At 42.7% G+C, this 108,564-nt stretch overlaps 2 protein-coding genes and 1 pseudogene across 2 annotated transcripts; all 3 read left to right on the top strand.

Moving 5' to 3' along the window:
• The first annotated feature begins 7,064 nt into the window (after nt 1–7,064).
• On the top strand, nt 7,065–67,931 carry LOC118666507 (biliverdin reductase A-like). The gene is made up of 8 exons (XM_036328948.1): nt 7,065–7,235; nt 9,013–9,044; nt 18,871–18,992; nt 21,671–21,790; nt 27,784–27,881; nt 40,323–40,430; nt 63,016–63,187; nt 67,695–67,931. Exons 1-8 carry the CDS (start codon nt 7,067–7,069, stop codon nt 67,771–67,773), a joined length of 900 nt encoding a protein of 299 aa, XP_036184841.1. The 5' UTR covers nt 7,065–7,066; the 3' UTR covers nt 67,774–67,931.
• LOC118666544 lies at nt 9,794–13,328 on the top strand (annotated as a pseudogene).
• Nucleotides 67,932–83,565: 15,634 nt separating the features above from the next.
• LOC118665765 lies at nt 83,566–88,708 on the top strand (the record flags this gene model as incomplete). The annotated part of the gene is given in 1 exon segment (XM_036327055.1): nt 83,566–88,708. A coding segment is annotated over 1 exon segment (5,097 nt), but the record flags the coding sequence as incomplete, so codon positions are not given.
• Nucleotides 88,709–108,564: the final 19,856 nt, after the last annotated feature.

Genomic DNA, 108,564 nt, shown 5'->3' with positions numbered 1-108,564 from the left:
ATGTGATCTCTCCAACTTTGTTCTTCTTTCTCAGGATTGCTGCAGCTATTTGCAGTTGTTTTTGTTTGTTTGTTTGTTGTTTGTTTCTTTTTTTTGGTTCCATATAAATGTTTGGGAAGTCTGTTCTACACCTGTGTAGTATGCCATTGGTATTTTAATAGGGATTGCATTGAATCTATCTATTGCTTTGGGTAGTATGGACATTTTCATGATGTTAATAATTCCAATCCATGAACATAGTATATTCTCCACTTGTTTATGGTCTTCTTCTATCTCTTTTTTTCAATGTCCGTAGTTTTCTGAGTACAGGTCTTTTACCTCCTTAGTTAAATGTATTCCTAAGTTTCTTAAGTTTTTTTGTTGCAATGATAATGGGATTTTTTTTAGTTTATTTTGCTGAGAGTTTATTATTGCATATAAAAATGCCATTGATTTCTGGGTATTGATTTGTATCCTGCTATATTGCCAATTCATTTATTAAATCTAGTAGTTTATTGGTGGTCTGTTATGTCATCTGTGAATAATGACAGTTTTATGCTCTCCTTTTCAATTTGTATGCCTTTTATTTTTTCTTCTTGTCTGATCACCATGGCTAGGTTTTCCAGTACTATCTTGAATAAGAATGGTGAAAGCAGACATCCTTGTCTTGTTCTTGTTCTTAGGGAAAATGGTTTTAGTTTTTTCTCATTGAGTATCATGATGGCTGTAGGTTTGTCATATAAAGCTTTTATTATGTTGATGTATGATCTCTCTGTTCCCACTTAGAGTTTTTTCAAAAAAGACTGTTGGATTTTGTCAAATGCTTTTTCTGCATCAATTGATATGATCATGTGATGTTAGTCTTCCGATTTGTTAGTGTGATATATCACATTCATTGATTTTTGAAGATTGTACTAGCCTTGCATCCCTAGAATAAATCCCACTTGGTCATGGTGTATGATCTTTTTAATGTATTGCTGGGTCCGATTTGCTAATATTTTGTTGATGATTTTAGCATCTGTGTTCATCAGGGATATTGCCATGTAATTCTCTTTCTTTGTAATGTCTTTATCTGGTTTTGGAATTAGGCTAATGTTAGCCTTGACAAAAGAGCTTGGAAGTGTTCCTTCCTCTTGGATTTTTTGGAATAGTTTGAGGAGGATAGGTGTTAGTTCTTTGAATGTTTGGTGAAACTCCCTTGTGAAGCCGTCTGGATCAGGGCTTTTATCCTCAGAGTGTTTTTTTTTTTTTTTTTTTTTAAATGTATTTTATTGATCCTTTACAGAGAGGAAGGGAGAGAGACAGAGAGTTAGAAACATCGATGAGAGAGAAACATCGATCAGCCGCCTCCTGCACATCTCCCACTGGGGATGTGCCCGCAACCCAGGCACATGCCCCCGACCGGAATCGAACCCGGGACCCTTCAGTCCGCAGGCCGACGCTCTATCCACTGAGCCAAACCGGTTTCGGCCTCAGAGTGTTTTTTTAACGCTTCAATTTCATTTGTAGTTATTGGCCTATTCAGGTTTTCTGATTCTTCCTGACTGAGTTTTGGAAGGTTGTATTTTTTTAGGAATTTGTTCATTTTGCCCAGGTTGTCCAGCTTGTTGGAATATAGTTGTTCATAGTTTTTTGTTGTTGTTTTTTACAATCCTTTGTATTTCTGTGGGGTCAGCTATTCCTTCCCCTCTTTCTTTTCTGATTTTGTGTATTTGGGTCCTCTTTCTTTGTGTCTTGATGAGTCTGGCTATATGTTCATCCATCTTGTTTATCTTTTCAAAGAATTAGTTCTTGGTTTTATTGACCTTTTGTATGTTTTTGTTTTTTGTTTTTTTTAGTCTCTATGTCATTTATTTCCACTCTGATCTTTATTTCCGTCCTTTTCCTTACTCTGGGCTTTTCTTGTTTTATTTCTAATTCTTTAAGTTGCAGGGTTAGATAATTTATTAGAAGTTTTTTTTATTTTTTGAGGTAGGCCTGTAATGCTATGAACTACTCTCTCAGGACTGCTTTCATTGTGTCCCATAGATTTAGGGTTATTGTGCGTTGATTTTCATTTGTTTCCAAAAATTTTTTTCATTTCTTTCTTGATCTCTTTGGTAACCCACTCATTATTTAATAACATGCTATTTAGCCTCCATGTGTTTGAATGTTTTGGGTGTTTTTTATTGTAGTTGATTTCTAGTTTTGTGCCACTGTGATCTGAGAAGATGCTTAATATGATTTCAATATTCTTGAACTTGTAGAGACTTAGTTTGTGTCTAACATGTGGTCTTTTTAAAAAATATATATTTTTATTGATTTCAGAGGGGAAGGGAGAGGGAGAGAGACAGAAATATCAATGATGAGAGAGAATCATTGATCGGCTGCCTCCTGCACACCCCACACTGGGGATCAAGCCCGCAACTTGGGCATATGCCCTGACCGGGTATAGAACGATGACCTTCTGGTTCATAGGTCATGCTTAATCACTGAGCCATACTGGCTGGGCTGTCTTTGAAAATGTCCCATGTACACTTGAGAAGAATGTGTACACCCTATTGCCTTAGGGTGATATGTTCTGTAAATGTCAATTAATTCCATCTGATCTAGTATGTCATTTAGGATTACTGTTTCTCTGTTGATTTAGATCTTTATCCAATGATGTCAGTGGGGTGTTGAAGTCTCCTACTATGACTTTATTGCTGTCCATCTCTCCTTTAAAATCCTCCAGGAGATTTAAAATATATTTTGATATATGTTTACCAGAGTTACTATATCCTCTTGTTGTATTGGTCCCTTTAGTATTTTGAAGTGGCCTTCGTTGTCTCTTGTGGCCTTTACTTTGAAACCTATTTTGTCAGATATGAGTATTGATACCCCAGTGGTTTGTTGTTTGTTTTTTTCATTAATATTTGCCTGGAAAAATTTTTTCCATCCCTTCATTTTCATTCTGTATGAGTCTTTGGTTCTGAGGTGAGTTTCTTGTGGACTACATATTTATGGGTCATGTTTCCTTATCCATTCATCTATTCTATGCCTTTCCTTTTGATTGGAACATTTAAGCCATTTACATTTGAGGTTGTTATTGATAGATACTTATTTGTTGCCTTTCTTACTCTTTATATCTTTATACCTGTGTTCTTCTCTTCCTCTCTATTTCTTCTTCTTACATCAGTCCCTGTAGCATTTCTTGCAGGGCTGGTTTGGTGGTGGTAAATTCTTTTAGCCTTTTATTGCCTGCGAAGATCTTTGTTTCACCTTAGATTTTTTTTAATGATAGCCTTGGTGGATAGAGTAGTTTTGGGTTCAATCCCCTGGTTTTCATTACTTTGTATACTCCATGCCACTCCCTTCTGGCCTGAAGTGTTGCTGTTGAGAAATCAGCTGACATTCTACTGGGAGTTCCCGTGTAGGTAACATTGTGTCTCTGTCTTGTAGCCTGGAAAGGTGGGCATCTCCTCTGTATTCGGGTAGTCTTGGTCTCAGGGGACCAACCCTGCATGGGTAAGTGGTGGGTGATAATGTTCCAAATCCATGAAATCCCAGTGCTATCCCCTGCAGCCAGATGCTGTTAGCAGTGCAGCTGGATGGGTGGGGGTTGGGTGAACTGATGGCTGTACAGTGCCTTTGTTGTTTTGTTTTCCCAGTAATGGTGACTGGCATTCATCAGTGGCCTCCCCCCCTGTATTTCCATCCAATATTGGGATTAGCCTATCACTCAGGGAAAAATGTTTCTCTTGTACCAGTTCTCAGGTTTGTAGATAATGTGCTTTGCAACCTGACTCACTGATATGGCTTCTTCTAGGGTCTGCTTCTGTCTCTGGGGAGATGAGTGGAGGTGGGCTCTGGGAGTGTGAGGGGAGGGGGTCAGGTTCTGTTGCTTTGTTTTCTGTCTGGAATTGACAGATAACCGTGGCTGCATCTCTGTGCTTTGTCCCTGCCTAGGTTACTGGGTTCAGCTGCATAAAGTCCTGGCCACTCCCACAAAAATACTCACTGTATCAACTCCCAGCTGAAGGGAGAGCCAGTGGCAACCTGATTCCTCTCCTCTCTGAGTGTGTCCTGCAGTGAGCTCTGTGCTGGGAGCCCCAGGCTGCCTCCCTAGTATTATCTCAGCTCTTCTCCCTTCCCATCTCCCTAGTTTGCTTCCACTTGCCCACCTGCAGATGTTTATTTTTTAAATTTTTTATTGAATTTATTGGGGTGACATTAGTTAATAAAATGATATGAGTTTCAAGTGTACAGTTCTATAATATGTCAACTGTACTTTGTGTTCACCACCCAAAAGCAGGTCTCCTTCTGTCCCCATGTATCATCACCTCTTTACCATCTTATTACCCCTTTCCTTCTGGTAATCACTAAACTGTTGTCTGTGTTTGTGATTTTTTTTTTTTTTTTACTTAATCCCTTCAGATGTTTCAATGTGACATGTTGTGTATTGAGCAGGGAATTCTTTGTTGAATTATAGCTGTTCAATTTGTTGAAACCTCAAGGAGCGAGCCCATGGGGACCTCATATGCCACTATCCTTCTGGCATCCAGTGGTGACTTTTTTTTTTAACTTTCGGGTAAACCACTGCAGATTGACCTGTCATTTGTCATGATGTAGTAATTCAGGAAATTACTCAAGATGATTCTCCTCCTCCTCCTCCTTCTCCTTCTTCCTTTTTTAAGAACAGGCTGCTCCTAGAGAGGCATACCATATATTTCTAGATAGGAATAATTATTAATGAATCCTAATTTAATTTATAAATATTATGCTATCATAGGCACAGTCCCAGTGGATTAATTTTGGGATAACATGACAAAGATGTTCCAAAATTAATCTGGAAGTATGAGCAAGCAAAAATAGATAAGAATACTGAACAAGTTAATGACAGAACTTTTTGACCATTTAAACATTAAACCATTGAAATAAACAAACAGACCTAAATTTTCTTATTGTAAGTTTGGGTCTCAGATCTTTCAGAATATTTTAAAATGTAGAATAAGACTCTCCCAGGGTTCTTTTCAAATGTTAACTGGACTTGACAGAACAGTGGGAAGATAGGGAGAAAGAGAGGTGGGATGGGCAGGTAGCATATAGAACGGTAGAGCAAGACCTCATCTGGCTTGGGCTTGCTGCCTCCCTTGACAGTGCCATCTTATTATAAGGGGAGTTGAAATATAATAGAAGGAGAAAGAGCATGGAAAAGATTTGGGCAGGATACTGCGTTGAATGTGCTTCCAGGTAGTAGACCACTGATAGCTAATACATTAGAATTTCTAGGTAGATTCTTTCTCATACATGTTTATCTCTCCAAATTGTTTTTTGTTTTCTTTTGTTTGGCTTTTCCCAGATTCTGTTGGAAAGCAGTAAAGTTCATAAGTAATGTTTTGTAGACTATATTTCATTGGAAAGCTTTCCTGAAAGTTCTCATTAGAAAAAGAAGGCAAGCAGTAGTAATCTTTCTGCAAAGACAAAGGACACAAAGAAATTTAATGATTTTCTTCTTAATGTGTTTTTGTTTTGTTTTGTTTTGTTTTGTTTTGTTTTGTTTTGTTTTGTTGGTTTTTTGGTGCTAGAGACAGAAATAGGCAGGCAGCAGTGGAATTGTTAGGTCAGAGGTTGTGTGTATTAGGACTTTTAACAGATGTTGCTAAACTGCCCTCAGTAGAGATGGTACCCACCTCTGGGCCCCCAATAATGTCAGAGAGTGTATCTCTCCCCCCACTTTGACCAGCGCACTGTGGCACACATTTTGGTATCTTTCAGTCTGATAGAGCATCTTGGTGAAATAATAATTTGCATTCAGTTATCATGACTAAGGTTTGAGCATTGTTCAACCTATTTAAGAGTCACCTGAATTTCCTATTCTGGGAATTCAAGAACACATAATAGATGAAATAGACCTTTAACCCTTTTCGGTCCAACGTCGAGGCTGACTCAACAGACCAGGCGCTAGGAGCAGGTCCAACGTCGAGGCTGAGGTCGACACCGCAAACCGGTTCAACATTCAATCACATCAATTAATTTGGACCAGACTGTTTGAGTTCCAAAAATAAAATTGGACCTCAAAGGGTTAAGGTGTAGTCCAACTGCTCAGCCTACAAATGAGGAACCTGTTTGGCCATGGTCACTTGGCTAGTCTTTGACTGAAGCAGAACCAAACACACCAGGGCTCCTAGTTATTATAAAAGCTCTTTGGGTGACAGTAAGGATTTGTAAAGGTCTCTGTGGCCGTCTGGGGTTTGTTTCTAGAATTAGAAAGTCTGGAAATTACAGTGCAATGTCACAATGACTTGACTGTAAGGACAAGTGTTTTTAGCCACCCTGAACTTCGGGTACCTCATCTGTAAAATGGAATTAAGGAATTAATGCTAGTTTTTTTGTCAAGGTCTCAAGGATTAGGGTTAATGTATATAAAGTAGCTGACACGAGTAGGCTCACCACTGTTACCACCTTCCTCATATTTGTGCATTCTTTTTGTTTGTTTGTTTAAATTAAGGCAGAACAGTTTTTATGTTTTTATTTTTATTGATTTTACAGAGAGGAAGGGAACAGGATAGAGAGTTAGAAACATTGATGAGAGAGAAACATCGATCCTACTGGGGATCGAGCCCGCAACAAAGGTACATGTCCTTAACCATAATCAAACCCTGAACCCTCAAGTCTGTGGGCCAGCACTCTATCCACTGAGCCAAACTGGTTAGGGCTATTTATGCATTTTGCTATCTGACTTGCCCACTCTCATTTAAGCTCCAAGGGAGACTATAAATCATCACACCCGTACTGACTCCCAGAGATTTGAGACGAAAGATAATTCACTTTATCACTCTGTTTTTTAGGGTTTGTCTTTCAGCAAGGTCCCTTTTTCAGATTTCCAGGAGACAGCAAAAGCTTCCATATTTCAAACGGAAAGAGCTGTGTGTGGGCCAGGTTTTAACCCACTTTTAAGTAGGAAGGAGAAATGGGAAAAGAAAAGGGAGGGAAATTCCTGAAAACATGTTATTTTAAAAATATATATATTTATTGATTTCAGAGAGAAAGGGAGAGGGAGAGATATAAACATCAATGACAAGAGAGAAGCATTCATCAGCTGCCTCCTGCACACCCCACATTGGGGATGGAGCCTGCGACCCAGACATGTGTCCTGACTGGGAATGGAACTGTGACCGCCTGGTTCATAGGTCGACACTCAACCACTGAGCCACTCCGGCTGGGCAAAACATGTTATTTTAAACACACAGCCCAGATGATCATCTCAGCTGATATTAGGATTGCCAATAGTCAAGGTATTTTAAATGGGTGTTATTTCACCGTTATTATATATACTAATAAAAGGCTAATATGCTAATTAGACTGGACATCCTTCCGGACAAAGCCATGGTGGCGGGGCCAAGGCAGAGGCGGTTAGGGGTGATCAGGCCAGCAGAGGAGAGCAGTTAGGGGGATCAGGCTGGCAGGGGAGAGCAGTGAAGGCGATCAGGCTGGTAGGCAGGTGAGCGGTTAGGAGCCAGTGGTCCCGGATTGTGAGAGGGCTGTCCAAATGCTGGATTGCGAAAGGGATCCCGGATTGGAGAGGGTGCTGGCCGGGCTGAGGCCCACCCCCTCCTCCCCCCGCCCAGTGCATGAATTTCATGCACTGGGCCACTAGTTCATAATAATAATCACCATGCTTAAGCCTTTTTATATTTTAAAAGAAAATAAGATCAAATGCAGAGCTGGGTCCACAGGGGTTGCCACAGCCTTCCCTTCCCCGATGCCATGGAAGGCCTCTGCCCTCTCCCATGAGCTCTGAGCAGTCGTTTTCATTATCATCTTGGACTTCTCCTTCAGATGAAAGAGCTGAAGAGGCATCTTTAGTCCACTTTTGTCACCTCTGGTTACCTCACTCATCCTGCCATTGCCTGCCCAAGTCTTAGTTAAAATAAGGTGGCATTTCTAACAGTTCTGAAAAATGAAGGGGAAAGTTAATTCTTAGGGACCTCTGCTTTACTCTCTAGTATTTTTCCAAGTGTGGCTCTCTGACCATCTGTACCTGATCTCTTGGATGCCTGTTGGAAATTCAGATTCTTAGCCTCCCCTCTCCTATAGACTTACTTTATCTTTTTAAAAATTTATCTTTACTGTTGAAAGTATTACAGATGTCCCACTTTTTCCCCATTGACCCCCTCCATTCCACACCCATCTCTACCCTCTGCCCCCACCCAAGCCTTCACCACACTATTGTCTGTGTCCATGAATTATGCATATAAGTTCTTTGGTTAATCTCTCCCCACCCACCTTCTGAGATTCATCGGTCTCTTCTATGCTTCTAAGTCTCTGGATCTATTTTGTTCATCAGTTTATTTTGTTCATGGTGAATCAGGATCTCTTGGGGGTAAATCCTAGAAATACCCATTTTCAACAAGCAGTTTCAGGAGTACATTAAAGTTTGGAACCACTGTTATTCCTTACTAGTTTCTTATTTCTTTTCCTTCTTTCTCCTGTTTCCTCTTATCTTCCCCTTTTCTTTTCTCATTCCCTGCACACCTGTTTGCTCCCTGTTTCCGCCTTCTTAATGCTAAGGGTTCAGAGTCGCCTGTTGAACTGTTCTTCTAATATAATAACTATAAGTCCTCTGGAAACTCAGTTAGGAGGGGGGGGGGAAATGTATGTATTTCTTACTGTCTTGCTTGTCCCCATAAAAGATGGTTATATACAAAGCTATCCTCTCTGAGTCCCAGCTTTTGGAAGTGCATCATTCTTTCAAGTACACAGAAGTATGATATTCACAGCTATATCCCAGTGTAGGGAATGGTCTTTGGGGATTGGAAATGGTCTTCTTTATAGAAACATCACTGGCATGATGTCCCAGGAAAGTCAGCCACCACCAGCCTCAGAATCATACACTGGTCTAGGTATCCTTGCTGGAGGGCACAAGGTAGTAAAGGCATTTGGGGAGCATGTGGTCAACAGGACAGGAAATAGTAGAGAAGGAAGTGGGACTGGCCAAGTGGAGCATCTGCGTGGAGTTTGGGGCAGGTGCCTCCAGGGTCCTGAACCTCTATTTTTTTTTTGTCTTCACAGCCACTGAAGAAGAGACCAAGATGAATGCAGAGGTGAGTTCTTTAAAAGTTCCAGTTTAAAGAATGCTTTTCTTGCAGTGTTCCTCATTTTTCCTTCACAGAGTGTCTTCTTTTCCTACAGAGCTTTCAGAAACATCAAACATCACCACAAACTCAAAAACATTCCCCCTCCAACATAGCTCTGGGTGATATGGGAAGAGTTAGGCCCATCTGCATTCTATTTTTTAAAAATTGATTTTTAGAGAGAGGAAAGGAGAGAGAGCAAGAGAGAGAAACATTGATGTGAGAGAGGAACATCGACCTGTTGCCTCCTACATGTATCCCGACCAAGGATTGAACTCACAACCTGGATATGTGCCTGGATATTGAACCTGTCACCTTTTGGTGTAGGGAATGGCACTTCAATCAACTGGGCACTTTGAGTCTTTTAAGGAATATGACTAATTCATCCAAATTGTTGAATTTCTAGCTATAAAGGTATTCATAATAGTCTCGTATTATCCTTTCAATATTTGTTAATTCTGTGTTAGTGTCCTTTTCCTCACTTTTGATATTTTTTCTGAGCTGCCTGGAGAGATAATCTCAAAAAACAATAAATACAGAACAACCATCATGCAGACACCTACTACACAGGACCATTCTACCAGTTCCAGAAGACATAGTAGCTCTACTTAATACATAGAAACAAACACAGGGAAGCAGCCAAAATGAGGAGGCAAAGAAACATGTCACAAATGAAAGAAATGGAAGCAAGCTAACTACTGGGTACAGAGTTCAAAACCATGGTTATACAGTTACTTAAGGATCTTCATGAGAACCTCAAGGTACTTAGTGAGACTTTCAAGGATCTCAGTGATAATGTCAAAGACATGAAAAACGACCACAGAAATTAAGCATACACTAACTAAAATAAAAATAATTTACAGGGATTCAATAGTAGAGGATTCTAAATCAACGATTTAGAATATGAGGATGCAAAAACACTCAATCAGAAGTGTGCCGCACCAATACAGCCAGGTTCGGTGAGCCTGAGAGGGGGCAGTGAAAGATTAAGAAAAGACAGACAAGAGAATAAGGGTGGGTCTGGGTGAGATGTTGCCCTCTCTGATGGACAGTGCCACAGCCTGCAAGCCGAGTCTTTATTTTATAGCCAGATTCTATAAGGCAAAGTAAGGGCGTGATCAAGATCTTTACAACATTCTTGTGGCTTTCGAATCTACTCAATTACAGGCAGGTGATCAAGTTTTGTTTACTTGCTGCACCTCAGGCAGCCCATATCACTTAGCCAACTGGGAGCTGCTGTCCACAAGAAGAGAAAAAGGAAAAAAGAATCTAAAAATATGAAGATAGTGTAAGGAGCCTCTAGGACAGTGGTTCTCAACCTTCCTAATGCCGTGACCCTTTAATACAGTTCCTCATGTTGTGGTGACCCCCAACCATAAAATTATTTTCATTTGCTACTTCATAACTGTAATTTTGCTACTGTTATGAATCGTAATGTAAATATCTGACATGCAAGATGCATTTTCATTGTTACAGATTGAACATAATTAAAGGATAGTGATTAATCACAAAAACAATATGTAATTATATATGTGTTTTCTGATGGTCTTAGGCGACCCCTGTGAAAGGATCATTCGATCCCCAAATGGGTCGCGACCCACAGGTTGAGAACCGCTGCTCTAGGACAACTTCAAGCATACCAACATTCACATTATGGGGGGGCCAGAAGGAGAAGAGAGAGAGAGCAAGACATTGAAAACCTATTTGAAGAAATAATGACAGAAAACTTCCTCTACCTGGTGAAAGAAATAGATTTACAAGTTCAGGAAGCACAGAGAGTCCCAAACAAGAGGAACCCAAAAGGCCTGCACCAAGACACATCATAATTAAAAGGGTTAAAGACAAAGAGAGAATCTTACAAGCAGCAAGAGAAAAGCTGTTAGTTACCTACCAAGGGAGCTCCAGTATGACTGTTAGCTGATTTCGCAACAGACACTTTGCAGGCCAGAAGGGAGTGGCACAAAATATTCAAAGTGATGACTAGCAAGGACCTACAACCAAAATTACTCTAGCCAGTAAAGCTCTCATTTAGATTGAAGGTCAGATAAAGAGCTTCACAGACAAGGAAAAGCTAAAGGAATTCACCACCACCAAACCAGTAATGACATGAAATGTTGAAGGGTATTCTTGAAGAAAATGGAGGAGGAAGCTGAGGAGGAGAGGAAGAGGAATAAAATAGAAAAAGTAGGGACAATAAAATGGCAATAAATGCATATATATCCACAATTGAATCTAAAAATAAAAATAAATGAACAAGGAATCTAATAAACAAAATAAACTGGTGGATAAAATAGAATCAGAGGCATGGAAACATGGAACTGACTGTCAATCTCAGAGGGAAGGGGAAAGGGTGGCCTGAAAGAGATTACCCATGGTCACAAACAATAGGGTGATGAAAACCTGGGGTGGGGGTGGGGATGGGGGACCACATGGAAGGGGGCAATGGGGTACAAAATGGGTGATATCTGTAATATTCTCAACAATAAAGGCTTAAAAAAATTAAGGAAATGAGCAACCTGTCCTGGCTAGTGTTGCTCAGTGTTTAGAGCATTGGCCCACTCACCAAAGGGTTGAGTGTTCAATTCCTGGTCAAGGAACATACCCAGGGCACATACCTGGGTTTCAGGTTCAATCCCTGGCCCCTATTGGGGGGCATACAGGAGGCAGCCAGTCAATGTGTCTCACATCAATGTCTCTCTCTCTCTCTCCCTCTCTCTATCTCGATCTCTATCTCTATCTCTATCTCTATCTCTATCTCTGTCTCTCATTTTCTTTCTCCCCCCTCTTCCCTCCATTACACTCTTTAAAAATCAATGGAGAAAATATCCTTGGGTGAGGATTAACAACAACAAAAAAGAAATGAGCAAGCTGTGTACATATAGTATATTCCAACTATGCCTAGTAAATAAGTTGAGCCTATAGTTAAAAACCTTTCTTCAGAGAGAAATTGTGCTAGATTGAAAATGCAGGTTGCTATGATGTGAAATGCCTGTGCACAGAGACCTTTGTCAGGGAACTGCAGGTGGCTTCCAGGAGCTGAGGGCCTCTCCTACAATCATGAGGTCATCTGAATTCTGCTGGCAACCACACAAGCTTAGCAGAGATCCTTGAGCTGTGGATGAGAACATAACTTGGTCAGCCTTGTGAAATCTGAGCAGAGGACCCAGTTAAGCCATGTTCAGATTCCTTACCCAACAGAGAATGTGAGATAATAAATTTGGCAACGGATCATAGATTGGTGTACTGGGCAGACTCCTTCCCCATAATTTATAGCTGAAAGACATTGTCAGAAAACAGGATGAGCATCAAATGGTTTATCATTTTTGTACTCAGTGAATTCCCATTTCCCTCATACACAGCACCAATAGAGAAAGTCATTCAACATTGGCATCCAGCAGCAATTCTAGCTCAAATTATTCAAAATCAACCACTCCATCATCTAATCAAGAAATATTGTCTAGAACTGTCAGTTCTCCCTCAGAAGGACTGAGGCAACATTGCGTTCTACATAAAAACCATGCCCTGTAGGCTAATCAGTTCCCACATTCAATGCAAAGAAATATAGACAACTAGTTTCTTGGGCAAGCTCTTCTAGCTAGATTCCTAGTGTAGCCAGCTTTCAACCAATGCAGATGCTGTGGTGGCTAATTCTTATTATGCTCTATTATGTGCAATTTCAAGCCACAGGCAACAACAAATGCCAGCCCAGCCCACCCTATTGCTTCACAGTTTCTGAAGCTGGCACATGTCCCTGGAGAATAATACCCACCAGCCCCAAACCTAGTAGCTCAAGAAAATTAACACACGAATGTCAGTGTTCAAATGAATGCACAGGGAGGTCCAGTGCTAAATGAAGAAGTCAGTTGAGACTTGCTAGACTGGATGTACACTCCCAGGAGCTGCAGTTCTCTTTAGCATTGACCATGTTTTTTCTTCTCTAGTCAGCTCATTATGGTAACGGAAGATGTAGTACTGGTTTACGTACAGCAAATTGGATGATTTCCTATTAGGAAAGAAGGAGGTCAGCAGCAGTCTCCTTATAATAACGCCAAAGTTAACAATAATGGGAAACTGTCTAAAACTTGAAGAAATGGGTCATTTTATGAGTGATGGGCTTGACAGTGAGGGTGGGGAAGTATAGGTGAAGATGCCGGTGCAAATCAAAGCCCTGGATTGTAGGCTTCAACGTGGTCTTTTAGCACTGCCTTCTTTTTCAATCACAGTCAGTTTATATTCAACATTATTTTGTATTAGCTTCAAGTATATAGCATAGTGTTTAGACAATTGTATACTCATGTGTCCCCCCAATATTTCTAGTACCCACCTGGCACCATACATAATTATTACAATACTAGAGGCCTGGTGCATGAATTCATGCACCACTGGGGTCCCTCTGCCTGGCCTATGGGATCAGGCCAAAACTAGCTCTCCGACATCCCCCGAGGGGTCCTGAATTGCAAGAGGGTGCAGGCCAGCCTGAGGGACCCCACTGGTGCTTGATCAAGGCCGGGGAGGGATGTGGGAGGTTGATCAGCTGGGGAGGGGCCACATGAGGGCTCCAGGGTGTGTCTGGCCCATCTCTCTCAGTCATAATTGGCCAGACCCCAGCAGCAAGCTAACCTACCAGTCGGAGCATCCTCCCCCTGGTGGTCAGTGCACATCATAGCGACTGGTCAACTGGTAGACTGTCTGCCCCCTGGTGGTCAGTGAACATCATAGCAAGCAGTTGAGCTGTCTTAGCATATCATTAGCATATTACACTTTGATTGGTTGAATGGATCACTGGATGACCAGACACTTAGCATATTAGGCTTTTATTATATAGGATTTGAATTGCACATGTAAGTACAATCATATAAAATTTGTCTTTCTCTGACTTGTTTCACTTAGCAAAATACCCTCTAGGTCTATTCATGCTGTTGCAAATAAGATTTCATTCTTTTTTTATAGCCTAGCAGGATTCCATCATGTATATGTACCACAACTTTTTTATTCACTCATCTATTGATGGGCACATGGGTTGTTTTCATATCATGGCTATTGCAAATAATGCTTTGATGAAAATGGGGGTGTGTATATTCTTTTGAATTAGTGTTTTGGGTTTCTTTGGTTATATACCCGGAAGTGGAATTACCATGTCATAAGGCAATTCCATTTTGAATTTTCTGAGGTATTGCTACATGGTTTTCCATAGTGGTTGCACCAATCTGCATTCACACCGACAGTGCAATAGGGTTTTCTTTTCTCCATATCACCATCAACACTTGTTGCTTGTTGATTTATTGATAATAGCCCTTCAGACAGGTATGAGATGGTATCTCATTTTGGTTTTGATTTAAATTTCTCTGATGACTAGTGGTGTTGAACATCTTTTCATATGCCTATTGGCTAGTGGGTATATTCTCTTTGGAGAAGTATCTATTTAGGTTTTCCTGCCCATTTTTCAATTGGATTGTTTGTTGTTGTTTTCTGGAGCTGAGTTGTATCAGTTCTTTATATTTTTTGGATACTAACCCCTTGATGGAGCTGTTGTTTGCAACTATCTTCTTCCATTCGGGTGGTTGCCTTTTTGTTTTGTTGGCAGCTCCATTTGCTGTGCAGAAGTTTGTTAGTTTAATATAGTCCCACTCATTTATTTTTGCTTTACTTTCTTTTGGGGTCAAATTCATAAAATCCTCTCTAAGACCAAGGTCCATACGATTAGTACCTATGTTTTCTTCTATGGAATTTATTTTTTCAGGTCTTAAATTTAAGTCTTTGATCCTTTTTGAGTTAATTTTGTAAATGGGGACAAACAGTAGTCTAGTTTCATTCTTTGCATTTGCTTTCCAATTTTTCCAGCACCACATAGCGAACAGCCTTTTTCTTTTTCAATGTATTTTTTTTTGGGGGGGGCTCCTTTGTCAAAAGTTATTTGTCCATATGTATGTTAGTTTCTTTCTAGGCTCTCAATTCTGTTCCATTGTTCTGTGTGTCTGTTCTTCTGCCAATACTATGCTGTTTTGATTATTGTCATTTTGTAGCATAATTTGAAGTCAAGGAGTTTGATACCTCCAGCTTTGCTCTCTTTTCTCAGGATTGCTTTGTCTATTTGGGGTCTTCTGTAGTTCTATACAAATCTGATAAATTTTTTATCTACTTCTTTTAAAAATGCCATTTGGTTTTGATGAAGATTGTATTAACTTTGTATATTGCATTGAGTAATGAAAGGTTAAAGTCAGTGGTATGCAGGCAAGGCTAAATAGCCATCTCAGACAGTAATTAAAGAAAATTTAAATTTATTTCAATAAAAGGGAATGGGGCATGGAGATATCCAAAGGGCAGGGTTACACAGTACTGAGCCAAAGGGTATTGGGTCCATGATGGCAGCAAAAATATTCTTAGGGCAGTGAAACAAGGAAGGGCATCGAAGAAGCAACAGGAGAGCCTGGGATGGGCTGCTTTGGCTCACTGAGAAGCCAGAGAAAAGGGGGCCTTGGAGACAGGTTCAGGGGCTTAGCCCGGGACAAGCTACAGCTGCCCATTGCTCCCTGGTTGCAAGCCTCATGGGGTCTCTTAGAGGTTAGGGGATACGTGCCTGTCGGGGGGAGGAGAAGGGGAAGGAAATGACCTTGGTGGGAGAGCAGGCTCTGGGTCCTTTGTCCTGAAAGCTTAGTTATCTCTTTCTTGCAGGTGGAAATCTTAGGGGAGATTTCAGGGGAGGGTCTTAATAGAATATTCATCAGCTTTCCAGGTGTCATCTTCTCCTCTGAGTGGTTGGTGCCAGGGCAGAGGGTCATTAGTCAGTGTCGCTGGTCCTGAGGCAGCCACAATATCACTTGTCTGGTTTTGCTGCTTTTCTGGGCCTGGAGCTGAAATGCAACTGAGACCTATCTTTAGGGAGGAGAATGTCAGGGGGTCTAAACCGCCTGGTCAGTGATATGAAAGATAAGGGGTCCAAACCACATGACCAGTGATATGCGAGGGGAGGATACGCTACCGTGGGGGCGAGGTTCTTGTTTTCCCAGTATTGACCCTGGTTAGCAACTGGGGCTTTCTGCCCTGGTGAGTTTCTGTAACGGGGCCATCATCCTTACTCTACTTAGGTCTGTCTAACAGGTAATATGCCATATTAACTTTGTTGATTCTTCCAATTAGGAACACAGAATATCTTTACATTTATTTGTGTCTTTTTCAATCTCTTTTAATAATACTTTGTAGTTTTCAGTGTATAAGTCCTTCACATCCTTTGTTAAGTTTATTTGTAGGTATTTTATTCTTTTTGTTGCAATCGCAAAAGGAATTGTTTTTTCCATTTCTTTTTCTGAAATGTCATTGTTAGTATATAGGAATGAAATGGAATTTTATACATTGGTTTTGTATTCTGCAACTCTACTGTTTATTGTTTCTAATAGTTTTGCGGTAGAGTTTTTAGTATTTTCTATATAAAAAATCAAGTCATTGCAAAAACTGACAATTTTATTTCTTCATTCCTAATTTGGATGCCTTTTATTTATCTCTTTTGTCTGATTGCACTGGCTAAGACTTCTAGTACTACATTGAATAACAGTGGTGAGAGTGGACAATGAGTTATCACCTCACACTTGCTAGAATGGCTACCATCAATCGATAAATAAACAAGTGTTGGTGAGGACGTGAAGAAAAGTTAACCTTAGTACACTTGTGGTGGGAATGCCGACTGTGCAGCCACTGTGGAAAACAGTATAGGGTTTTGTCAAAAAACTAAAAATGGAACTACCAGTGATCCCATTGTGGGACTATAATCTCAGAATCCAGAAACAGCAATCAAAAAGAATATATGCACCTGTATGTTTATAGCAGTATTATTTACAGTAGCTAAGATATGGAAACAGCCTAAATGCCCATCTGCAGATGGGTAGATAAAAAAAAAACACCCGTAGTACATTCGCACAATGGAATACTATGGGGCTGTAAAATAGGAGTTCTTAAACTTTGTGACAGCCTGGAGGGACTGGAGATTATTATACTAAGTGAAGTAAGCCAGTTAGAGAAAGACAAATACCACATGGTCTCATATGTGAAATTGAATGAACAAAATAAACTGATGAACATGGAAGCATGGAACAGAATGACAGATCTCAGAGATGGGGTGGGGGAAGGGAGTGGAGGGGATGGGAAAAAATTAGCCAAAGAACATATATGCATATATGCATAATCCATGGACACAGACAATAGTGGGGGAAGGCCTGGAGTGGGGCGGGGGTAGTGTGGAGGGAGAAAAAAGGGGCAAAATGAGGGACATCTGTAATACTGTCAACAATTTTTAAAAAGATACAGGATTCCAGAGGGTGGGTGAGCCAGATTCTTGAGGGTGGGGTAATGCTTTTCCCCATGCTGATGGCGCTGGGGGGTGATTGCTCCTTGTAGGAAAAATGGCTGCTGTGGAATGGGGAGATCGCCCAGCACAGGGATCCTTGCAGCCACTCTGCCAGGTCTCTTCCCAGTCTCTCCTCAGGTGATTTCAGTCCACATCACCCTCTCTCTGCTGGAGCCCAAGGTGAGTGGCTGGCAACAGTTTTGCACATTGGCCCTTTAAAAGGGTCGCTTTGTCTCCAGCAGGCCCACCTCTCCTTGGCGGACAGGAACCCCTCAGCCCTTCACAGGTAGATGCTACGTGGGAACTGTTCCCCACGAGGCTGGTGATGCAGACTGGGAGTGTGGTCTGGGATCTAGGCTTCGGGCCTCACAGGTTAACCTCCTGCAGTTGAGCTATCCCTTCCCTAACCTTGGCCTGTCTCCCGTGGGATGGGGCCAGTTTCTTACACGTCTAGCCCTTCCTAACAGTCTTGAGGTGGCTTCTTCTGCCAGTTGTTGGCATTCAGGTTGTCTTTAGTGGGTAATTCAGGGTGATTGTTCCCTAATTTAGTTGTGATTTCCAGTTCTCTTCTGGGAGCAAGCAAGGTCCACCTACTCCACTGCCATTTTGAACCCTGCCCATTTTTCAGTTGGATTATTTGTCTTCTTGGTGTTAAGTTGTATGAGTTCCTTATATATTTTGAAAATTAACCCCTTATCAAATGTGCTATCCCCTACAGTGGGTTCCCTTTTCATTTTATTGAGGGTTTCTTTTGCTGTGCAGAAGCTTTTGATTTTTTAAAATTTATTTGTTGTTGACACTATTACACATGTCCCCCATTTTTGCCCCCCCCTTTGCTCACTTCTACCCAACCCCCACCCCCAGCCCCCAGTACCATTTGTTTAATTTTTCTTTGTTTCCATTGCCCTAGGAGATATATTGGCAAAAATATTGCTATGAGAGATGTCTGAGACTTTACTACCTCTGATTTCTTCTAGGATTTTTATGGTTTCCTGACTTTTATCCATTTCAAGTTTAGTCTTGTATATGGTATAATTTAGTGGTATATTTTCATTTTCTTGCATGCACCTGTTCAAGTTTCCCAATATTATTTATTGAAGAGACTGTCTTACTTCATTTTATGCTCTTGGCTTCCGTATCCAATATTAATTGTCCAAAGCGGCATGGGCATATTTCTGGGCTCTCTGTTCTGTTCCACTGACCTACATACTTGTTCTTGTACCAATATCAGGCTGTTTTGATTACAATGTTCTGTAGTATAGTTTTCTTTCAGGTCTTTTGATATCTCCAACATTGTTCTTTCTCAAGATTGCTGCAGCTCTTTGGGGTCTTTTTTGGTTCCATATACATTTTTTGAATATTTGATCTAGACCTGTGAAATCTGCCATTGGTATTTTAATAGAAATTGTGTTGCACTCTCGACTGTTTTAAACCCCACCTTGGTGTCTTGTGTTTTAGCCTGAGAGGAAGTTTGGCGTGGTGGTGGTGGGCGTTGGCAGAGCCGGCTCTGTGCGGATGAGAGACTTGTGGAGCACGCATTCTTCCTCAGCGTTCCTGAACCTGATTGGCTTCGTGTCCAGGTGGCTCACACTTGCTTTTCACCTTGTAATTCATGGGGAGCCCAGTGGGATGGAGAAGGCCTGGGGATACGGAGATTCTCGTGGCCCAGGAGAGAGAATCAGCTCCAGAGTTTTCCAGAAAACTTTGCTCAGGGTTAGTCCCACAAGATCTCAAGTTCGGATAGGTCTGGGAACTGAAGCATGCTGGGATGAGCAGTGAACCAGCCTAGAAGGGACTACAGAGGCAAAGGAGGGAAGATGAGCACAGGGCCTGTAGTTACACATGGAACACAAGGGCACAGGGAACACAGGGAGGGCTGGCCTGAAAGAAGGCTTCAGGTGTGCAGCAGTTAATCACTACATCACTTATCCACGCAGTAGCCTTGAGCTTTCTGAGCCTTACCGACCATTTGACATAGATACTGTTACCATTATCAACTCCACCTTTAAGAAACTGAGCCACTTTTTGAAAGGTTGAGTCATTTGCCTGAGGTCGCACAGCTGGAAAGTCTAAGAACTGGATTTGAATGTAGGTCTATTTGATTCCAAGGCCCGTCTTTAAATACCATGTGTTCTTTTTCCTTTGGTAATTTTGAGCCCCACTTTTGGGGAGCTTCATTTCTGTCCTGTAACCAACCAAAATCAAACTTATCACCATTTGTATTATTTATTGCCCCATTTCAGCTCTTTTCTCCACCCCTCACTGCTTTCTCACACACATACTGCTCACCAAACTAATGCTATGTAACATCATTTATCAATATTAATTGTGAATTAGCTGCAGGCATTGTGTTGGCTGAGGAAATGTGGTGGTGAGTAAGGTAGGCATGTCTCTACTTTCTAGTGCTTTAGAGAAATCAAATAAATATATTTAGAAAGCATAATTAACTATTTGATAGTCCATGCAGATTCTTTTATTTATTTATTTATTTAATTTGTTTATTTAAATATATTTTTTATTGATTTTAGAGAGGAAGGGAGAGGGGGAAAGAGAGATAGAAACATCAATGGTGAGAGACAATCATTGATTGGTTGCCTCCTGCACACTCCCTACTGGGGATGGAGTCTGCAACCTGGGCATGTGCCCTTGACTGGAATCGAACCCGGGACCCTTTAGTCAGCAGGCCAATGCTGTATCCCCTGAGCCAAACCAGCTAGGGCCATGCAGATTCTTTTAATATTTTAATTTATGGGGCCTACTTTCTTCCAGTTCGCCTGTCTCAAAATTTGGCTATTCCTTTAAATATTTAAAGTGGACTTTGGGTCACTAGGGTGACTCAGAAGTTCTGGGAATCTGCAGATGGTCAATCCTCCCCTCCCAGTAAGATTCTAAGGGAGCTGCATACAAATAGGAGATCAAAAGTACCATTAGCCACACTATAACGCCCGCTGTGCCCCGGTTTGAAGCTCTCATTGAGCATGATGTAGTGAAGCTTTTCCTTTTTGCTTAAGCCTCAGCCCTCTGCCAATCGGCTGCCATGGCTGATGCAGTGGGAATCCCTAAAGTCCCCAGGTTGTGTGGGAAGATGGCCAGCTCATACCCACTGCTTTACTGCACCCTTGCCATTGTCACACTTTTCCCCTGCTCACTTACCCTGTTCCTCACGGTCTGCTAAGTCCTACCTTCTCCCCAGGAGGCCTTTTCTGAAACCCTAAACTTGATGTTTCCTGCCCTCCTTGAGTCTCCCACATGTACTCCAGCACCACAGTTCTCATGTTAGACCTGTGTTGTTGTTATTGATGTGTATGTGACTGCCTCTCTCTACAAGACTGTGAGCTCAATAGACGCTGAGGACTTTTAGTTTATTCTTTATGGTCCTCCCCATGGTGCCTAGCACACAGTCGGCAAACAATAAGTATTGGTCAAATGGAGCAGTGTAGATTGGGTAGCCCCCATAAGAAGAAACCTACCATAATCTCTTTTGGCAGCCAAACTGGCCCAAATGCCCTCTGCCTGCTGCAGCTTAAGTGGAGCTCTGCGATGGATGGGAGCCCTCTGCTGGCCGCCCCATCTCCTCTGTTGCATCCTTCATCAGAGGACTGCTCTGTTGCTCCAGCCTCTGCACAAGGGTAGCGTGCAGAATGCCAGGATCCTCAGATCTTCTAAATAAGGAGTTTCTTCTTACCCTGTAAGAGGCAAAAGGCTTAGGGTTCCTGTCCTGCTTCTGCTACTCTTTTTGGCAACTACTGCCCCTCTGGGCTTTGTCAGCTCACCTGTAAAGGAGGCAGTGATACCTGCCTTCCATTGACCATCACAAGGCCACTGATGGTTGTGAAGGAGCTTGAAGTCACACAGCAATTTGTACCTCTAAGGTGTTAATATATGGGATTCGACTTAGGTTTGGTAGCCATAGTGTTTGGCCAGGTACTTGGAGCTGGCAGTGACCATAGGGATTATTCTTCTTAAGGAAAAAGATCAATTATTTTTATTTTAGATATTAAGTGATTCAAAGACTTCCACCTCACACTGGTTGTTAGCAGTAGTATCAGCACTCATTGCCCGGTCCCATGACTTCAATCCTGAGGCTGTTTTCACTCCATCACGGAAAATGTCCTGAAGTGGGGGGAGGAAGTTAATTTTTTCTCTCCCTAAAGATGATCATCAAGACATTTCTGGGAGGAGGGAGAAAGATGATGCTCGTTTATTCTAAGTCGATGTCTGTCTACTTTTAAGTTCCATTTCTGTTATTTTCAAACAGGCGCGAGCTCAAATGCATTGATGAAGTCCAGCAGATTTCTTTGGAAGATGCTCTTTCTAGCCAAGAGGTTGACGTTGCTTATATCTGCAGTGAAAACACCAGCCATGAGGACTATATCAGGTGGGTTTCAGTGCAGGCAGTCCTGGCCTTGCACAGTAGTTCAGGACTGCAAAAATGACTGGGCAAGCTGAAGTCTCACAAATGGGTCTTAATAGTCAATGGGGAAAATTACAATGGATCCATCACCTTTAAAAATTGTCGTCTGGGGGGATGAGTTGTGTGGAGGAGAGCAAAGAGGGGAGAATGGAGGATATACTATATAATAAAAACCTAGGTGGTGTCATGCAAGGGCGACATCATCATAAGATGGCCAACACAAGATGGCTGGCAGGGGAGGGCAGTTGTGGGTGATCAGGCCAGCAGGGGAGGGCACTTGGGTATGACCAGGCCAGCAGGGGAGGGTATTTGGGGGCGACCAGCCTACATGGGAGGGCAGTTGGGTGCGACCAGGCTGGCAGGGGAGGGCAGTTGGGGGCAAACAGGCCAGAAGGGTAGGGCAGTTTGGGGGCGATTGGGCCAGAAGGGTAGGGCAGTTTGGGGGCAACCAGGCCTACAGGGGAGGGCAGTTGAGTGTGACCAGGCCGACAGGGGAGGGCAGTTAGGGGTGACCAGGCCAGCGGGGGAGGGTAGTTGGGGACGATTGGGCCATCAGGAGCGGGTAGTTGGGGGCAATCAGGCTGTCAGGGGAGCAGTTAGGTGTCAATCAGGTCAGCAGGGGAGCAGTTAGGGGGTGATCAGGCTGGCAGGTAGAAGCAGTTAGGGGCAATCAGGCAGGCAGCAGGTGAGCGGTTAAGAGTCAGCAGTCCCGGATTGTGAGAGCAATGTCTGACACAGGGATCGGGTCTAAACCAGCAGTAGGACATCCCCCAAGGGGTCTCAGATTGGGGAGTGTGCAGGCCGGGCTGAGGAACAACCCTCTCCCCCACATCCCCCCTTCCCCGTGCACGGATTTCATGCATTGGGCCTCTAGTGTGTAATAATGTCAACAATAAAAAGATGATCAAAACTTTAAAAACTTTCCTATTAGTTATAAATATGTAAGGAAGTGAAAAATATAGTAAAGTTAATACTTCTTTAGTACACTATGATTTAAAACATTAGAAATATTAAGAATGAAAGTGTTTTATTTCTTTGTAAAAAAATGTATTGAGAGTAGTTTGAACACTGTTTGCCTTTTTCTCATCATATAACTCAGGATATAAAGCCAGCATCTTCACCAAGCCAGCCACCGTGCCTTGGTGAATTGCCATCGTTTATTCTAAGTTTGGAAAAGCTTAAAAAATTTTATCCTTTGCACTTTCAACATCTGAAATATCTCTGAGAGCTCCTTTAATATGAAGTGGTTCTGCCATGAGATAAGAAAGGAAGTAGTGGTGGCATCAGAGAGGGGAGATGACTGTTTATAAAGCCAGAGAATCGAGGTGTCCCCCTGCCCCGCCTTTGAGTGAAAAGCCTAGAGCCCTGCCAGCATTCGGTGGGATTGAGCCTGGAAGGTGGAGGCCGGGGAGGACCTAGCCAGCTGTCTCCCTGAGCCTCAGCTTCCCTTCTAGGTCCCTACGTTAAACTGCTTCTGCTGTTTCCAGGAGCAAGGTGCTCCCTCTTTATCATGCCGATTGTTGTGTGGACAGAGTGTGTTTAGGAAAACCTTTCTTTGGTTTTCCTTAACCGTTTTGGTACCAGAGTGGTGTTTTCTTTTTAAAAAAAAAAAAAGTGATCATATAACTATATGCTTATACAGTTGACCTTTGAACAACACAGGTTTAAACCGCACAGGTCCACTGACATGTAGATATTTTTAAATAAATACAATTAAATTTTTTTTGGAGATTTGAGATAATTTGAAAAAATTTGTAGACAAACTGTGTAGCCTAGAAAATATCAAAAACTTTAATAAAAAGTTAGGTAGTCATGAATGCATAAAATACATATAGATGATAGTTTATTTTATCATTTACTACCATAAAATATTTACAAGTCCTATATAATAAAGAGTTAATATGCTAATTAGACCGAACAGCAGAACAACTGTCCAGACAATGTTCCAGATGAGGGCCGGCTGAGGCTGCAAGGGGCTGCGAGGGCTGGCCGAGGCAGCCGGGGATGTGAGAGGCAAGCCCCTTGCATGAATTTTGTGCCCCTTGTACGAAGTCTATTATAAAAAGCGAAAGTTTGTCCAAACTTAATCACACAAGCACAACTGTAAATGGTACCATTCATAGTTGAGAGAAATGTAAACAAATGTAAAAATGAAGTACTAAACCATAACAGTATAAAATTAACTGTAGTACATACTATAGCTATACTAATAGAAGGGTAATAAGCTAATTAGACTGGATAAACCAGATGTCTTCCGGACGTCCTTCCAGACAAAGCCACGGTGGCAGAGACTGAGGCAGAGGCAGTTAGGGTCGATCAGGCCAGCAGGGGAGAGCACTTAGGGGTGATCACTGTCCTTGTCCATAGGTGTACGATTTTTGTCCAGTCTCTTCCTGCACCCCCCCACACCCCTTTCCCCCCAAGAATTGTCACTCCCTTTCTATGCCCCTGATTCGTCAGATTTTTTATTCACTTGATTTTTACACTCACTTGTTGATAGATATGTATTTGTTGTCACTGTGTTGTTCATAATTTTTATCTTTACCTTTTTCTTCTTCTTCTTCTTCTTAAAGATTACTCTTCAGCATTTCATATAACACTGGTTTGGCGGTGATGAACTCCTTTAACTTTTTCTTATCTGTAAAGCTCTTTATCTGACCTTCAATTCTAAATGATAGATTTGCTGGATAAAGTAATCTTGGTTGTAGGTTCTTGCTATTCATCACTTTGAATATTTCTTGCCACTCCCTTCTGGCCTGCAAAGTTTCTGTTGAGAAATCAGCTGACAGTCGTATGGGTACTCCCTTGTAGGTAACTAGCTGTTTTTCTCTTGCTGCTTTTAAGATTCTCTCTTTGTCTTTTGCCTTTGGCATTTTAATTATGATGTGTCTTGGTGTGGTCCTCTTTGGATTCCTTTTGTTTGGGGTTCTCTGTGCTTCCTGGACTTGTAAGTCTATTTCTTTCACCAGGTAGGGGAAGTTTTCTGTCATTATTTCTTCAAATAGGTTTTCAATATCTTGCTCTCTCTCTTCTTCTGGCACCCCCATAATTCGGATGTTGGTACACTTGAAGTTGTCCCAGAGGCTCCTTGCACTATCTTCATATGTTTGTATTCTTTTTTCCTTTTGCTTTTCCAGTTGGGTGTTTTTTGCCTCTTCGTATTTCAAACCTTTGATTTGATTCTTGGGATCCTCTAGTCTGCTGTTGGATCTCTGTATATTATTCTTTATTTCAGTCTGTTTATGCTTAATTTCTAATTTGTCTTTTTTCATATATTTGAGGGTCTCACTATATTTCTCGGAGGTTTATAGAAGATTCTTGAGTAACCTTATAACCATGGTTTTGAATTCTATATCCAGTAGTTTGCTTTCCTCCATTTCTCTCATTTGTGACCTGTTTCTTTGTCTCTGCATTTTGGCTGCTTCCCTGTGTTGATAGAGTGGCTTTGTGTGTTAGGTGTCCTATAAGGCCCAGTGGCTCAGCCTCCCCAGTCACCTGAGGTGGATGCTCTTGGTGCACCCCTTTGTGGGCTGTGTGCACAGTCTTATTGTAGTTAAGCCTTGATTGCTGTTGGTATCACTGGGAGAAATTGACCTCCAGGCCAGTTGGCTGTGAGGACCAATTGTGTCTACAATGGGAGAACTTCTGTGCTGGAGACACCCTATGGGGCAGGACTTGCTTCAGTGGGGCTTTGGCGCTCACTGAATCAGCTCCCTGAGTGTGTCTCTTATGAATGTGAAGAGTTGTAATCTGGATGGTCTCACTCTGACCACTGGGTATATTGGCTCTTGGATCTCCAAGGAGGTGCAAAGTGAACCACTGCCTGAGGCCACCCTCAGAGATCTGCAGATTCATCCTCTTTGTTTGGGGTTTGGAGGTGCTCCAATGAAGCACAGCTGTGAAGCAATGTAGGCTGCTGAGGAGCCTTAGGCCTTATTTTGAATGCTCTGGGGTTCTCTGACACAGCTACAGTTTGACAGGTTTTTAGGCAGAGAAAGGCCAGGCCATTCGTATGCAAAAGCCTCTGTGCACAGCTTTGGTGGGGTTGTAAATTGGGTGCGGCGGGGGGTAGGGGGAAAGAGGGTGTCTCAGGGAATCACTAGGGTGAAGCAAATAGCTGGTTGCCCGTCAGCCCTGCCCCGGTAGGTCCTGGGGTCTGTGTTGTGCGTCCCCATGGAGGAACAATGAACGCTGCAAGCACCTTTGTGAGAAAGCCGCCCTCACGTTCCGGCCCAATGCCAGAGAGTACATTTCTCTCCGTATGAGTCTGGGTCCCCAAATTCTCACCTGGAACTGGATTTCAGAGCAGTCGGGAGCTTGTATCTCTCTCCCGATTGAAAAAGACAACATAGCCAGCTGCCAGCCCCTTTCGCGTGCGCCTCCTTACCTCCACACTTTCACACCTCTGCACCTCCTGCCAGACTTAATGAGCTTTTCTCTTTCCTTCTAGTTGTAGAATTTCCACTCAGCCAGCCTTCCCGTGGTTCTGGATGATATTGGTTTTGTCTTTTAGTTGTAGTTTTAGTGTGGTCGTGCGAGGCAGCACATTCAGGTGTTAACCTATGCCGCCATCTTGTTTGTCTCCATGCTCTGTGGGTTTTTTTCTCTGTCTGGAATGCTGACAGCCAGGCAACCATGGCTGCATCTCTGTGCTGTGTACCTGATCAGATATCTGGGTTCAGCCACAGCTCATACTGCCCACTTCTGCAGCAATGCCCACCGAATTTCTTTGCTTCCCCCCCGCCCCAACCCCAGCTGAAAGGAGTGTCAGCCACAACCCGATTTCTCCCCTTTCTGGGCTGAGCCCCAATGTGAGCTCCCAGCTACAAGGCTGTGTCTGTGGCTCGGCTCAGCATCTTTTCCTCCCTGGTTTGCTCTCACTTGCCTACCTTTAAATGTTCCAATATATGACCTCTCAGGTGCATTTGTGCATTGAACAGGGAATCTTTTGTTAAATTATAGCTGTTTGAATAGTTTAAACTTCAAAGGGTCATCTCTCATGTTGCCATTCTTCTGATGTCATTCAACATTTTTTTCTCTCTAGCTATTGCATTGTAAGAATACATATAACATATAGGGTGTCCCAAAATTCACGCACGATTTGCAATTCAATTCAATTGCAAATCTTGCGTGAATTTTGGGACACCCTATATAAAATATGTGGTAATAAACTATTTATATTGTTGATGCAGCTTCCAGTCAAATGTAGGCTAATAGTACTTAAGTTTTGGGGAAGTCAAAGTTACATGCAGATTTTCAACTGTGTGGGAGATTGGTGCTTTGTTCAAGGATAAACTGTAAACGTTTATACCCTAGAATATCTAGGGAACAATGTCCAAATTTCTGAGCACAGCATTCTAAATCCTTCACAGTCAGGCTCCCAGCTACTAGTATTACCTCATTTCCCTTTACTCCCTATAGCTCATGCTGAAGTTCTTATCATAATCCAAATGAACAACGCCCCAGAAAATGCCCAAGCCCCTGCATATTCTGCATAAAGTGAAATATGCTCATTCCATTGCACCTGAAAAATGTTACTCATAATTCAAGAGTCGGTTCAGTTGTCGTTAGTGAAATCTTTTTAGACTGCCTCAGACAGAGCTAGCCGCTGTGGGTTTTGTAGTTTTCATTTATGGCTATCATGGGGTAACTGGCAAGTTAGCTGTCAGCGTGTCTTTATTTCTTCTCCAAAATAACTGGTAAATAGAACCTGGTTGACTATGTGAGTGGTTGAATAAGCAAAATTTTAAATTATCAGAAAATCATTCTCTTACAGTATAGTAGGAAATAATGTGAAGTACATTTCATCACCGTTATCTTCTGGTTTTGATTCACCTGTATGGCACATTTGCACACCTAGACTTTGGTGCATTTATAACATTTTGTACTCTTTCATGCAATGCATTTCAGTGCAGCTTATTTGAAGTGTATTCTCTCTATATCTCTTGTTTCCAAAGGCAGTTCCTTAATGCTGGCAAGCATGTCCTTGTGGAATACCCTATGGCGCTGTCTTGGACAGCAGCTCAGGACCTGTGGGAGCTAGCTGAACAGAAAGGTGATGTATGTTCTATCTGTCTAGAGCACAGTCCCTGTTTCTGAGTTACCGTCACTAAGAATTCTGTGGTATCTTTATTCCTTTATAGTTTATCCCCATATCATATATATTACTGATACAAAAGGCTCCCAACACTCCCCACCTCACTACTGTAGGCACATTAAAGGGATATGTGGAGTGCCAACAGGGCAGAGGGATGGGTGGGAATTTACAAACTTTTTTTTGAGACTTGTCAGCTTTTTTTTTACTCTATTAGTTTCCACCTGTGGTAGTATCATGATATGATTTTAGTTTTATTCATGTGATATTTATATTGCTAATGGAAAAATGCCCAGATCAGAGTAATGAATTATTTTATATTCACATTTTGTAGTTGTTATTTTTTCTTAAGAGGAATACTATTTATAATATTATATGCTAGGCTTTTTGCTAATTACAAAAAATGAAATTGTCCCTTTGCAATGAAGAGCTCTGGTGTTACCATCCTAACCAAATGACGCTAATATGGATCATTCTGACACTGTGAGCCATCTGGTGTGATGTACATAGCATCCACATATAATTAATATTTAAATTAAATTTTCAGTTTGCAGGAAACATAGGGGTAAAAGTGACACCAAATAATAAAATCAAACAAACAAGAATGTGGAATACTCTGCAAGATAACAGGCTAAGTGTTTTCAAGAAGATAATGTCCTGCATGTAGTGAGTTTCTTCCAAAGAGCACAAGATGAAAAGGAGAAAAAAAGAGTAACTTTACATGGGAGAAAATAGACAGAAACTGCCTAAGCCAGGTGGTCATGATATAGTGATAAGTCATGTTAATAGCATGTACCTACGACCCGGGCCTCCCTCCCTCTGGCCAGCCACAGGCACCTGGGACAGCAGGTGGCTTCCTCCAGGCCAGGCCCTGGCTTTGTCAGGAAGAATGTCTGGAATGACTTCCGGAAGACATCCGGTCTAGCTGGTCTAATTAGCATATTATCCTTTTATTAGTATAGATTGCTATGAGAAATGTCTAAGATTATACTGCCTATGTTTTCTTCTAGCAGTTTGATGGTTTCAAGTCTAACATTTAAGTCTTTAATCCATTTTGAGTTTATTTTTGTGTATGGTGTAAGAAGTTTGTCTAGTTTAATTTTGTTGTACATATCTGTCCAATTTTCTCAAAGACATTTATACTTTGAATGCTAGTTTGGGGACTGTTACTAGTAAAAACAAGGAGAGCGCCAGCAAGAGTGCATTACTGCAGATAGCCATGGCGGAAGAAAGAGGGGGGTCAGGAGGGGGAAGGGCAGCAAGTGATTACAGGTTCTTGAGAACAGGAACAAACCTCTTTAATTTGGAAATTATACATATAATCCCAGAGATGGTACATTCCAGGAAAATTTTGGTAATCCCTCCTCCCCAGAATTTTTTTGCCTGGCTGAGTGGTGAAAGTCTCTTTTACAAAACTAGTCTGTAAAGACTGGGAAATGTGCCTGTTTTGTCCAATATTCAAAACTCAACAAATAATCACAAGGAAAACAAAGAAAGAGGAAAATAGCCTAATGAAACATTTTCTGAAACTGACCCTCAGAAATGCAGACCTATGAATTATCTGAAAAAAAATTAAAAATAACTCTGTAGGAGAACCAAGATGGCGGCATAGGTTAATGCCGGAGTTTGCTGCCTTGAACAACTACTTCAAAAGTGAAACTAAAAGACAGAACGGACATCACCCAGAACCACAGGAACGCTGGCTGAGTGGAAGTCCTACAACTAGAAGGAAAGAGAAACGCATACGGACACTCAGAGGAGGTGCAGTGCTGAAGTCAAATTCTGAGGTGCGGAGTGCGCGGAGCGGGCTGGCGGCGGAGGGCGCAGTTGGCGTTTTCAATCGGGAGGGAGTCGCAGACTCTGAGCTCCAGATACGGGCGAGTCTCAAATGGGAGAAGCGGGACTGTCTGGCTTCGGTCAGAGCGAGTGCAGCTTTCTCTCTGAGGTTTGCAGCGGGTGCTGGGACTCAGAGAGGCAGAGCCCCTGGGGACAGGACTGAGAGCTGCCATAACTGCTCTCTCCGGCCCACCCTGTTGATCCTGTGCGACCCGCCCTGCCCAAGCCCTGCACAGAGCCATTTGCCGGATAGCCTCAGGCAAAGGCTAGATTAGCATCTCCCTAGAGGACAGAAGTTCTCTCACTGCAGACACAGCTAATTCTCACAGCCACTTGGCCTGGAGGTCAAACCCTCCCTCGTATTAGCTACAACAATCAAGGCTTAACTACAAGACTGCGCACAAAGACCACTAGGGGGTGCACCAAGAAAGCATAAAAAAAATGCGGAGACAAAGAAACAGGACAAAATTGTCAATGGAAGATATAGAGTTCAGAACCACACTTTTAAGGTCTCTCAAGAACTGTTTAGAAGCCGCCGATAAACTTAATGAGATCTACAAGAAAACTAATGAGACCCTCGATGTTATGATGGGGAACCAACTAGAAATTAAGCATACACTGACTGAAATAAAGAATACTATACAGACTCCCAACAGCAGACCAGAGGAGCGCAAGAATCAAGTCAATGATTTGAACTGCGAGGAAGCAAAAAACACCCAACCGGAGGGGCGGAATGAAAAAAGAATCCAAAAATGCGAGGATAGTGTAAGGAGCCTCTGGGACAGCTTCAAGCGTACCAACATCAGAATTATAGGGGTGCCAGAAGATGAGAGAGAGCAAGATATTGAAAACCTATTTGAAGAAATAATGACAGAAAACTTCCCCCACCTGGTGAAAGAAATGGACTTACAGGTCCAAGAAGCGCGGAGAACCCCAAACAAAAGGAATCCAAAGAGGACCACACCAAGACACATCATAATTAAAATGCCAAGAGCAAAAGACAAAGAGAGAATCTTAAAAACAGCAAGAGAAAGAAACTCAGTTACCTACAAGGGAATACCCATACGACTGTCAGCTGATTTCTCAACAGAAACTTTGCAGGCCAGAAGGGAGTGGCAAGAAATATTCAAAGTGATGAATAGCAAGAACCTACAACCAAGATTACTTTATCCAGCAAAGCTATCATTCAGAACGGAAGGTCAGATAAAGAGCTTCACAGATAAGGAAAAACTAAAGGAGTTCATCACCACCAAACCAGGATTATATGAAATGCTGAAAGGTATCCTTTAAGAAGAGGAAGAGGAAGAAAAAGGTAAAGATTCAAATTATGAACAACAAATATGCATCTATCAACAAGTGAATCTAAGAATCAAGTGAATAAATAATCTGATGAACAGAATGAACTGGTGATTATAATAGAATCAGGGACATAGAAAGGGAATGGACTGACTATTCTTGGGGGGGAAAGGGGTGTGGGAGATGCGGGAAGAGACTGGACAAAAATCGTGCACCTATGGATGAGGACAGTGGGTGGGAAGTGAGGGCGGAGGGTGGGGCGGGAACTGGGAGGAGGGGAGTTATGGGGGGAAAATAGAGGAACAAATGTAATAATCTGAACAATAAAGATTTAATTTAAAAAAAATAACTCTGTAAAAGATACACAGTCAGCTAAGAGAAACCACAAATAAACAAGAATCAGGAAAACCGTACATGAGCAAAATTAAAATATATCAACAAAGAGATGTAAACTATAAGAAGTACCAAACAAATTCTGGAGCTGAAGAGCCAACAAGAAGGGTTTAACAACAACCTTGATCAACCAAATGAAGAAAAGACCAAACTTGGATGGATCATTTGAAATTTGATTCATAAGGACAAAGAGAAAAAACAATGAAGAACAGTGAAGAAATCTTAAGGAATTATGGGATACCATCAAGCAGATCAATATATGCCACAAAGGGAAAGGAGAGAAAAGGGCAGAGAGCTTATTTAAAGAAATAATGGTTGAAAACTTCCAAAAATGTGACAAATGAAATGATATACAATTTTCAGAAACTTAATGAACTCTAACTAGAATAAACCTCGAGACTCACACCAAGACACATAATCACAGCTTCAAAAGTCACAGATAAGGGCAGACTCTTGAAAAAAAAAGCAAGAGAAAAGTGACTCATTATATACAAGAAAGCTCCTTTAAGATTATCAGCAGAATTCTCAGCAAGAATGATGGTCAGATGTATTCAAAGTATTGAAAGAAAAAAAAAAATCTGCCAAACAAGAATACAATATTGAGCAGAACTGTCCTTCAGAAATGAAAGCAGAACTAAACTTTCCCAGACAAACAAAAGCTGAGTGAATTAATCACCACTAGACCTACTAGTACCCTAGAAGAATTGCTAAAGGAAGTTCCTTCAAATTAAAACAAAAGGATACTAGGCAGCAACAGGAAGGCATACAAACTTATAAAAAGAGCTCCCTGGTACAGGTAAATGTAAAGACAAATACAGAAACCTGTAAGGGAGAATGACTACAGCAGAATGGCAGCAGGAGAAGTTCCCCTGGTCTTTCTTTTTGAAGTTACAATAATTTGAACAGTGATAATTGAACAGAGAATTCCCTGATGAATACAAACACATCTGAGAGATTTGTGCATTGAAACATCTGAAAGTGGGTGAGTGGGAGCAAGTGGGGAACGAGGCGGGGGAAGGGGGAGGGTAGAAGAGCAGAGACGGGTACCACAGATGCAGCCCTTTGAGTCTTGAAAGGGGGGAGGAATCAGGTTGCCATCTGTATTTCCTGCAGCCCAGAGGAGCAAAGAGATACAGTGAACGTTCCTGCCAGAGTGGTTGGTACACAGTGCACTAAACCCAGTGACCAGTGCAGAAACGAAGCACAGAGATGCCGTTGTCTGGTGGCCCCTTAGTCAGGCAGAACAAGCCATGGAGCCTGGCCACCTCCCTTCACCCTTCCAGAGGTAGCAGGTAGGAGAAGCTACAGCTGTGAGCACTGGGCTATAAAACACATGACCTGCAAACCCTAGGACTGGAGTGACAGCAGGACTTTTTCCCCTGAATGGCAGGTACATGCGGCAGTTAATCCTAGTGATGGGTGGAGATACAGAGGTGAAGCAGCTGAGGTCTGGCAATTACTGTTACTGGGAGGACAAACCACACGTACAACAGCTGACCTCTGCCAGCTTACCACACCTCACCCTGGTGATTTCAGAGGCTCGTAACACGTTGTCCACCACATTCCCCCACAGCGGTGGTACCTTGAGACCGAGGTGACCCGGTTGCAGAAGAGACTAGGGGATACAGGACATTTTCAACCATTCTGCAGAGATCCCAGAAGCTGGAGCAGCACGAGAGAAACTAAAAAACTTGTCCTTCAGTGCCACCTTCTGGAAAACAAGACTTCTTATCAACCTACTCAAGAAGTGATACTTAAAAAAAAAAGCAGATCTCATTTCTGTAGATGCCTAGACAAGAAGGAATCTATGACATACCATGAACAACCAAGGCAATGAGGCAACTCAGAAAGGAAATGCAAATCTCTAGAAAATAAACTTAAAGACATAGAAATATGTGATTTAAATGACAGAGAAGTTAAGGTTGCAGTTCTGGAAAAACCCTCAATGAGATACAAGAAAACACAGGGAGTTTAATAAACTCAGAAATAAAATCAACAAACAAAAGCAATACTTTACTGAAGACATTGAAATTTAAACAAAACAAAACAAATAGAAATTTGATAAATAGTGATGAACTAGCAGGCTCAGGAAATGATGCTGACCAGTTGGAGAAAAGAATTAGTGAAATTGAAGATAGAAATCCTTAAAGATTGAAGATAGTAATGATGCAGATAGAAGAGAGAGACTTGAGAGTATATGAAAGAACTCTATGAGAACTATTTGACTCAATCAGAGAGACATATTAACACAATAGGTATACCAGAAAGAGTACAGAAGGAGAAGGAAGCAGAGGTCCTATTCATACAGAGAGTTGATGAGAATTTTCCAAACCTATGGACAAAGCTAGATGCTTGAATCCAAGAAGCAAACAGAACACCTAATTATCTCAATCCAAAAAGGCCTTCTCCAAGGCACATTGCATTAAAATTGTCAAAAATTAATAACAAAGAAAGAATTTTCAAGGCAGCCAGGGAAAAGAAGAGAGTAAGCTCTAAAGGAATCTCATTAGGTTATCACCGGGTTTCTCAGCAGCAGCCTACAAGCTAGGAGAGAATGGAATCAAATACTCTAACTATTGAAAGAGAAAAATTATCAGTCAAGAATAATATATTCAGCAAAGTTATTCTTGAAATATAAAGGAGAAATAAAAACTTTTCCAGACACACAGCAGCCCAGGGAATTTACCACCTTAAGACCTCCATTATAGGAAATACTGAAGCAAAAGGTAAAATTATACAAAACTGCAAGCAAGATTACAAACAGTCAGACAGAAACAGGATATTGCAGCCCTTTTTCAAAACAGGGTATTATACATTTAAATATAACGAAAGCTAAAGAAGGTAAAAATATTAAAGAAGACAGAGGAAAAAAGACAGTATTGCAATTTGGAAATTAGCTCACAACATAAATAAGGAAAATTTCTGACAAGAAAAATATAAAAGGGGAAGGGTAAAGGTCTGAATTTGCAAACATCTCTGGAGAAAAGATGCATTCAGAATAAAAAGGACTATTGTATATATGAAACTTTCTTTTGCATAATAGAATTATATTGTTGCACTGCTTCAGTTGGTAGGGAGTAGAATTATAAAGATGGAGATCTCATCTTTAAATACAAAAATATATTCTGAGAATTGTGCTGACATATTTATCCAGGATACCATAGAAAACAGTCCCAGCATGATTGTTATATAGTTGACTAGTGCTTGGTTAAGTGTACTTTTTGTGCTTTATATATCACAAATGGAATGGAAAACCTTATTTTATGGATGCATGTAAAATGAATCTATTGGTGGCCCAGGGCAGCTCATGGCCTGCTCTTCTGCTTCTCAGAATTCTTCTAGGATTAGTGTCTCTCAAGCCCCATCTCTCACTTCACCAGTCATAAGGGATAGCTTGTGAGGTTTGACACATCTACATGTATATAAGCGTAAGTGACCGGCTGACTGGCCAGTAGCTATGACACACACTGACCACCAGGGGGTAGATGCTCAATACAGGAGTGGAAACCACAGGCATAGAAACATGGAACAGACTGATGAATCTCAGAGAGAAGCGGGGAGGGAGGGAAGAGATTAACCAAAGATCTTATATACATACTGGAGGCCCAGTGCACAGATTCATGCACCGGTGGGGTCCCTCGCCTGGCCTGTGGGGATTGGGCCAAAACTGGCTCTCCAACATCCCCTGAGGGGTCCGGATTGTGAGAGGGCACAGACCAGGCTGAGGGATCCCACTGGTGCATGAACCTGTACACTGGGCCTCTAGTTTAAATAATAACCAGGATAAACATTCTCTAGCACTTGCATCAATAGTGAAACTAGTTACAGAGCTAGAACCCTTTGATGCAAGAATTGCTAAGAAATATGTCTGTTTCTTCTACAACAGCAGCTCTGAATAGAACAAAACAAAGGCCTTGAAGAAACTGAGTAATAATTCTGAGATTCATCTAAATAACTTAATGAATGACTTAAATCTAGGCATTTTGTAAATTGAGATGTCATTTTCATATGATAAAAAGCTGAGATTTTAGGTGCAGCGTTAAAAGAATTTTGACAAAGTATAAACCAATGTAATTATTACTCCAGTCAAGATATAGCACATTTTATTACCCCAGAAGGTTCCCTGGGGCTCCTTTCCTATTAGTCCTTTGTCTCCACAGTGACATCAATGACTAATTACCAGACTTCTCTTCAGATTACTTCCAAGCAAGTTTCCTTATTTCTTTTTTACAGAGAGAAAGGGAGAGGGATAGAGAGTCAGAAACATCGATGAGAGAGAAACATCGATCAGCTGCCTCCTGCACACTCCCCACTAGGGATGTGCCTGCAACCAAGGTACATGCCCTTGACTGGAATCGAGCCTGTGACCCTTGAGTCCGCAGGCTGACTCTCTATCCACTGAGCCAAACCAGTTAGGGCCCGTATTTCTTTTTTTGTATCCTCACCCAAGTCTATTTTTTTTTCATTGTTTTGTAGAGGGAGTGGAAGGGAGAAAGAGAGAGAAACATCAATGTAGAGAGACACATAGATTTGTTCCCTCTCCCATGAACCATGACTGGGACCAGGGATCAAATCTGAAACCCATGTATATGCCCTTGACCAGGAATCAAACCCATGACCCTTTAGTGTGCAGGACAATGCTCTAACCATTTAGCAACACTGGCCAGGACTGTTCCTATATTTCTTTTTTTTTTAATATATTTTATTGATTTTTTACAGAGAGGAAGGGAGAGAGATAGAGAGTTAGAAACATCGATGAGAGAGAAACATCAATCAGCTGCCTCCTGCACATCTCCCACCGGGGATATGCCCGCAACCCAGGTACATGCCCTTGCCTGGAATCGAACCCGGGACCCTTCAGTCCGCAGGCCGACGCTCTATCCACTGAGCCAAACCGGTTTCGGCTCCTATATTTCTTAAACATCATAGTCCCATATATGCAAGAAAAAAAAAACATATGAAAGAAAATGGTAACTGTGATTAAGTGGTAGAAATTGAGGGAAGGGGTATTTTGTTCCAACATTTGCTCAGTTTTCTACAGACATGAATTTATGTTTAGACTTTAATATTAAAATTAAATATAATTTTTGTTTTAACCAGAGAATTACAACCATGAAAATAGAACCCAGAGCAGAATGACAGGAAGGAAATGTACCAATATTTTAGTAGTGGTTCTTTCTGATAATTAGAGTCATGGGTATTTTTATTTCTTCTTTTTCTGTCAAATTTAAAAATACTCATTTATTACACCTATAATAGACAAAACACCCATACTACTTATGTCAAAAAACTGCTGTAATATGTTTGAGGAAACAAACAATCTGGGAATTCAAGTCCATTAATTGCCAAATGCCCTCTTATTTTACTCTAAGAAGTTGCCTTTTGTTTTTTGAAATAAACTTTTTGTTGTTCACTAGAGGCCCAGTGCATGGATTCGGATTCATGCACTAGTGGGGTCCCTCAGGCTGGCCTGTGCCCTTTTGCAATCCGGGACCCCTTGGGGGATGTCAGACTACTGGTTTCGGCCTGATCCCCATCTGGGGATCGAAACCAGCAATCCGACATCCCCCAAAGGATGTAGTAGTGCGTGAAGTGGCAGGCAGCAAGGGAGGAGCCTGAGCCCGGGTCGGGCGCCACACCGCTCCCACTCATCCTGGACCCACTGCACCTGCCGCTGCTGCTGCTTGGTAGCACTGCCATGGAGGTGAGAGAGGCTTGCACCGCTGCAGCTGCACTTGCCAGCTGTGAGCCCGGAGTCTGGTGCCTGTTGGTCAGCTGAGTGGTGCTCCAACTGTGGGAGTGCACTGACCACCACGGGGCAGCTCCTGTGTTGAGCATCTGCCCTCTGGTGGTTAGTGCATGTCATAGGGACCGGTCAACTGGTCATTTGGTCACTTAGGCTTTTATATATATAGATAGTATTACAGATATCTTCCCTTCCCCCTCTACTTCCATCTTCCCAGCCCCTACCCACCCCACTATGTCTTCACTGCCCTATTGCACATATCCATGGGCTATGCATAGCTATATATATAAAAGCCCAGCAACCAGAGTGGCAGAATGACCAGAATGAACAGAATGACTGGTGGCTATGACGCCCACTGCATCAGCCAACCAGCCTGATCCAGGCCCTAATTGCCCCCTCCCCCGGCCGGCCCCACCCTTGATCGGCCCCCAACACCCTGATTGGGGGCAGGGCTGGCTGGCCAACTGCCTGCAGCCCCCTCCTCCCCAGCCAGTCCAGCCCTATGGGCCCCCATCAGGGCGGGCCAGCCAGACTCCACCCATGCATGAATTTGTGCACCAGGCCTCTAGTAAGTATATAAGTTCTTTGGTTTATCTCTTCTTGTGCCCTGTCATGTCACTTTTAACCTCTGCTCTGGACAGTTCCTCAGTCTCTCCTTGGTATTTGGAAAGATTACTAGCCAGTTATTTTGTATAATGTTCCTAAATTTGGGTTTGCCTGATATTTTTTCATAATTATTTTTGGGATATGCATCTTTTATAGAAATATTATAGAGGTGATCTTATGTTCTTTGCATTGCATCCTATCAGGTGCCATTCAATTTTAATTTGTACATTATTGATGATACCATTTGATTAAGGTGGTGTCTGCAAGGCTACTCCAATGAAAGTTAATTTTTTCCCATTTATAATTAATGATTATTTTGTGGGGAGGTAGTTTGAAACCTGATAATATTCATTATCACACTTTCTGCTTATGTCTTTATATCAGTATGGCTTCCTTTTAAACTCCATTTTCATTGTTTATTTTGATATTCAGATGTTTTCATATTTGGTCAATGGGGACCTCTTCATGCTACCTCTTGTCGCATGCTGTTATATTTCTGTCATTGTTTGAAATGGTTTATGTTCATGGTAAACTTTTTCTACCTCAGTCCTGCAACTAGACATTTTTTCAAAGAGCCCTAGTTCATTTAGTGTTAAATGGTATTTTGTAATTAAAATCTTTAAAAATTGAGATATGATTGACACATAACATATTAGTTTCAGGTATACAACATAATTATTATTTATATCTATTGTGCAGTGATCACCACAAGTCTAGTTAAGATTTATTACTACACATCATCATTTTTTTGTACCAGAACTCCTAAGATTTATTTTCTTAGCAATTTTCAAATACACAGGTAAGTACTAATTATAGTCACCATGCTGCACATTACATTCCCAAACTTATTTATCTTGTAACTGGAAGTTTGTAATTTTTGACCATCTTTTTTACCTCTGTGCCTACTTCTCACCTCCTATCTCTGGCAACCACCAATCTCTTCTCTGTATCGATGAGTGTTTTTGTTTTTTATTTTAGATTCCACATATAAGTGAAATCATATGATATTTGTCTTTCTCTGTCTGACTAATTTTACTTAGTATATTGCCCTCAAGGTCAATATGTTGTCTCAGATGGCAAGATTTTCTTCTTATGGCTAAATAATATCCCATTGAGCACGTGTGTATCACATTTTCTTTTTCCATTCATCCGTCAGTGAACTCTTAGATCCTTCCCCTGTCTTGGCTGTTGTAAATGATGCTGCATTGAACATAGGGGTGCACGTATCTTTTGACGTTTGTGTTTTTGTTGCCTTCAGATAAAGAGCCAGAAGCTGGATCATATGGTAGCTCTATCTTTACTTGTCTGAGGAACCTCCGTACTGTTTTCCACAGGCTGCATTAATTTTCATTCCCAACAGTGAAGTAATTGATATTTTGATGCCAATATTTATATGCTAGGTGTGCTCATTGCTTTTTCTTTTCAGTTATCTTTGCTTCTAAGTCCTTTCAGTGAACTGACCTAAAGAAAATATGTATATGTATGTGTGTGTGCGCACGCGCATTCGTGTGTACATGTGTATACTGTGGTTGCCACATTTATCACAATAGAGCATTAATTGAATGATAGAAAAACATCCAAAGATGCAGTTGAAGATAAAATTTTCTTAATGACCATGGACATGGAAATGCAGAAATGGAAATATAGAAATAGTGCTGGAGAGAATACAGGATGCTCTGAAACATGGTTAAACTTCCCAGATGCCCAGCCTCCCCTCATGCGCATGCACATGATAGAATCACCCACAGGAGAGAAGGGCTGTTCACTGTAAGAAGCTCTGACATTATTTATGGGTTAGGAGTGGGTGAGAGGAATCTCACTCTCCCACACACCTCACTCTCTGAAGACTCTGAAGACTTCCCGCCCATTCAGTGAGGTGCAAAACAAGCCCAGTAAGTTCTGCAGTGTTTTCTGTGAGTCTGGGTTAAGCAAAGGTTGGTGAGTATCTTCCAGTGGCCCAGATTTCTCTCTTTGTTTCAATGAAAGTGTAGATCATAACCACACTTTGCACTTAATTACAAGATAGTTTGGGTTGTTATGAAATTCCTGGCTTAGATATGAAAAAGCCATTAGAGCAAAAATTTTTAAATGGTTTTCTTTTAGAATGAAAAAAATATAAATATTAAGGTTTTATTTTCCCTCTAACCCAGATAATTTAAAAAGTCATCTGTTTTTTCAATTCTTTGAAATAAAGTCTAGTTCTAGCTTCTTTCCTTTAATCTCGACAACCGCTTTTTTTCTTTTTGTATCTTAGAATTTTATGCTACACCATTCTGATATTTTCCTGATCTCATCTTGCCTTTGAGGCAGGTGGATATAATCTTGCTTTCTTAGATTGTTATTCCTGTTGTAATTTTAGAATTGGCACTACCTACAGCGGGGGTGTTTAAAGGTGTAGTGTTCCCAAATTGGTTTTGAGGTCTGTATGTCCTTCTGTGCTGGGGAAACACAGATTCATGCCCTGGGATGCACAGCTCTATGCAATTGATGACGATTGCCTTTCTGTTCCATTTTTGTCGTCACAGGGAAAGTCTTGCATGAGGAACATATTGAGCTCTTGATGGAGGAGTTTGCGTTCCTGAAAAAAGAAGTTGTGGGGAAAGACCTGCTGAAAGGATCTCTTCTCTTCACAGGTCAGTTTTAGGTGGGATCACAGGTCACGTGTAGCTGGTGGGGCCAGGATGCCAGATGGTTATTTCCTAGCTCTCTAGAGGGTGAGCGTGGATTTATTTCTACTAAAGACTCTCTGACTGAGGCCAGTTTAATTTATTATGCACCTACAAACAATAAAAATATCTAATTTTTCTTTCTGTTCTCAAATGAGACTGAATTGCTTGGTGTGCTTGGGTAAAAAGTGTATTAGAAATCGTAAGCATTGTTATGCCACTGTCCCCGTCTACTAAGCAGAGTTTTGCCTCATGAAATCCTAACAAACTGGAGATTATTTTTTCACAGGAAGTTGAACGTGAAACCTCTCTTTTAAAAAAGGATGGAGGGAAAGGTTCTTGGAGAGGAGAATGTCTCTTTGTGGAGCAAATAGAATATGCTGTCCCCCCTTTCCTCCCACAAGTTACAGGGACATTGACTGTGACCAAAATTTGGATCTACAGTACTATATATTTGTCTGGTTACTCTATCTTGGTAGTTCTTCAAGCACCTCCATTAGTAATAGGAAATGAGCCTCCTGGAGCCGCCTCCTCTTGTAGTCGCCTTTGGGTGGACACCTTGTCTTTCCACACCCTTATCTGGGTTCCTTGTCTGGTCACCTTCCCTGAGAGCTTTCATGAAAGAAATAAAACCCTGATTCAGCCTGGCATTGCTCTTTTCCCCCATTTCTCAATTGGCAAAAATGTATGGGTGGACCTGGTGATTATTATGCTGAATCAAACAAACCAGTCAGACAAATTCAAATCCAATATGATCTCACTTACTAATATATGTGGAGTCTAATGATTGATTGAGTAGGTAGTGATTTTTAAATTTATCTTTTTTTTCTTTGTTTCTATTAAAAATTTTTAATGTAGATATTATTGCAGGTATCCCCCTCCCCACCCTCTTTGCCCACCTCTACACTCCGCCTCCCTCTCCCTTGTGCTTCATCAAACTATTGTCTGGGTTCATGGGATATATATATATATATATATATATATATATATATATGTATATATATATATATATATATTCATTCTTTAGTTAATTCCTTTATCTTCTTTAGACAGTCACTCCCACCCACACCCCCTCAGATGTCAGCCAGTATGTTCTGTGTGTCCATGCTTCTGATTCCATTTTGTTCCTTGGTTAATTTTGTTGCTTAGATTCCACATATTAGAGAGATCTTATAGCATTTGTCTTCCTTTGACTGGCTTATTTGGCTTAGCATAATAATCTCCAGGTCCACCCATGCTGTCCCAAAGGATAACAGTTCCTTCTTTTATATAGCCACATTGTGTAAATGTACCATAGCTTTTTTATCCACTCATCTACTGATGGGCACTTAGGCTGTTTCTAGATCTTGACTATTGTAAACAATGCTGTTATAAACATGGGGATGCAAAAATTCTGATTGGTGTTTTAGGATTCTTAGCATATATTCCCAGAAGTGGGATCACTGGGTCAACAGACAATTCCATTTTTAATTTTTGAGGAAACTCCATACTGTTTACCACAGTGACTACTCCAGTCTTCATTCCCACCAGCAGTGCACAAGGGTTCCCTTTTCTCCACATCCTCGCCAGTACTTGTTTCTTAATTTATTGATAGTGGCCATTCTGACAGGTGTGAGGTGGTACCTCATTGTAGTTTTAATTTGCATCTCTCTGATGATTACTGACTTTGAGTATTTTTTTTTTTTCACATTTCTATTGGCTATGTGCATGTCCTCTTTGGAGAAGTGTCTATTCAGGTCCTTTGCCCATTTTTTAATTGGATTGTTTGTCTTCTTGATGTTGAATTGTATACGTTCTTTATATATTTTGGAAATTAACCCCTTATTGGATGTATCCTTCGTACATATAGTCTCACATACAGTGGGTTCCCTTTTCATTGTGTCAATGGTTTCTTTTGCTATGCAGCTTTTTAGCTTGTTGTGCTCCCATATGTTTATATTTTCCTGAGTTAAATTTATTCCTAGGTACATTATTTTTATTGTTGTTGTAGTAAATAGAGTTGTTTTCTTAGTTTCTCTTTTTGACAATTCATTATTGGTGTATAAAAATGACATTGCTTTCTGGATGTTACTTTTGTATCCTGCAACTTTGTCAAATTTATTTATTAGTTCTAGAAGTTTTGGGTGGAGTCTTTAGGATTTTATATATACAAAATCATGTTTTCTGCAAATAAAAACAGTTTTACTTGCTCCTTTCCCACTTGGATGTCTTTTATTTCTTCTTGTCTATTCGCTGTGGCTAGGACTTCCAGTACTATGTCGAATAAGTATGAAAAAGGTGGACATCCCTGTCTTGTTTCTGATCTTAAGGGAAATACTTTTAATTTTTGCCCATTGAGTATGATATTGGCTATAGGTTTTTCATATATGACCTTTATTATGATGAGGTATGATCCCTCTCTTCCTACTTCGCTGAGAGTGTTTATCATATACTAGAGACCCGGTGCACGGGTTCGTGCAGTGAGGTCCCTCGGCCTGGCCTGTGCCCTCTTGCAATCTGGGACCTCTTGGGGGATGTCGGACTTCAAGTTTTGGCCCGATCCCTGCAGGCCAGGCCAAGGGACCCCACTGGAGCATGAATCCATGCACCAGGCCTCTAGTTTGGTTAATCTCTTCCTGCTCTCCCCCCTCCCCCCTTCCCTCTGAGATTCATCAGTCTGTTCCATTCTTCCATCCCTGTGCATTGAGTGTCTGCCCCCTGGTGGTCAGTGTGCATGATAGCTACTGGTCAAATTGTTGAGTGGTTACTTTAGGCTTTTATATATATAGATGGGGGCTAGATTTTATTGAATGCTTTTCTATATCTAATGATATGATCGTGTCATTTTTATATTTCATTTTGTTTATGTGATGTATCACATTTATTGATTTGTGGATATAGTACCAACCTTGAATCTCCAGAATAAATCTCACTTGATAATGGTGTATTATTTTTTAATGTATTACTGGATCTGATTTGCTAATATTTTTTTGAGGATTTTTGTATCATTGTTCATCAGGGCTATTGGCCTATAATTTTCTTTTTCTGTAGTGTCTTTATCTGGTTTTGGTATTAGGATAATGTTGGCCTCATAAAACGATCTTGGAAGTCTCCCCTCCTCTTGAATTTTTGGAATAATTTGAGGAGGATTGCTATTAGTTCTTCTTTGAATGATTGGTGAAATTCTCCCTTGGAGCCATTTGGTCTAGGGCTTTGGTCTCCCAGAGGTTTATCGATTCGTCCTTAGATTCCATTAGTTGTTATTGGTCTATTCAGGTGTTCAGCTTCTTCATGATACAATTTTGGAAGGTTGTGTGTTTCTAGGAATTTGTCCATTTTACCCAGCTTGTCTATTTTCTTGACATAGTGTTATTCATAATATTTTTTACAATCATTTTGGTTTCTGTGATGTCTGTGGTTACCTCTTCGTTTTATTTCTGATTATATTCATTTGGCTCTGATCTCTTTGTTTCTTGATGAATCAGGCTAAAGGTTCATTAATCTTTTATATCCTTTCAAATAACCAGCTCTTGGTTTCATTGATCTTTTATATTGTTTTTTAGTTTCTATGTCATTTATTTCTTCTCTGACCTTTATTATTTCCTTCCTTCTATATACTTTCTTTGGACTGTTCTGAGGTTTTTTACCCCACAATTATTTTAGATGTAGGATTAGATTGTTTTCTAGATATTTTACTTACTTACTGAGGTAGGCCTGTAATTCTATGAACTTCCCTCTCAGGACTGCTTTCGCTGTGTCCCATAGGTATTTGGATGGTTGTGTGTTCATTTTTATTTGTGTCCAGGTAATTTTTTTATTTCTTCCTTGATCTTATTAGTACTCAATTTATTATTTAAGAACATGCTACTTAACCTACATGTATTTCAATATTTTTGATATATTTTTTTTAAATCATGGTTGAATTCTATTTCAATGCCATTGTGGTCAGAGAAGATGCTTGAGATAATTACAATCTTCTTAAATTTATTGAGACTTCTTTTGTGTCCTAACATGTGGTCTGTCTTTGAGAATGTTCTATGTGTACTTGAGAATATTTTGCTGATTTGGGATGAAATGTTTTAATTAAATCAATTAAATCCTGATCTAGTGTGTCATTTAAGGTCGCTGTTTCCTTGTTGACATTTTCTCTGGAAGATCTATCCATTGATGACAGTAGGGTTTAAAGTCTACTACTATGATTGTATTGCAGTTGATTTCTTCTTTAAAGTCCACCAAAAGCCTTAGCCAGTTAGCTTAATGGATAGAGTGTTGGCCTGCGAACTGAAGGATCCCAGGTTTGATTCTTGTCAAGGGCTCAGGTTGTGGGCTCGATCCCCAGTAGGGGTTGTGCAAGAGGCAGCCGATCAATGATTCTCATCATTGATGTTTAGACCTCTCTCTCCCTCTACCTTCCTCTCTGAAATTAATAAAAATATATTTAAAAAATTTTTAATCTACCAAAAATTTTTTTAAACTTAGGTGCTTCTATATTGGGTGCATATATATTGATAAGAGTTATATCCTCTTGTTAGATTGATCCTTTTATTATTTTGTTTGTTTGTTTGTTTCAACCACTTATCCTCTTTTACTCAGACTTCTACCAACCATTGTAGAGACTATTTATTTAACATGCACAATGTGCTAGACAGTGTATAAACCAATACACAATAGAACCCATGCAGTATGGTAGGAATCATGGAATTTCAGAGCTAGAAGTTGATATAATCAAACAAATCAAGGGAGGAACAATAGAAGTATTGATTGAGCACCTATGTGAGCATTATGTTTAGCACAGTATGAATGTTATTTATTAAATCCCCTAACAAGGGAAGTGGATATTATTAGCCCTGACTTGGAGCTCCCTCACTCCAGCCACCCTGAACCACTTCCATCTCTTACCAAGCGGTTTCAGGCCACCCTGCTCAGTGATTCTTTTATTATTATGTAGTGACCTTCTTTGTTTCTTTTATGGCTTTTGTACTCAATTTTGTCAGATATAAACAAGGAAACAGAAAAAAATCACTCAGAATAGGAAAAATACAAAGTAATTAAAAAACAGAAGGAGAGTTCAAAGGAACTCTGGGACAACATGAAATGTAACAACATCCACATCATAGTGTTACCAGAAGTAAAGACAGCGAGCAAGGGAGAGAACCTCTTTGAGGAATTAATGACAGAAAACTACCCTTTCCTGGTGAAGGAAAACGTCATATAAGTTCAGGAAGAACAGAGAGTCCCCAAGATAAACACAAAGAGACTCACACCAAGAGACATCATAATTAAAATGGCCAAGATTAAGCACAAAGTGAGAATCTTAAATGCAGCAAGAGAGAAACAGTCAGTTCCCATAAAGCTGTCAGCTGATCTCTCCACAGAAACATGTCAGGCCAGAAGGGCTTGGCATGAAGCACACAAAGTAATGAAAAGCAAGAACTTGCAACCAAGACCGCTCTATCCAGCAGGCCAAATGAAGAGTTCCCCAGCAAAAGAAGACTAAAGGAGTTAACATCAAACCAGAAATGCAAGAAGTGCTAAAGGGACAGTTTTAAGACATAGAGAAAGAGGAACATAGCCTTTTAAAAAATGGCAATAAATAAGTCCTTATCAATAATAACTGTAAATGTAAATGGATGAAATGCTCTAATCGCAAGACATAGTGTGACAGAAAGGATAAGAATATATATGCTGTGTACAAGAGACCCACACCAGAACAAAAGATACACACAGGTTGAAAGTGAAGGGATGGAAAAAAATAGTCCATGAGAACAGGAAACAAACAAACAAACAAAACACTGGTGTAGTAATACTTATTGCTCTATTTTCCTTCACCAGGCAAGGATAGTTTTCTGTCATTAATTCTTCAGATAGGTTCTCTCCTTTGCTCACGTTCTTTACTTCTGGTACCCTTATTACAAGTGTACATAAACACTGTTGGGGGTGATGCATTACAGAGAGAATAAATCTATTCAGTAATATAGTACCTGTCACAACACAGTTTGTAAGTAGCATTCTTAGAAATGTTCTAGTTATGAGTAGTTATATACTTCAACATGCATTAAAGAATCAGATTACTTACATTCACTTTGGTTGGGGCTCCCAACAATAGGAACACGCCTTGACAGGGAAGGTGTGGTCCCAGTGAATATGGTTTGCAAGTATCATTCTTAGAAAGGTCTTTATTCAATTGTTCTTTATATAATACTAGAGGCCCGGTGCACAAAAATTTGTGCACTCGGGGGGGAGAGGAGGTCCCTCAGCCCGGCCTGTGCCCTCTCGCAGTCTGGGACCCCTCGGGAGATAACGACCTGTGGGCTTAGGCCCGCTCCCGGGTTGCAGAGGGCAGGCCCAATTCCTAGGTGCAGCCCCTGGTTGGGTTCAGAGCAGGGCCGATTGGGGAGTTGGGGCGCTGCCCCTTGTCATGCACAGAGCAGGGCAGATCGGGAGGTTGTGATGCCACCCTCAGTCATGCTCAGGGTAGGGCTGACTGGGGGGTTGGGGCACCGCCCCCTGTCACACTCAAGGCAGGGTCGATGCTGAGGTTGCGGCACCACACCCTGTCATGGACAGAGCAGGGCCCATCAGGGGGGTTGGGGCTCCGTACCCTGTCACACACAGAGCAGGGCGGATCAGGGGGTTGGGGCACCGCCACTGTCACACCCAGGGCAGGGCTGATGGGGGCGGGTTGGGGCACCGCACACTGTCACACACAGAGCAGCAGGGTGATCAGATGTTGGGGAGCTCCCCACTGTCACACACAGAGCAGGGCGATCAGGGGGTTGGGGAGCTCCCTCCTGTCACACACAGTGCAGGGAGGATAGGGAGGTTGTGGCCCCGCCCCCTGTCACACACAGAGCCACAGGGCGATCAGGGGGTTTGGTCGCTACCCCCTGGGAGGCCTTGCTGCTCCACTGATCCAGGTGCTGGGAGGCATATTACCCTTTTACTATATAGGATAGAAGCCTGGTGCAGGGGTGGGGGCCGGCTGGTTTGCCCTGAAGGGTGTCCTGGATCAGGGTGGGGGTCCCGCTTGGGTGCCTGGCCAGCCTGGGTGAGGGGCTGAGGGCCGTTTTCAGGCTGGCGGGTGACTGAAGCTCCCAACGTGTCCTTTTTTCCTTTTTTTATTTTTATTCAGGGCCAGCTTTAGCTCTGAGGCTCGGCTCCAGCTATGAGACCTCTGCTGCTGAAAGCAGGTTTCTGGCCTTTGTTTACCCTTCTGTATTTGAAACAATGTTGCGGTCCTGCTGGCTGAAGCCTGGGGTTTTGTTTAGCTTCTATATTTGTTACAATGTTGTTTAGAGTGCAGCTGAGAGGCTGGCAAGCATGCGGGGAAGCTTGGCTCCCTCCATCACTGAAGCAAGCAAGCCTCCCTGTTCACGTCAGCTGCCTGGCTGCCGGCTGCCATATTGGCTGGAAGTTAATTGGCATATCGCCCTGATTAACCAATGGGAAGGGTAGCGGTCGTATGCTAATTACCATGTTTCTCTTTTATAAGATAGGATTTGCTGATATAACTAATCTAAATTTTAACATAAAATTTTAAATTTATATTTCTAGAATTCTTAGAAATATATGTTTTTTAAGATATCATAATTACTTCAATATATTCATTATGGAATGAGGGTCATTTTCATTCTTTTTTTTCTGTCTTTTTTATTATTATTGCTTAAAGTATTACAAAGGGTATTACATATGTCTCCTTTTTTTCCCCCGCCCTTGACAATCTCCTGGCCTCCCCTAACTGCCAGTGTCTTATGTCCATTGGTTATGCTCATATGCATGCATACAAGTCCTTCGGTTGCTCTCTTACCCCTCTCCCGCCTGTCCCCCAACCCTCCCCGGCCTTCCCGCTGCAGTTTGACAATCTGTTTGAGGCAGCTCTGCCTCTGTATCTATTATTGTTCAAAAGTTTATAATGGTCTCTATTATCCATGAATGAGTGAGATCATGTGGTATTTTTCCTTCATTGACTGGCTTATTTCACGTAGCATACTGCTCTCCAGTTCCATCCATGCTGTTGCTAATGGTAAGAATTCCTTCTTTTTTATAGGAGCATAGTATTCCATCGTGTAGATGTACCACAGTTTTCTAATCCATTCATCTACTGATGGGCACTTAGGCTGTTTCCAGATCTTAGCTATGGTGAATTGTGCTGCAATGAACATAGGGGTGCATATATCCTTTCTGACTGGAGTTTCTGTTTTCTTGGGATATATTCCTAGAAGTGGGATAACAGGGTCAAATGGGAGTTCCATTTTTAGTTTTTTGAGGAAACTCCATATGTCTTCCATAGTGGCTGCACCAGTCTGCATTCCCACCAGCAGTGCACGAGTGTTCCTTTTTCTCCACATCCTCTCCAGCACTTGTCATTTGTTGATTGGTTGATGATAGCCAGTCTTACAGGTGTGAGCTGGTACCTCATTGTTGTTTTGATTTGCATCTCTCGGATGATTAGTGACTTTGAGCATGTTTTCATATGTCTCTTGGCTTTCTGAATGTCCTCTTTTGAGAGGTGTCTATTTAGATCCTTTGCCCATTTTTTGATTGGATTGTTTATCTTCCTTTTGTTAAGTTGTATGAGTTCCCTATAAAATTTGCAGATTAGACCCTTATCAGATATGACGTTGGCAAATATGTTTTCCCACGCAGTGGGTTTTCTTGTTGTTTTGTTGATGGTTTCTTAATTCATGAATTTGGAAATGTAGCAGGATACAAAATTAACCCCAAGAAATCTGAGGCATTTCTATACACCAATATTAAACTTTCAGAAAGAAAGATTATGAAAACAATCCCATTTACCATCGCACCAAAAAAATTAAGCTACCTAGGAATAAACTTAACTAAAGAGGTAAAAGACCTCTACTCAGAAAACTACAGGACGTTGAAAAAAAGAGATAGAGGAAGACATAAACAGATGGAAGAACATACCGTGTTCATGGACTGGTAGAATCAACATTATTAAAATGTCCATACTACCCAAAGCAATCTATAAATTCAACGCACTTCCCATTAAAATACCAAGGGCATACTTCACAGATCTAGAATGAGCTCTCCAAAAATTCATCTGGAATAAAAAAAGACCCCAAATAGCTGCAGTGATCCTGAGAAAGAACAAAATAGGTGGGATCTCAATAACAGATATCAAGCTGTATTACAAAGCCACTGTTCTCAAAACTGCCTGGTACTGGCACAAGAACAGCCATATAGATCAATGGAATAGAATAGAGAGCCCAGAAATCGGCCTGAACCAATATGCTCAATTAATATTTGACAAAGGAGGCACGAACATACAATGGAGTCAAGATAGTCTCTTCAATAAATGGTGTTGGGAAAATTGGACAGATATATGCAAGAAAATGAAACTAGACCACCAACTTACACCATACACAAAAATAAACTCAAAATGGATAAAGGAATTAAATGTAACACGGGAAACCATAAAAATACTAGAAGAATCCAAAGGCAACAAAATCTCAGACATATGCTGAAGCAATTTCTTCACTGATACAGCTCCTAGGGCACTTGAAACTAAAGAGAAAATAAACAAATGGGACTACATCAAAATAAAAAGCTTCTGCACAGCAAAAGAAATCATTTTCATTCTTGACTTTAAGACTGTTATCAGTTTGCAGGTAGCATTCTTAGAAGAATCCTTATAACAAGTGTTGTTTTCTCTTGTTAATCCTCACCCGAGGATATTTTTCCATTGATGTTTAGAGAGAGTGGAAGGTGGGGATGGGGGGCAAATAGAAACATTGATGTTAGAGAAACACATTGATTGGTTGCTCCAGGCAGGGCTGGGGATTGAGCGTGCAACCTAGGTACGTTCCCTTGACCAGAATCAAACCTAGGACTCTTCAGTCTGCAGACCTATGCTTTATTCACTGAGCCAAACCTGTTAGGGCTATAACAAGTGTTCTTAAACACTTTATGAATTTCAGAACTTATATCGCTTTCATTTACTAAATTAATAGTACTCACAATTCACTTGCAAGCTGTGTTGTTAGAAACATCATTAGTTCAACTGTTCTTTTTAAAAAAATATATTTTATTGATTTTTTACAGAGAGGAAGGGAGAGGGATAGAGAGTTAGAAACATTGATGAGAGAGAAATATCGATCAGCTGCCTCCTGCACACTCTCTACTGGGGATGTGCCCGCAACCAAGGTACATGCCCTTGACCGGAATTGAACCTGGGACCCTTCAGTCCACAGGCTAATGCTCTATCCACTGAGCCAAACTGGTTAGGGCTGGACTGTTCTTTTTCGGGGGGAATTAGCAAATGATGGTCACCCCCCAACTGTCCTCCCCTGCAGGCCTGGATCCCCTTAATGCCCTCCCTTTCAGGCCTAGTACCCCCTAACTGCCCACCTCTACAGTCCTGGTCCCCCCTAACTGCCCTCCCTTGCAGGCCTTGTCCCCCCCAACTGCCCTCCCCTGCAGGCTGGTCCCCCCCAACTGCCCTCCCCTACAGGCCCAGTTACCCCCAACTGCCCTCCCCTGCAGGCCTGGGTCCCCCTCCAACTGTCCTACCCTGCTGGCCTGATCACCCACAACTGCTCTCCCCTGCTGGCCATCTTGTGTGTTGGAATGACAGTCAATTTGCATATTATCTCTTTATTATATATGACTAGAGGCCTGGTGCACAAAAATTTGTGCACTGGCTGAGGGGTGTCCCTCAGCCCCACTTGTGTCCTCTCACAGTCTGGAACCCCTCGGGAGATAACGACCTGCTGGCTAAGGCCCACTCCCGGGTTGCAGAGGGCAGGCCCAGTTCCTAGGTGCAGCCCCTGGTTGGGTTCAGAGCAGGGCTGATTGGGGAGTTGGGGCGCCGCCCCCTGTCATGCACACAGCAGGGCGGATCGAGAGGTTGCGATGCCACCTGCAGTCACGCTCAGGGTAGGGCCAGTTGGGGGGTTGGGGCACTGCCCCCTGTCACACTCAAGGCAGGGCGATGGGGAGGTTGCGGCACCATCCCCTGTCACGCACAGAGCAGGGCCAATCAGGGGGTTGGGGAGCTCCCCCCTGTCACTCACAGAGTAGGACCTATAGGGGAGTTGGGGCACCGCCCCCTGTCACACACAGAGCAGGGCGGATCACGGGGTTGGGAAGCTCCCCCCTCTCACTCACAGAGTAGGGCCAATAGGGGAGTTGGGGCACCGACCCCTGTCACACAGAGAGCCGTGCGGATCAGGGGGATGGGGCGCCACCCCCTGTCACCCACAGAGCAGGGCCGATCGGGGGGTTGGGGCGCCACTGCTGTAACACTGAGGGCAGGGCCGACGGGGAGGTTGCGGCTCTACCCCGTCACACACAGAGTAGGGCCCATGGGGGTGTTGAGGCACCGCACCCTGTCACACACAGAGCAAGGCCAATCAGGGGGTTGGGGAGCTCCCCCCTATCAGGCACAGAGCAGGGCTGATCAGGGGGTTGGGGCGCCTTCCCCTATCACACTCAGGGCAGTGCCGATGGGGAGGTTGGGACGCCGCACCCTGTCACACACAGAACAGGGCTGATCAGGGGGTTGTGGAGCTCCCCCCTATCAGGCACAGCGCAGGGCCAATTAGGGGGTTGGGGCCCTTCCCCTGTCAGAAACAGAGCAGGGCAGATAGGGAGGTTGTGTCCACGCCTCCTGTCACAAACAGAGCCGCAGGGCGATCAGGGGGTTTGGGCGCTGCCGCCTGTCACGCTGCTCCAGGGGCCAGGAGGCCTCGCAGCTCTGCTGATCCCAGGCCTGGAGGTCTCGTGGCTCTCCTGATCCTGGTGCCAGGAGGCCTCCCAGCTCCACTGATCCCAGCGCTGGGAAGCATATTACCCTTTTACTATATAGGATAGAGGCCTGGTGCACGGGTGGGGACCGACTGGCTTGCCCTGAAGGGTGTCCCGGATCAGGTTGGGGGTCCCGCTTGGGTGCCTGGCCAGCCTGGATGAGGGGATGATGGCTGTTTGCAGCTGGTAACACCCCCTTCAGGGTGGGGGTCCCCACTGGGGTGCTTGGCCAGTCTGGATGAGGGACTGAGGGCCGTTTTCAGGCTGGCGGGTGACTGAAGCTCCCAACCTCTCCTTTTTTTCTTTTTAATTCTGGGATTTATTCACCTTCTATGGCTGTCACTGGAACTGAGAGCTGGCTTTAGCTCTGAGGCCAGCTCCAGCTTGAGGCCTCGGCTGCTGAAAGCAGGAATCTAGGGTTTGTTTGCATTCTATAATTGCAACATTGTTTCCATCCTGCTTGCTCCAGCTCTGACGGCTGAAAGCAGGTTTCTGGGTTTTTTTGGCTTCTATATTTGCAACAATGTTTCTTAGAGAGCAGATCAGAGCCCAGCAGCGGCAGGCGGGGAATCTTGGCTTTCTCCATCACTGGAGCAAGCAAGCCTCCTGTTCGCTTCAGCTGCCTGGCTGCCAGCCACCATCTTGGTTGGCAGTTAATTTGCATGTCGCCCCGATTAGCCAATGGGAAGGGTAGTGAAGTTACAGCTAATTACCATGTTTCTCTTTTTTTAGATAGGATTACTGAAATTATTACCGGTTATGTGTCAGTGAACTTTTAAAAATAATTTTCTTGTCTGGGTAGCTCTTTATCTCACCTTCATATATAAATTATAGTCTTGTTTGGTAGAATAGCCTTCATTGTAGGTTTTTGTTGTTGTTTTTACTTTGGTTATTTTGTGCCAATCCTTTCTGCTCTGCAAATTTTTTGTTGAGAAATAAGCTGACATTGTATTGGAGCTTCCTTGTACATAACTGCTTTGCTCTGCTGCTTTGAAGATTCTCTTTTATCTTTAACTTTTGGCTTTTTAATTATGATTTGTGCTGGTCTGAGTTGTTTAGGATTTTATGTTTTGGGCACTCTGTGCTCCCTGAAATTGTATGTGTATTTCTTTCACCAGATTAGAAAAATTTTCAATTATTATTTTTTAAATATGTTTTGATGTCTTTCTTCTCTTTCTAGTACTTCTGTGATACAAATGTTGGTATGCTTGATGTTGTCCTAGAAGTTTCTTAATCAATCCTTATTTATTTGATTCTTTTTTTCTTTTTGCTGTTCAGATGGGATGTGTTTTTTTTTTTTTCTTTCTAAACTGATTTGAACCTCTGCTTCATTTGGCCTACTGTTGACTCATGTTCTTCATTTCAGTTATTGTGTTCTTCATTACTCATTGGCTTGTTTTTATATTTTATATTTTCATTTTTATGTTTATTCTCTGTTGAAGTTCTCAGTGGGTTCATCTCTCTTCCCCTAAGTTCATTGAGCATCCTTATAACCGGTGTTTTGAACTCTGCACCTGTTAGATTGCTTGTCTCCATTTTGTTAAGTTCATTTTCTGGAGTTTTTTTTCCATTTGGGGCATAGTTCTTTCTCTCCTTATTTATGCTGCCTCTCTGTATTAGGTTGACCTGCTACATTTCCTGCTCTTTGAAGATTGGCCTTATGTGGTACGTTTCAAGCGGGGCCGAGTGGTACAGCCTCCCTGTCACCTGGTTGGGTTCTCTAGGTCTTTCCTTTGTGTGGGTTGTGTGCCCTTGGTTGTAGTTGAGTCTTTATTGCTGTTGTGATGTCAGTGGGAGGGGTTGACCCTGAGTCTGACAGGCAGTGAGGAATGTCTGTGGCTATAGCAGATGAGCTGTTGTGCAGGGACTGGCCCGTGGAGTGGAATTTGTTTTAGCGGGGCTCTGCTCCTGCTGAACCTGCCTTTAGGGTTTGGCATTTGTGGGCTGATTGGGTGGTCCTTTGTTTTGTTCTGAACCTGGCCACCAGGTATATTGCTTCTGGGGCCTTTGTGGGGGCGGGGGGATGCTCTGGTTCGGGCCAAGGTCAGCCACTGCCTGTGTCCTGCCCAGGGCTACCTGGTAGGAGGTACAAAGTGATCTGCAGAAGGTTGCCACCTGTGCTTGGCTTGGAGGCACCTGGGAGAGGCTAAGTAGAGAACTGATCCAGCTTCCACTAGTTTCTTGCTTAAGGCAGCTTAGCAAGTGGTAATGGGCCTGCTGGGGCCAGATGCGACTTGTTTGGTATTTTTGAACTTTAGAGATATTTCAGGAACATGCACACTGCGACCTGAGGTGACCAGTCTGTTTGGGAATGAGGTTGGAGCAGGAACGTGATTTTGGTCAGTCAGGATTCAGGGAATCACCAGGGAAGGGTGATTGGTGTTAAGTAGTTTAGTGGATAGCTTAGATATGGTGCCCATTGAGCTTCAGGCTGGGTGTGGGGAGGACTCAACAAAGGAACAATGATGTCCACCAGCACTTCTGTCCTTGTATTGAGCCGCCCTAACCCCTGCCCCTCCAGCCCTCACCCTAAAATTAATAAATCCAGCCCCCTGCCTCCATATGTCCCTGGCACTTTTCATGCTGCTTCCCCAGTGCTGGAGATCAGAACAAATTGTGTTTAAGTAAGTGAGTCTGTGCATAGGTCTCCAACAGCCCTTCATCTCACTCACTGCCATCCCCACAGTTAGAAGTTGTGGGGTCTGGCTCTGAAGCCTTAGGCCGGGGAGCCTGGTGTGGGGCTGGGACTGCTTGCTCCTCAGGTGTTCTCCACAGCTGAGAGAGCACTCCCATTTCTTAACTCCACAACGTGGATGTGGGGCCTGTTCAGACCAGGTCTCTGCCTCTCCCACAAGTCTCCAGTGGCTTCTTCTTTATACCCTTAGTTCTAGGAGTTCTGTTCAGCTACTCTTCAGGTGGTTCTCAATGATAGGTCTTCTATAATTTTGTTGTAATTTTGATGCAGCAATGGGAGCAGATGAGTATAGCAATGACCTACTCCACCATAGTGAAGGGAAGTCTGTTTGCTTTCATTTATAATTTATCTTTGGTATCAAAATTATAAGAAAGATTTGGTTTATAGAGCAATGTAATGGATATGAAGTCTTTTAAATCTAGATTATTATTATTTTTTTTTACCTTTTCTTTTTTTTTTTTTATTAGTTAAGGTATTACAAATGTGTCCTCATCCCCCCCATTAACCCCCAACCTCCCCCACACACACACTCATGCTCCCATCCCTCCTGTTGTCCATGTCCATTGGTATGGCTTATATACATGTATACAAGTCCTTCGGTTGATCTCTTCCCCTTACCCCCGCCCTCCCCTACTTTCCTTCTGGGGATTGATAGCCTGATTGCTGTTTCTCAGTCTTTGAGTCTGTCCCTTTTCATCAGTCTATGTTGTTCTCTATAATCCACAAATGAGTGAGATCATGTGGTATTTATCTTTCTCTGACTGGCTTATTTCACTTAGCATAATGCTCTCCAGTTCCATCCATGCTGTTGCAAAAGGCAAGAGTTCCTTTTTTTTTACCGCAGCATAGTATTCCATTGTGTATATGTACCACAGTTTTCTAATCCACTCATCTGCTGATGGGCACTTAGGCTGTTTCCAAATCTTAGCTATGGTGAATTGTGCTGCTATGAACATAGGGGTGCATATATCCTTTCTGATTGGCGTTTCTGGTTGCTTGGGATATATTCCTAATAGTGGGATCACTGGGTCAAATGGGAGTTCCATTTTTAGTCGTCTGAGGTAGCTCCATACTGTTCTCCACAGTGGCTGCACCAGTCTGCATTCCCACCAGCAGTGCAGAAGGGTTCCTTTTTCTCCACATCCTCTCCAACACTTGTTGTTTGTTGATTTGTTGATGATAGCCATTCTGACAGGTGTGAGATGATAACGCATTGTCGTTTTGATTTGCATCTCTCGTATAATTAGTGACTTTGAGCAGGTTTTCATATGTTTTTCGGCCTTCTGTATGTCCTCTTTCGAAAAGTGTCTATCTAGGTCCGTTGCCCATTTTTTTATTGGATTGTTTATCTTCCTTTTGTTAAGTTTCATGAGATCCCTGTAAATGTTGGAAATTGAACCCTTATCGGTGGTATCATTGGCAAATATGTTCTCCCATGTAGTGGGTCTTCTTGTTGTTTTGTTGATGGTTTCCTTTGCTGTGCAAAAGCTTTTTATTTTGATGTAGTCCCATTTGTTTATTTTCTCTTTAGTTTCCATTGCCCTAGGAGCATTATCAGAGAAGAAATTTCTTCGGCATATGTTTGCGATTTCGCTGCCTGTGGATTCCTCTAGTATTTTTATGGTTTCCCGTCTTACGTTTAAGTCTTTTATCCATTTTGAGTTTATTTTTGTGTATGGTGTGAGTTGGTGATCTAGTTTCATCCTTTTGCATGTATCTGTCCAATTTTCCCAACACCATTTATTGAAAAGACTGTCTTGACTCCATTGTATGTTCTTGCCTCCTTTGTCGAATATTAATTGGGCATAGTGGTTTGGGTTGATTTCTGGGGTCTCTATTCTATTCCATTGATCTATATGTCTGTTCTTGTGCCAGTACCAAGCTGTTTTAAGAACAGTGGCTTTGTAATACAGTTTGATATCTGGTATTGAGATCCCACCTACTTTGTTCTTTCTGAGGATTGTTGCAGCTATTCGGGGTCTTTTTTTATTCCAGATGAATTTTTGGAACGTTCGTTCTAGATCTGTGAAATATGCTGTTGGTAATTTAATGGGGATTGCATTGAATCTATAAATTGCTTTGGGTAGTATGGACATTTTGATGATGTTGATTCTACCAATCCATGAACACGGTATATTCTTCCATCTGTTTATGTCTTCCTCTATCTCTTTTTTCAGTGTCCTGTAGTTTTCAGCATATAAGTCTTTTACCTCCTTAGTTAAGTTTATTCCTAGGTATTTTAAATTTTTTGGTGCAATGGTAAATGGGATTGCTTCTGTAGTTTCACTTTCTGTAAGTTCACTATTGGTGTAAAGAAATGCCATGGATTTCTTAGCATTAATTTTGTATCCTGCTACATTGACGAATTCATTTATTAAGTCTAATAATTTTTTGATGGAGTCTTTAGGGTTCTGTATGTACAGTATCATGTCATCTGCAAATAAGGACAGTTTTACTTCTTCTTTTCCAATCTGGATGCCTTTTATTTCTTCTTCGTGTCTGATCGCAATGGCTAGTACTTCCAGTACTATGTTGAACAGGAGTGGTGAGAGGGGGCATCCCTGTCTTGTTCCTGTTTTTAGGGGGAATGGTTTTAGTTTTTGCCCATTGATTATGATGTTGGCTGTGGGTTTGTCATATATGGCTTTTATTATGTTGAGGTATGATCCCTCAATTCCTATCTTGCTGAGAGTTTTTATCAAGAAAGGGTGTTGGATTTTGTCAAATGCTTTTTCCGCATCAATTGATATGACTATGTGGTTTTTCTCTCTCAATTTGTTTATGTGATGTATCACATTTATTGATTTGCGGATATTGTACCATCCTTGCATCCCTGGGATAAATCCTACTTGGTCATGGTGTATGATCTTTTTGATGTACTGCTGGATCCGATTTGCTAGGATTTTGTTGAGGATTTTGGCATCTATGTTCATGAGGGATATTGGCCTGTAATTCTCTTTCATTGTATTGTCTTTATCTGGTTTTGGGATTAGGGTGATGTTGGCTTCATAGAATGAGCTGGGAAGTGCTCCTTCCTCTTGGATCTTTTGACATAGTCTGAGGAGGATAGGTTTTAGGTCTTCCTTGAATGTTTGGTAAAACTCCCCTGTGAAGCCATCTGGCCCCGGGATTTTGTTTGCTGGAAGCTTTTTGATTACTGCTTCGATTTCCTCCATAGTTATTGGCCTATTGAGATTTTTTGATTCTTCCTGGTTAAGTTTTGGAAGGTTGTATTTATCTAGGAATATGTCCATTTCCTCCAGGTTGTCTAGTGTGTTGGAGTAGAGTTGTTCATAGTATTTTCTAACAATCCTTTGTATTTCTATGGGGTCTGTTGTTATTTCTCCTCTTTCATTTCTGATTTTGTTTATTTGGGTCCTCTCTCTTTGTTTCTTGGTGAGCCTGGCTAGAGGTGTATCAATCTTGTTTATCCTTTCAAAGAACCAGCTCTTGGTTTTGTTGATCTTTTGTATTGTTTTTTTGGTCTCTATGTCGTTTATCTCCGCTCTGATCTTTGTTATTTCCTTCCTTCTGCTTACAGTGGGCTTTTTTTGTTGCTCTCTTTCTAATTCTTCGAGTTGTAGAGTTAGGTCATTTATTTTCATTGTTTCTTGTTTCTTGCAGTAGGCTTGTAGAGCTATGAACTTCCCTCTCAAGACTGCTTTTGCTGTCCCATAGGTTTTGGATTGTTGTGTTTTCATTGTCATTTGTTGCCATGATGTTTTTTATTTCTTCTTTGATCTCACTGGTGACCCAGTCGTTGTTTAATAGCATGCTATTTAGTCTCCATGTGTTTGATTTTTTTGGATTGTTTTTGTTGTAGTTGATTTCCAGTTTTATGCCTTTGTGATCTGAGAAGATACTTGATATGATTTCAATTTTCTTGAATTTGAAGAGGCTTTGTCTGTTACCCAATATATGGTCTATCTTTGAAGATGACAAATGTGCACCCGAGGAGAATGTATATTCTGTGACTTTGGGGTGAAATGTTCTGAAGATGTCAATTAATTCCATCTGATCTAGTGAGTCATTTAGGATTGATGTTTCTTTGCTGAGTTTCTGTTTAGAGGATTTGTCCAGTGGAGATAATGGGGTGTTAAGATCCCCTACTATGATTGTATTGCTGTCAATCTCTCCCTTGATCTTCTCCAGAAGATTTCTTACGTATTTGGGTGCTCCTATATTGGGTGCATATATATTTACCAGAGTTATTTCTTCTTGTTGGACTGCTCCCTTTAGTATTATGAAGTGGCCTTCTTGATCTCTTTTTATGTCCTTCACTTTGAGATCTAATTTGTCAGATATAAGTATTGCTACCCCGGCTTTTTTTTCACTTCCATTGGCCTGAAAAACCTTTTTCCATCCCTTCACCATCAGTCTGTGTGCGTCTTTTTTTGTGAGGTGGGTTTCCTGTAGACAGCAGATATATGGGTCATGTTTTCTTATCCACTCATTTACCCTATGCCTTTTGACTGGGGAATTTAATCCATTTACATTTAAAGTTATTATTGATAGAAACTTGTTAGTCGCCATTTTTGTTCTTTACCGCTGCGTTCCTTCTTTGTTTCCTGTTTTTTCTATTTACAGCAGACCCTGTAGCATTTCTTGCATTGCTGGTTTGGTTGTAATAAACTCTCGTAGACCGTTTTTGTCTGTGAAGCTCCTGATTTGACCCTCAATTTTGATTGCTAGCCTCGCTGGGTATAGTATTCTTGGATTCAGACCCTTCCTTTGCATGACTTTGTATATTTCATTCCATTCCCTTCTTGCCTGATGTGTTTCTGTTGAGAAATCGGTCGCTAGTCTGATGGGGGATCCTTTGTAGGTAACTTTCTGTCTCTCTCTGGCTGCTTTTAAGATTCTTGCTTTGTCGTTGGTGTTTGCCAATTTAATTATTATGTGCCTTGGTGTCGGTCTTTTCGGGTTCATTTTGTTTGGGACTCTGTGAGCTTCTTGGATTTGTGTGAGTTTTTTCCTCCCTATATCAGGGAAATTTTCTGTTACTATTTTTTCAAACAGGTTTTCTATTCCTTGCTCAGTTTCCTCTCCTTCTGGCACCCCTATTATTCGGATGTTGTTTCGTTTAGCATTGTCCCAGAGTTCTCTAAGGCTCTCCTCCTGCTTTTTAATTTTTTTTTCTAGAAGCTGTTCTGTTTGGGTATTTTTTTCTACCTTGTCTTCTAGCTCGCTGATGCGGTCCTCTGCTTCTCCAAGTCTACTGTTGATGCTTTCTATTGAGTTCTTTATGGCAGTGATGTCGTTTTTCATTTCTTCTTGGTTTCTCTTCATTTCCTCTTGGTTCTTCTTCATTTCCTCTTGGTTCCTACACATATTGTTGAATTGGTCTTCCATTTTTTTCATCCACCTTATGACCATTACTCTGAATTCTTTCTCTGACAGGTTGCTTGCCTCCATTGCCTCCATTTCGTTTACTTCCTTTTCTGATGATGCCTGTTTTTCTCTCATATTTGGGTTGGTTCTTTGTTTCACCATGATTTCTCTTCTCAAGGTGTTTGGTTATGTAGTTCTCTCTCTGCTGCGCTGATTCAAAGGCACAAAATACAACACAACAAGGCACAACGTACAAGGCAACAAACTAAATGCATTCACGATATTAATAACCCCAAATAAAGGTGGCCCCCCCGAGCGAAGAGAATTAGGGGATATAGAAGAAAAAAGAGAAAAAGATTAAAGAGAAAAAAAAAAAAAAAAAGGAGTGCCGAAATGAGATTGGGAAAAGGGAGAGAAGAAAAAAAACAAAAATACAAAAAAAACAAAAAACAAAACAAAAACAAAAAAAAAGTAAGAGAATGAAATAGAGGTGGCGAAGAGGCTATTTGTATGGGGAGAGCGAGGGATTGGAAATTAGATATATAAGTAGGGTGAAATTTAGACAGTGGTTAGAAAGAAGGAATAGGTAAAATCCAAAGCAGGAATAGGGTAAGAGAAACAGGACAACAAAAGGGGAAAAGTGAGGAAGAGAGTTTTGGCTTAAGGGTAAATGTGAGCTAGAGAGAAATGATGCTAAAGGAACGATGGAAATAGTGTGTATAACACTAATCCCAAAATAAAATAAAGAAAAATTAAAAAAATAATAAAAAATAAAATGACACTTGAAAAAATGGTAAAAGGATAGCAATAATACTGGTTAAAAAATGTAGTAATTAAAAAGGTAAAATCAAGTGATGAAAAAAATAAAAAATAAAAAAAAAATAATAAAATAGGTTCTTAATGAAATGGTGGAAAAAGAATTAAAAATATATATATATATATATATATATATATATATATAAAAATATTCGGAAGTGAAGGTGCTTCAGATCTTCCACTCTTCTTTTTGGCACGCCTCAGTCCTGCCAGGCATTCAGGGAAGTGTTGAACTTCCCTGCGATACACTGTCCCTCCGTGCAGTAAACCACAGACCTGATTTTAAGGCAGCTTGTATTTGTTTACCAGACTGCCTTTATTTGTGATCGCAGAAGAGACAGTTCGTGGCTCTGCCTCTGGGTGGCAGTGTGTCTGGATTGACCTGCGAGGCTATAAGTCCTCTCTATCAGTAGGGTTTTTTTTTTTTTTTCCTCTATGGTATTGGGAACTGATTCAGGAAAGACCACTTCCCAGAGCTGGTTCCTTGCCACTGCCCGCTGTTTCCCAGGCTCCCCAAAAAGAACTTTCCCCTACAGGCTCTGTGAATGACCCCAACTGGGGAATCCCATGCACTGGGTTTAATAATCAAATGCACGGATCTAAGGGGAACTGTAACAAGAGCCTGATAGTTGTGCGAATTCGCAAGCCTCCACCTTCCAGGTCTGCGCACAGTCTCTGCGCGCAGTCTCCGCGCGCTCACTCGCCCCTGGCACCAAGCAGCCAACAGATTGGCAAAGTCCAAGGCTGCTCCCTTACATCCAGTCCAGCTATGGGCTCATTTTTCGCGTTCCCTTCTGCCAGCAGCCCTGTGGGGCCCCTTCCCCACTCGCGGGTCACGCTGGTCCCAACTGCTGCAGACTCTGTGGGGCGCAGATTCCGCCCCGTGCGCGCGCGCGCGAGCTCGGTCCTCCCTCCAACCCGAACTGCAAACCGCACCTTTAGGGGATGTCCAACCTTTCCGTGAGAAGAAGCAGTCTGAGTTCAGGCAGTGACGCTGCTTGAGATCCCTTGTTTCCAGGTGAGTAGCTGGTCTCTGGAAGCCGGCAACAACCACCCAAGATGGCGCAGTCTCCGCTGCTTAGCTGGCGCACCAGGAGAGGCTTCAGCCGCAGTCTCCAACCGTCCTTTTTTTCCTGGGGGTTCTCGGTCTTTCCTAGCTGCAGACAGTCTCTCAGCTGAAAATCCTCTGCCTATTCGGGCTGCATGTTACCCGTTTCAGCTGCTCACCCTTATCTGCTCCAGGACAAGGCAGAGGACACGTCCGTTTATACCGCCGCCATTTTTCCTCTCCTCTAAATCTAGATTATTTTTAAAATTTAGGCTGAGGAAAAGAGGAGCTGTATCTTGAGTAGATTTATCACACAGATACTCTTGAATATAATTTTGTTCAGGAAAGTAGATTAAGAAAACACTTACCACTTTGTCAATTTTCTGATGTTGACATAGTTTCTGGATATTATAGTATTCTTCACAGTTATCATGAAACTTTTACCTTCTTGTCATGTATACAGATAGTTAAATTGTATATATAGGAACATACGACTTGAGCTGAATATGGTGATTTCTTACTTCTTCAACTCACTAACTGATGAGGATACTTATGTATTGGTATATATGTGTCTGTGTATAATATGCACATACATATTAGAAATCTGAAACAGTTTTATTAGCCTGTGGACTAGATGGACTGCTGTTTCCAATAAAATGATGTATTATACTACCAACACCAAATTTAATAAACAAGAAAAAATTGAGACACTTTTAGGAAAGGGTTTACATTCAAGCACCTGAGTTTTCATCAGTGTGATTCATCATCTTGCACCCCCATGTGGTAAGGCGAGGCTGTGCTGTCCTGATCACAAGCCACAATGGTTACTCCCTACCATACCTATGTATGCCACTCCCCTGCTCTCCAGCTGTCAGTCCTTTGCTTCCCGCTTCCCACCGTGTTTGTAATTCCCACAGCTGGCCCATTGGAAGAAGAGCGGTTTGGTTTCCCTTCATTCAGTGGAGTTTCTTGCCTGACCTGGCCTCTCTCGCTCTTCAGGGAACTTTCTCTCGTGTCTGCCACTTTGGAAGAGCGAAAGGAAGATCAGTACCTGAAAATGACTGTGTGCTTGGAGACAGAGAACAAACGGTAGGTTGTGGGAAACCGTGAAGAGAAGAAAACTTAAGGACATTCTCCCGTGTTCATCAGGGTGAATCTAGAGGGAACCTGGTGGGCCTACACCCTTAGCCCCAACTCCAGAAGGGCTGCCTGCTTTTGCTAACAGGACATTTACTGAGATTTCACGTATATTGCTCTATTTCCTCTTCACAGAAGCCTTGAAAGGTAAATAAGACAAACATGATACCCTTGGCTAGTAAGTAAACAGAGACTTACAGAATTTGAGCAGGTTGCCTGAGCCATACAAGCTAGCAATATCAGACCTAGTAGCTTCTGTGACCTGAATAATTCCCAAAATTCTATCTAATAAAAGCATAATATGCAAATTGACCAAACTGTGGAACAACCAGTCAGCAGAGGGCGGGGCCAGTTACCAGGTGGTGCCAGGCCAGCCAAGGTGCATGCCAGTGGGCAGAGGGAGGGAATGGCAAGTGGGGGTAGGGGGGGTGGGGGTGACCAGTGATGGTGGAGGGGTGATGTGGAGGTTCTGTAACCATCCCCTGATTGGCCTGTCTGGTTGCCTCCCACAGAGGGAGGCCAGGCAGCAGCGGCGGGGTGATTGCGGCAGTGCCATCTCCTGATTGGCCAGCCAGGTCACCTCCACAGTAGGACATCCCCTAAGGACTCCCGGACTGTGAGAGGGTGTAGGCCAGGCTGAGGGATCCCCTGCCCCAGTGCACAAATTTTCGTGCACTGGGCCTCTAGTTTTACTGTAAAAGTTTCAGACATATGGTGAGGTTGAAAGAATTTTGCAGTGAACACACTTACAAATACGACCTAGATCTTGTCATTAACATGTTACCCTGCTTGCTTATCACATGTCCAAACATTCATGTTACCTTTATTATTACATCATACTGTCATACTGTTCTCCAAATATTCTGATTCTTTCTCATACCAAGTATTTTTCAACAAAAACACATTTATAAATTTCCTTTAAAAGCATTTCAGCTCTGTAAAATATTTAAAACAGCTAAAGTTTTAGAGTGCCTATGTGTATTTCCAAGTAGGTGGGTCTCTTGGTAGTAAAATAAACAGATCATTGGGTATTTAAAAAAGAGAAAATTAATTTAATTCCTGAGTGAAACCTGATGTCCATTTTGAGGAGTCTCCTCTTTGCTAGGAAAAGGCAGAGGTAACAGATGACGGTGAAACATGCAGAGGGTGGCCCTGGCTCTGATGCTGGTCACGTGGAATTGCAGCCGTGTCCACTGTTAGGGTCTGTCCCCTGCGTTCAGAGGTAAAGGTAGCTCAGGGTGCTGCAGGAGTGCAGGGAACAGGCAACTGGAGAGGTCAGATCATGCTTCTTAGAGGAGGAGGTGCTGTGCTCCATCGTGGAGTGGGAATCAGACAGGAAGCAAGAGCTGACTCGCATTGCAAAGCATTGGGTGAAGGTTGGGCAGATGGCAAATACCACAGTTGTTAAATTCATATAATACTCTCCACCTCACAAATGGCATTTTTAATTTCACCACCATCACCACCACAACGTAGGTAAAGATGTGTACTCGTTATTTATTTTATTTTATTTTTTAATTGTTTTATTGCTTAAAGTATTACAAAGAGTATTACATATGTCTCCTTTTTTTCCCGCCCTTAACAATCCCCTGGCCTCCCCTAACCCCCAGTGTCTTATGTCCATTGGTTATGCTTATATGCATGCATACAAGTCCTTCGGTTGATCTCTTACACTCCACCCCCCACTCCCCAACCCTCCCCGGCCTTCCCGCTGTAGTTTGACAGTCTGTTCGAGGCTGCTCTGACTCTCTATCTATTTTTGTTCATAAGTGTATAATGGTCTTTATTATTTATAAATGAGTGGGATCATGTGGTATTTTTCCTTCATTGACTGGCTTATTTCATTTAGCATAATGCTCTCCAGTTCAATCCATGCTGTTGCAAATGGTAAGAATTCCTTCTTTTTTACAGGAGCATAGTGTTCCGTCATGTAGATGTATCACAGTTTTCTAATCCATTCATCTGCTGATGGGCACTTAGGCTGTTTCCAGATATTACCTATGGTGAATTGTGCTTCTATGAACATAGGGGTGCATATATCCTTTCTGATTGGTGTTTCTGTTTTCTTGGGATATATTCCTAGAGGTGAGATCACAGGGTCAAATAGGAGTTCCATTTTTAGTGTTTTAAGGAAACTCCATACTATCTTCCAGAGTGGCTGCAGCAGTCTGCATTCCTACCAGCAGTGCATGAGTGTTCCTTTTTCTCCACATCCTCTCCAGCACTTGTCGTTTGTTGAATTATTGATGATAGCCATTCTGACTGGTGTGAAATGGTACCTCATTGTTGTTTTGATTTGCATTTCTCAGATGATTAGTGACTTTGAGCATGTTTTCATATGTCTCTTGGCTTTTTGAATGTCCTCTTTTGAAAAGTGTCTATTTAGGTCTTTTGCCCATTTTTTGATTGGATTGTTTATCTTCCTTTTGTTAAGTTGTATGAGTTCCCTATAAATGTTGGAGATTAAACCCTTATCAGTGATAACATTGGCAAATATGTTCTCCCATGCAGTGGAATTTCTTGTTGTTTTGTTGAGTGTTTCTTTTGCTGTGCAGAAGCTTTTTATTTTGATGTAGTCCCATTTGTTTATTTTCTCTTTAGTTTCCAATGCCCTAAGAGCTGTATCGGTGAAGAAATTGCTTCGACATATGTCTGAGATTTTGTTGCCTTTGGATTCTTCTAGTATTTTTTATGGTTTCCCATTGTACATTTAAGTCCTTTATCCATTTTGAGTTTATTTTTGTGTATGGTGTAAGTTTGGTGGTCCAGTTTCATTTTCTTGCATGTATCTGTCCAATTTTCCCAACACCATTTATTGAAGAGACTATCTTGACTCCATTGTATGTTCGTGCCTCCTTTGTCAAATATTAATTGAGCATATTGGTTCAGGCCGATTTCTGGGCTCTCTATTCTATTCCATTGATCTATATGTCGGTTCTTGTGCCAGTACCAGGCAGTTTTGAGAACAGTGGCTTTGTAATACAGCTTGATATCTGGTATTGAGATCCCACCTACTTTGTTCTTTCCCAGGATTGCTGCAGCTATTTGGGGTCATTTTTTATTCCAGATGAATTTTTGGAGAGTTCATTCTAGATCTGTGAAATATGTCGTTGGTATTTTAATGGTAAGTGCGTTAAATTTATAGATTGCTTTGGGTAGTATGGACATTTTAATGATGTTGATTCTACCAATCCATGAACACGGTATGTTCTTCCATCTGTTTATTTCTCCCTCTATCTCTTTTTTCAACATCCTGTATTTTTCTGAGTAGCGGTCTTTTACCTCCTTAGTTAAGTTTATTCCTAGGTATCTTAATTTTTTTTGGTGTGATGGTAAATGGGATTGTTTTTTTAGTCTCCCTTTCTGTAAGTTCACTATTGGTTTATAGAAATGCCATAGATTTCTTGGGGTTAACTTTGTATCCTGCTACATTGACAAATCCATGTATTAAGTTTAATGGCTTTTTGATGGAGTCTTTAGGGTTTTTTATGTATTATATCATGTCATCTGCAAATAAGAACAGTTTTACTTCTTCTTTTCCAATTTGGATGCCTTATATTTCTTCTTCTTATCTAATTGCCATGGCTCATACTTCCAGTACTATGTTGAACAGGAGTGGTGAGAGTGGGCATCCCTGTCTTATTCCTGTTCTTAGGCGGAATGGTGTTAGTTTTTGTCCATTGAGTGTGATGTTGGCTGTGGGTTTGTCATATATGGCTTTTATTTTGTTGAGGTATGACCCTTCTATTCCCACCTTGCTGATAATTTTTATAAAAAATGGGTGTTGGCTTTTGTCAAATGTTTTTTCTGCATCAATTGATATGACTATGTGGTTTTTATCTCTCAATTTGTTTATGTGATGTATCACGTTTATTGATTTGCGGATATTGTACTATCCTTGCATCCCTGGGATAAATCCTACTTGGTCATGGTGTATCGTCTTTCTGATGTACTCCTGGATCCAATTTGCTAAGATTTTGTTGAAGATTTTGGCATCTATGTTCATGAGGGATATTTGTGGGAGGGTATCTGTAGATGCCGCAGAAAACTGCTGGTTCCGGGTGTGTGGCCACTGTGACCTCTGAATGTCCCTCTCAGGTATGTTGGCAGTTACTGGGGAAATGGAACCATGTATGGTTGAGGGTAGTCATGGAAATGGGGCAAGTTTATAATAGTCTAGGAAACGGGGCAAGTTGATATTAATAGCTAGGGCAACGGGGCAAGTTGATATTAGTAGCTAGAGCAACGGGGCAAAGTTGATTAATAATACCTTGGTAACGGGGCAAAAATTGATTAATGATGTTTTATGTAGTTCACTTGTTTTAGTAACTGCACTTAGCAACAGTGATTGATTGTATAACTTTGAAGTAGATAAATAGGTAGCAACGGTGATCAAAAGGTGCTGTTGGCCATTTACCTGCTTCTTGTGTGGGTGTCTTATTTCTTATTTCTTTCTTAGGAGTTTCCTTCCCACAGTTGTTGCCCCGTGTGAGGAACTGTATTCACGCTGCACCAGGTGCCTTCCAAGAGAGATGTAGACTGTGAGAAGTCAGAGAGTGAGATCAGGAGGGGAATCGGCCGAAAAAGAAAGTGCTGGGTGAGTAGCCTTTCGTAAATCTCCTGATAAAAGCATGGGGAATTCCGTGACTAAGTTTCAACAGCTCTTTTCTTAGCTTATGCAGCAGCTGCTGCGGTCCAAGGGCTGCGATGTTAAAGATAAACATTTACTTGCTCTTATGGAGCAGATTCATTATCACTGCCCCTGGTTTCCAGATAAGGGAACACTAGAGGCAGAGGTGTGGAACCCTGAGGGCAGTACATTAAAGAGAGAGCAGGAGAAAGGCAGTGCAGTTGGAGGTTCTCTTTTAGGAACCTGGGCTTATGTGACAACTGCTTTGAAGCCCCTGCAACCCACTGCTCCTGCTGCAACATCGGTGGCTTTTGTCACTGATGATGAGATTGAGAAGGCAGATGAGGAAGGAAGGCAAATAATTTCTGATCTAACTAAGCCCCCTAAGTGGGAGGATCTTAAGCCAGGGGATTAAATAGTCCCTCCGACCTGGGTTATAGATGATGATGAAGATCCCCACTTTGAAAGTCTCCATTTTGGTACACCCCTTATACGACCAACAGCATCGCCATGGACGGCAGCTCGGCCTGGGCGAGCTACTGCTATGTCTTAGTGTTTACAGGAAGCAGCTAAGGATCCTGATCTGAGTGCTTTCCCTGTGATTATTAATGCTCAGGGGCAGCGACAGCATGACTACCTCCCCTACACCTTTTCTAAAGAGATTAAGAGAAGTATTAAGGAAAATGGTTTGCATTCCCCTTACACTCATGGGATGGTAGAAGCTATAGCTGGGTCCTATCACATGACACCATGGGACTGGAAAGTTTTTTGTAAAACATTATTGACTCCTGCACAACATGCTGTGTGGTTGAGTCTCTATAGGGAAGAAGCTGAGGTTCAGGGAATGGATAATTTAACTGCAGGGGTACCTGTAAGTGTAGATATGCTTTGCGGTACAGGGAGTTTTGCAGGAGGCCTCAACAGGTTACAATGGATCCGAGAACTTTCGATCAGACTTCTAGGATAGCTATTAAGTGTTGGAAGCAGGTTCCTGAGCACAAGAAACCAGGAGGGTCTTACTTAAGTTGTTGATTTTTCATCTGTTTCTTCTAGCTTCTTCCATATGTTATCGATTTTTTCATCTGTTTCTTCTTGCTTTTTGCAGAGGTTGTCGATTTTTTCCTCCATCCGGTTTATGCACTCTAGGACCCTTATTCTGAATTCTTTTTCTGTCATGTTGCATGCCTCTGTATTACTTAGCTGCTTTTCTGGAGAGTCCTCCTTCTCTTTCCTTTGGGGGTTTCTTTGTCTACCCATGTTTGATCTCACTGACATATCTAGACGTTGAGTCGTTCAGTGGTTGCTCCCTTGGTGGCAGTGACTCCTTGGTCTGTGGTTGCTCTTTGGGCGGTTGCGGTAGCAGCTGCTCTTCAGTTGGCAGCAGCTCCTCTGGTGGGTGCTGTTCACAGCTGTGGTGGCTCTTCTGGCTGGTGGGGCGAGGTTTCACGTACAGCTGCTGTTCCTCAGCAGAGGGTGTGGTGCTCAGGAGGTTGCTGTTGCTTGGATCTTTCCAGGGGAGTTCTGCTCTTCCCGGCTGCAAACCGTCTCACCAGCTGAGCAATTTCACCAATTCGGGGTGGATGTTACTAGTTTCAGCTGCTCACTCCATTTGCTCCAGGACACGACCTGGGACGCGTCTGCCTATACCGCCGCCATCTTCCGTCTCCTGGAATTTTCTTTTTCACCTGAGTGCCATGGTTTCAAGGTCCCTGGATGTATATGCTTCTGATAACAGCCACTCTCCCCTTTAAGATGGTGAGGTCTCTGAGGCAGAGCCAGCCACTGTGGGAGAGATTTCAGTAGCAGTGGAGGCTGCCCAGTTAGGGGAGCGTGATCCAGCAGTCTCCAACAGTCCCCTCTCACCTTCAATTTTGATTGATATACTTACTCAATAGAGTATTCTTGGATTCAGTCCCTTTCTTTGCATCATTTTGTGTACTTCATTCCATTCCCTTCTGGCCTGATGTGTTTCTGTTGAGAAATCAGTTGATAATTTAATGGGAGATCCATTCTCTCTCTCTGGCAGCCTTTAAGATTCTTACATTGTCGTTGCTGTTTTCCAATTTAATTATCATGTGTCTTGGTGTGGGTCGTTTGGGGTTCATCTTGTTTGGGACTCACTTTGTTTCTTGGACTTGTGTGACTTTTTCCTTCCCAAAGTCAGGGAAGTTTTGTCATTATTTCTTCAAACAGGTTTTCTATTACATGTTCAGATTCCTCTCCTCCTGGGAGTCCTATTATGTACTTGTCATTTCATTTAGTGTTTTCCCGAAGCTCCTTTGGACTCTTCTCCTGCTTTTTCATTTTTTTTCCTGTTGCTGCTCTGCTTGGATGTTTTTTTCTGTCTTATCTTCTAACTTGCTTATTATGTCCTCAGCCTCTTCTAATCTATTGTTGAAACCTCCCATTGTGTTTTTTATTGCAGCTATGTTATTCTTTATTTCCTCCTAATTCTTATACATGTTGAATTTCTCATTCAGACCTTTGAGCATCCTTATAAACCATTGATGGTGAACCGTTTGAGCTCAGCGTGTCAGCATTTTGAAAAACCCTAACGTAACTCTGGTGCTGTGTCACATGTAGAAATTTTTTGATATTTGGAACCATAGTAAAACAAAGATTTATATTTTGGTATTTATTTTATATATTGAAATTCCATTTAACAAAGAAAAATCAACCAAAAAATGAGTTTGTGTGTCACCTCTGACATACTTGTCATGGGTTCACCATCACTGTTATAAACCACTAGGGGCCCGGTGCACAAAATTCATGCACTGCGTGGGGGGGTGGGGTGGGGAGGGAGTGTTCCTCAGCCCAGCCTGCCCCCTCTCACATACTGGGAGCCCTCAGGCATTGACTCCCATCACCCTCCAATCGCAGGATTGACCCCTTGCCCAGGCCTGACGCCTCTGCCAGAGGTGTCAGACCTGGGCAGGGGACCCTCATTTCCCCCCATCACTGGTTCTGCCCCCAGCCCAGGTCTGATGCCTCTGGCCCAGGAATCATGCCTGGGCAGGGGACCCCCATCTCCCTCTGATCGCTTGCTCCACGCCCCCGCCCAAGCCTGATGCCTCTGACCCAGGCTTCAGGCCTGGGCAAGGGGACCATCATATCCCCCCAATCCCCGGCTCTGCCCCCCACCTAGGCCTGATGCCTCTGGCCCAGGCATCAGGCCTGGGCAGGGGACCCTCAGCCCCTTCCAATTGCTGGCTCCGCCCCCCCCTGCCCAGGCCTGATGCCTCGCCCAGAGGAGTTGACCCTCATCACCATCTGATCGCTGATCACCGGATAGGCCCCTTGCCCAGGCCTGAGGCCTCCAGCAGAGGTGTCAGGCCTGGGCAGGGGACCCCCAGCTCCCCGCGGTTGCAGGCTCCGCCCCTGTCCAGGCCTAATGCCTCTGGCCGAGGAATCCGGCCCGGGCAGCAGGGACCACCAGCTCCCCGCGATCTCCCGCTCTGCCCCTGCCCAGGCCTAATGCCTCTGGCCAAGGCATTAGGCCTGGGCAGGGCACCCCCAGCTCCCTGCGGTTGCAGGCTCCACCCCTGCCCAGGCCTAAAGCCTCTGGCCAAGTCATTAGGCCTGGGCAGGGGACCCCCAGCTCCCCACGATCTCCCGCTCTGCCCCTTCCCAGGCCTAACGCCTCTGGCTGAGGCCTTAGGCCTGGGCAGGGGACCCCCAGCTCCCCCAGGGTGCAGGCTCTGCCCCGGCCCAGGCCTAATGCCTCTGGCTGAGGCGTCTGGCCCGGGCAGCGGGGACCCACAGCGGCAGCGGCCCCACAATCGCAGGCTCCGCTTTAGGCCCAGGCAAGGGACCCCTAGCTCCCGGGACTGCCAGCTTCGACCGTGCCCAGCTCCCATCGCTGGCTCCACCCCTACTTCCTGCTATCACTGGCCAGGGCGGCAAAGGCGCCCGATTCTCCAATCATGGCTGGGGGGCAGGGCAAAGGCGGCCCCCAGGGCCACCTTTGCCCTGCCCCCCAGCTCTTAGCTCCCCCCTGGGTTTCTGATCACTGTCAGTGGCAGGGGGCTTCTTCCTGATTTCCCTTTCGCCTCCCTGCATTGTGCCTACATATGCAAATTAACCGCCATCTTTGTTGACAGTTAACTGCCATCTTAGTTGGCAGTTAATTTGCATATCACCCTGATTAGCCAATGAAAAGGGTAGCGGTTGTATGCCAATTACCATATTTCTCTTTTATTAGTGTAGATTACTCTGAATTCTTTCTCTGACAAATTGCTTGCCTCCATTTCATTTAGTTGCTTTTCTGGTAATTCATCCTTTTACTTCATTTGGTGGTTGTTTCTTTCTCTTCCCAATTTTCTTGTTCCTTTGTAATTGTTTCTATGTATTAGATCAAACAGCTATGCCACCCAGATATTTGAATTGGTCTTACATAGCACATATTTTGTAGGACCCAGTGGTATCTCAGGTCTCATGAGATCAGTGTTCTGGGGAGGACCCCTACTTGATATATTTCGGTTCTCCTGATGTATTCAGTTCTTGAATATTATTGTTCCTTTAGTGGATGTAGTCTCCTCTCATGGTGTCTGTTTATGTGGTTTACTCCCTATGATGTCGTGCCAACCATTATGGAGGTGCTGACCAAAGAGCATATAGTATAACATGACAAGATAGGACACAGAAGAAACAGAGCACGAATGTACACAAGCCACCTATAACCCAATCAAGAGAACAACAGAGAAGAGAAAATTAGGAAAGAGAAAATAGAGCAAGAATGATAGTGAGAGAAAAAAAGAAATAAAGAAAGAATATGTGTAGAAAACAAAACAAACTAGATAAGTAAACCAAAAATCACAAACAGAAAACACCTAGAAGGGGGGCAGGGGAGGGAGAATCTATAGATGCCGTGATTAAAAAAAGAAAATATGGTTAAGGAATTGGTGGAATAGAGGAAGGGCCAAAGTTTAGGATAGAGGAGGGAGAAAAGAAATGAGAAGGCAAGGAGAAATAAAACAAGTATTTTGAAAGGAGGATAGAGGAGAGAGCAGGTAGGCCTAAATTTAGAAAGTGAAATGAGTTTAAAAATTGGGAGAAAAAAAGAGCAAGAGAAGTGAGAAAAAAATGAGTAGTGAAGAAAAATATAAGAGAAGGGATCATGTAGTAGGAGCAGGGAAGAGGAAAGTAAATATATGAATAAACCAACAGAGACTAGAATAATAACATATCAATAAAACAGATAAAGAAGATTATTTCTAAGGTGGGAGGAAAGAAAGGAAAGAGAAAAGCTAAAATATAGAAAGGAGAAGAAAAGTGGTGGGCAAAAAAGAGAAGAGAAGAAAAAAGTGCAAAAAGAATAAATAAAAAAAATAAAAGATTAAGCTTGTGTAGCCCGCCCCCATCCAAGGAACAGCAGGCTCCTTTTCACAACACCCTCTTTCTGAGGAACAGCAGCTGTGTGTGAAGCCTCCCAACAACAATAAGAGGAGCCACCACTACTGTGAACAGCACCCACCAGAGGAGCTTCTACCAACTGAGAAGCAGCTGCTACCACAACTGCCCGAGGAGCAACCACAGCCCAAGGAGCCACTGCCACCCAAAGAGCAGCCTATGAACGACTCAACATCTAGATATGTCAGTGAGATCAAACATGGGTAGACAAAGAAACCCCCAAAGGAAAGAAAAGGAGGACTTGCCAGAAAAGCAGCTAAGTGAAACCGAGGTAGGCAGCATGACAGAAAAAGAATTCAGATTAAGGATCCCAGAATGCATAAACCAGATGGAGAAAAAAATCAACAACTTATGCAAGAAGCAAGAAGAAAGAGATGAAAAAAATCAATAAATCATGTAAGAACCAAGAAGAAATGAAGAGTGATATAGCTGCAATAATAAAAAAAAAAGAACCATTGAAAGTTTCAACAGTAGACTAGGAGAAGCAGAGGACCGAATTAGTGAATTAAAAGACAGTATAACAAAACACACCCAAACTGAACAGAAATTGGAGGAAAAAATTAAAAGACAGGAGGCGAATCTAAGGGAGCTATGGGACAACATGAGACGAAACAACATACGAATAATAGGGGTTCCAGAACAACAGAAAGAGGAACAAGGGTTATAAAACCTATTTGAAGAAATAATATCAGAAAACTTCCCTGAGGTGGAGAAGAAAAAATTCACACAAGCACAGAGTCCCAAACAAGGTGAAACCGAAAAGACCCACACCAAGACATATCATAATTACCATGGCAAATGTTCAGGAAAAAGAGAGATCTTACAGGCTGCAAGAGAGAGACGGAAGGTTACATTCAAGGGATCTCCTATTAGATTATCAAATGATTTCTCAACAGAAACACATCAGGCTAGAAAAGAATGGACAGAAATTTACAAAGTGATGCAAAGCAAAGGTCTGAATCCAAGAATGCTCTATCCAGCAAGGCTATCATTCAAAATTAAAGGGGAAATAAGAAGCTTCACAGACAAAAAAAAAGGCTAAGGGAGTTTATCACCACCAAGCCAGCAATGCAAGAAATGCTAAAGGGACTGGTGTAAAAAAGAAGAAATAAAAGCTCAGAAATAAAACAGCCACACAAAAAAAGAAATGGCGATAAACAAGTACCTTTCAATAATAACTTTAAACGTAAACGGACTAAATGCACCAACCAAAAGACATTGAGTGGCTGAATGGATAAAAAAACATGACCCATACATTTGCTGTCTACAAGAGACCCACCTCATTAGAAGGGACTCACACAGACTGAAAGTGAAGGGATGGAAAAATATGTTTCAGGCAAATGGAAATGAAAATAAAGCTGGGGTATGAATACTTATATTGGACAAAACAGACCTGAAAGTGAAGGCTATAACAAGAGATAAGGAATGCCACTTCATAATACTAAAGGGATCAATACAACAAGAAGATATAACCCTGATAAACATATATGCACTCAATGCAGGAGCACTCAAATACATAAAAAAGAAACTCCTGGAACTTATCAAAGGAGAGATCAACAACAATACAATCATAGTAGGGGACTTTAATACACCACTGACATCACTGGATAAATCCTCAAGACAAACAATCAGCAATGAAACAGCAATCCTAAATGACTCACTAGATCAGATGGACTTAATAGACTTCTTCAGAACACTTCACTCCAAAGCCACAGAATATACATTCTACTCAAGTGCTCATTAGACTATTTTTGAATATGTCTAATGAGCACTTGAGTAGAAAACCATTTCCCTTAACAACAGGAACAAGAGGGGATGCCCTCTTTTACTACTCTTGTTCAACATAGTACTAGAAGTCCTGACCATAGGGATCAGACAATAAGAAGAAATAAAAGGCATCTGAATTGGAAAGGAGAACGTAAAACTGTCATTGTCTGCAGATGACATGATACCATACATAGAAAACTCTAAAGCAGTGATGGTGAACCTTTTGAGCTCGGTGTGTCAGCATTTTGAAAAACCCTAACTAACTCTGGTGCCGTGTCACATACAGGAATTTTTTGATATTTGCAACCATAGTAAAACAAAGATTTATATTTTTTGATATTTATTTTATTTTATTTAAATGCCATTTAACAAAGAAAAATCAACCAAAAAAATGACTTCGCGTGTCACCTCTGACACGCGTAGCATAGGTTCGCCATCACTGCTCTAAAGACTTCATAAAAAAACTACTAGATTTAATAATGAATTTGGAAACCTAGCAGAATACAAAATTAATACCCTCAAACCCATACCATTCTTATACACCAGTAGTGAACTCTCAGAAGGAGAAACTAAAAAGCAATCCCATTTACTATTGGAACAAAAAATTAAGATACTTAGGAATAAATTTAACCAAGGAGGTAAAAGACCTGTATTTCGAAAACTACAGGACACTGAAAAAAGAGATAGAGGAAGATATAAACAAGTGGGAGAATATACCATATTCATGGATTGGTAGAATCAACATCATTAAAATGTCCATATTACCCAAAGCAATCTACAGATTCAATGCAATCCCTATTAAAATACCAATGGCATATTTCACAGACCTAGAACACATATTCCAAAAATTTATATGGAATTAAAAAAGACCCAGAATAGCCACAGAAATCTTGAGAAAGAACAACAAAGTTGGAGGGATTACAAAACCAGATATCAAGTTTTACTACAAAGCTGCTGTACTCAAGACAGGCTGGTACTGGCACAAGAACAGACATATAGAGTAATGGGACAAAACAAAGTACCCAGATATCGACCCAAACCATTATTCTCAATTAATATTTGAAAAAGGAGCCAAGAGGATACAATGGAGTCAAGACAGTCTCTTCAACAAATGGTGTTGGGAAAACTGAACAGATACATGCCAAAAAAAAAAAAAAAAAAAAAAAAAAGAAACTAGACTACCAACTTACACCATACTATGGTTAATAATGCGGATTTTTTCAATAGATAGAGTTACACATATGGTGATATATATGCAATTTGATATGTGTGCTATTTTGTTGTATTGACAGCAAGCTTAAAAACTTCATATGTCAGATTTTCTGAAGGTGTTAACATTATAGATATTTTTACACTTAAAAATGGCAAATTTTGTGCCAAAAAAAAAGAGCTTTTATGGGAAGTTTAATTCATTTATTTTGAAGAAAAGTGATGCTGAATACTTCGGGAAGCTTATGGTGAACATGCCCCATATCAAGATACTTCTGAATGCTGGTTTAAATGCTTTAAAAGTGATGATTTTGATGTGAAAGACAAAGAACGTCCAGGTCAACTGAAAAAGTTTGAAGATCACCAATTACAAGCATTATTGGATGAAGATGCTTGTCAAACTCAAAAAAAACTTATAGAAAGATTAAACCTTACTCAGCAAACAATTTCTGATCATTTACAAGCAATGGGAAAGATTTTAAAGGAAGAAAATGGGTGCCACATCATTGGAACGAAAGACAAATGGAAAACCGAAAAGTCATCAGTAAAATGTTGCTTCAATGGCACAAAAGAAAGTCTTTTTTGCATCGAATTGTGACTGGCGATGAAAAGTGGGTTTATTTTGAGACTCCCAAGTGTACAAAATCATGGGTTGATTCAGGTCAACCATCAACATTGACTGCAAGGCCAAATCGCTTTGCAAAGAAGACAATTCTCTGCATTTGGTGAGATCAGGAAGGTGTGGTGTATTATGAGCTTCTAAAACCAGGTGAAACCGTTACTACTGAGCACTACCACAACAAATAATCAATTTGAACCATGCATTGATCATGAAATGACCAGAATGTGTGAGAAGACACAGCAAAGTAATTTTGCTTCATGATAACACACCATCACACACTTCAAAACCAGTTAAAGACATGTTGAAAGATTTTGCCTGGGAAGTATTAACCCACCCGCTGTATTCACCAGACCTTGCTCCTTCAGATTACCACTTGTTCTGATCAATGGCACACGCACTTTCTAAGCAGCACTTCAAAACGTACGAAGAAGTGGAAAATTTGGTTTCTGGATGGTTTGCCTCAAAACAAGAAAAGTTCTATTGGGACAGTATCCACAAATTACCTGAAAGACAGGGAAAATGTGTAGCTAGCGATGGATATTACTTTGAATAAAGAACTTTTGATGTTTCTCTTGAAATTATTTTGTTTCCTTTGGTTACAAAATCCGCATTATTAACAGGTACACCTAGTACACAAAAATAAACTCCAAATGTTTAAAAGACTTAAATATAAGACATGACACCATAAAAATCTTAGAAAAAAAACAGGCAAAAAAATCTCAGACATCTTTCATAGCAATATGTTTACAGATACATCTCCTAGGGCATAGGAAACTAAGGAGAAAATAAACGGTACTACGTCAAAATAAAAAGCTTCTGCGCAGCAAAAGAAACCATCAACATAACAACAAGAAAGCCCACTGCATGGGAGAACATATTTGCCTATGATACATCTGATAAGGGGTTAATCTCCAAAATTTATAGGGAACTTATACAACTTAACAAAAGGAAGATAAAAAAATCCAATTTAAAAATGGGCAAAGGATCTAAATAAGCACTTCTCCAAATTGGACATATAGAAGGCTAAAAGGTATATGAAAAAATTTTTAGTCACTAGTCACCTGAGAGATGCAAATAAAAACAACAGTAAGGTATCACCTCACTCCTGTCAGAATGGCTATCATCAATAAATCAACAAGCAACAAGTGCTGGCGAGGGTGTGGAGAAAAGGGAAACCTAGTGCACTGCTGGTGGGAATGCAGACTGCTACAGCCTCTGGAAAACAGTATGGAGTTTCCTCAAAAAATTAAATTTGAAACTCCCATTTGACCCACTGATCTTTTAGGAATATATCCTAAGAAATCAAAAGTACCAGTCAGAAAGACTATATGACCCCTATGTTCACAGCAGTGCAATTTACAATAGGTAAGATTTGAAAACAGCCTAAGTGCCCATCAGCAGATGAGTGGATTAAAAAACTGTGGTACATCTGGATGTGGGCAGGAGGGCCCTGGGCTACTGGGAGGCTGGTTAGTGGCAGCGGGTCAGTGCTAATGGCTCCATTTGGCCTCATTAGCAGTGGCAGTGGCTATGGTGATGACCCTGACTTTCTATTTCTGATGTATTAGTCCTTGAATATCTATTTGGTTCTGAAATTTCTTTTCCTTTGTCCATTACCCATCCTTTCCCGTAAATACCTCAACACAATGTTCTATTTAAATGTTCTTTGTCATTTACAAGTCTCTATTGACTACTAACTTTGGTAATGGAGCCAGTTCCTTCCCTCTTCATGTCTTATGATTTTTAAAAATGCATTCTGTATTGTACATAAGAGGACAGTGGAGAGTAAAGCATAATTTTGTGTCTGTCCAGAGTACATGCCTTTCATTCTGTGATGGTTAGGGTGAGGGACTTATCTTTCAGAATTCCGCCCCCTCCCCCCTCAAGTGGAAGTGAACTGTTGCTGAACTGCAGCCTTAATTAGATGGAATTCACCTTCATTTAGCCCAAACCCTATCCTCCCATGCCTTATCTGACTGAGTAATTTGATAGGTTTTTTTTTTGTTGTTGTTTTTTAAATGTTCTAACTGGAATTAGAGCTCGGTCTCATTTTGAGTTTGAACCCTAATTTGGTTCCAACTGGCAATTAAGCGTGATGTCCTAAGCTGCATGAATTATCCTTGCTTACTAGGTCCTTTTACATTGATTGCTACTTTCTTTGTCAACTTTCAGAGAAAGGGGCAAAAGAACTCTTTGGTCAGGCAATTAATGCCCTTGTAGACTCATCTCACAATATTTTCAAAAGCTTAATTGATTTTTTCTTTCTTGCAAAATGCCCTGGTCTATGGCAAGTCCACTTCTAATCCAACACTCAGGCAGGCATCTGCCCCAGGTATAGCAGCTGCAGTCTCTGCTTACTTGTGAAGAACTCATCCCTCTTCAGTTTACATCCAGGCGACAAAATAGAAGAGTATAAACTAAGAAGGCAGAGAGGAGCAAGCTGCACCTTCACAGTCTCACAGAAAATGCTTCTGGGGAAGCGTGTGACTAGTTCAGCACAACCCCAGAGACTGCTGGGAAATTAAGGGAGGGGCTCAAAAGTAGGGCTGATATTAGTGCAGTTAATAATTGAAGGTCTTTATATTGAATAATTGCCCTTCTTCCCTATGCTTATGTGCTTGTAGATAGGTATTTACCACCTAGACAAAATACTCAAAGCAGTTCTCTAAAGGGCATGTAGATTTTTATACCGAAGAGTAAAACCTTCCCCTTCCTGGCATGTGGGGGTTCCCAAAACATAAAATCTGGCTCAAAGCTGAGTTTGAGAACCTAACTCTTAGCCATAGCTGTGTTATTTTTGTCAAGTTACTGAAGTTGATTGCCCCAATCTCCTCATTCATACAATAAAAGGTATTTGTGAAGTTGAAGGAAATCATGTATGAGAAGTATTTAGCATGGTACCTAGAATACAGTAAATATTAAATAGACAACAGCTCAAACCACAGAGGGGAGAAATCAGGTGTGGTTAGCACTTCCCTTCAGCCAGGAAGAACAAAGAGCATTTATATTGTTATTGATGAAATAGTTGTTTTATATGGAAAGGAAGAAAGGAATTCAAAGTTAGGTATTGGAGAGAAAGAGGAACGTCTTTTTGTTTTGTTTTTGTTTTTAAAGATGATTCACAGCATTTCTATATTCTATTTAGTACAAGGACTGAAAGTCATTAAAATTAAATGAACCCTTGGCTGATCTAACACTTCCCAACCCTTATTATCTATATTAATAAAAGAGTAATATGCAAATTGGTCACGACACCCTCACTGTCATGACCGGTTATGCTAATTAGTCATGACCAGTATGCAAATTGATAATCACGCTAACACAATAATAAGAAAGGGCTATGCTAATTAGCCTTGATATGCTAATTAGTTATGGCAAGTATGCAAATTGACCATGACTCTAACACACAAGATGGCCTCCCCCACGTGGTCAAAGATGGCTGCCCCCAAGTGGCCACAAGCTGGCCACCACATGATAGCCTGCAGGGGAGGACAGTTATGGGCGTTCAGGCCAGCAGGGGAGGGCAGTTAGGGGTGACCAGACCAGCAGGGGAGGACAGTTGGGGGTGATCGGGCTGGCAGGAGAGCAGTTAGGCGTCGATCAGGCTGGCAGGGGAGTGGTTAGGGATGATCAGGCTGGCAAGCAGAAGTGGTTAGGGGCAATCAGGCAGGCAAGAAAGCAGTTGGGAGCCAGCAGTCTGGATTGTGAGAGGGATGTCTGACTGCCCAGTGAGATCAGTCCCAAATGGGCAGTCAGACATCCCCTAAGGGGTCCCAGATTGGAGAGGGTGCAGGCTGGGCCGAGGGACACCCCCTCCCCCATAGTGCACAAATCTTGTACACTGGGCCTCTAGTTTTCAAATAATCATGTTAGGTTTTAAAATTTCAAATAGAGCAAGCAAAGCAAAACAATCTCTGTTTCTTAAAATATAATGAAATGCAGATATCAAACTGAAACTTGTGGTTTTCCTCTGGACAGGATGCAAAGGTTATTTCCTCAGTTCCTGTCCAGGTGGATTCAAAGAATGAAGCCATAGACCAGTGGTTCTCAACCTTCTGGCCCTTTAAATACAGTTCCTCATGTCGTGACCCAACCATAAAATTATTTTCGTTGCTACTTCATAACTGTAATGTTGCTACTGTTATGAATCGTAATGTAAATATCTGATATGCAGGGTGGTCTTAGGCGACTCCTGTGAAAGGGTTGTTTGACCGCCAAAGAGGTTGCGACCCACAGGTTGAGAACCGCTGCCATAGACAAAAGGTGGAAATTGGGAAGCAAGCACAGACTTCCACTTGGGGCGGGAGTTCCAAAGGGGTAGCCCACTAAGTCTCTCTTTCCTAAGGTTTATAAAAGCTGCAGTTCATTGTGTCCTGATATCCCCTCTGATTGGCCACTATAGCAGCTTCAAAGTTCAAATCCCACATGGGATCCCCTTTTTTTCTCCCCCTCCTGTGGTAGAATTCTCTATTCCCTGTGAAAACCTGTTTTCCTCTTTCTCCCTTTTATTCTTCTCCCCGTGGCTTTTCCCTGTCTTATGTAAATAGGTATCTTCTTCTCCCCTTTATCCTATGGCATCTCTTTTCTCTCTTTGTGAATGTTTGCCTTTTGGCAGCTCTCAGCCCCCCAGCTTTGCAGTCCTCCCCCATGGACCCTCTTTATTTCTAAAACTCCCTAAACCTGCCTATTTTACTCCTAAAAACTCCTTTAACAAGATACCTCCTTCTTTAGATGAAAACTTTCCAGGAGAAAAGCAGGCACAGAAAACTCTTACTTGGAAAACAAATATTAAACAAAAAAGAACTTCTAATCACCAGCGGCCTTGGCCTGCTTCCTCCTCCCCCCACACCCCACCTCGGTCTCTCCCCTTGAATTTCAACAATTTGAACAGCTATAATTCAACAAAGGACCCCCTCTTCAGTGCACAAACACATTTAAGAGATTCATTCACTGAAACACCTAGAGGTGGGCAAGCAAAGCAAGCCAGGAGGTGAGAGGGAAGAAGAGCTATGGACACAGCCTACACCCTAAAGTTCACTGCAGGGCTCAGCCTGAAGCTCACTGCGGGGTTCAGCCTAGTGGCAGAAGAAAGAAATCAGGTTGTGGCTGGCACCTCCCTTCAGACAGGAGGAGCAGAGAGTCAGTGAGCATTCCTGCAAGAGTGGGCATTGCTAGCTGTAACTGAGCCCTGTGACCTGGGCAGAGATGCAGCACAAAGGTAAAACCACAGTTGTCTGGCAATCGACATTCCAGAGAAAGAAAGCCATTAAGCCTGGATGCCTTCCCTTAACCTCCTATTAGATCATGGTAGCAACCATGCTTGGGTAAAAATTGCTGTTTAATATTTTAACCCTGCTGACTTGGCTTCTGAAATTATTTGCTTGCTAAAATAATAGAAAAGTTATTTTAATTTTCTGAACTTATATAAGTTATCCCATTCGACTGGATACTCCATTGATTGTGGTTTGAACACCCCCATTGATAATGATCTTACTTGTCTCTTGAAACACATTCCTCTGCACCTGGAGACTATTACAGCACAATTACTCTAAATTGCCTCAGTGGCTCCATATAATGTGTTTCCATTGACTCAGTGGTCCCAAGACCTGAAACTATAATTAATCTTTGTAACTAAATTGCTCAATCTAAGCTTCTGTAACAAACTGCTTTTTGCAGACCAGGTTCCTCATTCCAAACCTCGAGATGTAATCAATACCTTTGTGAGATTTGCCTATATAAGTATGTTTTGGCCAAAAAAGCACTACAAGATTTGGAGAGCAAATTGCCCCCTCATAGTCCTGGCTTTGAAATTGTAAGGCTGCTGAAAACCCCCCCCTTCCCCCTGGACCAGCTTTTCCAGTAAGCTCTGGTTAATGTAAAGATTAAAGAGAACTTCCCCCTCCTGACCTTTCCCGTAAAGCTCTGGCGCCCTGATCTGGTCATAGCATAGTTATCTTATCACTCCTCGGGATCGGCCTGCGCATACCAGACCACCCTGGCCCCTTAGGAAATGAGTCAACTAATAACAAAGACCTGTCCCTGTAAAAGATGAGTTATGAGTTAACTGGTAACCCAGTTCCCTGTTTTCCGGCCACCTGCGTGTGGTTTTTGCCTTTATAAACCCGTGTTCTGCAATTGCTCGGGGCTCCAGTCAGCAGCACTTCCTTTGTGTTGTTGCCTGCCTGCCTGAGAGCCCCTGCGCTGCGCTTGTAATAAAAATCCTCTTGCTCTTGCATCAAGCCTCGGTCTCTGCGTTTGACTTGGGGTCGTCGCCTCCTCTGCTGGACTCTCCGGGGGTCTTAGGGCCCAACATTTGGGGGCTCGTCCGGGATTAGGCGACCCCCTTCAAGCGCTGGGATCGGTCTTGGAGGTAAGCAGACTCCGGAGTCATTCAGTGTTTGTCTTGTCCTTTGTTCGTTCTTAGTTTCGGTTTTTCAGGAAGACAGGGTGTCGGCTCCGTAAGGAGTCGGCTCCTCTGGTCGTAGGGGCTTCGGCCAGAAAAACTGTCACCCTGGGGGACGCCCCAGGATCGGGCGGTGACCAAGAGGTCTTGGTCACTTCAGGTTCTGGCTGTCCGGCAACGGGCACTCGCGTGTCCGGCCGGACTAGCATTAGGGAGGGATATCATCCCTCAGCGGCCGTTCTGTATCTGGGTAAATTCTTGTGGATCCGGTGTCTTGTCGCGTCATTGTTTGTTCTTTGTTTTTGTCTTTTACTCCTCTTCTCCCATCCAGGTAACATGGGCCACGGAAGCAGCACCCCTCTTTCTCTTACAGTAGCACACTGGACGGACGTCCGGAGTCGGGGACTCAATCTTTCCGTCAGTGTTAAGAAGGGTCATTGGCAGACTTTCTGTTCATCCGACTGGCCAGCCCTAGGCGTGGGATGGCCAGCGGACGGGACTTTTGACCTGTCTATTATTTTTGCAGTAAAGAATAAGGTGTTCCAATCAGGCCCGGCGGGCCATCCAGACCAGCAGCCGTATATTGTCGTCTGGCAGGACCTGGTCCAGAACCCTCCCTCTTGGCTGAAACCCTGGCTGCCATCCGGAACCTCCCGGGTTCTTGTGGCCCAGGCCCCTCCCGCCGCAGATCAGACGAAACGTCCCCTGGCAGATTCTCAAACCGATCTTCTCCTCTTGGACTCTCCACCCCCTTACCCCTCTCCTCTCCAGCCAGAGCCGCCGGGGAGACCGGAGCCTTCAGCACCTCCTCCCGCCCCTCCAACAGAGGGACCGGCCCAGGGAACCCGGAGTCAGAGGAGACATCCCGCGTCTCCAGATTCGACCGTAGCCTGCCCTCTCCGACCATACGGGCCTCCACCCCCCCGCGGAGACGATAATGAAACGGCTCCGCTCCAGCCACTCCAATACTGGCCCTTCTCCTCGGCAGACCTCTATAACTGGAAAACTAACCACCCTCCCTTTTCAGAGGATCCCCAGCGTCTAACGGGGCTGGTTGAGTCCCTTATGTTCTCTCACCAGCCCACTTGGGACGATTGTCAACAGCTCCTTCAGACTCTCTTTACTACAGAGGAAAGGGAGCGGATCCTCTTGGAGGCCCGGAAGAACGCCCCTGGCCCCGACGGCCGGCCGACTCTACTCCCTCATTTGGTGGATGCGGCCTTTCCTCTGGCCAGGCCGGACTGGGACTTCAACACGGCAGAAGGTAGGGAGCACCTGAAGGTCTACCGCCAGACACTAGTGGCCGGCCTCAGAGGGGCAGCTCGGCGCCCCACGAATTTGGCTAAGGTAAGAGAGGTCATACAGGGGCCCACTGAACCGCCTTCTGTTTTTCTCGAGCGATTAATGGAGGCGTTCAGACGGTACACCCCGTTTGACCCCACCTCCGAGGGGCAGAGGGCCTCAGTAGCTATGGCTTTCATAGGGCAGTCAGCATTAGATATTAAGAAAAAGCTGCAGAGACTTGAGGGATTGCAGGACTTTACCCTCCAAGATTTAGTTAAGGAAGCAGAGAAAGTGTACCATAAGAGGGAGACCGAGGAGGAAAAGGAGCAGCGGAAGGAGAGAGAGAGAGAGGAGAAGGAGGAGAAAAAGGAAAAAAGGGAAGAGCAGAGACTAACCCGTATCTTGGCCGCAGCAATAGAAGGGAGTAAGCCACAGGAGAGAGGAAAAGGAAGACAGGCAGGGGCCCTGGGCAACAGGCCACCGTTAAGGAAGAATCAATGTGCTTATTGCAAGGAAGAAGGACATTGGAAGCGGGAGTGCCCAAAGAGACTAGCAAAGAAGGCGCTGGCACTCCAGGAAGATAGTGATTGAAGAAGTCGGGGCTCGGATCCCCTCCCCGAGCCTAGGGTAACTCTTAAGGTGGAGGGGAAGCCTGTTAACTTTCTGGTAGACACAGGGGCCCAATATTCAGTTCTTAAGAAACCACTAGGACCAGTCTCCCAGAAGACCTCCTGGGTGATAGGGGCAACGGGAAATGAGCAATATTCCTGGACCACCACCCGGACAGTTGATCTAGGCACGGGAAGAGTGACTCATTCCTTCTTAGTAATACCCGAGTGTCCAGCCCCCCTTCTGGGAAGAGACTTGCTAACTAAAATGGGGGCTCAGATCACTTTCACCCCACGGGGGCCGACCCTGACCCAACATGGAGAGCCAATTACTCTCTTGACACTCCAGCTCGAAGACGAGCATCGGCTGTTTGAGAGTAATGTCCGAAAGGACGAGAGGATAGCGGGATGGTTACAGCAATACCCCAAAGCTTGGGCTGAAACCGCGGGGATGGGCTTAGCTACCGAACGGCCCCCCGTGATAGTAGAGCTTAAGTCCACTGCAACCCCGATTGCAGTACGACAGTACCCCATGGCAAAAGAAGCCTGGAGGGGGATCAAGGTTCATGTCCAACGCCTCCTACGCCTTGGAGTCCTCGTTAAGTGCCACTCCCCGTGGAACACCCCACTCCTCCCGGTAAAAAAGCCCGGAACTGATGACTACCGACCGGTGCAGGATTTAAGAGAAGTCAACAAGAGGGTACAGGATATTCATCCCACGGTCCCCAATCCTTACAATCTCTTAAGCTCTATCCCTCCGTCCCATGTGTGGTATTCAGTCCTAGACTTAAAAGATGCCTTCTTCTGCTTAAGACTGCATCCTGCCAGCCAGAATATTTTCGCCTTCGAGTGGAGAGACCCAGATTCGGGAATAACGGGGCAGCTGACTTGGACCCGACTTCCGCAAGGATTCAAAAATTCCCCCACTATCTTCGATGAGGCTCTTCATCAAGACCTGGCTGCTTTCCGTGCTGACCACCCGCAAGTCACCCTTCTCCAGTACGTGGATGACCTTCTCCTCGCCGGAGCTACTAAGGAGGACTGTGAAACAGGTACCGGGGCCTTGCTTTTAGAGCTCTCCCGCCTAGGATACCGGGTCTCGGCCAAGAAGGCCCAGATATGTCAGCGGAGAGTGACCTATTTAGGATACGCACTAGAAGGGGGAAAGAGGTGGCTCACTGAAGCCCGAAAAAGCACAGTCACCCAGATTCCCAGACCGCAGACCCCCCGGCAGGTACGCGAGTTCCTGGGAACAGCTGGATTCTGCCGCCTCTGGATTCCAGGTTTTGCAACCCTAGCGGAGCCCCTATACCCGCTGACAAAACAAGGGAACCCCTTCGAGTGGGGGGAGACTCATCAGAAAGCCTTTGACGACATTAAAAAGGCTCTTCTCTCGGCGCCGGCATTGGCCTTACCAGATGTGGCCAAGCCCTTCACTCTGTTCATAGATGAAAGAAAGGGAGTAGCCAGGGGGGTCCTAACTCAAACCTTAGGCCCCTGGAAGAGGCCGGTAGCCTATTTATCCAAGAGACTAGACCCAGTGGCTAGGGGGTGGCCAGGCTGTCTAAGAGCAATTGCAGCTACTGCCCTGCTTGTAAGAGATGCGGACAAACTTACTTTGGGGCAGAAACTAACTGTGGTGGCCCCACACACTCTCGAGAGTGTTATCCGGCAGCCACCGGACCGGTGGCTATCCAACGCCCGGATGACTCACTACCAGAGTCTCCTGCTAAGTGAAGATCGAATCCGCTTCGGGGCTCCGGTAGCTCTCAACCCAGCAACCTTACTACCGGAAGTAAATCCTGAGAGCAAAGAAGTCCTACACTCATGCCGTGACATTCTGGCAGAGGAAACAGGGCCGAGGAGAGACCTCAAAGATTCCCCCTTGCCAGAGCCTCAACTCACCTGGTACACGGATGGAAGCAGCTACCTCTATGAAGGTAAGAGGGTGGCGGGAGCGGCTGTGGTCAGCAAGGACCGGACTATCTGGGCTAGTAGCTTGCCCGAAGGGACTTCGGCCCAGAAGGCTGAATTAATTGCTCTGACACAGGCTCTCAGGCTGGCAGAGAACAGCCGGGCTAATATTTATACTGACAGTCGTTATGCTTTTGCCACTGCTCATGTGCACGGGGCTATATACCGTCAGAGAGGTCTCCTCACCTCAGCAGGAAGGGAAATTAAAAATAAAAAGGAAATCCTCGACCTCCTAGAAGCCATTCATGCCCCCCAGGAGGTAGCTATCATCCATTGTCCCGGCCACCAGAAAGGGACCTCGGAAACAGCTATAGGAAACAGGAAAGCGGATGCCGAGGCAAGGCAGGCCGCTCTAGGGCCCCGGCTACTCGCCCTCGCTGTTGGCCCCGCAGCACCACAGCCAGAGACCCTCCTCTACACCCTAGAGGAGGAAAAAGACCTGCTTAAAAGGCCAGAAAAATACCATAAGGACAAACTAGGAGTGTGGAGAACTGCAGGGGAAAAAATGGTAGTACCAAGGGCGGCAGCCACTGCCTACCTCCAACAACTGCATCGCCTTACCCACCTGGGGGCCAAACACCTCAGCTCCACCAGCCGGGCAACGGGACACTATGTCAAAGGACTCGATCGCCTTTCAGAAGAAGTAGTTAAGCAATGCAAGGTGTGTCAGCTGGTAAATGTACATTCATCCCAGGTCGGGACCGGACACAGGCTCAGGGGAGACCGGCCCGGGAGTTACTGGGAGGTGGATTTTACAGAAGTGAAGCCCGCCCGATACGGTTATAAATATCTTTTAGTTTTCATAGATACCTTCTCAGGTTGGGTAGAAGCCTTCCCTACCAAAAGAGAAACTGCAACTGTGGTCGCCAAGAAGATCTTAGAAGACATCTTTCCACGGTTTGGAATTCCTAAGGTAATTGGATCAGACAACGGTCCAGCTTTTGTTGCCCAGGTAAGTCAGGGAATGGCCAAGATACTAGGGGCGGATTGGAAATTGCATTGTGCTTACAGGCCCCAGAGTTCAGGTCAGGTAGAAAGAATGAATAGAACATTAAAAGAGGCTATGACTAAATTGTCCTTAGAGACTGGCGTGGCAGACTGGACGGTCCTCCTTCCCTTTGCCCTTTTCCGCGCGCGAAACACCCCAGGCCCCTTGGGGGTGACACCGTTCGAGGTTTTGTTTGGGGCCCCTCCGCCCCTAGCCGCTGACCCTTGGTCCGTGCCCACAGACACTCACACCCCTCAATCCCTGCTTGCCAGGCTGAAGGCCCTCGAGACTGTCCAGAAGGAGGTGTGGACTCCCCTGGCCGCCCTCTACCAACCAGGAGAACTGCAAGTCCCCCACCAGTTCCAGGTCGGAGACTTTGTGTACATCAGACGCCATCGGGCCGCTAATCTCGAGCCGAGGTGGAAGGGACCCCACCTGGTATTGCTGACAACCCCAACAGCGGTCAAGGTAGACGGTGTAGCTGCTTGGATCCACGCCTCCCACGTCAAGCGGGCACCCCCATCAGACGACACCGATCATGGATGGACTGTGGAGAAGACAGACAACCCTCTCAAGCTACGGATTTGCCGCCGCCCTCTTCCTGCTGAGCCTGCCGCTGATAAGTAGCAACCCCCATGCCCCAAAGAGACTAACTTGGAGGGTAATGTCCCCCCACACCGGACAGACGGCCTGGTCGGTCACCAATATAGCACCTAAAGGGACATGGTGGCCAGACTTAACGCCAGACCTCTGCGCTATGGCAGCAGGATACAGACTATGGGACCTCCCTGAGAGAACAGTAGAAGAGACTAAAGCAGGTATAGAGACCCGAGCTTACATAGGAAAAGGAAGAGATTTGCAATTTGGAGTTCACTGTAGTTATCTGGGGGCCCGTGAGCGTCTTACGATGACCCAATTCTATGTGTGCCCCAAAGACAGGCAGGGACATAGAAAGAATTGTGGATCTGAACGAGAGTATTTCTGTGCAGAATGGGGATGTGAGACAACTGGTACTGGATATTGGATCAGAGGGCCCCCCGAGTGGGACCTCATCCAGGTTCGGAGAAATGAGAGCCAAACCTCCGGACATAGGGGTTGGGTTAACGCCCTGAATATCTCCTTCACCTCAGCTGGGCGGTCATACGACCTAAACAAGTGGCGCTGGGGAGTGACATGGGGGATCCGGCTGTATAAGGACCAACATGATGATGGCCTCCTTTTTAAGATAAGATTAGATGTACAGGATTACAGGCCACCAGTTGCAGTAGGACCCAACACCGTCTTGTCCAGCCGGCAGCTCCCCACGAAAGAAAGGCCTCTTGCCACCACCACCGTGGCAGGAACTAGCCTAGCCTCCAGGGAGGAACAGGCCAACCCCATAGAACTAGAGACAAACTCAGGTCAGAGGCTATTAGGCTTGGTAGAGGGGGCCTTTAGTTCTTTAAACATGTCCAAGTCTAACCTAACTGAGTCTTGCTGGCTCTGCCTAACTACAGGGCCCCCCTACTATGAGGGCATAGCCTTCCAGGGGAACTATACCAACACCACCAGCCATGACCACTGTTCGTGGGGACAGCAGGGGAAGTTGACCCTTACTGAGGTCTCAGGGCAAGGCACATGTATAGGACAAGTGCCAAAGGACCGCCAGCATCTCTGCAAGGAGAACCTGGCATATCCCTCCTCTGCAAGCTATTACTTAGTGCCCCCAACAGGGGGATGGTGGGCCTGTAGTACGGGACTTACTCCATGTTTAGCAGCCCAGGCCTTTAACCGTTCTCAAGATTATTGTATCCTTGTCCAACTAGTCCCCAGGATCATGTATTATCAAGCTAATGCATTTGAAAAAGAATTTGACTCCTATTCTCCTTCCCATCGGGATAAACGGGAACTTGTTTCACTGACCTTGGCTGCTCTCCTAGGTCTAGGGGTCGCGGCAGGAGTAGGAACAGGGACAACAGCCCTCATTAAAGGCCCCACCTATACTGAGGAGCTCAGAGCTGCTATAGATGAAGACCTCAAGCATATAGAGCACTCCATAACTAAACTTGAGGAGTCTCTAACCTCTTTGTCTGAAGTAGTCCTACAAAATAGGAGAGGACTAGATCTCCTATTCTTAAAGGAGGGAGGGCTGTGTGCAGCTCTCAGGGAACAATGCTGTTTCTACGCTGATCATTCAGGGGTGATAAAGGATTCCATGTCAAAACTTAGGGAGAGATTAGAAACTCGCAAAAGAGAGCGAGAGGCCAAGCAAGGCTGGTTTGAAAGTTGGTTTAACAGCTCACCGTGGTTCACAACCCTGATATCCTCTCTCGTGGGACCCCTGATCATTTTACTCCTCCTTTTGACATTCGGGCCATGCATAGTAAACCGCTTAATCGCCTTCATCCAGGACCGGATTAGTGCAGTTCAGGTAATGGTCCTCCAACAGCGGTATCAGCCTGTACCCTCAAACATTAGCCTGTAGTGCCATGATTGGAACTTCCCACAAGAAAAGGGGGGAATGTAAGGCCGCTGAAAACCCCCCCCTTCCCCCTGGACCAGCTTTTCCAGTAAGCTCTGGTTAATGTAAAGATTAAAGAGAACTTCCCCCTCCTGACCTTTCCCGTAAAGCTCTGGCGCCCTGATCTGGTCATAGCATAGTTATCTTATCACTCCTCGGGATCGGCCTGCGCATACCAGACCACCCTGGCCCCTTAGGAAATGAGTCAACTAATAACAAAGACCTGTCCCTGTAAAAGATGAGTTATGAGTTAACTGGTAACCCAGTTCCCTGTTTTCCGGCCACCTGCGTGTGGTTTTTGCCTTTATAAACCCGTGTTCTGCAATTGCTCGGGGCTCCAGTCAGCAGCACTTCCTTTGTGTTGTTGCCTGCCTGCCTGAGAGCCCCTGCGCTGCGCTTGTAATAAAAATCCTCTTGCTCTTGCATCAAGCCTCGGTCTCTGCGTTTGACTTGGGGTCGTCGCCTCCTCTGCTGGACTCTCCGGGGGTCTTAGGGCCCAACAAAATAAATGTGGCTCCTTAATTCGACTTCTTGAGGAGTCCTTGTGTGATTCGTGGGGTACAATTCAATACTATATATTATGACCCCTCACCCACCATGTCGGGTTTCACAGCACATTATCTGCAGAGCTGAGAACTGGTACTACAGAAACACTTTTTTCCTGAATGAAGAGAGCACTCTGCAACTAATCCAAAGGTCAGGTGGAGGTACAAGGGATATGATGTGGAGGTCCACTGGTCCCCAATCTTGGGAGGTCAAAACAACAAAGGAGCTGGCTAGGTTCTTACAGCCCACTCCACTCCCATATATCTGTGGGTGCACTGCTGGTTGCACTTTAGTGCAGAAGACAGCACTGGGATTTCAGAGTTGATCCCCTGAAATCAGGGCAAACAGATCACAGTGGAGGTAAAAGCAATAATAAGAGGGAAGTTTATATCCTTATAAGCCTACCTCAAGAAAAAAGAAAAATCTCAGGTAAACAACTTAACATTACATCTTAAAAGACCAGAAAAAGAAGGGGAAAAAAAACAGCCAAAAGTCAGGAAAAAAAGGAAATAATAAAAATTAGAGCTTACTTGAATGAATTGAAATGAAAAAGACTATACAAAAAATGAATTCAACAAAGAGCTGGTCCTTTAAAAAGATTTTAAAAAATTGACAAAACCTAGGATAGACTCACTAAGGAAAAAAGACCAAAGATGCAAATGAACAAAATCATAAATGAAAAAGATGTTACCACAAATATCACAAAAATACAAAGGATCATAGTAGAATACTATGAGAGACAATCTGCCACCAAATTCAATAACCTAGAAGAAATGGATAATTTCCTAGAAATATATAATCTTTCTAGACTGAATAACAAAGAACTGGAAAATCTAAATAGATCAATTGTCAGTGAGAAAATTTAAACAACCAAAAGTGAGAAGGCTAAAAGGCTATTTCCAATGTAACCCTGATATATGGATGGGGGGTAGCAATCTGAATATGTGCCAGCAAACCCAGTGTACATTCTTGATAACCTATAATTAAGTCCCTGCCTCTTTCCCAGAAACTGGTCTTGCAAGACCTGTTACCTAAATACAGAGGTCATAAACTGTGAACAGTGCACAGCCCTGGAGGGGAGTGGGGGGCATTATTAGTGCTGGCGTCAGGCCAGACCATTTAGATATGGTCTCAAGACCCCCAACACCTGCAGCCTTTCTTGCAAAGCCCACTAAAGGACCAGAAGCATAATTCATATTTGAGGGACAAAGGCACCAGAAAGATATAAAAGAGAGGCTCCCTGCATGTTACTTTGCTCAGACTTAGGAAGTTATTCTGCTGAGTCTGCTGGTGTAATAAACTGTGTAACTCCTTTTCTCTGAAGTGTTGCTTGGTTTTACTCTGGTCTTCTGCAACATCCGTTCCCTCATTGAGAAGTCCAACCACACTGGTCTTTTGGCCTCCAGTGAGTGGACTGGGTTTGGGGTTTGAGGGCATGGAATAGGCCTCCAGGTTCACGTTCTACTGATTTTAGCAAAACTGAACCGGGGACTCCAGGCATTCCTGGACCTCAGCCTAGAATCTGGCTGGCATCTGGAGAAAGTGGATGGACATCTCTGGACTTGTCAACAGAAATGGTAATGGAGGGGCCCTATGTGGTTAGACCCACTCCAAGATAGTGGAAGGGGAGCTTGATCATCTCCCGGGAAGTCATATGACTTTGTTAGGTAAATTAGTCAGGAATCAGGTGGACTGTTTAAACTCTGAGTGAATGAATGTCTGGTGAAAGTGTATGAGTGTGGAAGGAGAGGGCTTTACCTCTCCTATCCTGTGTGTGGCTCCATGACCTTGGTTATGGAGTCTCAGTGGGCCCCAACCTGTGGTTCCACAATTTGTCATAAGGCATAATGGTGACTCACTCCCATGTAGAGTTGACCAAGCCCAGGGTTTATACGGGTATACCTTAGCTAAGACAAATCTAAGCTCCCAAGGTATGCAGCCAGGCAGGCATCTTAGGCGACCTGTGAAAACAGGTCACCCCCTTCCCTTGTCTCTCTCGCCACCAATCATCATGGGGTTGGGACAAAGTAAACCCACTGTCATCAACTGCATTTTGAAAAAATTTAAAAAGGGTTTCAATGGGGATTATGGTATTAAAATGGAACCCTAAACACTGAGGAAATTCTATGAATTATAATGGCCAGCCTTTGAGGTCGGCTAGCCCTTGGAAGGCTCTTTAGATGAAGGACTGGTCAAGGTGTCTGGAATGTAGTCACGTGAGACCCTGGACTCCCAGATCAGTTTCCCTACATAGACAGCTGGTTAGAAATTGCTCAAACCTTGCCTCCTTGGGTCCAGTTCTGCATGTGTAAGAAGGGACAGAGTAAGTTTCTAGTAGCAGGAGAAAAGAAGCAGGCAGGATAAAAGAAGCAGGTAAGAGAAAAGAAACAGGTCCCTCAGAAGGGAACCCAACCCCCTGTTCTGCAAGGACCTCCTGAGGAAGCCCCACCAGTTTTACTATCTCCATATGTGCCACAGGCGGCATCAAGTGCCCTCCCCTCCGGCCAGTCAGGAAGGTGCAGAAAGTCTAGAACAGTGATGGTGAACCTTTTGAGCTCAGCGTGTCAAAATTTTGAAACACCCTAACTTAACTCTGGTGCCGTGTCACATATAGAAATATTCATAATTTTTTTTTTCTCATTTAAAAAGGCATCCTTTATTTCATTGCTTTTTTTTTTTAAGTCATCTTTGAGATATAGTTACAATAAAATACACTCATTTTTTGGTATACATTTCAACATTTTAAAACAAATTTACATACATCTGTGTAGGCCAATCAAAGTACAAAATAAAAAGTACCCTTGTATCCCATCCCAATCTATCTTTTCTCCATTGACCCAACTCCAACGCCAGGAAAGCACTGATGTGCTTTGAAACCTGAAAAGTTGGTGTTGGTGCCGCCTGTCACCACCAGAACCAATAAGTAGAGTCCAGGACTGAATCTTTATGGGTGCTTCATTCTAATGGCCAGTGATCTGAGAAGATGGCAGGTTATGTATCCTAAAGACCATCTTCCATCTAATCTTAAGCCAACCATTTACTTATTTATTTTTATTTTTATTTATTTTATTTTTTTTAAGTTTTTTTTTTATTGCTTAAAGTAATACAAAGGGTATTACATATGTGTCCATTTTCCCCCCCCCCCCCCCGCCCTAGACAGTCCCCTAGCCTCCCCTATCCCCCAGTGTCTTATGTCCATTGGTTATGCTTATATGCATGCATACAAGTCCTTTGGTTGATCTCTTACCCCCCTACCTCCTGCCCCCCAACCCTCCCCGGCCTTCCCGCTGCAGTTTGACAATCTGTTTGAGGCAGCTCTGCCTCTGTATCTATTATTGTTCAAAAGTTTATAATGGTCTCTATTATCCATGAATGAGTGAGATCATGTGGTATTTTTCCTTCATTGACTGGCTTATTTCACTTAGCATAATGCTCTCCAGTTCCATCCATGCCGTTGCAAATGGTAAGAGTTCCTTCCTTTTTAGAGCAGCATAGTATTCCATCGTGTAGATGTACCACAATTTTCTAATCCATTCATCTACTGATGGGCACTTAGGCTGTTTCCAAATCTGCAAGTTGCATCTCTAAATTGTCAATTTGCATCCATTGGAAATCCTTTAATTCCAAAGTACTGTAAAAAACTACATCTGGATACTTAATTATTTTAATGGTCAGTTCTAGGCTTCTAAATTGGTTGAATCTTTCGCTGAACTGTTCAAATAAAGAGTTTACTATATTCTGGAATGTAAGTATGGATTCCATCACACTCGTTGTAGTGGCCTTCTCGAAATACTTTTTTATCCGAGGAAAATACTTATAAGTTTTAGTTTCAATATCTCGCTTGAAAATGTTGTTTACTTTCAAAAGATTTGATGTATCCAAACATAATGTCAATACTTTTGCCAAAACCTTGTAATTTTGAGTTCAGTTCATTCATATGAACAGAGAGATCTGTAAAAAACATCAAATTGGCCCTAACTGGTTTGGCTCAGTGGATAGAGCATCGGCCTGCGGACTGAAGGGTCCCAGGTTCGATTCCAGTCAAGGGCATGTACCTTGGTTGCAGGCACATCCCCAGTAGGGGGTGTGCAGGGGGCAACTGATCAATAATTCCCTCTCATTGATGTTTCAAACTCTCTATCCCTCTCCCTTCCTCTCTGTAAAAAATCAATAAAATATATTAAAAAAAACAAACACAAAAAAGCATCAAATTGCTGACCCACTTATGATCATTGATCTGAGGAAAGTTTTCCAGATTCTTATTTTCAATAAGTACCATAATTTCTTCAAAGCACTCCACAACTCACTCAAGTACTTTACCTCGACTCAGCCATCTCACATTATTGAACATCAGTAGTCCACTGTCGGTTGAATCAACTTCCTGTAAAAATGCAGAAAATTCTTGCTTGTGAAAGGGTCGGGAAGCTATAAAATTCACAATTTTTGTTACAACTGACATTAAATGATTCAATTTTGAGAATCCCGATTTGGCACACAACACCTCCTGATGGATAATGCAATGAAAAGGTACAAGTGGATGTCTAATAGCCTCCATAAAAAATTTCAGGAATCCCACATTTTTTCCCACCATATTCGGTGCCCCATCTGTCATGACTGACATAATTTAGAGATATCAATGTTTAGGTCACTGAATGTTTTTATAACAACCTTACATATTTTGTTTTCTGTTGTACATATTGGCACTGATTTTAACTTTATCAACTCTTCTCTCATTGTGAGACAATGAGAGATATCTAGCAATAATGGCCAACTGAGCATTTGATGTGGCATGAGTAGTTTCATCAAGAGAAATAAAAAAATATTTACAACTATATAAGTCTTTTTTTAATTGATGTACGTTTTTGTTAAGATCTATTATTCTGTCTTTGATAGTATTTCTACTGAGTAGTAACTCAGAAATTCTTTTAATAATATCATCTTTATTTTGCATATCGTGAAATAGAGCTGGTGCACATCTTAGAAATGTTTCCTTAATAAATTCTCTGTCGCTGAGGGCTTTTCCACGCTGAGCTATGGAGTGAGCAATACAGTAACTTGCTGATATTAAATTTGTAGAGCATCTTACAAATTTATTGATGAAATTTGATTGACTTTTATAGAGGTGTAGCTGCCTAGAAATGTATTCCTTCCTTTTATTGATACTTTTTTCAGAGCTTACAATGATTAGTTTCAAAATGTCTCTTAACATTCCACGTTCTGCTTACTACCATTTCATTACACAGTATGCACAATGATCTGTTGTTTCTGTCAACAATCCCGTACATCTCGGCCCATATGTCTTGAAAGGGTCAGCTACTGCTATTTCCACTTCCTTTATCATTCAATCTTGCCTTTTTATTTTTTTGATTCTCCATCACAAGGCTGCAAAAATAAATAAATATAAATCACGGCGTTTTTTATAAAAGGTTGATAGGTTTCTTACCTATTAACTTTTGCAGTGTTGTTGCACTGACTCCTGGTGCAAAACAATTCAAAGATAATATGTATAATCAACAAATATATGGTGCTGTAATCAATTATCCGACACGCCGAATGTCTCGTCGAGCACTGTTGCACTGTATATCTTTTTCTTTTCTTTTCTTTTTTGCTTAAAGTATTACAAAGGGTATTACATATGTGTCCTTTTTTTTTTCCCCACCCTTGACAATCCCCTGGCCTCCGCTACCCCCCAGTGTCTTATGTCCATTGGTTATACTTATATGCATGCCTAATGCACGCATTGATCAATCTTCGGTTGATCTCTTACCCCGCTCCCTCCTGCCCCCCAACCCTCCCCGGCCTTCCTGCTGCAGTTTGACAATCTGTTTGAGGCAGCTCTGCCTCTGTATCTATTATTGTTCATAAGTTTATAATGGTCTTTATTATCTGCACCCATATGTTCATAGCAGCACAATTCATGTGTTTCTTTTTCTTTTATCCCTCCCACTCCTGTCTCCTAATGAACATGGCAATCAAGTGCATCCATTTGCCGAATGCACCCGAATGCACGGGAAGCTTACCCGAGGCACATGTTGACAATAACGAGGCTGTTTCCAGAACTGGGCATTTTGTCACTCGAGTAAAAATAAAATGTCATGAGTTAAGATTAATCTCTTTATAGTGCAATTCTTTTTATATTAATGTCAATATTGGAACAAGGTATCTTGGATGTTTTCACTATGTATCTTTGCTATGCAACACAGATGTACATGTTTACATCCAGTTTTAGAATTGCATCCTGAGTAACATGAGTAATAATATTACTTGAGTGATGCCCAACTCTGGCCATTGCGAGAAACAAATATTTGAATTATGCAATTTTTTGTCCCTGTCTATGTGTGTCACCCAAAATGAGTTCACGTGTCACCTCTGACATGCATGTTGTAGGTTCACCATCACTGGTCTAGAAACACCGCCCCCCTCCATCTCTCCTCAACTGGGCTCTCCAGAGCCTGTTGAGTGGCGCTTGTGTTCAGCCGACCAAGAACCCAAACCACAACTGGCACATTAGATGCCTCTCAGGGAGATTTGGGGTGCCAAAATAACTGGCGAAGATGGAACCTTGCAGGAGGGAGGGCCAGTCTATTATTATCAGCCCTTTACCACAAGTGACATCCTGAATTGGAAACATCACACCCCAGCTTATTGTGAAAAACCTCAGGCCATAATAGACCTCCTAGAAATGATCTTACAGACCCAGAAGCCCACCTGGGTGGACTGCAAGCAGCTCCTTTTCATGTTCTTTAACACTGGGAAGCGTATAAGAATAGTAACAGAGGCTCAGAAGTGGCTCCAGACCCAGGCCCTGGCAGGGATATTAGATATAGACAGATGGGCCAGGGAGGCCTTCCCAGATGAGGAACCCGATTGGAACCCGAACTCAGGCTAGAAAGATATCAGCTGGCCTTCCTCCAGGGGTTCAAGGCTGGAGCCAAGAAGCCCATCAATATGGCTAAAATTTCCAAGGTCTTCCAGAAGCCTGATGAAAGTCCAACGGCTTTCTATAAAAGACTATGTGTGGCATACTGGATCTATACTCCCTTTAATACTGAGGCCCTGGAAATTCAAAGTATGGTAAATGAATCTGTTGTAGGTCAAGCCAGCCTGACATAAGGAGAAAGCTACAGAAGCTAGAAGGATTTTCAGGAAAAAACACTACTGAGCTGCTAGAGATAGCAAACAAGGTTTTCATCAATCGAGACAGTGCAGCAAGGAAGTAGAACGAAAAGGGAATACAAAGAAGGGCCAATATAATAGCAGTGGCTTTTAGAGGCTCAGGCTCCCAACAGATCAGAAAGAGAAGCAAGAATATCAGGGGGAAAGGAAGAGCGAGCCTGAGACAAGACCAGTATACCTATTGTAAGGAAACGGGACACTGGAAAAATGAATGTCCCAAACAGCAAAGTAAGAAAACTGGGCCCCCTTTTCTGCCCCATCACTATCAACCAGAGCCACCTGAAAAAAAACTCATTGGGCTAGCAATGACTGATTCCGACTAGGACAGACCCGGCACTTTTCAGCCCCCACAAGCCCATGGTCAGAATGAAAATAGGGGGCCAGACTGTGGACTTTATGGTTGATACAGGAGCTGAGCACTCAGTAGTCACTCAGAAAGTAGTGCCTCTCTCAGCAAAGACGGTCACTATTATAAGAGCTACTGGGGATCAGACCCGTAGACCATTCTGCTGCCCTCATCAGTGCCTACTTGGTGGCCACCGAGTGATTCATTAATTCCTGTACTTGCCAGACTGTGCAGTGTTTCTAGAGACCTTTTAGCCAAAATGGGGGCAGAAATCACTTTTGCTCCAGATGGCTCAGCACAGCTTTGCCTAGGTGAGGAGACCGCCCCAATAATCCTGTCCCTAGCAATGCCAAAGGAGGAAGAATGGAGACTTTATACCCACCCCCAGTCAAGGGCCAACACCATTAGAAACTGAATTAGAGGAAGAATTCCCACTGGTCTGGATAGAAGGGAATCTTCTGGGCCTGGCTAAGGACCACACCCCAGTGTTAATCAACTTAAAGCCTGGGGCACAGCCTGTTAAAATCCACCAATATCCAATTTCAAGGGAAGCATGCCTAGGAATCCAGGTCCACTTAGACTGGCTGTTCCAGTGGGGACTCCTTAAATGACGCCAGTCTCCATGGAACTTGCCTCTCTTGCCTTGTCAAAAAGCCTGGGACTGATGACTACCACCAGGTGCAGGACATGTGGGCTGTTAATGAAGCTGTTATAACCCTGCATTCAGCGCTGCCAAATTCCTACACTCTTTAGTGACTCATTCTATCAAAGGTAGAATGGTTTACATGCCTAGATCTGAAAGATGCCTTTTTCTGCCTTCAGTTGGCACCTTCTAGCCAGCCCCTTTTCGCCTTTGAATTGGAAAACCCAACTATGGGGGCCAAAGAGCAGTACACCTGGACCAGACTGCCACAGGGGTTCAAGAATGCCCCTACTCTTTTTAGTTGAGCACTAACATTTGATCTAAGTTCCCAGGGCAGGACTTGGGGTGTGTTCTACTCCAATATGTAGATGACCTCATACTGGCTAGCTCCACGTGAGCTCAGTGCTGGGAAGAAACACAAGCATTTCCAAGACTATTAACTGAAACAGGTTATCGGGTGTCTACGAAAAAGGCACAGATTTGTCAGAAAGAAGTCAAGTAACTAGGCTTATGAATCACCCAAGGTAAATGAAGGCTAAGGACTGAAAGAAAGCAGGCAGTATGTGCCATCCCAGGCCCTTACACCCAGTGGCAGATTCGGGAATTCCTGGGAGTGGCAGGGTTCTGTCGAATTTGGATACCAGGGTTTTCAGACTTGGCTAAACCTCTCTATGAAGCTTTAAAAGGGGAAGAAAATGCACCCATCAACTATAGTCCCGAGCAAGAGAAAGCCTTCATCACCATAAAGGCAAAGCTCACTGAGGCCCAAGCACTAGGACTACCAGATGTGATGCCGGACTTTAATCTCTTCATTTACGAGAACAGCGGGGTAGACCTAGGAGTTCTAATCCAGGAGTTTGGACCCCTGCAAAGACCAGTAGCCTATCTCTCTAAGTAGATTGACCCAGTTGCCTCCTGGTGGCCCCTGTGTCCCAGAGCCCTTGCAGCCACAGCATTATTAGTCAAAGAAGTGGATAAGCTTAACTTAGGACAAAATTTAAATGTAAAAGTACCTCATAGTGTTATCACCCTGATGGAAGCAAGGGGGCAGCCCTGGGTGACTTATGCTTGAAAAACTCAGTATCAAGGGCTCTTATGTGAAAATCTGCAGGTACAATTAGAAGCAGTGATAACTCTCAATCCTGCCACCTTTTTACCTGTTGCTGAGGGAACCCCTGAGCATGATTGCCTAGAAGTCCTAGAGGAGGTTTATTCCAGCCAGCCAGATCGAACAGACAAGTCCTTACAGAGTCTGGACTTAGTATTGTTCACAGATAGCAGTAGCTTCTTAGATGAAGGAAAAAGATGAGCCAGATATGCAATGGTATCAAACTTTGAGACAATTGAGGCACAGGCTCTGCCTGAAGGGTGGTCAGCACAAAGGGCAGAACTTTGGGCCCTAGTAAAAGCCCTAGAACTCAGTAAGAATAAGCGTGCCAACATCTACACTGACTCGCGCTATGCCTTTGCTACCCGGCATATTCATGGGGCCATATATAAGGAAAGGGGTCTCCTGATGAGACTGCATTGCCAGAATTTCTCACTCCCCCTGAGCCCATCTATCCACAGGGCACTTTGGGAAGCTGCAGTGAGCCTCTGCTGGGTCCGATTTTGGACTAATAGGGACACACTCCCCTGGGCAGTAGAAATTCTGAATTCACCCATCCTGGAGACCTGCCCAAAGACATCTCGATTAAGGGTCCCAGGGCCCTTCAGAGTGCTTCAGTGTGCCTGCACTAGTAACTCATTGCAGGTGCTCCTGTGTGCCACCACTGGGAACACGCGCCTATCCACCACAGGTGCATCAGCAAAAACTGAGGTTCCCCACCCCACAGCTGCAGAAATCTGGACACTACAGTTGCATGTTTTTCCAGCGTGCAGGTCTCCCAAGACCACCGCTCAACAGGCAGCCCTGGGGCCCAGCTGTGAGCCCTACTGGACATGCACTCAAACAAACAGGAGTGCACTGCTGGGCTGTAGAAATGCTGAAATCCCTCTTCTGGGATACCTGCCCACAGACACTGCAATCCTGTGGCATCAGTGCCAGGGCCCTTCAGAGGTGTCAGTACACCCTGCTGGCAAACACACCACAGGTGCCCCTGTGAACTGACTCTTGGATCACGTGTATCCAACCATAGAGGCAGCAGCAAAAGCTGAGTCTTCCCACCCCACAATACAGAACTCTGGACACCACAGTCATGCCTTTCCAGAACACAGGCCTCTGGAGACCCCCCACCCCAACAGGCGGTTCCTGGATGCCATTGTGAGTTCCCTCTGGGCATGCGTGATTTCAACCAAGGGTACCAGACAGCAGAAACTGGGTAGCAAAGCAATTGGAGCTACAATTAAAACATTACAGCAAAACATGGGAAGACAAAAAATCAATCCACAAAGGAAAGAAAAAGAGGAGTCACCAGAAAGGGAGTTAAATGAAATTGAGGCTACTAACTTATCAGAGAAAGAATTCAGAGTAATGGTTATAAGGATGCTCAGATGGCTGGATGACAAATACACACAACTCAATGAGAATTATAAGGAGCTGAATAAGAATGTCACCAACATGAAAAGAAACCAAGAGAAAATGAAGAACAGCATAGCTTCAATAAAGAACACAATGGAAGGCTTAAACAGCAGACTAGAAGAGACTGAGGATAAATCAGCAAATTAGAAGACAAGGTAGAAAAAAAACCACAAAAACACAGGAGCAACTGGAAAAAAAAAACCCAAAACTTAAAAAGCAAGAGGAGAGCCTAAGGGAGCTTTGAAAAATAAAAAACAAAACAACATTCGCTTAAGAGGGGTACCAAAAGGAGAGGGGGAGAAGCAAGGAATAGAAAACCTGTTTGAAGAAATAATGACGCAAAACTTCCCTGATACTAGCAAGAAAAAAACTACACAAGTCCAAGAAGCACATAGAGTGCCAAACAAGATGAACCCCAAAAGACCAACACCAAGACACATCATAATTAAACTGGCAAACACCAACGACAAAGTAAGAATCTTAATGGCTGCCAGAGAGAGACAGAAAGTTACCTACAAGGGATCTCCTATTAGAATATCAGCTGACTTCTCAACAGAAACATACCAGGCAAAAAGGGAATGGAATGAAATATACAAAGTGATGCAAAGCAAGGGAATGAATCCAAGAATACTATACCCAGCAAGGCTATCATTCAAAATTGAAGGTGGAATCTGGAGCTTCACAGACAAAAAAGGGCTAAGTGAGTTTATTACCACCAAGCCAGCAATGCAAGAAATGCTAAAGGGACTGCTGTAAAAAGAAGAAACAGAAAGACAAGAAGAAACACAAACATTACCCCTTGAGTGCCAGGGAGCGCGATCGTGCTCCTCCTGTCTTTTGCCAAAAGTGCGGGAGCGCTATCAAAGCTTAGAAATGGTGTCCAGTTCTAAGTCTCCTTTTATTAGTGATGATGATATTGATAAATATGTCAATGTAGTAAAGGTTTCCTCAAGTTTTTGAATATGTAATTTTATTTACTTGCGATTCATAATTTTTTTTCCTAAACTGCTGTAAAATCAGCAAAAATGCCTTGGCAATTTTAGCATAGTTCCTAGAATATTGGTTGGCACTCAAAGGGTTAAGAATAAAAATGACCACAAACAAGTATTTTTCAATAATAACATTAAATGTAAATGGATTAAATTCTCCAATCAAAAGACACAGGGTAGCTGAGTGGATAAGAAAACGTGACCCATATATTTACTGTCTGCAAGTGACCCACCTTAGAACAAAGGATTCACACAGACTGAGAGTGAAGGGATGGAAAAAATTTTGTCAGGCAAATGGAAATGAGAAAAAAGCTGGGGTTGCGATACTTATATCTGACAAAATAGACCTCAAGTAAAGGCCATAACAAGAGATAAGGAAGACCACTACATAACACTAAAGGGATCAATACAATAAGAAGGTATAACTCTGGTAAACATATATGCACCCAACACAGGAGCAACCAAAAACATATCAAGGGAGAAATCGATAGCAATACAGTAAGAGTAGGGGACTTAAATACCCCACTGGAACCACTGGATAAATCCTCTAAACAAAAATCAGCAAAGAAACAGCAATCCTAAATGACTCACTAGATCAGATGGACTTAAGTGACATCTTCAGAATATTTCACCCCAAAGCTACAGAATATACATTCTTCTCCAGTGCACATGGGACATTTTCAAAGGTAGAATGTATATTAAGACACAGGCAAAGTCTCTTCAAATTCAAGAGAATAGAAATCATAACAAGCATCTTCCCAGATCATAATGACATAAAACTAGAAATCAACTACAATAAAAACATTGGAAAAAATAAAATACTTGGAGGTTAAATAGCATGCTATTAAACAATGACTGGGTTATCAGAGAGATCAAAGAAGAAATAAAAAGCATCCTGGAAACAAATGACAATGAAAACACAACAATCCAAAATTTATGGGACACAATGAAAGCAGTCTCGAGAGAGAAGTTCATAGCTCTACAGGCTTACCTCAAAAAACAAGAAAAAATGGTAATAAATAATCTAACTCTACAATTCAAAGAATTAGAAAGAGAGCAAAAAGAAAAACCGACAGTATCCAGAAGGAAGGAAATAATAAAGATCAGAGCAGAATTAAATGACAAGGAGACCAAAAAATACACTACAAAATATCAATGAAACCAAGAGCTGGTTCTTTGAAAGGATTAACAAGATTGATGAATCTCTAGACAGCTTCACCAAGAAACAAAGGGAGAGGACCCAAATAAACAAAATCAGAAATGAAAGAGGTGAATTAGCAACTGACCCTCTGATATACAAAGAATTGTCAAAAAATACTATGAACAACTCTACTTCAACAAACTGGACAACCTCGATGAAATGGACACATTTCTAGAAAAATATGAGCTTCTAAAACACAATCAAGAAGAATCAAAAAACCTGAATAGGCCAATAACTACTGATGACATTGAAACAGTAATCAAAAAGCTTCCAGCAAACAAAAGCCCTGGACCAGAAGGCTTCACAGGGGAGTTTTACCAAACATTCAAAGAATCCTTCTCAGACTATTACAAAAAATTCAAGAGGAAGGCACACTTCCAAGCTCTTTCTATGAAGCCACCATTACCCTAAACCAGCCATGGGCAAACTACGGCCCGCGGGCCGGATTCGGCCCATTTGAAATGAATAAAACTAAAAAAAATAAATACCATACCCTTTTATGTAATGATATTTACTTTGAATTTATATTAGTTCACACAAACACTCCACCCATGCTTTTGTTCCGGCCCTCTGGTCCAGTTTAAGAACCCATTGTGGCCCTCGAGTCAAAAAGTTTGCCCACCCCTGCCTAAACCTAAAACCATATAAACACACCACAAAGAATGAGAATTACAGGCCAATTTACCTCATGAACATAGATGCCAAATTCATCAGTAAAATTCTAGCAAACCAGATCCAGCATTACATTAGAAGATCATACAACATGACCAAGTGGGATTTATTCCAGGAATGCAAGGCTGGTACAATATCTGAAAATCAATAAGCATGACACATCGCATAAACAAACTGAGAGACAAATATCACATAATCATATTGATTGATGCAGAAAAGGCATCTGACAAAGCCCAACAACCTTTTCTGATAAAAACGCTCAGCAAAGTGGGAATAGAGGGATCATACCTCAACATAATAAAAGCCTTATATGAAAAACCTACAGCTAACATCATACACAATGGCCAAAAGCTAAAAACATTTCCCTTAAGAACAGGAACAAGGCAGGGATTCCCACTTTCACCACTCCTGTTAGACATAGTACTGGAAGTGCTAGCCAAAGTGATCAGACAAGAAGAAGAAATAAAAGGCATCCAGATTGGAAAAGAAGAAATAAAATTGTCATTATTCGCAGATGACATGATACTGTACATAGAAAACCTTAGAGACTTAATCAAAAAATTATTAGAAGTAATAAATGAATATGGCAATGTAGCAGGATACAAAATTAATGCCAAGAAATCTATGGCATTTTTATATGCCAATAGTGAACTTACAGAAAGAGAAATTTTTTAAAAAATCCCATTTACCATTGTACCAAAAAAATTAAGATACCTAGGGATAAACTTAACCAAGGAAGTAAAAGACTTCTACCCAGAAAACTACAGGACATTGAAAAAAGATATAGAGTAAGACATAAACAGATGGAAGAACATACTGTGTTCATGGATTGGTAGAATCAACATCATCAAAATATCCATACTACCCAAAGCAATCTATGGATTCAATGCACTCCCCATTAAAATACCAACAGCATATTTCACAGATCTAGAAAGAACTCTCCAAAAATTCATCTGGAATTTAAAAAAGACCCCGAATAGCTGCAGCAATCCTGAGAAAGAAGAATAAAGTAGGAGGGATCTCAATACCACATATCAAGCTGTATTACAAAGCCACTATTCTCAAAACTGCCTGTTACTGGCATAAAAACAGACATATAGACCAATGGAATAAAATAGAGAACCGAACTATTAAGGAACCAGCTCTGGGCAGTGGACTTCCCCAAACCAGTTTTTTAAGTGCAATAGAGACGATAAACCCAAGCTACTGGAAAGAGAGGCCCTATAGCCTCAGAGGCCAACCCCAAAACACTGCCACCCAGAGGCTGAGCCACAAACTGACTCTTTGCTAAATACAAATTAAGGCAGTCTGGGAAACAAACACGGCCTGCTTTAAAATCAGGACTGTGGTTTACAACACAGAGGAACAGTGTATCGCAGGGAAATTCAGCACTCTCCTGAATACCTGGCAGGACTAAGGCAAGCCAGACTGACGAGTAGAAGAACCAAAGGACCTTCACTACTGCAATTTTTTTTTACTTCTTTTTTCTTTTTTCTTTTTCACCTTTTAACCAAGAAACCAATTTTTTTTCTTCTTTTTCCTTCACCTGATTTTACCCTTTTAATTACTACATTTTTATTTTTAACCAAGAAGAGAAGTAATGGTAGTATTACTTCTACCATTTTACCATTTTTTAAAGTGCCATTTTTATTTTCTCTTTATTTTATTTTGGGGTTAGTGTTCTCCATTCTATTTTCATCATTCCTTTAGCATCAATTTTCCCTACCTCAATTTTACCTCTATGCTAAAATCCTCTCCCTCACATTTCCCCTTTTGTTGTCCTGTTTCTCTTACCCTATACCTGCTTTAGATTTTCCCTATTCCTTCTGTGAAAATATCACCCTACTTATATATCCTATTTCCAATCCACTGCTCTAAATCCTTATACACATATCCCTTATCTTTCTTCACTATCCAAATTTTTTTTTCTTCTTTTATCTTCCTATTGTTTTGTTGCTGTATTCTTGATTGTTGAGTATATTGTTTTTTGTTGTTGTTGTTGTTGTTTGTATTTTGTGTGTGTGTGTGTGTGTGTGTGTGTGTGTGTGTGTGTGTTTTAGGACTGGTTGTGAGGCTGTTTTGGTTTTTATTTTTCTTTTTTTGCTGGTTTTTCCCATCCCTCCACCCCCCCCCCCCCCGGTTATTTTTGTGCTTCTGTTTTCCCTTGCCTCTCTTGATATTATTGGTTGTTTCTAGTTTGCATTCATCTCCAGGGAGCTGTTGCTGGAATTTGTTGGGATTAGTGGCGGTTCTATAGGAGTTTTCTCCTCATATACATAGTCTCTTCCCCTCTTCTACTTCATTCTCTCTTTCCGCTCTTTTTTTTTCTCTCTCTTTTTTTTCCTCTTTTCTTTCCCCCTCCTTTTTACCAATTTCATTTTTGCACTCCTTTTTTTTCTTCCCTACTTTTCTTTTCTTTTTTCTCTTTTATCTTTTTCTCTTCTTTCTTCCTTATCCCCTAATTCTCTTAATTTGGGTGGTCACATTTATTTGGGGTTATTAATATTGTGAATATATTTGTGTTTAGTGCCTGGTACGTGGTGCCTTGTGGTGTTGTATTTTGTGCCTTTAAGTCAATGCAGCAGATCCAAGCAACAGCAACCTCCTGAGCACCACACCCTCTGTCTGAGGACCAGCAGCTGTACGTCCCCCCACCAGCCAGAAGAGACACCACAGCTGTGAACAGCACCCAACAGAGGAGCTGCTGCCAACTGAGGAGCACCTGCTACTGCAACCACCCGAGGAGCAACCACAGCCCAAGGTGCCACTGCCACCCAGGGAGCAGCCACTGAACGACTCAACATCTAGATATGTCAGTGAGATCAAACATGGGTAGACAAAAAAAAACCCAAAGAAAAGAGAGGGAGGACTCTCCAGAAAAGCAGATAAGTAATACAGAGGCATGAAACATGACAGAAAAAGAATTCAGAATAAGGGTCCTAGAGTGCATAAACCGGATGGAGGAAAAAATCAACAACTTCTGCAAGAAGCTAGAAGAAACAGATGAAAAAGTCAACTACCTATGCAAGAAGCAAGAAGAAACAGATGAAAAAATCAATAACATATGGAAGAAGCTAGAAGAAAACAGATGAAAAATCAACAAATTAAGTAAGACCCAAGAAGAAATGAAGAGTGATATAGCTGCAATAAAAAACACCATTGAAAGTATCAACAGTAGACTAGTGGAAGCAGAGGACCGAATTAGTAAATTAGAAGACAAGGAAGCAAAACACACCCAATATGTACTGCAATTGGAGAAAAAAATTAAAAGACAAGAGGAGAGCCTAAGGGAGCTTTGGGACAGCATGAAATGAAACAACATACGAATAATAGGGGTGCAGAACAACAGAAAGATGAACAAGGATTAGAAAACCTATTCGAAGAAATAATATCAGAAAACTTCCCTGAGGTGGGGAAGAAAAAAGTCACACAAGCACAGAGAGTCGCAAACAAGGTGAACCCGAAAAGACCCACACCAAGACACATCATAATTACCATGGCAAATGTTCAGGACAAAGAGAGAATCTTACAGGCTGCAAGAGAGAGACGGAAAGTTACATACAAGGGATCTCCCATTAGATTATCAAATGATTTCTCAACAGAAACACATCAGGCCAGAAAAGAATGGATGTAAATTTACAAAGTGATGCAAAGCAAAGGACTGAATCCAAGAATAATCAATCCAGCAAGGCTATCATTCAAACTTGAAGGGGAAATAAGAAGTTTCACAGACAAAAAAAGGCGAAGGGAGTTCATCACCACCAAGCCAGCAATGCAAGGAATGCTAAAGGGACTGGTGTAAAAAAACTCCTGGAAGTTATCAAAGCAGAGATCAACAGCA

The sequence above is a fragment of the Myotis myotis genome, unplaced genomic scaffold (assembly GCF_014108235.1).
Source record: "Myotis myotis isolate mMyoMyo1 unplaced genomic scaffold, mMyoMyo1.p scaffold_m19_p_11, whole genome shotgun sequence".
Lineage (NCBI taxonomy): Eukaryota > Metazoa > Chordata > Mammalia > Chiroptera > Vespertilionidae > Myotis > Myotis myotis.
The sequence above is the reverse complement of the archived record's forward strand: the minus strand, read 5'-3'. Positions and strand labels throughout refer to the sequence as shown.

Excerpts from the sequence above, each read along its gene's own strand:
- LOC118666507 (XM_036328948.1), top strand. The coding sequence starts at position 7,067 with ATGGAGCCTGCGACCCAGACATGTGTCCTGACTGGGAATGGAACTGTG. Across the intron at positions 7,236-9,012 it reads TAGGATTGCCAATAGTCAAG|CCACTGAAGAAGAGACCAAG; the intron begins GTATTTTAAATG and ends TTGTCTTCACAG. Across the intron at positions 27,882-40,322 it reads GGAGCTAGCTGAACAGAAAG|GGAAAGTCTTGCATGAGGAA; the intron begins GTGATGTATGTT and ends TTGTCGTCACAG.